At 45.9% G+C, this 144,179-nt stretch overlaps 1 protein-coding gene and 1 pseudogene across 1 annotated transcript; one reads left to right on the top strand and one right to left on the bottom strand.

Moving 5' to 3' along the window:
- Window positions 1-33,006: 33,006 nt before the first annotated feature.
- Window positions 33,007-33,126, bottom strand: LOC136659785 (5S ribosomal RNA; annotated as a pseudogene).
- A 16,738-nt stretch (window positions 33,127-49,864) lies between these two features.
- On the top strand, window positions 49,865-143,326 carry NRTN (neurturin). The gene is made up of 4 exons (XM_066636421.1): window positions 49,865-49,913; window positions 50,108-50,699; window positions 124,115-124,254; window positions 134,393-143,326. The coding sequence occupies exons 1-4, from the start codon at window positions 49,865-49,867 to the stop codon at window positions 134,845-134,847; spliced, it is 1,236 nt and encodes a 411-aa protein (XP_066492518.1). The 3' UTR covers window positions 134,848-143,326.
- The last annotated feature ends 853 nt before the right edge of the window (window positions 143,327-144,179 follow it).

The raw sequence follows: 144,179 nt of genomic DNA, 5'->3' as shown, positions 1-144,179 counted from the left end.
TAAACCCAGAAGGCTGGCCCCACAGTGAGAACAGTCATATGGGAGAATTGGGGAAAGAGTACTTTGGCAGCAAAAACTTGTGTGAGTGGTTAGGCCTGAACTGTTTCCATCGGCCCTAACCACCCCGCTGATGCACACGCACCAAGGAGGCTCACGCTGCATCCTGTGATGGAGGATGGTTGCAGAGAACTCCTCGGGTTAAGGGAACTTTCATTCCTTTACCCTGGGGGAAGCCTCCACTTTCCCTATGTGTCTCCTTGGTTCTATGCCAGCTATTTTGCTGGCACAGGAGAATGAGGGAGAGGGAAGGAAATGGGATAGGTTATGGCCATGTGAGTGCCACCAATCCCAGCTTGCACTGGGCTAGCTCCAGTGCTGGGCTCCTGGTAAGGCTTGCAAATGTGCCTTATAGCACGTTTGTGACAGTGCGCACTAGCAGTGAGCCACACGTGCACAGGTCCAGATTGGGCCTTTAGCCTACAGAACCTGTCACTTTGAGCCTGCCAGGATTTCTCTTATTTAACAGTGTTGGGGTTATCCTTTAATTACTTCCCTCCATTTTTTGTCACAACAAATGTGCTTCCCTGGCTGCCCGCAAGCAGCTGTTGCGAATAGAAAAACAACGAGGTCTTCCAGAACGTTCCAGCAGGGTCTCCCCAGCAAATATGGTTTTTGTTGCTTGCAGGAAAACAACTGTTGCAAATAACTCTGTTCTTTTGCTATTTCGAAACCAGGAGAAATGAGATATGTGTGAGGGAGGATGCTGCTGGACTGTCTTTAAAGGGTAGGGCATGACTGGGAAGGGGGGCCAGTCATGGCACCACTTTGAATTCAACAAAGCTGTGCTCCACAGCTGGAGGAAATCCTCAGACCACAGAGCATGACAGATGCCCTGCCTGAGCACATCTTGTTTTGCGTGGCTCTCAGCCAGAGCCTGCCCGGCAGAGAAAATAACATTTTTCAAATGACAGAAATTGACGTTCCGCAGTGGTGACTCTGGGACCTGGGAGAATCCAGCCTGGATCTCATTGTGGTGATCCACCTGTCTTTGTACTGCTTAATAGTGCTGTCAGGGCTGACCCAAGATCTCCTGATGCCTGACAGAACATGCCAGTAGGATGTCAGCCTCTGCTCCTCCCTTGCCTGATGCTCTAGCTCAGCACCTTCCTCCACATTTCCTCTTCCTCTCTGTCCTCCTCTTTCTTTTCCAATCAGGGAGTGGAAGGAGGACCAGTGGAAGCAAGAAGGCAGACAGAGATGCGCAGCCCTCCACTAATCTGCTGCCTGAGGCGACCGCTTCAGTTGGCCTCGTGAATGGGCCAGCCGTGATTGTGGTGGAGGTTCGCTTGACTGAGTACTGCTCCAAAATACAACTTCAACACACACAGAAAGCTGACATGTCAGGATAGGCTAGAATCCTGACATGTTTGTTTTTTACCTGGGAGGAATCTGAATGGGGGTGCATTCTATTGATGCACAGAGGCATGTGAGCGCATTGTTAAAATACTATACAAAAGAATGTATACTGATAAAGCACTATTAAAAAATGTTTTCATGTATGCATCAATAAGCTGCATCTTCTTATATGGTAAGCCCTCTTGGGACAGGGAACTGATTGATTGATTGATTGATTGATTGATTGATTGATTGATTATGTAAACTGCTTTATTAACTTTTTTTTTTTGTTGGAAAGCAGGATATAAACATTCTTAATAATAAAAATAATGACAAGGAGATGCAAAAGGACTGCAGGAACTGAAATGGTTGGCAGACTTCACCATCACAGTGCTCTGGACAAATTCCAAAATAAAATACAGAACAATGGAGTATTGCTAAAGCAGTGAGTCCATTTCAGAAGTAAGAGCAGGTGTCCATGTGCCTATGCACCTCGGAAATGACAGGGTGGCAGGAGATGTGAATGAATGGAAGCAGTTTAGGCAAACTGTGTGTGCTTCAGTTCCAGAATTCATTTTAGAAATCCTTCTAATTAAACCCAGGACAGAACATGATTTCCAGAACAATAAAGAAATGGAGGGTGTGGGAGGATCTGTTCATCACTTCCAAGGATTGGCTACAAACCAGGTTGTGAAACCATTAGTCCAGTTGAGCTGTCTCGCAGTGTATGCTCGCCCTGCTCTGTCTCTCATTCCCCCATCTCATGTGCTGATTCCCCTCTCCATTCCTGATGTCATCTAAAATTCCTGCTCCAAATGTGCAGTTATTCTGTGGGAAAACACATCTGTGAGTTGTATCCATGGGTTTCAACTCACATGGCATTTTCAACCATATGTTCACTGCAATCCAGGGCTTTCTTCATGGCAAAGCTGTACTAGTCCCTCCTCCTGTGCTGCCAATCATCCTCCAGCAGATTTCCAGTGTCTGCAGAAATTCCATAAGCACTTGCCTACCAAAAGGGTGTGAGTTTCCCCCTTCTGAGGGCAGGAGACCTCCTGGTTCAGGCATATGGCGTACTTCCCTGCCCCAGCCTTCACAGGGGAATTTTCTTATTACATTCTGTAATTCTTTAATCAAGGAAACAGGCTCCCCCCAAGAGGAAACTCCTTTTGGAGAAAAAAGGGCTTCCCTTCCTGGTTCTGAACAAAAAGCTTCCCCCAGAATTAATCAGTTCATTTTTTGTGAATGAATGGGCAACCTTCACATTCAGACCCAGGAAAGGGAGCTCTTGAGTATCTGTGTAACCAAAATCAATACTGTAGCACAATTCATTCACACTCAGTGGAGGCTTGGTCCATGGCTGGCCTCTGCCACCATCCCCACACTTCAAGTTTTGTGGACATCAACAAGAGCAAGGACAGCAAACTTTGCAGTGGAGAACAGGGTCACGGGAGCAAAGTGTTGTGAAAACTGCACATCCCACATGCACCAATTTTATATTATTTACTTTGTGTGTGGGAAAAACAAGCCCCACAACCGATTAAGGCATGTACAATCTGCATATTCAGGGATGTGTGTGTCCTGGTGTGTGTTATGGGTTGCCCTTCTCAAGGCATTGCACCTCCTGGTTTCAGCCATGGTGGTTGTATATAAGGCTTTAAAAAAAAAAAAATTTGTGTCATTTTGTTGGAGCCCCTACATAAGTCTCAGACCTCCTTCCCAAACAAACATCAATCCCTCAAGACTGTGGATTGGATCCAGTAGAGCTTCCGGAACAAATTTTCCCTGTTCTATGGATCCTAAGAAATCAACAAAGAGTGTTTATTTGGGAGACAAAAAGCTCCCTTACTGCAAGCGGGTTTAGTACATTCACAGTGTGCCCTGATGGTCTCCCTTCACCTGTGGCTTTTGGTTCAAGGCACAGTGAGCCACTCCAGGTGCAGTCCCTGCCTTATCACAGTCTGAACTACCCAAAGTTCCCTTTCTCAACAATCTCCTTCATCATCTCCACTTTCACTCCTTTTTCTGAAGTTCAAAACCACTTTGTTCCCCAGTGGTCCCCAAGCCCCCAGGTCCTGGAGGACACCCAATGATCTACCTATATCCCTCCTGCCCCCATGTTTTCCTCTTCTTTGTCTGCCCCTTCTTCTAAGCAGTTTCTCTGCCCACCCTTCCAGTCTCCTCCTCCTAACAGCTCCCTCCATCCATGTGTACTTTCTGTAGGCAGCCAAAAAAGGTCACAGACACTCTCTGCAGCTACTTCAGTTATCAGGGCTAGAGTTGCTGGTGGTTCACACAAAGACCAGGAGGTTTTCGGAACAAACAAGGCTTTATTTCTGAAACAGTGCAGTGCCTTAGAATTAGGGTGACATGAATTGTCTGAACACTTTTGAAACTGAAAGGGAGTACTAAAAAAAAAACTATTAAAATTATATAATTTGTTGAAATATTTATTCACTGACAAAATGATCTTTTTTTTAGATCTTTATATTGAACTTTATATGGAGTATCTGAACATTAAAAAATAACATGATCAAAATAATTATTGGAACATAGCCAATTAAGGCCCAGTTCTGAAGCCGGTGGCACCAGGGCTCCAGCTGTGCCAAAATGGTGATGGTGGGATCCTATAGTAACAGCGGTTACCTCCGGGATCCCTTCAGAGGAAGGGAGTGTTTGCATTCTTCCCCTGGGCAGAGAGCAGCTCACGGAAATGGGCTCTGAGCCTGTTTTTTAATGGGCACAGAGTAAAGGCCTGTGTCAGGCCACCTGGTTTGCGGGAGGGGGGTGTTTCAGGATGTGGTGGCAGATGCTGCCACCATCTCCACCCCCATCGTGACCCGATCCTTCCCTCCCAGGAGATTGGACAAGTTTCTGGAGGAAAAATCCATTATGGGGTACAAGCCATGATGTGTATGTGCAACCTCCTGATTTTAGAAATGGGTTATGTCAGAATGCCAGATGCAAGGGAGGGCACCAGGATGAGGTCTCTTGTTATCTGGTGTGCTCCCTGGGGCATTTGGTGGGCCACTGTGAGATACAGGAAGCTGGACTAGATGGGCCTATGGCCTGATCCAGTGGGGCTGTTCTTATGTTCCCCCATCCAGTTCCACTCTCCCAACACCTTTCCCTTGGCCCCCCCCTTCCCGAAAAGCCACGCTGTTGCCCAGCGGTGTTGCTTACCTCTGGTGGCAGCATGACATCCACGTTGTGGTGCTGAGGTTCAATGCTCACTCCAGTGCTCACTCCTCGCAGGCACTGTAAACGTGCTTTATGGCACATTTGCAACGCCCAGAGCCAGAGCTGAGGCTCACTGCCAGCTTCAGGATTGGGCTGTAGACCAATAACTATTAATTTTTTTTTCTCATTTTTATACTGCCCTTCCTCCAAGGAGCTCAGGGTAGTAGACATAGTTCCTTCCCTCCTTTTGTCCTCTGCAACCCTGCAACCAGGGGGCCTGGCTGTACCAGCGCAGGTTAGGATTGCACTGTGCTGCCACTGCCTCAGTTAACCTCACAGATGGGACAACCCTGTCTTAACCAAGCTCTGGACTGGCAGGCAGCTCCTTGCCATGGACCCCAAAACTTTACTTGGGGCCTGATCCTCCCTGAGGTCTGACAGATTTGATCAAAAATGCAAACCTCAGACGGGGTTCAAAACTTACCAAAGTCAATTAACCGGACTAAAGTGGGGGAGTGACAGGAAGAGTCTCTTTTGGTAAATGCTAGGAGTTGTTAAGTTTCATTGCTCTTTTTATTGGAGATCGGATTCCCCAAGCCAAACACGTAAGCTGTATTCTTCTGCCCCGCTTTTCTTCATTTAAGTCCACAATATAAATGCAGGGACCATTGCGCGAGACCAAATGTTTCTAGTCGTGGGTGCAGAAGCCAAGCCGGGAGCTTTCTTTACATAATTGTATCTTATTACCACGATGCAAACAAACAGTTGAGATTTGTGGTGGGCCACATGACACGTGGGGTTTTGCAGAGCTGTTTGTGTTTGTTTGTTTTTTGTTTTTTGCAAGCTCCACAAAACTGTCAGAGAGAGGACAATTCAGGAGCTGGTGCTTCCTTTTTGCTGCCACAGGATGTGATGATGATACTGGCAAAGATGGCTGTAAAAAGGGATTTGGTAAACTCGTGGTGGACAGGTCTATCAGCGGCTCTTATTATCAGTGGATCACTCATGGGAACCTCCGGTACAGAAGCAGTCCACCATGGGATACCAGCTGGTGGGGAACAACAAGGGCTTGTCTTCATGCCCAGCTTGTGGGCTTCCAAGGGATGCATGGCTGGCCACAGCTGGAAAGAACATGCTGATGGGACAAAGTGATCCAGCAGGGCATAATACAATATTCTTATTAGAATGGGAGAACAGAGATAATTGTATTATAAGATACAACGTTCTTATTAGAACGAGAGAACAGATATTTGCCATGATGACTAAATGGAGCCTCCATTTTCAGAGGCAGTACTGTATATTTCTTGAAATAACATGTGGAAAGGAAAATTTCAATGGAAGTTCGCATGCACTTTTGTTAGGTTGATGGAAATCATTAACTTACAGCACAATCCTATGCATTTCTATGCAGAAGTAAGTTCCATTGTGCTCAATGAGACTTACTCTTAGGGAAGGGTTATAGGATTACAGCTTTAAGGCCCAATCCTACGAGTGCCTAGTATGGCCGGAATGAGTATTCTGATGGCGCTAGGCGCTTTTTGGCTGTTGCAAATGGTGACACAGCGTAGCGCACTGCCTCACTGCCACTGCAGGTAGCAAGCAGCCAAGTCTGTATGCCAGTGAACTCCGGATGCCCACCGGCCCTGGTATGTTTGTACAGGGGATGGGAAGGAGCAGTGGGGAGGGCGGAATGGGGTGGCAACTGGGACAGGGAGGAGGGTAGATTGGGAAGGGGGCAGATTTGGTGGTAGTGGTGTCCACCAAATCCTAGTCCCCTTCCTGCCCTCAATCTCCCAATCTGGGTCCATGTGGACTTGTGCAGAGCTGGCACAAGTCCAAGTAGACCTGGTGGCTCAGCATGGGATTACCCCAGGGCAAAGAAACATGTTCCCTTACCCCAAGGAGGCCTCTAGAGAACAAAACCCCTCCCATGGCATACAGCAAGTGCTACGTTGGTGCCACTGCATTGAGCTGCCCATTTAAGTACATAAGAAAAACCCTGCTGGATCAGACCAAAGAAGAACCTGTGCTCTAATTCCATAAGTGTCAATCCTAAAACTAGGGAGGCTGGGCCTTCCCAGATCCACCCTGAATTCCACCTCTGGCGCCCAGGGGTGGATCCAGATTGAATCATCTGGTAGTGAAGCTAGGGTATAGAGCAGGGGTGCCCAAACCCCGGCCCGGGGGCCACTTGCAGCCCTTGGGGGCTCCCAATCAGGCCCTTGGGTAGCCCCCAGTCTCCAATGAGCTTCTGGCCCTCCGGAGACTTGCTGGAGCCCTTGCTCGCCTGACGCAACTGCTCTCAGTGTGAGGACAACTGTTCAAACTCTCACCTGGGCTGAGGGATGAGGGCTCCCTCCACTACTTGCTGTTTCACGTCTGTGATGCAGCAGTGGCAGTGAAGGCCAGTGGCTGGCCTTGCTTTGTGCAAGCCCTTTTATATGCCTTGAGCTACTGCAAGACCTTCATTCATTCAGATAAGTTCCATCTCTAATAAATTCATTTATGTAAATTTATTCAAATTTTAAATGTAAATTAATTCTTTTTTCCCCCAGCCCCCAACACAGTGTCAGAGAGATGATGTGGCCTTCCTGCCAAAATGTTTGGACACCCCTGGGATAGAGCCTAGTTTTAGGTGGGTTTAATGGGGTGCCTCTTCAGAGAGAGGTAAGAACCAGGTTGTAGAGGTCATACCCTTCTTTGTGATACAATACTATGCTGCAGAAAATATAGCTGGCTTTAGACAATTGTTCCTTTGTAGTGCCTGGATTTGCTGTGACTTTAAGGTGTGAGGACACACAAAATCTTTCACATAAGCCTTCCTCACTGACGCATTCTCGATGCCTTCAGACACCTAGAGAAGCATTCATCGCGAGCCAAAAAGTTTCCAGGAAACAGTTTTTTAATTGCTTGGTTATTAAGTGATGCTTAATGTCTCCCTGTCAAGTTTAATCCTATTTACATTGGGGTTTTCCCTCCCCCCTCACTCACTACTCATCTGCCTTATGATATTAAATTAATTACTCTGCCATTTCTTAAAATTGTCTGTGGGGAATAAGGGAAATAAGGTTTCCTCATGTACGCTTAGTGTTTTGTATCCCCTTTAGCTAAGCTACTGCCTGTGTTCCCCATTTTTTCTCTCCCCATAGTCAGTAGTTGTTGCTTCATGCAAACGTTGAGCATGCATAGGGCAGAGATGGGGCTGAAGATGCACATCATTTGCAAGGGGCATGATTCCAGGACCCCCCTTCATGAATTCTTATGCACAGATTCAGTACAAGTGAAAGGGGCTTTAGTGATTTCTAGATTTGACTCTTCCCGGAATGGCCCTTGCTGCTAACAAATGCTCTTTTAAGTACTTACTGGCTGTATTGTTTTAATTATTTTGATGTAGGCTGCCTAGAAAATATTTTTTTGAAAGGCGGGTATCATAAACGTTCTAGAGAGGAATAAATCGCAGTTTGCACCAAAGCAAACTGAGACAAAGGGGAGGTGGACGTTCTCCCTCTGAAAATATGAAAGTCCTTGTCAAACTCTGTTATAGTAAGTGCGTAGTTTGGACCTGCAGGTTTCTTAAAAGCTGAATAGCAGCCATGGACAGGGATCAGGACTGGGTCCTTGGTAAGCAAGGAAGTGGCATCTTACCCTTTCCTGCCATGCCACAGTTGCAGTAAACGTTGTGCTCCCAAAGCTGCTTTTAGCCACAGAAAGAAAGCTTTCCTGGGTGATTTGGTGCCAATGTGTCTGGCTGTCTCACGGGCACTTTGGTCTCTCCTTTAGTATTTTTTCTCCCCCCCCCCCCCATTCTGGAGCCTTCCCAGCCACAGCTGGGATAACTCTGCGGAGTGGAGACAGGAGCCTTCCTCATGGTGGAACAGGGAAGCAGCACGTTGAGACCGGCAGAGAAGCTTCGGAAAGATTAAATGCAACCTGGAATGTAAACGGAACAGACCAGCTTGGCTCGCTGTTTTGACTGGGTCTTGACAAGTTCTTCTGCACAGCCTGGAGAAGGTGAAGGTTCCCCACAAGGCCTCTCTTTGAAGATTGTAAACACAGTACATCTTGGCATTTGTGGGTTCTGTGGCAGTATATTTTTCATGGTATTGTTCGTCCCTTCTGCTCTGAACTGAGCTGTTCTGTGTTGCTCCAGGAGCCAAGTATATATGTGTGTAGCTGTGTACATGCAGCTTCTCTCATGGACAGAGTTGCTGAGTGTCAGGATTTGACCGGATGTTTCAAGGTTTGGAAACCTTTCCAGGATCTCTAGGGAAAGGTCTAAAACCTCAGGGCAAGGAGACAGAATTGGGGGACACACACAACCACTATTATTGGATTTATGAACTGCTCAGAGCATGACTCTGACCCAAATCCTAACCAGATTTCCAGCACCGACACAGAAGTGCCAATGGGCATGAATTGCATCCTGCAGTTGGGTAACAGTCACAGAGACCTCCTCAAGGTAAGGGAATGTTTGCTGCCTTACCTTGGAGCTGCATTGCCCTTACCTTGGTGCTGGAAATTTGGTTAGGATTGTACCCTCTGTTGAGCTGTTGTACCACAGGGACAGAGTTGACACAGGTTTCAGGGCAACCTGCCCTTCATAGGCTCACTTCTGAGTGGGCCCCAAGAGAGTCTCTCCCTCACCACCAGCACCTCCACCAGAAGGCTGTGGGCACAGAGATCAGACCTGGGCCAGCACCAGCTGTCCAGTGCTCCTGATATTGGCCTTGGTGTACCATTGTGGGCAAGAACAAGAACATGAGCCAGGCCTGGTGTCATCACAGAGCAGTCTGGTCTTGGAGCAGTTTCCAGGACTCCAAGTCTGCAACAGGGTCCACTGGGAAGAGCTGGGTCTGGTCACCATTTTTCTGGAACCATCATTTTCTACCACAATGTCTTTGATGTATTGTTTTAGAGCACGGGTCTCTAAACCCCAGCCCGGGGGTCAGATGTGGCCCGCAGTGAGCCTCTATCTGGCCCACGGCCAGCCTCTGATCCACTGAGAGCCACTGGCCCAGTTGACCAAACACAACCAGAGTTGTGCTTGTGGGATGGAGGAATGGGGGTCCATTTAAGTGTGTGCTTTATTTCTTGGGCTGTGTTCATTCTTGGAGAAGTCCTGGACATCTGAACCCATTCATTTATTCATTCATCTAAGTTCCATCTCTAATGTGTTTATTTAAATTTTATATTTAATTTTTTTTCTGGCCCTTGACACTGTTCCAGATATTTGATGCGGCCCTTTGGCCAAAATGTTTAGAGACCCCTGTTTTGGAGCATTGTGAGGGAATAATGGTAGCTGCCAGATGGACACCAAAGGCTTGAGAATGACATTTATGTTGTAGGCATTATTGAAATGAAAATGGCTGTTATGGAGAGGAGCAGAAAAGACCCACAGGTACTCTCCAGATCAGACCTCCAAGAATTGTGGGGAGTCTACCCATGAAGGAGGCAGCCCACCAGAGGATACCTTGCCAAGGGTCCTCTCATGTTTGGGGCTGACCCTGACAAGAGCTGAAGAATCTTTGTTCAGATTTCATCTCAGCCATTAACACAACACACAACCATCCCCTGTTGTTTGTTGAACACAGATTTGTATCTGGGCTAGGTTGCATCTGAACAGGGAGGTTTTATTTAGTAACCCTAATAGATCTGTCAGAATGCATGCTGAAAGACCCTCTTTCTCATGAATTTGTCCAAGCTTCTTTTAAGGGCACCAGTTCTTTTAAACTTCTTTCAACTGACACCAGTAAGCATCAATACGTCTTGTGATGCTACCTGTGATGACAAGATAAAATCTGCAAATCCATCATACCTGCACTTCCCAACCAACCTCTTTCCCCAGCAGTAGCATAACTATGGGGAAGGGAGTGCGGTAAGTACTGCAGGAGCCACAATGTGCCCTGTAAGCGACCCTTCCCACTCACCATCAAAGCCATTCTGGGCAACAACGGCAATACACAGGAGATACCAGCATCTCCTGCATATTGCCATCACTGCCTGGAATGGGTCCAACTGTATAGCAACTGTATAGTGTAACTGTATAGTCCAACTGTATAGTGTATAGCAGGGGTGTCAAACTCATTTCAAACCAAGGGCTGAACAGCATTCATGATGCCTGCTGAGGGCCGGAAGTGATGTCATTAGGCAGGAAATGATGTAATTAAACATCATAACCAAAAATAAGCACCTTTTCTCTCTTAGGAACTCATTAGCTGCAAATGACAGAAGAGAAAATATGCAAATCTTGATCATATTTCAAGATATGGGAGAGCCCAATTTTCATGTGGACTGCCCTTTCAGAAGTAACACCTCAGCACTGCTCAGCAGAAGAGAGCCTGAGGGCCAGATAAAAAGCTTCTGCGGGCTGCATCCGGCACCCGGGCCTTATGTTTGACACCCCTGGTGTATAGGATTGCAGCCTGATTGCACAATCCTATACTCACTCTGTACCCGCAGAGCTTCCTGCTTCCTGTTAACGTTCTGGCTGCAAATCTCTAGCATTCAGGCTGCCTGCCTGCTTGTCCTTATATAAGCGTGCCTGCTTATAGTGTTTTGTTAAAGGAAGTGACATGCTTGTTTGACACCACCAGTAAGAATAAAAACAAGGGTAACGGGTGCCTTGAATTAAAGTCTGAGGAGAAATCTGACGATCAAGAAAGGCGGTATATAAATACCTGTACTCCTACTACTCCTATTATTATTATTATTATTATTATTATTATTATTATTATTATAACCAACTTTCCCATAGGAAATAATGGGATTAGCCTGGGTTAGGGGAAAAGTCATTTAATATACAACTAGTGACTTCTGCTTGCCCAAGATGGCATAAGGAAAGGTTTGAGGAGGGAGGCTCCTTGGAGTGGCTACTGATGTTCATGGCTGGAAATCAACGAGGAAAAACAAAAATGCCAGCAAGGAAACGGAGAAAGTAGTAAGCAGCAGAGCTCAGTCCCAGGACCTCTTGCTGGTTATCTTCTAGAAAACCCTCCACTTGCTGCTTCTGCAAGAGGCAACTTTTTGGGGATTGCCTCCTCTTTCAGAGCAAGTGACAGACCTCTCTCTCTCTCTCTCTCTCTCTCTCTCTCTCTCTCTCTCCACTCCGAAGACCCCATAGGTAACCAACAAGAAGAAGGCTAGACTGACATGCTAGATTTCTGGGTGAGTGGAGATAATTTGTATACTTCTCAATAACAACAACACAATTCTTCTGTACAAAAAACTAGCATGTCTAGATTCTGGCCTCACAGTCCAATCCTAAATCCAATGACTCTGCTGGGTGCAGCAGTGCCAAAACGGCTACTGCTGCATCCAGCTGCACCACAGAGGCTGCCCGTGGTCTCCTTGCCCCAAGCCCCGCGATGTTTCTTCTCTGCACCAGACTTGAGAGACTCAGGGGTCTTCATATGCTAGTTCTCTACATGAGGGGGATATTTTTGCTGTGAAGGAGCATTCAATCATGGGGGCCTCTGTTTGCATTTTCAGGTGATGCAGGCCAAGCGCAGGTTTACTGCATTGCTGAGCTAAAGTTTCATACAATATTTCCACATGGGACAAATCCCACCCCCAACTGGTTTGCAACAGATGAAAGAACAAAGCACTTGTTTGTTTGCTCCTTTATCCCCAGGCTTAGATAGTAAGTAGCTCTCTCAGGCTGTTAGGTCTTTGAATGACTCCCTCACTTGGTAGGAGACTCAAGGGGGTTTCTAGGGCTCACCATGATGACTTCTGGAGGCAGTCAGGGGCAAAGTGATTGAGTTGGGCATCCTAAAGATCTTGCTTCCTTGGGATACAGGACAACTTACCCCAAGTGCGGGGCCCCTGACAGCAAAGTAGAGGCTAAGAAGACCAAAACTTACACCAAATGAATTATTCATTTGGGAGTTCAGCATCTCATTGACATACAGGGATTTTAAAGCAGGTGTTGTGGGGTGGAGTTTTCATCTTGCATGTTTATGCAAGCTCTTGTCCTTTTGCCAAGTTAAGTGCATAACAAGTAGCGTATGAGCGCATATGGATTAGATCAAGGTGGGTCTGTCTTCGCCATCGTTCTCTTTCCCACAGTGGCCAACCAGATGCCTCCAAGAAGTTCACAAGCAGCTCGGGAAAATGATAATGGACTTTCCCTTCTTGTTCCCTGCTCTGGTATGGAGAGGTGTATTGACTGGGAAGTTCTATTAAGCAGGTGTGGCTAACACCTCTTGAAAGCCATAGTTTCAAGCTCCTCTAGGCCTAGGCTGCTCAGGCTTTGCAGTGAGCATACAGGCCCAATCACTCATACAGGCTTCTGCTGCCAAGCTGAACCTGATTCCTCCAGTTTTCTCATATGACCTGTACCAGTCTGAGGTCTCTCAGGGGGAGGGGAGGTTTCAAAATGCCATTGGATCCACCTCCTCCCCACTCTGGTTCCTTCTCCCCTGCCCAGAAATGCCCCTGGTCTTCCCACACCCTCCCCCTTCCTGCCCAAGTCCAGGTTGAAATTCTAATGAGCAGAATTTCACAAACATCCCCGGGGCACTTCAAGACAGGTCTAGTCTAGGATTGTCACACTTTGTTGACTCACTGTCTCTGGGTGTGGTGGTGTTCACACAGCGACATCATCTGTCCATTGCCCTCTTATATCTTCCCTGTGCTTAAACGGTCACACTTAGCAAAGGAGAAAATTCAGCATTCTAAGAAGAGCAGTTTAGCAGCACAATAATCAGTCATGTGAACTGTGATTAGTGATACTATCCCATCTTTTTTGAGAGGCACATGCTCAGATGCAATAGTCTACAACAGGAAGAAGGAGAAAAGGGGGAGGGACAGTCAATTATGTCCCCAAAGGAGCTGTATCTACTGCAATGTGGGTGGGATGCTGTGATTCTGCATGTGACCTGCTAGCAGGAAAGCAACAACTGGGTGGCTGGAAATATTCCTTGTTCATGGTGCAGCAGTGCCAAAACGGCTTCTACTGCATCCAGCAGTACCACTGAGGCTGCTGCTGGTCTCCTAGGGGAAAGCTCCAAGCCCCACAATTAGGCTTCTCAAGTCTGGTTATTTTGCTGGTGCAGACTTGAGAGACTCAGAGGAGCAGAGCTCTGCCTGTCTCACCCCCTTCCGCCCTGGTTCCTTCCCTGTCTCTCCCCCTGCCCCATTCTGCCCACTCCCCCCCCACCCTACTTACCACCGGCTGGCTCCGCTGGAGTGCTGATTGGCCTTCTGAATGGCACTGAGGCTCAGCTCCAACCGGTGCTGCCCCAACGCCAGTGGCCCCCTCCTCTCCAGGTGTCACAGATGTGCCTCATGGCACGTTTGCAGCACCCAGTGCTGGTGCTGGAGCTCAGTGCTGGCACTGCAACTGTTTAGGATTGGGCCATTATATGCTAGTATGTGCTCTACATGAGAGGGATATTTGAGTTTCTCCACATTTGCTGGATCAGTGTCATCCTGGTGATTCAGCGGTGTCGACACAGAGGACGTCACGTGTAAGTCTTGGTATCTGGAGAAGGTCCTTCTGAGAACAATCCCACAACCCATGTGCATTACAGCAAACTCTTGGGTGGGAGTTCTTGAGAAGTGGGATTCTCACTCTCATTCTCTGGGTGGAATTACTTGATTCTCCTGCTATCACCACAGAGTGATGCTTCCTGCCTCTTTAGGATGTGATTTTAAGTGCCTCTCTCTGTTACATCTTCCAAGAATTTTTATTGCTTCTCAGATGTGTATATAAGTGCAGTTGTGTTGGAATGAGCAGGGATTAATCATGACTCTGGAGTTTTTTAAAAATGCTTTTGCTTTGATTCATCTGTCGTTTCAGAATGTGGAGTCCACATAGGCTATTTGATGTTTTGTATAACTTAGGGCACAATCCTATGCATGTTTACTCAGAGGTAAGCCCCATTGTGTTCAATAGGTCTTACTCCCAGGATTGCAGCCACAATTGCTTCCTTGCTCCCTTAACTTTATGGATACAGTACTTGTTTCTGTTTGACTTTGAGCAAGATACAATGTCCCAGGGGTTTTGCTAAGTCTTTAGAGACTCAGAAACTGAGTTGAAAGCGGTAGAGCCAGGAAGCTTAGGGATGATGCTTGGAAAATCAGGGGATGGAGCTTGATGAGAAAGGAAGGAACCTAATAGATTTGACACTGGCAGAGCATGTGGTCTAGCACAGTGTTTCTCAAACTGTGGGATGGGACCCATGAGGTGAGTCACAAGCTAATTTTAGGTGGGTCCCCATTATTGTCAATATTTTGTTTTTAATATATTAGTCTTGATGCTTCCATAGTATGTGACTGCAGTTGGGACTCCTGTAGTTGGACTCTCATCTCTTCCATATACTCACTAGGTGGCCTTGGGTAAGCCACTCCCTTGGCTGCAATAAGGAGGTGATAATATTTCCTTAGGGTTATTGTAAAGATTAAACATGTGCAGGGCTTTGCACATTCAAGAAAGGCCACACAAATGTATTCTTATTAAGGGTATACAAGACACTCCCTGGGGTTTTTGCAGAAGCAGTAGTGTAGCTTTGGGGGAGGGGATGCGGCATAGTAAATATTGCAGGTACTGCAACACACTGTGTAAGAATCCCCTCTGATTCACTGCTGGAGTTGTCACTACCCAACAGTGAGTGGGAGGGGCTGCTTACACAGCATGTTGTGGCACCTGCAATAGTTACTGAGCCACCCCCCTGTAGCTATGCTACTGTGCAGAAGATCATGGGACAGAAAAGTGTGCCAATCAGGAGGAATAGAGGACCAAGGTTCATGCATCCCTTGTCTTCATTGTTAGGTCCTGGCTTTGATTAAAGGCTGGGCTGCAATGTCACTTGCTTCATTTTTGAATGCTATGTGCTCAGTGTCTCCTTTCTGGAACTCTGCTCCCCTAAAAAGGGTAACGCTGAAAGCTCTTTGGGCAGAATTCCAGAGATCAGGGTGAGAAAGGGGGGAAGTGCTTCATTTTGGATGCCGTGAGAATTCCACGTTCTGTCCATTCTTGGCTCTGGCCTCTCCTTGACTCCTTTTTTCCAAGAAGAGCATGAAGTGGGGTGGATGGGAACATGCTGGGTCAGCACGGATGTGACTGCTTGAAAGCAGTCATCGGCCATGAGAAAATCAGGACCCGTGCAAGACATTTTGGGTGCCAAGGACTTAAACTCATAATGGCACCTCCCCTTCCTCATGTTCTCATGGAGGTATAGTTCACTAGCAGGTAGATGGGACTCGTTAGCCTGGCAGCTCATCTGAGAGAAGGAAAACTCTGATCCCAAACCTCTACTGCCTTGTGGCTATATCCAGTTATGGAAAAGGCTTCAGGAGACAACCTTGAGGCAAAATCCGGAGCCGGAGTCCCTGAGGCAGTTTGTGGCTGTATATAGTCACGCTCTGGCATCTCCTGCAACGCCACTGGAACAAACCACATTGGCTTCTGCCTTTCCATTGGACCATTTCAGCAACGTGGAGAGGGGGGATTTGCTGCATGGGTAACAGTCTATCCTCCATATCTACTTTACCCAGGCTTCGTGCACTGGAGAGGACACTAACCACCATTCAGAGCGCGATACCATAGTCTTCCGAGACTGAAGGATGCCTATGATGACAGTTCACCAGGATGTCTTCCTGCAGAATCTCAATGGAAATGAACTGAAGATCAATTGTGCATGGGACTTGTTGGGCCTGAGCCCCTCCTCCTTATCACGAAGGGCAAGTCTACATCTGCAGGCCGAGGGTAGAACATAGTGCACATGGGCTTCTTTAACTCCTCCATACTGAAGTGGTAACAAAAGGATGCCTTCCACCCTAGCGAGATAACAAAAGGCTGGGTTACTTCACAATCAATATCTTAAAGTATGCTTTTTACAAGAACTGTTTGTGGTTAGCTAGAACCCGTCTTGTCCATGGTGCCCATGGCTGCCTGGGGCAAACAGGGGAGCCAACTGGCCCACTGCATTCACCTGTCCAGGGGGTTAGCTGATTACCTGGGGTTTGGCCAAAGCTGGTTGGCTAGAATGAAAGGGGTTCCTGTCTCTCCAGGTAGTTGGGGTCTCCAGGCTGTGTTTTCCACCAATAGCAGCTTCCTAGGGACACCCCTGTTCTTGGGGGGGGGGTACCACCTTCTTGGCCTTCTTCCCCTGAGTCCTCTATGACCTATCATCTTTTCCCTTCGTTCCCTGCCTTCTCCTTGCCTTCTTCCCCTCTCTACTCCCAGGCTTTCTCATCTCACTTCCCATGCTGCCTCCTCCCCTGACCTCCTGCTTTCTTCCCTCCCCTTCCCCAGTCCCTGCTTGGTCTCTCCTCACCTTGGCTCTGCTATGCCCAGTGGCCTCTCTTCCCTTCCCCAGGCAGCATCATTTTTCTGCAATTCTCTCAATCCAAATGTCTTCTTAAATTTGGAATTCCAAATTACCTGGTGGTTTCCAAAGCCAAAACAATGTACTAGAAGTTATTCATTGTCCCTTTCCTTTATTTCCAAATTTAGTACAGATTGTTGTGTATGCATAGTTTACTGGGGCTTTCCATTCCTTCAGTTCATTCCTGTCTATATTTGTACACCCCTGTCTATTGATAAAACACTGCAAAAAAGGCCATCACTATGTCCCCATGGTTACATCTAATTTTTGTGCAGTGTTTCACCAATGCATAAGCCAATGTGTGCATCTGTAAGAAGGGTCACACAAAAAACATCTTGATGGAATCATACAGTCACATCTAGATTTGTTTTTGTAGTGTTTTATCAATGTGCACATATGTCCCAGTAACATTGTGGAATGCATTGCTAATGAAGGAACGAAAAACTGTGCCTAAAATTGAGAGCATACTCCAATTCCAGAATTAATTTTAGAAATGCTCCTAGTTTAACTAGAACTCAGAGCAGTGAATAGGGGAACACAATAGGGGAAATCTGTTTATCACTGTCTGAAGACAAAGGTGAGATCCAAAACAGAGGCAGCTGGATCCAGCATCTGGCCTCTGATCTTCCACAGCCACTACCACCACCAGCAACAAATCAAATGACCATTGCCACATTCCTTCCTGCTTGATTCTTTCAGTCAAATCAGGAAGTGCAGGTCATGCTGGGACCTCCCAACATGCACATACCTTCTGTTTTCTTGAAAGGGAATGCAGAAGAAGTCAGTGACTACTTCCTCACCCCCTTACATCACTCCTTCCCTGTATAATCCCCTTAAGTTTAAAAGAAACAGGTTAGGAAGGAGCGAGATGACTGAAGCGGATTGCCACTGCCAATGCCCCCAAAATCTATGTGGTTGGTGGCAATCTGCTTCCCTTCTTGTGCCTTCTTTGTGAGGTTCCTTTAAGTTTAAAGAGTCAGTGCAAGAGAAACAGCAAGGTGAGAGAGCAGGGAAATGGAAGTAGATTCATGTGGCCTGGCTTACAGTGGGGGGAGGGGGGAGGCAGTGGCAGACTCTGGGTGAATGGTATCCTGAATCTGCTGCTTCTCCCAGTCACTCAGCTGCTATGCCACACTCACTTTTCTCTTCACTTGGAAACAAAAATCTTGGGTGAGAGAGAAGATGGGAAGATGCTTAACACAGGACGGGAAGACGGGAAGACGGGAAGATGCTTAACTGGACACTCATAAATGGGAAAGCTGGCTCCAATGCAGTATTTTCCATTTTCAACAGGCTTTGCCTCATGCCTGGCTTGGGACCCCATCCTCCAGGGGGCAGAAAATATGTGATGTTCTGGTATCCCACCCTCCCCATGTGCTGAAGATGCTGATGGAACAATGCCCAACTGCCTGGACACAAGCATCAGGGAGCTGCGGAGGCTCGTCACTTTCATTTGCAAAATCCATCCTGACAACATGTGGGAAACTGCCTGGTCTTTCTTTGTGCATTCTCAGACCAGAGCTATGTGAAGATCAGCCCTCCCTCCCCAGCACTTTGAACATCTCAGGATCTCAGGGAAGTTGGAAGTGAAATAAATTTAGCTTAGGCTGTATTTCAGGGTCAGATGGAGAAGGCAAGTAAGCAGTGAGGGACATACCAGAGGGTGAACAATCATTTTAGGGCTGTAAATTTGAAAGCTCTGATTATGAAACCAGGTATTGGGCCATACCTGTCTGCCATGAGACAATGGCCGACATACCATAAGAAATAACACTGGGTAGGGGGGCGGGGCCAGAGGCAACTGAATGGCTGTGTTTTTCTGAGCTCTTGAAAGCTCTTGGGAAAGCATACTATTTCCTCTCAAAAAACTGTGGGTCTGAAGAGATCCAAGGATCTGTGATCAGGAGAGATTTGATCCTACAGATGGTGTACAGATGGAGAAGAAGGGTCCAGCCAGGGGCAGTTTTTCTCCAAGGGAACCAGTCATCAATGTCGGTGTTGGTGAAGATTCATCTTGAAACTAAGCTGAAGGTCCCAGGCAGGAAAAGACTTTGGAAGAACTAAGTGAGTGTTATTCTGCTGTGTGTGTCTGGCATTGATTGATTAATTGACTGCCTGATTAAGCTTTTGCCCAAGGGAAGAAGAAGGAGGGGCAGATTTTCCCCCTCTGGGAAGAGGAAAGAGGGGGGAGGCTTTCTCCAGTCACTTGTTTGCTTGTGTGAGAAGAAGGTTTGGAGGAGATTTGCAGAGCTTGTTATGGAAATATGGGAGCATAACTCTAACTTTACAAATCTAAAACTCGTTGGATTAAAAATTAATCGTTTTGGAATATAAACTCTGCTTTGGCTCGCTAGTTTCATTTTCCTGTGGAGATCTTGGAGTGCCTGTGGAGAGGGCTGAAGATCTACATTTCTTTGTTTTGCAAATGTGGTTTATTGTTTTGAATTCCTCTCACTATCTCTTGGAAGGAATGTGGTTGATATGGCAACAAATGTAAGCAATAGAATCAAAACAACAGAATAAGAAGAATAGAACATCGGGGACATCTAGTGGAGTTAAAAAGACATTGCAAGGACAAGAACAGGACTTGACAAGTGAGGTAAGGAGGACAATATGCTGAGGACATCTAGTGGTGTTAAAAAAATATTGCAAAGCAAAGGTTTATTTGACTTAAAATTTCCTTGGGTTGGTTTTTATGGGTGAACAGTTGATTTCTTGATGATGTGATGTGATATAAGGGTAACTGATAGTGATATATGTGATAACAGATATTTGAGTTTTACAGGAAAGAAGACAGGAAGGAAGAAAAAGGATGACAGGAAAAGGAGCAAAAGTTAGGGGCTCTCCTGCCCTGGAGTCAAGCTTGGGAAAACTAACACAAGAGGAACTGAAAGGGAAAGATTGGAAGCAGACGATACAAGACAATATAGAAAAATTAGTGGCAATGGGACAGCAGCACACAAATCAATTTCTGCAGGTTCAAGCTAGTCTGGATGTTTTAACTACACAACTAAATGATCTCAGTGTGCAACTGAAAGCTGTTAAAGGCCAAGCAGATGAGAATACACAAAAGATTAGAAAATTAGAAGAAAAGATAACAAAAGATCAGAATACTGGAGATAGAACAGAACCAATATGATGGAGAGGCAACTTTAATGGAAATTCAGATGGAGAGTGCAGCTCGAGTGGTGAGAATACAAAATGTACCAGAACAGAAAGGGGAAGATACATGACGTCTGATTGGTGATTTAATATCAGAGTGGATCGACACGCCAACAGAGGAGATACTCATGGATCTGGATTCAGCGAGAAGAGTGAGCACGTTTTATCTAAGAAAACTGAACTACCAAGAGAAATCCATGTGAAATTCATCAGAACTTTTTACAGAGATAAAATATTGAAGATCTCACAGGAAAAGGAATGGATGGTGGAGGGTAGCAAAGTGAAAATTCTGAGACATGTCCCATGGAGAGTGAGAAAGAAGAGAAAAGAATATGAAGAGCTAGCAAAATTCTTAAGAGGAAAGCAAATACCATGTAGATGGCTTCTCCCGGAAGGTATGTTTTTTCAATTCCAGTCAGAGATATAATATAAATTCAACAATGAAAGCAGAAAATTTTTTGAGTACAGTGATGAACGATGAGATAAGACATGAAGAAAATGAGGAAGAGGAGCTGAGAAGAAAAGAACTAGAAAGTGTAGAAATGGAGCTGGAAGAAAAGAAATCAGATGATTCAGAGATAACTGAGGAAGAAAAGGAAGAAACTAGAGTGGCAAGGAGGCATTCAATGATAACAACAAGAAGAAGACAAAAAGAGAAGGTGAATAGTAAAAAGAAACATGATGGTTAAGGGAGGATGGAGTATTTAATCTGTCAACATAAATGGCCTAAATTCACCTAAAAACGAAAGAAAGTCTTCCTTCAATTGTAAAAGTTAAATATGGATAGGTCATAATATTACATTAGAACAATGGGAATAGATTTGGAAATATAATATAAAATTTATTAGAGCAACAAATTTTAAAGAAAATGTATATAAAATGTTTTATAGATGGTACATGACACCAGTAAAACTGGTAAAAATGAATCAGAACATATAAAAAAATTGTTGGAAGTGTTAATGTGTAGAAGGGACGTTTTATCATATGTGGTGGACATGTAAAAAAAATGCAAGTATATTGGAAAATGGTAAGGAATCTAATACAAGAGATAGTTGGATTTACGATATCGCTGAAACCAGAGTTAATTTTGCTTAATATTACCTTAGATATTATAGATAAAGAAAATGTGTATTTAGTTATTATGATATTAACTGCTGCAAGGATTTTATATATTAGATACTGGAAAGATATTAAAATTCCAATGAAAGATGAATTAATAGAGAAAATAATGGAAATGGATAGGCTTAATGGATATGGATGGAAAATAATGGAAATGGATAGGCAGAAATGGATAGGCTTATAGAGATTTTGGATCAATAGCGCAAACTGACACAGATAGAGCAGTGGAGACCATTTTATGCTTGGTTGAAAATGAGGTTTTAGATGTATAAGATAGGGCATTTAGATGAATATATTGTATACATGATATATTATACAGGATATGAATGATATTAAGAGGCTAAACTAGAAGAGGAACAAGATTAGAAGATATGTATTGATTGATTAGATATATTGATATATGATTGCTTGCATCCTCCAATGGTGTGTGTGTGTGTGTGTGTGTGTGTGTGTGTGTGTGTGTGTGTGTGTGTGTGTGTGTTGAGTTTGTGTTTATATTTGTTGTTTGTTTTCATTTTGGAAAATAATAAAAAATTAAAAAAAAGAACACTCAATAATGAAAAGCACAAACATCTCAGGCTGCCTGCCACATCTTTTTCATTCCCTACTCCATTACTGATGTGCACATGTTCACTGATAAAACACTGCAAAAAAAAAAAAATCAGTTTTGATGATGATACAATATGTACAGTTAGTGATAACTGTGGCATACACAATTGTGTCAAGATTTTTTGTGTGTGTGCCAGAGAAAATGAGTGTCTTGTAGTAGTGAAAAGATGCCAATTGGGATTTCCTCAGTTTGAACCTTTTCTCTGCCATGTACGCACTAGATGGCCTTAGGCAAGTCACTCCCTCTCAGTGATGGTCTTACGCAACTGCGCGATGAGGTGAATAATACTCAGCACCTCATCCTATCCTCCCTCCACTGGTGCAGCTGTGCCAAAAATGGGTGCACTGAATTCAACGGGGAGGGGGGGAGGGAGAGATCCAGAGGAATTTAAATTCCCTTACCCTGGTGTAAACCTCCCAAACCACAATGGGTCTCCTTGGTCCTGTGCTAGTGATTTTGCTTAGCACAAGTCTAAGGAGAGAAAGGGGCCAGGGAGGCTGCTGCTGTAGGAGATAGGATGTGACATGCAGGATCCACCCCCTGCCCCCGCAGACTCCCCACCCAATCATGCCCCCTCCCTTCCCCATTTCACCCTCTCCCTGCCCTGTGGCACACCCTTCCCACCCCCACCACTGCTTTATCTGCTCTGGCAGGTGTAGGCAGCTCCACTGATGGACCTGGATGGCTGCCATCTTGCATGCCAATATTTTAGTTAAGCAGAGCACAGCCTGCCACTTCAAGTAAGGGGTGGCAGCATTTGGTATGTCATCTCAGGCAGTGGCATAGCCAACTGGCACTCCGTGCCTGGACTTGCCAGTCAGCCTGTCATCCCCCCCCCAGCTGAAACTATGGTGACGTGATGACGTTGCCGCATTTACTTCCACGCGAGGAAGGCTCCAGGGCTGGGCCACCCCTATAGCCTTTCTCGGCACAGTCACCAGAAGAGAGCCTGGCCTCTCTCGTGGCAACACTCGCTGTGTCTCCCTGTGGGGGGCTGGTGCAGTGGTGGCTGAGAAGTGCCTCAGCGGCAGCTCCCAGCCACGTTGCCACCCTTCAGGGGAGACTAAGGCTGCAATCCTATCCACACTTTCCTGGGAGTAAGCCCCATTAACTATAATGGGACTTACTTCTGAGTAGATATGCAGAGGATTGGGCTCTAAATCTGCAGCCCAGTACTACGTGGCACTGTAGCTGCATAGGCAGCTATGCAGCTGATCTCAGGCATCAAGAGGTCTTGAGCTGGTTCTGCCCTGGTGGCTGCCAGGGCCAGAGGAAGGAGTGGGGTTGGCCTGGAGGGTGAGCAGGTGGCTGAATGGAGTGCTGGTGAAGGTGGCAGGCAGGTGCAGGGTGCATCTATTATTATTATTATTATTATTATTATTATTATTATTATTATTATTATTATTATTATTATTATTATTATTAACAGTATTTATATACCGCTTTTCAACTAAAAGTTCATAAAGAGAAAAATCAAATAACTCAATGGCTCCCTGTCCCAAAAGGGCTCACAATCTCAAAAGATGCAAAAAGAACACCAGCAGACAGCCACTTGAAAAGACACTGCTGGGGTGAGGTGGGCCAGTTACTCTCCCCCTGCTAAATAAACGAGGAGCACCCACTTGAAAAAGTGCCTCTTACCCAATTAGCAGGGGACTAATTGGTGCATCTAGGGCACCCTCACCAGCTCAGCACTTCCTGTCCTTACTGCTTGAAGCAGGGACATGTGGGCAGGGGAGGCAGAGTCTTACCTGTCATGCTCCAATGAAAATAGCCTCAAGTGTCTGTTACTATACAGGGAGTGAGCTTGCAGCAGTGAGAGCTCAGCCTCCCCTGTGATCATGCAACTACTCAGAAAATGGGCGGAGTGCGTGGGCAGTCACCTCCCCTGTGATTGCACACATGCTCCACTCAGTTTCTGAGCGGAGGCTGAGCTCTCGCTGCTGCAAGCTCTAGTCTCTGTAGTAACAGGCACGTGAGATAGGGAGAGACTAGAGCAGCAGCAGCGAGAGCTGTGATTGTGCAGGCGCCGTGGCTTCCGGGTGGTACCCAGAATGCCTTGAGGCACCAGAGCAAGTGCCTTCCCAGCCATTCACTTCACCGCACATCGCTGGCTTGAAGAAGCTGATTCAGCCAGTCTCATAAGTGGGCCTGCCCTGTGTCAGTAATATAAAAAGTGCAAAAAGTTGCCAATTTATGGAAGGAACTGAAAACTGCTGCAAACTGCGTATGCTCCAATTCCAGAACAAATTTTGGCAATTCTTCTAGTTAAACTGAAATTCATGCAGTGTGGAATGCAGGGCAGAGCAAACACATGAAACAATAAAGGAATTGGCCAGGGGTGTCAAACATAAGGCCCAGGGGCCAGATGCGGCCTGTGGAAGCTTTCTATCCACCCCTCAGACTCTCAGCTGCTGAAGTGTCACTGCTGAAAGGGCAGCCCACAGAAAAATTGTGCTGTCCCATATCTTGAAATATGACGGTCTGTGTATTTTCTGTCATTTGCAGCTAATGAGTTCTTAAGTGAGAAAAAGTGCTTATTTTTGGTTAAGACCTGTTTAATGACATCACTTCCTGCCTAATGACATCACTTCTGGCCCTCAGTCGGCATCATGAATGCTGTTCGGCCCTCTGTATGAAATGAGTTTGACGCCCCTGGACAAGGCAATGCTCATCTGTACTGAAACTACCTGAAAGTCCTGGGCTAAAACTCCAGAAATAAGGACCAAGCAGCATATGGGGAAGGCCTCTTACTTGAGATGGTGAAAAATGGCTACCAGGCAGTGCAGGACCATATGGATCAATGGTTTGAACTCAGTAGAATGCATGTGATTTTTGCTGGGGAAGCTGTAACAAAGTAGCAGAACACCTGCTTTGTATGCGGAAGGTCCCAGGTTCTATCTATATCAAGGCAGGGAAAGACCCTTTTGAAATCATGTTGCTTCCCCTTCTCCCTTTGGGACTATCATGCAGACAATGCTGAGCTGGACAGAGCAGTGGCCTCACTCACTGTAGGACAACTTCATATATTTACAAGTGGTCATGTGTGTGTGTCTTATATCCCATTGAGAAATGAGTTGCATAATTTGGTTTACGAACATGGAAGTTGATGAGAGCCCAGAATATGGGATTGTCTACACCACATGTTTATCACAGCTCAGTGTAGAGTGGGGGCTAATGCAAGAGTCCACCTGACTTTCAATATCTGCATCGAAAGCAACCGGGAGTCAGCGCTGCCATGATAGGCACATGTGTTGATAGGGTCCAGATTTCTCCAGCTGTGGCCTACAACAATATAAAAATGGCTGTGGACAGAAATCCCATATCAAGCCCTGACTTACAGCCACTTCGCACTTGATCAGATTCCTACATGAGAGACATTCAGTCTCAGGTGCTTAATTCAAGGTCTCAATATCAGAGGCTGTGCAGTATCTTGTAGTCAGCCTGGGACTGTGTTTTCCAGAGCTCCTTCCAGGCACTGAAGGGAATGGGGGAATGCAACATCATCCTCATTGATGAGTTGGCAATGTGGAGTGTTTTGATCTGCCTGGCCTGGTCAACAGAGCAGGACATCTGGCCACTTGCATTCCAACTCCAGAATAAAAAGTACTAAAGAATTAAACTTTCTGTACTGCACTGATACGGAAAAGGTCAGAAAACAAAATCCTCTCTCCCTTTGGAAAGAGAGTGAGAGTGAGCGAGCGAGTCCCCTCTTGCACTGCCAAGAGTTCAGTTAATTTGTGATCATGTTCCATTTAACAAGACAGCCTAAATATTTAAAATAGATTTGTGAGTATGGAGGCCGCGAGATCTAAGCGAAAGGCCGCTTTGCGAGGTCCCCCAGCTGATCGGGTTTCTGAGAGCCACAGATGGAAATTATTATGAAACTTCAGGGAAACTGGGCTGGGAGAGAAGAGGGCATGGAGTTTTTATACACTGGTGTAACAACAACAACAACAACAGCCTCAAACCAAACCAGTTGTTCTAGCCTCGATAATTTAATTCTGCCTGTAAAACAAAATAATTGTAAGCAATTGGGGTGATTTGAGTCTCACATTTCTATTGGCAAAGATCAGTGCTGGTTGGTGGTGATGTACAGGAGTTGGACAATAACCCCACAGAGAATGCAGAAATCCAGCAAATTCTGAAGCCGCTTCTAATCAGAGGTCAACCCCCAAGACCATGTATTTGGCATCTAGGTGCTAGTTCTAGCAGTGACGGACCTCCCCAGCCCTCCGCAGGTCTGTGGGGCAAAGGTTCGTGATGGCGCCCCCACAGGCTGTCGTCGCTCCCCCCCCCATGCAAATCTGCCCTCCAACACCTGAGGCTCACAGAGCCCAGGCTGCATTAGGGAAGCTTCCTGAGCCTTCCACGATGCTGTAAACTGTGCTTCCGGAAATCCAGAAGCACAGTTTCCGACCCCATCAGGAGCCACAGAGAAGCTTCTGTGGGGTCCTAAAGGCTCGTGCCTGGGGCATTTGCCCCATCAAACATAATGGAAGGTCTGCCACTGAGTTCTGGGAGGATGTGGGGATAGCGTTGGGATCCCTCACATGCCAGGCAACTGACTCTATAGTCTAAAGGACCAAAGAAGCCTGCTCAATAATTAGATAATTTAATCCATAAGTACCTCCCATGGATGTTTTTCAATGGCTATCAGTCATGATGTCTGTATAGAGCCCCAATCTACCAACATAATACACAATTGGTTCCCATACTTACCTGGGTCATGACTCCCCCGCAGCCTCAGCAGAGCACTACCATCTTGGATTTCACGAACTCTCATGATCCAAGATGGTGGCACCCAAATTTTGCAAGATTTCATGAAATCCCAGATGGTGGAACCCAAATCTTGCAAGATATAGGTACTGCCATTTTGGATATCATGAGATTTCAAGAGATCCAAGATGGTGGCACCTGGGGAAACAGGTAGAAGGGCCACCCACGGTGCCCCTGTGTGTCACAACTCCCTAAGGCGCCATGACACACATTTTGGGAACCCCTGCAATACACCGTTGAATACCAATTGTTAGGGAGTAATGGCAGGAGAGGACTGTTGCCTTCAAAGCTTATTGGAGACTTACTGGAGGCATCCTGTTGACCACTGTTGGAAACAGATGGAATTCTGGTCTGCTTCATGAAGTCCCCCCTTTTGCTCTTATTCATCATGGTAGACCCTCTATGCTCAGAGGCAGTCAACCTCAGAGTAGCAGATTCTGGGAACAAAGAACAAGGAGGGATGATGCCTTCATGCTTTGTTTTAGGCTTTCTGGAAGCATCTGAATGGCCACCTTTGGAAGGAATTGAGATACTGAACTAAATGGTTATTTTGGTTTTGATCCAGGAGGCCTGGGTGGAGACATATCTTCCTTGGTCTACATCTTCCATATATTCTGGTGTCAGCATGGTCCTCTGCGGATCTCCTTGGGGTTGGCAGAATTTTGTCCCTGAGGGCTTGTTCCAGGCAGGTGTGCCTGGAATCATGGCTCATGGGGGCATGCTTGGGACTCTATGGCTTGGCTGGCTTTGCCAGGTGGTGCCTGTGTGTTTGCTGTGAGCTTACCTGTGAGGCTGGTGCCTGGCTGTGGGCTTGACAGGCAACTTTGCAGTCTGGTGTGTGGGTCTGGGGTGGGGTGTCCATTGCTGGGGTGACCAGCATGCATATGCTGCTTGGCAGCCAGGCCATTGTGGCACCAAAGCTGTGGACAGTGATGGTGTCAGAGTGGCACTGTGTTTGTGGGGGACACTGGTAGTTGCTGCTCTGGCATGAGTTTTGGTTGGCCTCTGCTGTCTCTTCTCCTCCCCTGCCTTTGCCAGCCAGGCCTTGGATATGACTGATGTTGTGCTGATGTCTGTGCAACATTGGCATGGTGTCTAGATAGAACTGGGCCTTTAGTGTACAAAAATAGTGATATAGGAGACATCATTTATGATGAGGCAGGAAATTGGTACTGATTGGCCCTGCACTACCCAAAATGCATTGCTGTCATTGACTACAATGCTGTCAATCATACCCAGGATGAAGAATGCTGCAGTGAAACAGCGCTAAAGAAAGTGGCATTATGGGAGATATTACTGTACAAAAAATAGAGTGAATGAAGAACTCCTAATGGTTCAAAAAATATTGAATAAACAAGCAAGCAAAGATCCCAACTTGGAAACAAAAATGATAGCATGAAAGCATCACCAGGAAGAATGTAAACATTTGTCCTTGATGGAAATGTTTTTAGTATTTGGAAGATGTTCTGTATAAGGTCAATAAAAAACGTGGTGCCATTATGTCTTTTCAAGTCAGTTCATTTGTCCCACTGGTCAGAGAATTTTGGAAAAGTTACAATGGCTTGCAAAATCTGTTTGCCAGAGGCAATGGTAGGCTGCAAGTACACCCCGTAATGTCTTCGTCATACCACTTTCAACTTTCTGAATAAACTCATCATTGGTCTGCAGCTTTATAGAGTTCTCCCAAGGCAGAAGGAGACCCCCCCTCACTCATTCATACACACCCTAAATTTATCATCTGTCCCCACCCATCCCCTCCAGGGCTCCCAGGATAAGCCACCCTCTACCAATAACTCAAAGGAAATTCCGAAAAGCTTTCAAGTTGCTGTTGCCAGGGGCAACTGTTTTTATTGGTATATCCACATGTTGGGCACATGTGTCCAAAGGCATGATGGCTTTTTCGGAGAGGCCGCCCTCCCAGCCAAGATCTCATCCACTATAGTGAAAGGTGCTGAGGCCCAACCAACCTCAGCAGATGCAATCCTGATTAACCCAGGGGGAAGAGCTTTGACGCACCATCTAATTTACCATCCGGCATACTGGAGTTGAGGCTCAGGGCTTGAAACAGGTTTTAGGAAGGGATAAGAAGGATCTCCCATGTTGATCTTCTCCTCATTTTGTTTCTGGTCTCCCATTGGCTCCTCTCAATCCACTCACCTCCATCTAGCATTTTGCTGCCAAAATCATTCATCTCTCTCACCACATTGACCGTGTCACACACGTCTTCAAATTCCATCGCTGACTTCCTGTCCACTCCCAGAGCTAGCACAAGCTCTTTGTCCTCAGCTTTGAAGCCTGCATGGCCTGCCCCTCTCCCCACTTTTCACCTCTCACACCCCTCCCACTCCTGAGCACTCTTCCTGCTCCATCATCCTCAGCATTCTGGAGGTCTCCTGCTACTATAAAGACTCCACCTTTTCCCTCTAGCCACCCCTTAGCCCAGGGCTTTTCAAGCTGGGGAGTCACGACGCCCCAGCCTGCGGGCCCTGGCCCCTGCCCCTTTAAGGGGTGGGGACACCCTGGAGCCAGGGAGGAGGCAGTGGCGCGATCCCCAGGATCGTGCCGCTCAGGGAGGCTGCAGGGGCTTTCGGTACGTGTACCCAAGCCCCTGCAGCCCCCCTGAGCGGCGCAATCCTGGGGATCGCGCCGCTGCCTGCTCCCGCCCCTGCTGCCTCCCCCCTCCTGCCCACGCAAGAACTTAGTGGCTCTCAAACTCTCCCAGAGAGTTTGAGAACCACTGCCTTAGCCCTCAAACTATCTCCTGGGACACCCCTGTGATTTCTCATCTCTTATTGCCTTCAAACCTCTTCTTAAAAGTCACTTTCTCTCTAGAGCCTTTGATAAAACTCCCAAGTTTAAGAATGTGTAACTGAAATAATTGCATTCTGTTCTGTGTCTACCCAGTGCTGCCCCAAGGTAAGGGAACAAACATTCCTTTGAGGAGGCCTCTGTGACTGCTCCCCCCACACAGGATGGTGTGCAGGCCCCATTGGCAAGGCTACATCAGAGCTGGAAAGTTGGATAGGATTGGGTACTTAGTTCATTTGCATCTTTTTTATCTTCTGTGTTACCAATGTTTATGTATACAGCAATAAAACACTGCAAAAAGCAATCTGGGTTGTATACATCAGTGTTTCTCAACCAGTGGTACTTGAGGTGATGTCTGGTTGTACTCGCAGAACCCCTGGGACACACACCACCTGGCAGCAAGACCAGGAGCGCAATGTAACGAACAGCAATAGGAAGCTCCAGAGCTCCAAAACATCCTTTTCCATGCTCAAAAAAGCCCTCCTGTCCACCCTGAGCCTCTTACTGGTGCTTGTTCGTCACATCTGGCCTTCCAACCCAGAAGTAACTGGCAATGTCATTGCCCATTCCATCTAGTGGTACTTTGAATGGGTGGACCATGTGAAGTGGTTCAGCAGAGGACAAACCTTGAGAAACACTGGTATGCATGACTGCATCAAGGTTCTTTCTGTGTACTACGTATTTTACTAATGCTCAATACACATTACTGTGAATTGTTAAAGAATCACTCACTTGATAAAACCGTTTGCACAATCGCATCAAGAATGCTGTTTTGTTTTGTTTTTTGCAGTGTTTTACCAATGAGTATACACTCAATAGTTATGCTCGTAGAAGAAGAGAACAGAAGGAACTGAAAGCTGTGGTAAATTGCACATGCATAGCACTATGTACAAAATGTGGCAATAAAATAAAGGCCAGTGGAGGACCCTAATGCATTGGTTTCACTTTGGAAACAAGATCAGGTTATTCAGGACTCCAAAATCCGTTCAAATGGGAAGAATTTCAAAAGCATCTCTAGTACTCATCTGAGCCACTACAAGTTGTTCACTGCATGGCTTACTAGTCCACATCACCCTTGACCTTTTAAGATGGCAAAGCTTATGGGTTTCACTAGGCTTTTCTAGATGTAATACTGTACTGGATTGTGTGGAATACCTTGCCAGTTTTCACATGAGCATTGGACTACCCTGTTGTGGGTCCTGTCCCACTCTGTGGCTCCACTTGGTTTACATGCCACTGATGCAACTGGTGACAATGTCATTACTGGGCACTGCAGGGATTACAGAAGTCAATGAGAGCTGGATAGGCCAGGTAATTGGGAAGGGGTGGAGCTCAGAAAGGCTGATGGAATTAAAAGAGGAGGGAGAGGACGAGGCAGCAGAGGGGGAAGCAGAGAAGCCGGGCAGGAGTAAGAGGCATGGAGAAGAAGGCATGTGACAACAAGGAATGGGAGAGGAAGAAAGAAACTAGGGAAGGAAAAAGGAGGAAGAGGGTAGAACAAAGGGACCACTGGGTGAAGTAGGAGGGACTGCAGAAGGAAAGGAAAAGAAGGCCCAAGGGGAGAAGGAAAGCTTGAGGCAAAATGCCTGAGAGGGGCAAGTGCCCCACAGGGTGGGGAGGTGGGGGCTAGCCAAACTCTCAATGCTTTCTCAGAGGCATCGCCCCCCCCCATAAGAACTTCGTGCCTGGAGCCTGCTGCCCCTGCCCCAGGTGAATCCAGCAAGACGCTGTCACTGCCTGGTGCAATCTAGTTGGTGCTGCCATTGCCCCATGTGAATCCAGCAAGAGGCTGTTCCCTGTCTGGTCCAATCTAGTTGGCGTTCCTTGCTGGATGCGACCTTCCCTACCAGGCAACGCATCTGCCCTAGTCAGAGGAAACTCATTGTGAGTCATCTAATAAGGCTTCCTTATAAGATAGAACAAATTCCTTATTCCTTAGTAAGTTCCTTATTAGAATGGAGCCAGGGGAATACTGTGGAGGAATCTCAGTGGAGACTGAGAACAGAACTCTGATCTATAGGGTCTTGATCTGTTTGGTCACAATAAACCTATTCCTGCAAAGTTCCCACCTGGAACTGGTTCTCTTACAACACCACCATGTTGAACCTCTCTCCCCTTGTAGATTTACTTCCAGAGATGCTGGGGGTGGGGTCTATTACACCAGTATTTTAAAAGTAGCAGTAAAACTGGCAATTAACCCCCACCCCCCTAGTCTAGAGAAGCCAATGAAACTGCCAAACCTTGTCAATTTCATCTCTGCTTTGAAAAAAAAAAATTGAAAAAACCAAACCCCCAAAAAATCAGGGTGATCACAAGAAACAGGGGAGTGCTACTGGCTCTGGCTATCTTCTTTTGCCATTTCCCCAGGCTAGGGAATATGCACTCACCCGCTGAATGGAGCAGATCTCATCAGACTTGAAACAACTGCACTGCCTGCTTAGTTTTTCCCCCAGACACAATTCAAGGTGCTCTTTTTCCCCTTTAAAATGCTCAAAAGCTTGGGTCTTCAGTACCTGAAGGACCACCTGAAGGTCCACCTTCTCCCATATGAATCCATAGCTTTTACTATCATCTTGAGCGGTCCTTCTGAAGTAAACAAAAATTGGTGCCATCTGGAAGCACCAAATAAATATCATTGTGATTTATTGTTAAATATAAACATTATTGTTGTCTTATAGGAGCCTTTGCTCATATGCAGACTGGGTATAATAAAAGCACCTCTGTGCATGTGCAGAGTGTGTTTTTCTTACTGCTAGGGAAGTGTTGGAGCAGAGGCAGCTGGGAGCTTTTTCCAATTCTGATCTATAGCACAGGGGTGGCCAAACCACAGTTCTGGAGCCACATGTGGCTCCTTGACATATAATGTGCAGCTCGTGGAAATATGTTGTTTGAGCTCCTTGAGCATCACAATTAATATAAAAGGCAAATAAGAAATAATTTTCAAGCTTTAAATCATTATTTCTTGAATATAAACTCAGAATCCATTGGATTAAAACACAAGTTTAATGTTCAGGTTGAGTAAATTTATTTAAGAATGTAAATGCTTAAATATTGTGGCTCTCCAACATCTGAAGTTTATCGCATGTTTGGCCGCCCCTGCTTTGGCACATCCCTCCTAAGAGACTGTGTTCTTGCCTGCCTCCCTTCAGGAGATGTCACCTTCACTAAGGTTCAGGACAAACCTGAGCCCCAAAGGCAAGGTGCTTGGTGCACTGAAGAAACAAGCAACAACAAACCACGAAATGTATAATTTCCCAGCCAAAGCTGGTAGCTGCTAAACAAACAGCTTAATGCAAACCAGGCTACAAGCGAGTAAAAAATGCAGGAGAAAACTTGCAGGCAGACCCTAAAGACAAGCTACAGTTGCCAAAAAGAGAAAAGGGATGCAGAAGGATCGAAAGACAGATGTATGCCTTCCATATACATATGGAGGTAGATGCTCTTGGACCCAACCTAGGGTGATGTCTCAAATACTCCATTTTTATTGGGAGTGGTGGCGTAGCTGGAAGGGGGGCGGCGCAGCCAGTGTGACAGGGAGGCTCAGTGCGGCGGGCAAGCGGCCCCTCCCTTTGATGCCATTCCCATGGTTGGCAACCTTCAGTCTCGAAAGACTATGGTATAAGCCTACAGCACCTGGTATTCCCAGGCGGTCTCCCATCCAAGTACTAACCAGGCCTGACCCTGCTTAGCTTCCAAGATCAGACAAGATCAGGCATCTGCAGGATAACAGTTGCTGCTTGCCCAGTGGGAGGAGCAAAACGGAGACATACTGGAGCCTGCTGGGAATGGCTCCGAAGGGAGGGGCCACTTGCCCGCCGCGCTGAGCCTCCCTGCCACACTGGCTGCTCGGCCCCCCTCCAGCTACGCCACTGATTGGGAGTAAAATATCCTGTTAAACCCAACAGCATATTGTGGTCTGGTTCCTTATTTACTGAACCTCCAATATGAAAGCTTTCTTGAAACATCTTGTTTTTATTTTCTTGTGCAGAAAAGTCCCCATAATATCTTTCAGGTGGGAGTCAACGGCCCCCCCTTCTCCATCTGGAAGCCTTTTTTACAGGGGGCAGATGGAAAGGCTTAAATCTCCACATCTGCACTGGTGCAGCTGGCAGTGGGAGGGGATGGGTGTTGCTGATGCCTCCTCTCACTCCTGTGGAATGAGATGAGTCAATGCCAAAGAGATACACAGAAATCACTGCACTGCACTGGTCGTGCAGAGAAGCTGGTTCGCAGGCTCAACCAAAAAACTGCATTTTAACACATGGTGGAGTGATGGAAGGTGTGGAGAGAAGTTCCTCTGGAGCCAACTCCATCGAAGTGGTTTATTGTTTCTGTTCCATTAAGCTGACCATCCTTTACAACAGCATTAGGTAAGACAGTGGTGCCTCCTGAGGATGGTTATCAGGCTATGCATTTCAGTGCACTGTGGTGCTGTCCAGTTAACTCTAAAAAAACTCACAGTCCTCAAGTTGTGTTTGGACGGTATTACATACTGCAGATTGTGGCTCCTATGATTGAATTTACACCTAGGGGAATTGAATCCCCACACCTAGAAAAGTGACACACCACAAGAAGGCATCCTGAGATGCGACTTCCTGTAGCGTCCCTGGTATTAGAGCCAGGGGGTCACATGGCACTGGGCAATGAGGCATTGCACAGCATCCTAGAGAGCTCAGAAAGCCTTCTGAGCCCCTGAAGGACACTTTAAACAGTCCTTCCAGCTTTTTGGAAGGACTGTTTAAGGATTCTTTGGAGGCTCAGAAGCCTCTAGGATGCCACACTAGGCTCTTGACACCCAGGTAAGCAAGGGGGCACCAGCCTCGGAGAGGCAGCTGCCAACCTAGAAGGTGCACTTTGCAGTCATAGCCCTGGGCATGACGTCAACCATGGTTGCCACTAGCTAATTTTCTAAGTGCAATACACAAAAAGTTATCACATTGAAGAGAAAGAAGAGGAAGACCAGGGGCCTAATCCTATCCAACTTTCCAGCACTGAAGCAGCTGTGCCAATGGAGTGCGTGCTGCAGTGTGTGGTGGGGGCGAATCATGGAGGCCTGCATTGTCAGCATTAGAAAGTTGAATAGAATTGGGCCCTAAGACAGAATCTCTTTTGCTTGATATGCTAGATCTATGCATGGAGTATACATCCTCTATGGAGGAGCATTCCATCTAGTGAGTCCTTACCTGTATTCTGAAGTGGTAGAGCCCAGATATAGGTAGACAACTTTCATAAGAACTCAGTCTCCCATACACACACATTTTTTTGTTTTTGTTTTTGAGGTTCTTTGACTAATAGGTTGCCAGTAGAAAGCTGCTTCTGAACATGGAGATTCCATTTAACCCTCATGGCTTATCTGTTAAGAAATATTGTATTTCTCCATCTACTTCAAAATCCTGTTTTCTTTTGGGAAGCCTACAAGTTGGGCATGAAGCCATTGACTCTCCTACCCAGCAACTCATATTCAAGTGCAGACTGCCTTTGCACATGGAGGTTCCACTGTTACGAATCATGACTATTGTCCATTGATTGACCTCCCCTCTTCCATGAACCTGTTTAATTTCCCACTTCTATGCTGTTAAAGCCATCTAAGCGTGTGGCTGTGAATTATGCCAATTAAAGGTCTACAACCATTCTTGATTTTCCCCCATTGCAGATCTTGTGGTGAAGGGAATCTCTGTATACAAATTCTGCAGAGTGGCCCAGGGTGTTGAAATAACAAGCTAGTGTGCTGCAGCCATTCCCACAAGGCAAGAAGGACGCACTGAAACGGCATTCATCCACCCATGCCCTCACCCTCTTCAAAGAAAACATGTGTGTGAGAGAGGAAGAGAGAAACTCCTTTTTCTCCTTCCAAACCGAGAAGGCACTTTAAATGGGCAAAGTAATACTGCGGGGATAAAAGTGTCATATTAATCATAATAATTCTAAATCCAGGTCAGCTATATAAAGACTGATGTCAAGGAATTTAAATCCCATGAAAAATACACACAGAGTCAGTGTTGCAGCTTGGAGTTTGCCAGAAAATGCTGAGACTTTTACAGCCGTCCAATTTACAGTGAGGTCAAGTGCCACGGGCTATTTCAGGGGCAACTGATGGCCGAAATCCAGGAAGGATTTAACGCTTTTGTGCATTGGGATAATCCTTTTAGCTCCCCCCCATCCAGTATTGGTGCTTGCCCACTAACAATCATTTTATACAGTGGAATGTCACCAGAAGACAAGAAAATACTGCTTTTTTTCAATCTGTATTCCTATAATGGCACCCCCAACTGGTGAAAATGAGCGTGGCTACAGAAAAGAGAGCATGATTTTTCTAAAGAAAGACAGCCCAATCCTAACCAGTGCCGATGCAGCAGGGCCAGCACAGCCATGCTGCAACCTGTGTTGACATCAAGCAGGCTGGAGGTCTCCTTGGAGTAAGGGGACATTTGTCCCCTTGCCCCAGGGAAAGCCTGAGCCTGCACAATGGGTCTACTTGAACCTGTGCCTGATAATTGGCTGGGGCAAGTCTAAGTGAAGCTGTGCCCAGATTCCAAGCCTGGGGAGGGGGAGAGGATATACTGTGTATGGCTGCTGCCAATCCTACCCCCACCCAGGACCAGATCTGCCTGTCCCAACCCCTCCCCACCCTCCCCCTCTCCCATTACAACCTCCGGCCCTCCTCCCACCCTTCCGCCACCCCTGTGCTGCTTGGAGCAGCTCTTACCTGCTTTGGTGCACATTCCTGCTTGCACTGACACCTGCAGGTCAGTGCAGGCCTTCCCCCCGGCACCCCATCTTCTATGCTGTTGCAATGTGCTTTACGGCAAATTTGCAGCAGTGCACACTGGTGCAGCCATTGCTGCACTGGCACACAGAGTGCTTAGAATTGCACTGTCAGTTTGATGAAGCAGTTGCTTACAGAAAACAGTTAAATCACTTCCTTGCTTACTGAAAAGAAATTTAACTCATTCAAACCATCTGGCTGAACTGTCTTCAGTGCATAAATCCATACTGTAGAGAAAAACAGTGAGAACATTTTACCGAAACATAGAGATGGAAGGTGCCTTCAAATTTCCTGCTCCAAGCAGGAAAATCTTTTCTTACTGTGAAGAATTTCTTCCTGATATCTAACCTGATTCTCCTCTCTTGCAGCTTAAGCCTACTAGTTCTACTACTGGGGCAGCAGACAGCAATTCTTTGCCCTCTTCCATGTGCCAGCCCTTCATGTATTTGAAAAGTGCTATCATCTTTCTCCCAGCCTTCTGCAGACTAAACATGCCAAGTTCCTTCAACCTTTCCTCATAGCATTTGTTTTCTGGACCCCTGATCATCCTCGTTGCCCGTCTTTGAACTTGCTCCAGAGTGGCATCATCTTTTGTAAACTGTGGCACTCAGATTTTAACACCGTCTGAATGAACCATAGCTTCTAATTTGAGAGAAGAAGGTCTGACCAGTGTGAGATAAAGTGGAACTACTTCTCGTAAATTGGGAGCTAGATCCACTAACACAACCTAAAATCACATTCACTTTCTTTGCAGCTATATCACACCACTGACTCATGTTCAGCTTGTGATTCACTGCAACACCAAGACCCCTTTCACAGGTTGTACTGCCAACCCAGGTATCTGCCAATGCTTCTACTGTTTTCTGTGGCATTTGTTAATCTTCCCAGCCTAGCATCATCTGCAAATTGGATAAAATTTCTTTTTCTACCTTCATCCAAGTAATTGATAAAGATGTCAAAGAGAACTGGGGCACGCTACAGAGCCTGGGGCACTCTGCTTGAACCTTCCCTCTAGGCTGATGAGGAGCTACAGATGAACACCTTTGTGTACTAACAAAGTCCAACTAACTGTGAATCCATCTAATGGTTGTATCGTCTAGTCCAGTCGTTCTCACACATTTAGCACCGGGACCCACTTTTTAGAATGAGAATATGTCAGGACCCGCTGGAAGTGATGTCATGACCGGAAGTGACATCATCAAGCAGGAAAATTTTTAACAAGCCTAGGCACACTTGCCAGGAGTAAGTCCCATTTACTATCATTGTTAAAAGAATATACACAGTAGCCTGTTAAAAGTACTCATGTGTAACGTATCCCCAAATGCAGTCACATACCATGGTAGCATCAAGTCTAATATATTAAAAATGAAATATTGAAATGAATGGGGACCCCACCTGAAATTGGCTTGTGACCCACCTAATGGGTCCTGACCTACAGTTTGAGAAACACTGGTCTAGTCCATAGTTTCCTAGCTTGCTAATCAGGATGTCATAGGGAACCTTGTTGATTGCTTTACTGAAATTAAGACAAATTACATCCACAGTATTCCAACCACCCACTAAGCTAGTAATCCAATCAGAAAAGGAGATGGCATTTGTCTGGCAAGATTTAGTTTTAACAAATCCATGTTGGCTCCCAGTAATCATTGCATTGATATCCAGATGTGTGCAGGCTGCCTATTTTATAATTTCGCAGTATTGAAGTAAGACTGACGAGCCTATAATATCCTGGGTCTTCCTTTCCCCCCTTTTGTCCCTTTAAACTCCTGGAATTTGATTCTTTTTCCTGCAGTGGCTAAATGACTGAAATAATTATTGATTCATTTCTCATTTATATCCAGTCCTTTCTCCAAGGAGCTCAGGGTACCATGGTCACCCCATTTTCTCATTAGTATAACAACTCTATGGGGTAGGTGAGGCTGAAAGGATGCAATAGCCCAAGGTCAGTCAGTAAGCTTTATGGCAGGGTATAGATTCAAACACCATTCTCCTCAGTCCAAAGCCAACACTCTAACCCAGGGCAGTTTAACTTCTGACGGCTGGGGGGATACATGACCCTGGCATCTCCCCGATTGTGTAGATGCAGAAGTAATTGGCAGTGACGTGATGACATCACTTCCAATTACTTTCGGGCTCTGAGCCACCAAAGTTATTCAGCAGGCTCAGTTGGCAGGCGATAGAGACGGCTGTGGGTGCAGCAGGGCTTTTTGACCTCCCTTCCTTCTCCAGAGGAGAAGCTGAAATGGTGAGAGAGGAGGCAGTATATGGTGGCTGTGGTGGGGCTTTTGAGAGCTACCAGAAATGACCTCGTTGGACCACCCTGTTCTAACCACTCACCATACTCTCAAAAATATAAATTATTGAGAGTGCTTTTTCAAATAAGAGACTTCCTTCTAATTAAGCGTGTGTCCTCCCTATGGCGATTGAATGGGGGTGCCCTGAGACCTTCCTTTCCCCTGATCTGCCCCTCTGCCGGTGCCAAAATTAATAGATGCCGTTACTATTGCAAGGACAAAGCCAGGCATAGAAAAACCATATTTCTATGGTCCATAGAAATATACAAATACCTTCCTCCCAGGAACCAACAGCATGTAGACAAGACTTGAGGAGTGCTGGGGCAAGGCTTTGACCAACCACAGACAGGTAAATAGTTAAAACATAAAAAGAGAATATATTAAAAAACCAAAGAGCGTGTGTTGGATAACATAAGGAGGAAAAAATAAAAAAAGCAGGCTTGGAAAGTAGTTTGGGCACCGGCAGTGGTCAAGTGTGGATCTTAGCAAAATACAAGCAGGCAAGGACAGATAAACTTGAAAGCCAAACAATCCCTGCATCTACATCTCACTCTTTTGCTCACCATACTTCTTCCAGTATCAGCTTGAGGCATCCCTCATACCTCTCTGATCCCCAGAGAGGCTGTTGAGAACTTGACCCCACACAAAGACTTTCTCTGAGGGTGCCACATTGGAACACACACACTTGACCTTAAGAAACTAGGCTTAATTATGTCATTGCCCCATTTTATTGAATGCTTCATCACCCCCTGGGCATCGCTACCTGCTCTCTCACCTGGTTAGGTGGGCTTAGATGCCCAACTGAGTGGCACATGCCAATTCCAGGAGATGGGCTGGCTAGAATTTCTTGTTCTGGGTGGGGGGGGGGGATGAAGAAGACATGGAATACATACATTTATCTGCTTGCCTAGCCAGGCAGCCTTTCTGCAATGGTGCTAATTTCAGTGACACAAGGAAACCTCTTTTCTACTGAACCTTATACTGAGGCTTTCATTAAGGGAAACATGGGGGGGGGGAGCAAGAGGGAGCATCAAGCATCACACCCTTCCATGTGCCTTACTTGTGCATGTCAGAAGAGGAGTTGATTTCACAGATACATGAAAACCTCTGTTGGGAACAGACATTTAACAGTCATTCCTAGAATGTGCCAGCAGTAATAAACCAATTAAATAACACATGGATCGATCCATAGAAGAGGCTACCCACTGTGTCTCTGGATGATTCACATGAATTTCTTCCAGTCAGCTTCTGCTAGGGTGGATAATTCTTCTGTAGTCTCTGCTTTCAGGCTAAGGATCATTTCATTGGTCTTGATCCAGAGAAACAGCAGAATTATCTGTCCTTCGTTAAGACTGCCTGTTGCATCTCTTTATAACCACATCAAGCTGCCTTCTATTGCACATTTTGACCAGCAGCACATCTCCGGGGTCTCAGGCAGCACCTACTACCTGATCCTTCTAGACTAGAATTATGGAGGGATCCCATTTTGTCAACACCCAAGCCTGGGAATTACTGATCTGCCTGCAGTGCAAAGGAGGCAGTTTTTCCTGAGCATGTATTGTGATGGGAGCATTCCTTCACTATGAAGACAGCAGAATTGTCATCTTTCAGAGGAGACTGAATGCTGTGTCTTTGTATGAGCTCCTGATCTGACCTGGCTGCCTTCTAGTCTGAAGGCACACCCAAAAAATGACTTAGGCAAAAATAGAAGGGATAGCTGCCATGGAAAGAAATTTATGGAATTCTTACCTGTGTACACACTTATTGTCAGGCTTAAGAATGGAATGGACATCAACTAGCAACATTTGGAGGTAGCTGCCTTATCCGGAGTCAGCCCATGAGTCCACACTGGCTGGCAATGGCTGGCTCTACAGAGTATTAGAGAGGGGTCTTTTCTGAACCAAGCTGGAGATGCCACCAGGGATGGAGCAGGTGACTTTCTGAATGTAAAGCAGGAGAGCTATAGTCCCTTGCCCACCCCTTAAAATTACCATGTTTTCCGTAAGCAAGTAAGCAAGTTTGAAGATCAGCGCCTGTAACCAAGGATGCCATTTAAACCAGCCCTCACAGCATAAGATTTGCTTTTGAGAAATGGCATGTACCTGGCCTCTTCTTTTGGATGTCTTTTGAGCTTGCCTCACTGTGGTATTATACTGTAACTATACACTCCGCTGTTTATGCCTAGAATGCCTGTTTTGCAACATATTGCAGTACAACTTTAAAACCCTCTTCATATATTCTGGCTTTAGATACAGGCAACATAAGGCTGTTGACAGCTGGCATTGGGCCGGGGACAAGGTGCCTGATTGGGCCCCCCCTTGGAAGGGCACCCTTGGGCACACTCATTCCCAACACCCTCTGACATCCTTACTTTGAGTAGCGCTGCTAAATCAGCAAAATCCTCCTCATTTTCTTCTTCATCTTCCAAGAATGCATGGGCATCCAAGGACCGACTTTCAATATCTCCCTCATTGCTGTGTGATTTTTTGGAAACAAAGCCCAGGTGAAATAAACTTGCCAGGCCTTTAAAAAAAAAATAAAATCATTTTTCTCTCTCTTTTTAAATTTTCTCTTCTGTGCTCCAGACTTAAATTTGTACTCTATTTTGTTAATTGCACCTTCAGACAATGCCAGAACACATGTAGACTTGATCCAGTCCCAAGTATTCTAGACACACACTAAACTACAAGGGGTGGAGTTGACTATTGGGGTCTAGGAATTCTGTGGACCTACTATTGGGGCTTAGTAGTTCAGATCTGAATGTGAAAAGTTCTCTTTCCCATGTATGAATTGTACTAATACATGTAATGCTTATGAGAAGACCTGGGCTGCATTTCCACTATAGCTTTAATCCACTTTCAATGAACTTCTATTCCCCCAGTGCATTCCGGAGGAACTATAGCTTGTTGAGGTATCTGAGGGCTGTTAGAGTTACCTTTAATGAACTACTGTCTCCATAATGCATTGGGGTAAAAGGAGTGCATTGACTGTGGATTAAAACTGTAGTGGAAACGCAGCTCTGGATAGGCTGAAATTGAGGTGCCTAGTATATTTATTTTGTAATAAATTTGTTTTGTACTGTGTGGTTTGATTTGTCATGGTCTGGGCTCCCTGGAAGCCCAGGCGCTGGGGATTCTCCTCCACTGCCCCCCCCAGGCCTGAGGGAACACATGGAGAGGTGCAACATGAGTGTGCTGGCTAGCCGCACCCCTACATGGTTGTGCTCCTTGGCTGTGCCCTCAGCCCCCTGCACGTTCAGAGTTTCATAAACTAGTGCTGAATATGGGAAAAGTTCCGCCAGTTGAGTTTTGGAACTCAGACAAGTGCTGAGGGGGCCAAGGTCCTTGTTAACAGTGTAAGCAGCCAGGGAAGGTGGTGCGGTAAGTACTGCAGGTGCTGCAATGTGACGTGTAAGCAGACCCTCCCACCCACTATCAGAGCCATTGTGGGCATAGATGGCAGAGCGGGAGGGGCCACTTATAAGGTGCGTTGCGGCACCTGCAGTACTTACTGCGCTGCCCCCCAGCTATACTACTGAGTGTGAGGGTGTGGCCAATCAGCACGCTCTCTGGGGACAGAATGTATGAAGAGGCCTTTAATGCTTGTCATATTATTAAGAGATTTAAAGAACCTCACAGCAATGTAGCTCAAACAGTGATGTCTGAAAACAGCGGCTATTTTTTATTCCCTGTTTAGTCAGTGTTTCTGTGGGGTTGCCAACTGACCAGAAGGAAAACTTGTTTGACTTCTGTGATTTTAGTGACAGAAATCAGGAGCGGAGGCTTTTTATAGCATGAAAATGGACAATCACCTGTGAACAGTGGCATTGCTGGGGGGTGCGGGCTGCACTGGGTGATGCGCATGGGGGGGTGACGCGCACTGGGGGTGACATGCTAAAATCGCGGTGGTTAGGAGTAACCCCATCATATTATATACCGTTGGATGCGGAATTTTGAACGGAATTCAATGCAAAAAAAACTTTCTATCAAAAGTTATGGCCAAAAAACCGAAGAACAAAAAATGCATGGATCCCTATGGAAAGTGAAAGTGAACCGTATTGTGTGTTTACTTGCAAGTAGGAGAACTTGCCTTAGTCCATTGGAAAGGGCAGGCTGAGAGGAATCCAACGACACTAGAATGGTCCTGATCCAATGAATGCAGCCCCCAAAAATACCTGAGAAGGAAGTCCCTCCCTGCAAGCAAATGAATGTATTGAGCCCTATGGAAAGCAAAACTAAGCCTCACGGTCATGTTAACTCACGAGTAAGCAAACGTGCCTTGGTTGGTATGGAAGATCAGGTGAAGGAGAGTGCAAGGCTACCAGAATTGTCCTGATCCTATGCACCTGGAGCTAAACAAGTGCTCCAGAAGGCCGCCTTCTTCCCCCCCCCCCCCAAAAGGATCAAAACAGAGGCTTCAGCTGATAAGATAAACCTTTTTGAGACTTGCAAAGCCAAGTGAATCCTGACAGTGATCTGGTTTAAGCAGAAGTTCTTAAATTGAACTGGGCACTGGATAGGGCTGAAAACCTTACTGGTTTTTTGGGGGGGGATGTTATTGCAGGCAGGCTACAGAGGAAATTCACTTGGTGGATTAGGGCTGGCTTCTGCTTTTAATTATTTGCTTTACTTTAATTATTTATACTTATTTTAATTTGCCTGATGATGTCACTTCCACTGTGAGATCACTTCTGGTGGGTCTTGGACAGATTGTCATTCTAAAAAGTGGGTCCCAGTGCAAAAGTTTGAGAACTGCTGCAATAAGGTGTTAGTAAGGCTTACTTACTTACAGGATGCGTGTGTGTGTGTGTGTGTGTGTGTGTGTGTGTGTGTGTGTGTGTGTGAGAGACACCGCTAGTGACCAAAATCACTAAAATCATAATTTGGAGGAATAATACCATCATGTTATATATCAATCAATGCGTAATTTTATGCAGAATGTGTTCTATCTTTGTTATATCAAGGTACAGCCCAAAAAACCAGTGGGGGCGGAGCGATGGTACATCACCATGCCCACCACCTGGGGTGCTGCCCCGCCCACTGCATGGGGGGGGTGACGTGCTGGCATCTCACACCGGGTGATGCGAACCCTAGTGATGCTACTGCCTGTGAATGCCTGCACCCCCATGGTTAAAAGCACCATGGGACCAGGGCTGGAAAGTAGTTGGCAAACCTATGTTGTCCACAAATAAATGCTTCCTTTGAGTCACTGTATTTGCACATGCATGATCTTGTCTGATCTCGGAAGCTAAGCAGGGTCAGGCCTGGTTAGTACTTGGATGGGAGACCGCCTGGGAATACCAGGTGCTGTAGGCTTATACCATAGTCTTTCGAGACTGAAGGTTGCCAACCATTTGAGAGAATGTATGAACAATAAGAACATAAGAACATAAGAACAGCCCCACTGGATCAGGCCATAGGCCATCTAGTCCAGCTTCCTGTATCTCACAGCGGCCCACCAAATGCCCCAGGGAGCACACCAGATAACAAGAGACCTCATCCTGGTGCCCTCCCTTGCATCTGGCATTCTGACATAACCCATTTCTAAAATCAGGAGGTTGCGCATACACATCATGGCTTGTACCCCATAATGGATTTTTCCTCCAGAAACTTGTCCAATCCCCTTTTAAAGGCGTCCAGGCTAGACGCCAGCACCACATCCTGTGGCAAGGAGTTCCACAGATCGACCACACGCTGAGTAAAGAAATATTTTCTTTTGTCTGTCCTAACCTGCCCAACACTCAATTTTAGTGGATGTCCCCTGTTTCTGGTATTATGTGAGAGTGTAAAGAGCATCTCCCTATCCACTCTGTCCATCCCCTGCATAATTTTGTATGTCTCAATCATGTCCCCCCTCAGGCGTCTCTTTTCTAGGCTGAAGAGGCCCAAATGCCGTAGCCTTTCCTCATAAGGAAAGTGCCCCAGCCCCATAATCATCTTAGTCGCTCTCTTTTGCACCTTTTCCATTTCCACTATGTCTTTTTTGAGATGCGGCGACCAGAACTGGACACAATACTCCAGGTGTGGCCTTACCATAGATTTGTACAACGGCATTATAATACTAGCCGTTTTGTTCTCAATACCCTTCCTAATGATCCCAAGCATAGAATTGGCCTTCTTCACTGCCGCCGCACATTGGGTCGACACTTTCATCGAGCTGTCCACCACCACCCCAAGATCTCTCTCCTGATCTGTCACAGACAGCTCAGAATCCATCAGCCTATATCTAAAGTTTTGATTTTTTGCCCCAATGTGCATGACTTTACACTTACTGGCATTGAAGCGCATCTGCCATTTTGCTGCCCATTCTGCCAGTCTGGAGAGATCTTTCTGGAGCTCCTCACAATCACTTCTGGTCTTTACCACTCGGAAAAGTTTGGTGTCGTCTGCAAACTTAGCCACTTCACTGCTCAACCCTGTCTCCAGGTCATTTATGAAGAGGTTGAAAAGCACCGGTCCCAGGACAGATCCTTGGGGCACACCGCTTTTCACCTCTCTCCATTGTGAAAATTGCCCATTGACACCCACTCTCTGCTTCCTGGCCTCCAACCAGTTCTCAATCCAAGAGAGGACCTGTCCTCTAATTCCCTGACTGTGGAGTTTTTTCAGTAGCCTTTGGTGAGGGACCATGTCAAACGCCTTCTGAAAGTCCAGATATATAATGTCCACGGGTTCTCCCACATCCACATGCCTGTTGACCTTTTCAAAGAATTCTATAAGGTTCGTGAGGCAAGACTTACCCTTACAGAAGCCATGCTGACTCTCCCTCAGCAAGGCCTGTTCGTCTATGTGTTTTGAGATCCTATCTTTGATGAGGCATTCCACCATCTTACCCGGTATGGATGTTAGGCTGACCGGCCTATAGTTTCCCAGGTCCCCCCTCTTTCCCTTTTTAAAAATAGGCACAATAAAGGTAAATAAAAATAGGTTACAATAAAGGTAACAGGACCAGCAGCAACCCATTGAGACTTTAATTATTACAACCAGCTGAAGGCCTGTTAAGTTTGAAATGAGGGGAAAGAATTGCCACAGGTTGAGGTCTTAGAACTGCATTTCCAAAACTATCCTTGCCTCCAAGTTTCCCATAAGCCAGCATTTCTGAAACTGTGGGTTGGGACCAGATTTCTATTGGGTCCTGCAGAGCCTCCAATTAAAATATGGGTGATGGAAAGATTCAGATAACTGCCTCAAGCCCTGAGGCTATTCAAAAATCAGATAGCTGCTAACTGCCCTGCAAAAAGCTGAGCTCCTGCAGTTTGCAAACAGCTAGTTGTGTGCTTCTGGAAAGTTTGGATACTTTTGAAAGAGAGATCTAGCAGTGCTGTTTTTATGGAAGTTTGTCAATGGCTATTAGTCATGATATCTAAATGGAACCTCCATAATCAGTGGCAGTCTACCTATGGGCACCAGTTGCTGGGAAGCAAACAACAAAGGAGGGCTTACTTTCATGCCTTCTTTGTGGATTTCCTGGAGGCATCTGGTTGGCCACCAAAGAAAACAAGATGACAGACTAAATTGACCTTTTGTTTGATCCATCAGAAGAGGTCTTTTTTGATGGAGAGTTCCAGACCCTTCTCCCCAAGTTCTCCTGTGCAATTCAGGGTTCCTCCACAAATGTGCAGAGTGCCTTCCCTTCACTGCAGCCAGCCCTAATGCACCTGGGATCAGGGCACACAGCTCCTGGGAAAGAAAGCAGGCCTGAGGGCCAGCAAAGAACAAGGAGTCCATCCACACGACTGACACGCCTCTGCCAGGCGCAGAAGTGTGGGCCGCACCCTGCCTCTCTCATCCCTGCCACCCCACCCGAGTCTCAGCCCTCGCCTTGGGCACTGACGGCTGACACTCTGCTCTCCCTCTCTTCCGACATCTGCTTCACAAGCTGGAATTTGTTTTACTGTTGATGACTCAAGGCTCGAGGTAATAGCGGTTAGGCTGAGTCCCTGAGGTGATGCAGAGGTATTAAAGAGGCCTAGCGCAAAAGCCAAGGAAAAGCCAGGATGATCCCAGGCGCTTCTTGGAGAGATGGCTGACAGGATGTGAGGGCAAAAGGGAGATAACCAGACGCAGAAATCTTGTTGGGGAATCCACAGCACGAATATTTTCCACCCTTTCTGATCCAGGTCTGTGTGGAAATGTGCTGCCTTTCTGGAGCTGAATACTTGGGTTTTGCATTACAAGATTTAAAATACTGCGTACACATCATCTCAATAAACCCTCTAACGGCACTGCAAGATTGGCCAGTATAATCCCCATAAGGCAGACAGAAGATTGAAAGATAGTGTCCTGCAGAGAGAACCTATTAAGTTCACAGCAGAAGCAAGATTCAAACTGAGGACACCCCTGTTTGCAGCTCAGTTGCTTCAAACCCTAAAATGTCTCTTTAAAAAAAACACTTCTCTCCCCTAAGAACATAAGAAGAGCCCTGTTGGATCCAGCTACAAATCAATCTAGTCTGGTATCCTGTTTCCACCAGTGGTGCCTAAGATGCTTCCAGAATGTCTACAAAAAGAGCATGAACTCAACAGCTTTCCTTGTTGTTAGTCTCCTCTGCAACTGATGTTCAAAGATAAATTAGCTTCATATTTGGTGACTCCTTTTAGCTGCCATGGCAATTGCCATAATAGACTTGTGCTTTATGAACTTGTCTGATTCCCATTTAATAAGAACATAAAAACAACTTTGTTGGATCAGACCAAGGGTCCATCTAGCCCAGCACCCTCTTTCCTACAGTAGTCAACGGATGCTCCAATGGAAAACCCACAGCAGGACATGAAGCCAACCCTCCTCTGCCTTTGTCACCCAGCAACCAATATTCAGAGGTAGACTGTCTCTAAACATTGAGGTTCCATTTGCTTATCATGGTTAATAGCCCCTGATATGCCTCTTAAGTGGTGCCAGCTGGCAGCATAGCAGCATAGGTGGTGCTGGTTGGGAACTCTCCAGACAAGTAGACCATGGCTACTTCCCTCCTGTTCTGGTCGCCACATCTCAAAAAAGACATAGTGGAAATGGAAAAGGTGCAAAAGAGAGCGACTAAGATGATTTCGGGGCTGGGGCACCTTCCTTATGAGGAAAGGCTACGGCGTTTGGGCCTCTTCAGCCTAGAAAAGAGACGCCTGAGGGGGGACATGATTGAGACATACAAAATTATGCAGGGGATGGACAGAATGGATAGGGAGATGCTCTTTACACTCTCACATAACACCAGAACCAGGGGACATCCACTAAAATTGAGTGTTGGGCGGGTTAGGACAGACAAAAGAAAATATTTCTTTACTCAGCGTGTGGTCGGTCTGTGGAACTCCTTGCCACAGGATGTGGTGCTGGCGTCTAGCCTAGACGCCTTTAAAAGGGGATTGGACAAGTTTCTGGAGGAAAAATCCATTATGGGGTACAAGCCATGATGTGTATGCGCAACCTCCTGATTTTAGAAATGGGTTATGTCAGAATGCCAGATGCAAGGGAGGGCACCAGGATGAGGTCTCTTGTTGTCTGGTGTGCTCCCTGGGGCATTTGGTGTGCCGCTGTGGGATGCAGGGGGCTGGACTGGATGGGCCTATGGCCTGATCCAGTGGGGCTGTTCTTATGTTATGTTCTTATGTTCTCCATCTGAGCAGTTTCTCATGGGCAAACTTTAGTTGATGTTTAAGATAGGAAGCATCCGTATGACATATATTGTTATTTCTCTTTACAGAAATCTTAAAAGGACAAATGTCCACACCCTCCTCCAGAAATACTTTGCCCCTTCTATGCCCCTCTGCATATTTTTTTGGTCTGCCATTGTGGAGCAGGTGGTCAGGTGAAGGGGGAAAAGACGATACTGTGTCTGGGTTGGGGGGCTTAGGAGGAGAGAAAAAGCAATATACAGTAGTGGGAAGGGACATGCACAAACATTGGATTCATATGTCAGTGTGTTTGGAGCCAACAATATTGCATTCTGTGTTGATGAGCTTTCTTTCTTTCTTTCTTTCTTTCTTTCTTTCTTTCTTTCTTTCTTTCTTTCTTTCTTTCTTTTATATCCTGCCTTTTTATTCAAAAATGTACAAGGCAGTTCACATCATTACAAGACACCCCCCCCCAAATAACAATCTCAACAACACCCAATAAAAAGATTGCAAAAAAAAAAGGGGGGGGGGAATTTGTGTGGTTTCCACCCTCCCTAGTTTTGGGGCCATGTTACAGCATTCATTTGAAACTCAAGCTATAGTCCTATATGTACTTTCCTGGGAGTTTCATTGAACACAATGGGACTTACTTCTGAGTAGACATGCATAGGTTTGCTGTCAGCAGACTCTGCTGGCTTCAGGACAGGACAGACAGGTTCTAGTTGATGGATGTGTAGCAAGTGTCCTAAGCCAAAATCACACATCCATTTTCAACTACTGCAATAATGACTGGAGAAACTGCCTCCTTGGTTAACGCAGATTACTACCTTTCACAGGTTCTCCTTTTCCCACTTGAAATGGCACTGCAGTTAGCGGTGAGGAAAAAGACACTCATTCACCAGGAGGGCCCACACTGCTCTCAGACTAGACCAGACTTTTGTTCATCATACAGTACCAGTGTTCAGTGACGTAGCTAAGGGGATGCAGGGGGTAGCAATTGCACCAGGCAACAAGCTTTAGAGGGGCAACAAGCTGAATTTGACACTAGTGGCCAAAATTGTGAAAATCTGTTTTGTGCATTGTCAAAGTCTGGAGGATGTGAAGCTAAATTCACAGAGGAGTAGACCAGAATTCAAAGGACCTGCGCAATATTCCCAGCTCTCTATTACACCTGTCTTCCTCCCTCCAAACACTTGCATAAAACCTACCTGGACAGCTGGCAACTCTCCTTGCCACCTGCAGCCAGATGTCAAGTACTCCGTTTGTTCACTCTCATCTCTCTATCCCACCTTATGTTTCCCCCATGGTCTGTTTTTAAACTGGAAGCTGCTTGCAGGTGGAGACCTGCATGTTTCAGCCCAGGTAAGATACATGGATGGGTCGGTATAAGTAAACAACAATAGTGAGGATGATCTATAACACTGGTTCCCAATCTGTGGTCCATGGACCACAGGTGGTTTGTGAGACCCTGAGAAGTGGTCTGAGAGTCTCAGGAAAAAAAATCGCCTTTGATCACTTTCAGTGTCTTGCCCTGCAAGCAATCCCCCATGGACCACCAAAGAGGGTGCAGAATGGCCTGCCCACAGTTGTGACTGTGGGCAGGCCATTCTCTGTCCTCTCTGATAGTCCGTGGGGGAGTGCTTGGGAGATGGGCCACCAGAGAGGGTAGAGACCAGACTCTCCACAGCCACATGTGGTCCACAAGGATTCAGATTTCTGCCTCAGTGGTCCGCAGGCTCCTAAAGGTTGGGAACCACTGATCTCTAAGAAAGCAGATGCCCGGCTGCTGCTGTGCTGTGCCCAGGAAGACCTGCCATGAAGGCTGCCCCTGGCACTGCAAAGCCAAAGGACTCTGCTGCTCAAGGTCAGCATCATCTCCCTTCCAGGCCCCTCCAGGCTTTGGGGGAAGCTCTTCCAAGGAAGAACTTTTTGGGCATGGGGGGAAACCCGACACCTGGTGGGGAGAGGAGGGGCTTGCGCAGGCCCCGCCCCCACATCTCCAGTGCAGGGTCCCGTACCCTCTGCTCGCAGGCTGTCCTCTCCCTCCCTCCCTCTCAGCCCGGCTGCACGGCAGGGGCGCATCCAGCCAGCGCGCACGCAAAGCAGCCCCGGAGCGGGAAGGACCCTCTTGGCGAGGCTTGGCCCCTGCGTGGCTAAGGGAGCGGAGCCTGCGGGCGAGGAGGACGGAGGGAGAAGTGTGCGCCCTGCGCCTCGGAGAGCAGCCGCGCGCCTGGAGGAGTTGGGGCGGCGCGCCCGGATCGACTCGGCGCTGCTGGCAAGGCCGTGGGGGCGGCTCGCCTGGGTGCCCCCCGGCCGGGCAGGAGCCGGCTGCCCGCGGGCGAAGGGACGCGGCGGGAGCGGAAGGTCCACCTGCCCGCGCGCCCGAGAGGGACCTCCTGCCGCCGGTGCGCGCAGCCCTTTCGACGCCGCCGGGATGGGCGCCCCCAGCAGAGCCGCGGAGCCCCGAGCGGCGGGAGCCTGAAGCACGCCAGCGGCGTCCGCGTGGGCTCCTGCTGCCTGCCCCATGGGGGGCGCCCTCCTCCCACCGCCGCCCCGCAGCGCCGGCTCCTGCGGGGGCCCCTCGATCTGGCGCCTCCCGGCCCGGCTGGATTCCTTCTGACCGACGAGGCTGCAGAGGCTGGACGCAGAGGTAAGGCTGCGCTCCCGAAGGGGCGGGCGGGGGCGGCGGGCTGCGCGCCTTCCTCTGCCCGTCCCAGGACGCGTCGCGGCGCGGCGCCTGCCTGCCAGCCACCTCCGGGCGCTCGGGGGCCGGCGGGCAGCCCGGAGACAGACCAGAACCCCGCCTGCCCCCCCCCCCCAGTTGCAGTCTCAAGCGGGGGAGACGAGGCGGGACCGCTTCGGACGGCAGGTTTGGGTGGGGGAAAGGAGAGCACCTTTTGGAAGGCTTCTCCGTCTGCAGACAAAAACACGCTCCCTACAACAGGAAAGCTAGCAGGAAAGTGCGGGGGTGGGGGTGAGGAGGCAGGTGAGGGCAGAGCCTCCCCACCGGAAAAGCGCCACCGCCTTCTGAGGTGCCCAAGCCTATAGTCCACATGCTCTGTGGGCGGGGAGGCAACAGAGTCCTTTGAAAAGCATGGCCACCTTGTGAGGTGCCCAAGCACCCACAACCCATGTGCTCTCTGGTGGGGAGGCAGGTGAGGCTGAGCCTCCCCACCGGAGTCCTTTGAAAAGCGCCACCGCTGTGTGAGGCACCCAAGCACCCAAAACCCACACGTGGAGCTTTTCAAAGGACTCCGGTGGGGGAGGGCTCTGTCCTTACCTACCTCAACACCCAGCACATGACTCTGAAAGCTAGCACAGCTCATGTCTTTCCTTGCTGTGCTCATTTCCTCTTGCAGGGAGACTTTTGGGAAACCAATTAGAAAACGGGGTCCACCACCTGCTACCTGAAATGGTACAGTCCATTCTACCCCCTCCAGACTCTAGCGTTCCATTCAGCAGGGCCAAAACTTAGGGGGTGACGTATGTGGGAGTTCTCATTTGTACAAAGTGTTGTCAACATGGATCTAGGGGCATAAATGATTCCAGAGGTCCTGAACACAACCTACAGTAATGCATGGTGTGAAAACTTAATTGAAACATATGGTGCACCTGCGACTGTGTGCTCAGTGAGTGTGAGACTTGTGTGTACCCAGGCTTGATCCTTCTAGCTAGAAAATGATGTATCAGCAGTGTAATGTACTGGTTTTTCCTGATATCTATTCTCAGATTGGAAAGATGTTTCAAGAAGACATCAGGTACAGATATGCACAAGTGCCAGGGTTGTGTGGTGGATGGGGAGGCAGGTGAGGCAGTGCTTCCTCACTGGAGTCCTTCGAAAAGTGCCGCCACCGTGGGAGATGCTCAAGCACTCACAATACATGCGCAAAGTGTGTGGGTTGTGAGCAGGCGGCAGCACTTTTTGGAGGACTCCGGTGGGGAGGCACGGCCTGACCTGCCTCCTCACCCACTGCATGTCCCTGACAAGTGCCTGCACATATTTTTGGGCCAATGACATTACATGCGTTCATTTCCCAGGTTAGCACAGGGACTGTTTCTCTTGAAAATGCAGGGTACAGATAGCATTAACCTAGAATGTGGAAAAGTGTGTATGTGTACAGTTCAACAATTGTGTCCACAGATTGTAACATGTTAATGTATGAATCCCTGTTAATCCCATGTTAATGTATGAATTCCTCATAAAATCCGACATAAAAGCACTGCATCTATACAGTACTTTTAAAAATAGCTAAATCTCAGCTTTCCAGTGTTGAAAGAAGTGTGCAACATGCACCTCCAGTGCAGAATTTTGCACATACAATAAAGACAAGCTTCAGCATGCTAAGCTTCAACAACTTCCAGAGTGGTGGATGTTTTGGTCTGTAGCAACAGAAACCACTTAAGAGTCCTGTGGCATTTTTAAAGGCTAGCCTATTTATTTCAACATATGCTTTTGTGGAATACGTCCATTTCATCTGATGGATTCTGCAGGGGACTCTGTTGTTATTTTCATACATCTTTGAACACTCTTACAAACAACCCCAGGAATAAAATAACAATACCTATGATAAACATTGTGCTCTGCTTAGGGGGTGTTGGGTGGGTTGAAAACAGATTAGAGCCCCTCTGATAGTCTCCCCTGACATAACAAGTACAGAAATGAGAAATGAGGAGCCTGTCCTCAATCAAATCTGGGCACCCTTTTGATCACTCTCCAGGACAGCCCATGCCCACTCATGCCATCAAAATCACATGATGTCTCTAGCAAACGTGCAATTTAAAAACAAACATTCGAAATCCAAGCGTTCATTTAGAACAGCAATTGTTGCCATTTGAGGTTTCCTTTTGAGACTGGAAATTAGTTTGTGCCCAGCAGTTGGAAAGGCATGTTCTTGCTCCAACCCAGTGAACGGAATCTGTGGCAAAAACAGGGGTTAGCAACTGGAGTGCCCTTGGGCCAAATCCGGCTCACTAGGGAGTGGTATCTGCCAAAGAAGAAGAGAGATTGGAGTGAGTAGTACCTGTAGGAATGGGATGGTGTCACAGTACATTTCAGGGAATGAAGTTGGAATGCACCAGTAGTGTAGCTACGGGGGGGCAGTAACTATAGCAGGCACCACAATGTGCCATGTAAGTGGTCCCCTGCCACTCGCTGTCAGAGCCATTCCAGGTAGCAACGGTCGCTGCCCAGAATGTCTCTGATGGCAAGTGGGGGGGTGCTTACATGGCGTGTTGTGGTGCCTGCAGTACGTACTGCCCCCCTGTAGCTATGCTACGAGGACCCGCCATTGCTCAGTGCCTTCTCTGACTGAAGAGAGGCTGACCTGGGTCTGAAGCTAGATGCACAAAATATAGTTGTAGGGGGTGAGGCTGGGCGTGGGGAGACCTCCTCCTCTAACTGGGAAATGTGCAAATCATATCTGGACCACAAAGTAATTTACGAGTAATTTACTAACTCGTATGTTAGTTCCTGGCTAATCCAAATTTAAATCAAGACATGGCTAAAAAACAACAACAAAACTCAACTACTCAGGGTTGAGATAGAGTGTTCTGAAAGCTAGAGAGAAACACATCCATTCAGGGTTGCACCTCCCTCTTTGAGAGCTTTGGATGCAAATATCTCATGCCGCTGCTCGCTGCTTGGAGAAGCAACTGGACGCTGTGTGGATGTGTCATATAAATTTTTACTGTATTGCAATTTCAAGTGCCTTCCGGACAGGCAATGGACTGCTGCCAAGCTGCCTCGTGAGAAGACTTTGTTTGGAGGAGCAGGTTCATTCCACAGCCCCCTCCGACCAATGACCTCATTGTGCCCTAATGCATGTGCTCCATAATGGAAGCCTTTGCAGCCAGGGCAGTCTGTGCACTGCGCACGATGAGAGAGTTCACGAGTTTGTTGTGAGAAATAGTGTAAATGATTTAGCAGCCCAGTCCTATGGTTTTCCCCACCGTAGCTGACAGCCTTGCCAGAACAGACTGTGCTGCATTGTATTGGGGGGGGGGGCTATTGGGAGTCTTTCGAGGAGAAAGGGAAAATATTTTTCCTTACCCCTCCCTTATCCCTTTAGCTGGCGCAAGTCCAAGGAGACAAAAGGGGTGTGTCAGCTGCTACTGGAGGGGGATAGGTTTCGGTGAATTCTGCCCCATTACACCCACTCTTCTGACTTATCCCCGTAGGTGGGCCTTCTTTCTACCGCCATGTACTGGGCTTCCACAGCGGCGGTCCAGAAGTGCACAGCTCCATGTACTTCTGGATCACCTTTAAACATCAACTGGAAAGCGCACTCTGCCACTGAAACAGATTGAGCCATAAGACCTTCTGTGAGCCTGAAGTACCCATGCACTTAGGAGGGTGTCTGCCATATCTCTGGCATTACCACCTTCCCATCAGCCTCTCTTTGGGAGTGGGTGATTCAGTCATTCCTTGCATTGGATGCAGTTGGAGCATTCAGACGCTCTTGATAATGGAAGCATAGCAAAATGACCTGTCCTCAGAGAGGCTGCCTGTTGCATCTCTGTACAATTCATTTGTCTGACCGTGTCTTCTTTTAGTCCTCCTCTAGCGGCAGCATGTAATTCTGATCCATTTCTAAGCTGGATCTGATTGGAGAATTCATTCATTTGCAAGAGAGATGTAGCGGAATGACGTGTCCTCAGAGGAGGGTGCCTGTTCCTGTCCTGTGTAATTCATTGCTTTGGTCTTGCGTTCTTCCAATCAGTGACTACTTAAGGGTGAGCTATTCTGCCCAGTCTCTTCATGAGATGAGTCTGGAGCACTCAGTCACCCAGAAAAAACTTCGCTTCAGTCAAATACTTGTCTGTTGTAACTCTGCATGAGTTACTGTTCTGAGCTTGCCCCCTTTAAATAAAGCACGTCCAGACCAGTTATTCATGCACAGACTCTGAATTAATGCTTTTTGTGTATGGCAGTTTTCATTCAGCAAATAGTAGCACCTATCTTTTGGAAGTTTGGAGCACACCAAGACATTGAGCTAAGCTGTCTTTTTTCAACTTGCAATAGGCATGCTGTCTGGAGAATAGAAGGAAGGGATGGAACACAAGGATTGCTTTGTGGATTAGACCAAACTCTGCCTTTTGTGTTTTAGCAGCAGCCAGCCTGTAGCTTGCCCTACTGTCATCAGAGAGATACTGCCTCTGAGTGTGGAGGTGCTATTCAGGGAGGTCAATCAGATCTAATCTCCAGCACCTCCCCCTTTTGAATCTCAGGTAGTTAGCAAGTTTGGGAAAAATCCTGAAAAGTGACTACAAGCCAGAGTAAACAAGACTAGACTAGGTGGACCAATGTACTGATTCAGTGAAAGGCATCTTTTATGTTTGTTTAGCTTCATGGTTGATTGAAGAAGGAAAAAAAATTCAGTTTGAGTACCCCTTGTGAAAAAAAGCCTGTCAATGAGCAAAGGTTCAATTTTCTAGAGTAAGAGGTACTGATAGTTGAGTACCTGCAAGGTAGATTTTTTTAAGGTTCAAACTTATATGCTATCATGTGATTCCATGACCATGAGCACAGATAGCTTTGAATGTGGTTAGACAAGTCTATGGAGGAGCAGAGGTCTAATAGTGATTGCTAATTCAGGGGCAGTCTGTTGTTTTAAGATTATTATGATAATACTTATAACTTACTTTAAACAGAAAAGATTGCAGAGCAGTTCACATAGCAAAATAATTGAGGTGATTGTTCTAAAAGAAACACAAGGAAGACACCAGCAACAGCCACTGGGAGGGGATGCAATGCTGGGATGAACTCTGTATGGACAGTTCCTCTCCTTCTACTAAACCACCTCTTTAAAAAGTGTCCAGTTTGTAGGGGAAAGCCCAGTTAGCTCTGTTAGGCCAGCTAATATTCTACCTCTGAACACTAGACACTGAAGATACATAGCGGGGGGGGGGGGCTGTTACCTTCATACCCTGCTTGTGGACTTCCCAGGAGCATTTGGTCAGCCACTTTTGGCCACAGGATGCTGGTTGAGATGACCCACCTTGGTCAGATCTGGTTGACCAGGTACTTCTTACTTTATTCCACCCAAGATGGAAAATCCTTTTTAATGTTCCAGATGTCTGTGTGTCATAGGCTGTGGTTAACCAGTGATGAATGATCAGTACTCTACACATGCTTAAAGGCATTGTCATGTTTATTTCTTTGCATGCAGGGGGCTAGAAGCAGAAACTGGGTCTGACCCCTGGCAAATCTGAAATCCCAGTTGATGGAGCTCTCTGAATAAACCCCCCCCCCCCACACACACACACATAAAAACATACTCAGGGCTTTGTGCCACTCTGCATTGAAAGGATTAATATTCTAATTGTGTGCCAAGAAAAGCAGCCTGTATCCATTATGCAAATTGAGTAAATATGCATAGTTTCTCTTTTTGCATCATTCTGGCTTTGCTAGTCCTGGGGCAGTGGGCGTAAAGCACCCTACAGAAAACCGAGGCCCCATCTTCCTTACCAAAAGTCTTAGACTGGCACTCTGCAGCTGATTTGGTGGCCACGCAAGAAGACAGATTTACATTTGCACTGCAGCTTGCTTTGGATTTTATGTCACCTGTGAACTGATGTGGTGTACATTCTGAAGGGCATTCTCAGACCTTCATCCACCATGTATGTGTTTTTGTGTGTAGAGCAGAATGGCTTTTTCACATCTTCCCAGTACAGTAGTGTCTCCTTGGACTTGATTCTCAGGCACAGCTTCTTTCCTCGATTCCTTCTTCATCTCCGTTATTATGAGAATTACTAGGTTATCGGGAGAAGGAGGTGTAACTCAGAGCAGCAGCTTTGAATGCACAAGGTCCCGGCTTCAATCCTGAATAAATCCAGGTGGGGCTAGGAAAAAAAATCCCTTATCTGAAAGCCTGGAGAGCTATTGCCAGTTAGTGTAAACAACACTGACCTAGGTGGACCAATAGCTTAACCAGTAAATCTGCGTCAGATGTACTTCTGTAGACATTTCCTTCACTTTGTCAGTAAAACTGACAAAGATGAAAGGAAGTCTTGTCAGTATCTCAATAAGAGTATGTGCTTTTTTTTAGTTTTGTTAATGCGTTTGCTGCATGCATAGAAGCACTCTATCTATCTATCTATCTATCTATCTATCTATCTATCTATCTATCTATCTATCTATCTATCTATCTATCTATCTATCTATCTATCTATCTATCTATCTATCTATCTATCTATCTATCTATCTATCTGGTTTCTTCCAAGGTGCTGAGAAGTTGTGCATTAACAATCCTCCCCATTTTATTATAATAGCAATATGTTTATAGCGTGTTCGGGGTGTGCAAAGCACTTCACACATATTATACAGGTAATTACCCCTTATTCAGTCATCTTAAATACATGCTATTCTGAAATCCTGATTTGCAGCTCAGTCCCTCAGCCGCCAGGTTATAGACAAAGGCTGCAATCCTAACCACACTTTCCTGAGAGTAAGCCCCATTGAACAAAATAGGAGTTACTTCTGAGTAGACCTGGTTAGGATTGTGCCCAAAGATGCATACATTTTGAAGCCTTTTGGACTTGCCCTGAATGAGTACAAAAGAAAATTTCATCCAAGATTAAAGATATAAGAGGTTATGGCACAGCATAGAATCCCAATGTTTTTATTTCGGACTGGGTGAAAAATGTTGTATTGGAAGATCTACAGATGGTTTCTTGTTTGGCGACTGTGATTAGCATAAATAAGACTAAAGAAATTCCCACTTTCTGTTTTTGATTAGTTTACTTGCTGTGGATGATTATACTTATGATGAAACTAACTGCACCAAAATGAATTATGGAAACTACTGGATAAATTTGTTGAAAAATACGTTTTATTTTAAATTATTGTAAGAACTCTTTTCATGATATCCACATACTCTGTTTCTTTCTTTCTTATAATTCTGCATTCTCTTTTTTGCGTTTTTCAATATTTTCATGTGCCTTTATTTTGTTAATCTTTACATCAGGGGTGCTCACACTTTTTTGGCTCGAGAGCTACTTTGAAACCCAGCAAGGCCCGGAGATCTACCAGAGTTTTTTTTACAATGTTTGCGCCATCATAACATATAACATTTATGTGTACAATGTATGTTGGTGTACCTTGAGCCCCACTGAGTATAACAGGACTTACTCCTGAGTAGACATGTCTAGGATTAGGCTGTGAGGCTGCAATCCTAGCCACACTTACCTGGGAGTAACCCCCATTGAGTACAATGGGCCTTACTCCTGGCGTTTCCTCCCAGAGGCACCTGAAGGGGGGGGGTCGGCACTCCGCGATCTACTCATTTTGCCTCGCGATCTACCGGTAGATCGCGATCCACCTATTGAGCACCCCTGCTTTACATTATAAATACTTCTTTTTAAATAAGGATATACTAAATGTATATGTGGTGATGTGTTTTAACTCACACAAGAGTCCATCAATAACTGAACCAGTTGAAAACGTATATGTGATTTTTGGCTTCACTTTGAGTTTCAAGCCTCTGTTACATCTGCACTTTTAAATATCTCTTCACAATGAGAGCTAGAACCTCAGTTCCAAATAAGCAAAAAAAACACAAGCTGGCCTTTGAACTCTGGGAGCCATAGCACATTCATTGATTTCATGGCACCCCTACAGAGTCCTAGCACATTTGAGTCCTAACACCCCTGAAGAGTTCTAGCACAGCTCTGAAGGTACCTCTTTCCTGCTCTGTTAAAGGTGGAACTGGGGAGATTGGTGGTAAATGGAATGAGGTTCAGCTTCTGTGTGCCTCACATAAACCACTTCCTCTGGGGTCTCTCTCCTGCTTCCCTTTATTGTACAGCAAGTGCCTGTAAATACTTTATCCTTTCAAGTTGGAAGAGGAATCTGAAGGAAGATGGTGCAAACCCAGATTATTCTTTGTGTTTTGTTTATTCCAGGATTATATCATTTAACAATGTTAAAAAAGTAAACAGAGTTTAAGAGCAAAGGCAAAAACAGATTTGAGTTTTGTCATGCAAGCCCTGACTATTTCAGAGAGGTACTTAAAATACATCCTTCTCAAGATTTAAGACATGCTTATGTGCTTTGACGAACAGTGCTGGAGAGATTAATCCAAAGCTAAGTGGGTGCTTTGGAGATTTTTAAAAAAATACTGCTTAGCTTCTCATCAGGCCTGGAGCAAAAGAGAAGGGCATCTTATTGGGTAAGATGGATAGAAGGCTTCACTACCATGATCCTCCCTATTCAGTGGTGGATTTTGGGCACCAGGAAGTGTGGGACAGTGACACAGATCTGGGACCATGAGGCACTGCTGGAAAGGTCTCCTGCACAAGCCTAATTGAAATGAATGGGAGCCATTTAAAAGCACTTAACTGGAATAGTTCCCATTTAGTTCAGTGGGATGAAGGCAGGAAAAATGTCTGGTGGATTGTATTAATTTTGATTGGTGTGAGGGGTTGTCCTGCAGACATTCTGCTTCAGCCACAATGTCTCAGGCCACCCCTGGATGGGAATAAATGTGTCTTTGTCCTACTCTCCTATAGATTTCCTCTCTTCAGTTGCTTACAGCCTAAGCATGTCTACTCAGAAGCAAGCCCAAAGAATTAAATGGTACCCTGGGCCAATGTTAATCGTGCCACTTGGCCCTGTGTGTCAGCACAATCCTGTGCATATCTACTCAGGAATAAGTCCCACTGTATTCAATTGGACTTACTCCCAGGTAAAGGTGGCTAGGATTGCAGCTTATGTGCATTTTAATTAAATATCAGCTGAAATCAGTACTGGGACAGCAGTTGGAGTGGGGGAGTGGAGGATAGGCATGGAATTTCCCTTTGCTGTGGATTCAAATTGGGACTTATTGCAGCCCCAATGTCATATGGGAGAGAAACTTCCTTTGGCATCAGTGGAAGCTTCCCTATGGAGTAATGGTGGTGACTATTTACTATAATGATTTATATTTTGTAAGCTGCTTTGGGTGCCTATTTGGGAGAAAAGTGAGGTATAAATTGAATAAATAAATATTCTAGCGACCAGAGAGAACTCCAGTCCAGATCAGTAACATGATGAAGGAATCCACCCTGGTGCTTTACATAGTTGATATATAACCAACTTGGCCTCCTGGACTAAATGATGTAAGTAGGGCGCAATCCTAACCAACTTTTCAGTACTGACCTAGCTGCAATGCAGCCCCATTCTACCCATAAGGTAACAAACATGCCCTTACCTTGAAGAAGCTTCCTTGAATGCCTCCCCACTGCAGGATGCAGTGCATGCCACATTGGCACAGATCAGTTGTGTGCCTGCCATTGAGCACCCTGGAACCCGGCTGCTGGAACCTGCTGGCCGGCTGCTGGAACCCTGTGGAAGCCTCCTGACGGGGGCGGAAACTGTGCTTTCGGTTTGCCAGAAGCACAGTTTATAGCGCCGGGGAACCTCACAGAGGTTTCCCCAACACAGGAGGAGGTTGCGTGAGGCTCCGTGAGCCTCTGGTGAGTAGGGGGGGGGGTGGATTTCTGCCTGGGGGGTGTCAATAGCCTGCGGGGGGCGCCATCGCGGAGCTTTGCCCCGAATGCAGGGCTGCGAAGGTCCGCGGCTGGCACAGATATGCCGGTGCTGGAAAGTAGGTTCGGATTACACCCTTAATGTCACATCTAGTTTGGCACTTACTCCTTGGTAAGTGTGCATAGAGTACATAACTTATTCCACTGTGTTCAATGTGGTTTACTTCCCCCAAATGTAGGCCTTTTGCTTTTTCAAATGAAAGTATGATGTGTTTCAATCCTCAATCGTTAACACCTGATAAAATTCAACATACAGTTCTGACTTAGAATTGAAATTGTATTTGAATATTTTCTGGTAGCAAGGCTGAAGAGGGCCTTTGAGAGCCATTGCGTGTGGGGATAGATGGTCCTGGGCTAAGTAGATCAATGACCTGCCTCATATTAGGGAATTTCATATATATATATATAATTCCTCTTAAGGATCTGAAACTTTCTCCATTTTCCAAATGATTCCATGTGTGTGCTGCTGACGACTCACATGACTGTCCTGCTTGTTTAAGAAAATGACTCTTTTAAAAAAGAAAAAACTTCTTTTTTTTTTTAATCTAATGACTGCTTGTGATTTTTGAACGTGAGAGCTGGGGATGCATTTGCTTTAATTCTTTAAAATTAAAGGAGGGCTTTCTCTCGCGTGTGTGCACACTCTCACACACACACACCACATTCCACGGCCTGGTCAAACACAGGCCCCCTGCAGTGCCTTACACTCACAAAAACATATGAAACAACAAACCATCTATTTAAAGCAACCAAATAAAACCTTGGCACAAGAATTTATTTATTCATAAGAGTTCCTTTAAAAAGAATAGTTGCTTGTCACGGTTTTAGTGTTATGCTCTTGCCAGGCTGCGGAGAAATCTAGAGGTGCTACAGGACTTGGAGGAGAGCAACTGCAGCCTTATGGAATCTTCGTAATATTTCCTTAATTTACAAATACTATACATAAGACAAACATAAAGGGAGCCAAGGACACGGTCCTGCAGGGCAGCAGATTCAGAAGCAGAGCTGCAGAGGCTGATGTCACCGGGTAAGAGAGGGGCCAGCCAGAGCCATCCCTAGAAGAGTGAGGGCAGGTTGTGAGCCTAGGGCAACTCGAATGGCCGTGCATTGGTCTTGAAAGCGTAGGTCCCAGGGCAGCTGCCCCAGTTGCCCTACATAAGGGATAGCTCTGGGGGAGCATCTGGCAGGCTGCTGCAGACACCAGGAAGTCTTGAGCCAGCTCTTTTAATATAGAGTCAGGCAGAAGGTAATCTATTCCAGTGTTTCTCAAACTGTGGGTTAGGACCCACTAGGTGGGTCATGAGCCAATTTCAGGTGGGTCCCCATTCATTTCAATATTTTATTTTTAAGATATTTGACTTGATGCTCCCATGGTATGTGACTGCATCTGGGGAAATGTTATAGCTCTGTACTTTTAACAGGCTACTATGTATATGCTTTTAACAATGATAGTAAATGGGATTTAGTCCTTGGTAAGTGTGGGTAGGATTGCAGCCTAGGATTGTTAAAAATTTTCCTGCTTGATGATGTCCCTTCTGGTCATGACATCACTTCTAGTGGGTCCTGACAGATTCTCATTCTAAAAAGTGGGTCCTGGTGCTAAAAGTTTGAGAACCACTGATCTATTCCACTATTGCCCAATCTACGATCATCAGCTTTCCAAGGCCTTTTTCAGCCCTGCTGCCTGAGATCCGTTTCTTTGAAAACAGTACCTAGGATCTTCTTTAGACAAAACAGGCATACTACCATCATACTGAGGTCCCTCTGGCTGAGAAATAGCACAGCTATAGATTTTGGCTCAGGAACATACAGTATGACTCTGTGTAATACAAGTCTTCTACCCCAGTGAGGTGGGCGTTAGCAGGCCACATAGCTCTCCAAGGTCTCTGGTAGATGTCTTTCTTGTCCTGCTACTACTGGAGAAGCCAGGGATTCAACCTGCAGGCAAAGCATGTATTCTGCCACTGATTTAAGGCCTGGAGCCAGGCAGCCCTCAGGTGATGAGAACTTCAGCACAAACATAGCAATAGACTCATTCACAGCAAGCAAGGTGCCCACTTGATTCTTAACACCATACGCTGGGAAGAAGAAACTCTTGTCATAATGTCATTTTTAACCATCCTTCCCAAAACCGAAAGTTTGGCCAGCCATGCTTCTTGAAATAGGAGAAGAGGCTGCAATGGAGAAAGACCCTCAACTGGGTAACCTGCTGCTACACTGCTAGAAGCTGTGACACCCCATAATAGGGGTGAAATTAGCTTTCTGGCTAATTTCAGTGCAGTGAATACATTTGTGTCTAACAGACACTGTTCCCTGCACTGTATTGTGAAAAAGTCACCTGTGAAGGATCCTTCTTTGCTTAGTAATTTTTTTCTCTGCCCTCTCTTCCTCCTACTCTCTCCTTACTCTCTCAGTCTTTTTCCTTATCTTAAAACTTAGATTTGTAAAAATCTCAATGCTTCTGGTAGTGATGTTCCTCTTTGGGGTTGCCAACTTTTTCACAGCTCGTGGACCTCCTCCCATGCAGTCGATGGGGCAGCGCTCCAGGCGGTGGGCGTAGTGATGTACTGTCGTCCTGCCTGATGGTTTTTTGGCTATAATTTTTGATAGAATGGAGATATTTCAATGTGGTTTGTTTCATTGCATTCTGAATGAAATTACGCATCAAACGATATATAACATGATGGTATTATTTTAAAAAAATCAAGATTTAAAAAATTTGGCGAGGAGTGGTGTCACTCCCCTCTGCGCATTACCCGATGGAACCCACAGCCCCTGCACCCCCTGGCAATGCCACTGAGTTCAGTCTCAACATCTTTTGTCCAACAATGGTCAGATGTCTGCCTCCAGGCAGCTTGCAAGAAGATCAAGACAGACCTTCCTCTGTTATTTATCCCTTACAACTTGTTCAGAGGTAGACAGTTTCTGACTGAGGAGGCTTCATTTAGCTATCCTGGCTAATGGCTGATAATAGAATAGGATAACTATTAGATAACTGAGTTTCCATGGATGTATCTCATTCCTTTTTAAAAGCTATTCAAGTCAGTAGCCATCACCACACTTTGAGGCATTCCACCTTCTGTGACCCTTTTTGTTCAAGGCTGCCCAGTAAGAACATGACTGAGATGGGATTGGAACCTAGACCTCCGAGCCCAGTTCTCCTGGTATGGTCTCCATCGCGTTGTGGTAAAACATCTGCTATGTCCAGAAGAACCTGGGTTCAATTTTTGATAACTCCAAAGAGGTGGCAGGTCAAGGTAAACCCTTCTTTCTGTATCTTGGAGAACTGCTGCTGGACAGAAGACAATTCTGGGCTAGACAGACGTATGATCTGACTCAGTAGAAGGTAACTCTCAGTGATCACTAATGCTTGACTCCAAAAACAAATCAATTTCTTCTCCCCCCCCCCCCCCCCCGTAAAAGTCAGCTTTACTGGATAATGCCAAGTGCTGGATCAGACTGAAGTTCCATCCTGCTCCCAACAGCAGCCAACCAGGTCCCACTGGGAAGCTCACAAACACAAAGGCAATTGTTCCCCAGTAACTGTGATATACTACCCTTAAGTCAGAGGTTTCATATAGCTCCTGTCCTGACCAACCCTTGAATTTGCCTGATTTCTTTTAATAAGAAAATAAGATGGCAGCTGTCAATCAGACCAAGGTGGGTCCATCAAGCTCAGCATCCTGTTTCCAACAGTGATTAACCAGATGCCTCAAGAGAGTCCATGAGCAGGTCATGAAATCAATAGCCCTCCTCTGTTGTTTTTAAAAAAAATTATTTTCCAAAATGGTTGGCAACCTTCAGTCTCGAAAGACTATGGTATAAGCCTACAGCACCTGGTATTCCCAGGCAGTCTCCCATCCAAATACTAACCAGGCCTGACCCTGCTTAGCTTCTGAGATCAAACTAGATCGGGCATGTGCAGGGTAATCTAAAAACAAATATAAACAACAAATATAAACAAACACATAACAAACACAAACTCAATATACAACACAAAAACACACCGTTGGAGGGTGCAGGCAATCATATATCAATATATCTAATCAATCAGTACATATCTTCTAATCTTGTTTCTCTTCTAGTTTAGCCTCTTAATAACATTTGTCTATCATATATCATATAATATATCATATATCATATATACAATATATTCATCTAAATACCCTATCTTATGCATCTACAACTTCATTTACAACCAAGCATAGAATGATCTTCGTTGCTCTATCTGTGTCGGTTTGCGCTGTTGATCCAAAATTTCTGTAAGTCTATCCATTTCCGCCTCATTCATTATTTTCTCTATTAATTCATCTTTCATTGGAATTTTAATATCTTTCCAGTATCTAGCATATAAAATCCTCACAGCAGTTAATATCATAATAACTAAATACACAACGTTTTCTTTATCTATAATATCTAAGGTAATATTAAGCAAAAATAACTCTGGTTTCAGCGGTATTGTAAATCCAACAATCTTTTGTATTAGATTCCTTACCATTTACCATTATACTTGCATTTTTTTACATGTTCACCACATATGATAAAACATCCCTTCTTCACATTTACACTTCCAACAGTTTTTTGATATATTCTGATTCATTTTTACCAGTTTTACTGGTGTCATGTACCATTTATAAAACATTTTATATAAATTTTCTTTAAAATTTGTTGCTCTAGTAAATTTTATATTATATTTCCAAATCTGTTCCCATTGTTCTAAAGTAATATTATGGCCTATATTTTGCGCCCATTTTATCATACATTCTTTTATTGTTTCTTCATGCATCTCAAAATCCAATAGGAACATATACATTCAGAACATTTGATAAATACTCTTAGAAACAAAAGAAAAATATATCAAAAGAATGTATATGTTCCTAATAGCCCTGCTCTGTTGTTTGTCCCTGGCAACTGGTATTCTGAGGTAGATTGCTTCTGAACATGGAGGATCCATTCAGCTTCCCTGGATAACAGTTGTTGATAGAGCTCTTCTCCTTTATGAATATGTCTAATCGCCTTTTCAGACCTTCTAAGCCAGTGGCAGTGAATTCCACAAATCAACTGTGTTTTGTGTGCAGAAGAGCTGTCTGTTACATGCCCTGAATGTACTGCTATTGATGCAAACAGAATACATTGTCTTTGTTGCTAGCCCTGCTGTGGCCCCAGGATCGTTGCTATTTTGCCATTGGGTCAATTGTTGCACTGGTTCCCATGTGCTTAATTGCCAGCACAATAGTGCACAGTCCCAGATTGTGCGAGGACATCTGGAAGTAATTTCAAGTTCTCATTTCTACAGCTTGTAGAAATTTCTAAAAATCTACATTTCTAAGTGCTTTTACAGGCTACATTGTGTTTTCTCTTTTTATTACTGGATAATTATTTTTTATATAGTGCTAGCAGAGTACATGACACCTGAAGTTTCAAAATCAAATAAGGACAGGCCTCTGCCCCAATAGGTTTATGGTCTATATTTTGATAATCAGTGGAGGCTTCAAAGGATGGGAGGGTATAGGTGAGGGAATGAGAGTAAATTCTGTGCATGCTTCACACCAGTTTGCACAGGGGGGTGAAGACTCTGTGAAAGGATTAAGCCAGAAAGATTTAATGAGAAACCATCTTTCCAGATGGTGAAACTGAGGCCAAGAGTAACTTGTTCAAGGCTACCCAATCAGAACATGACTGAGATGGGATTTAAACCTAGACCTCTCAACCCAGTTCTCTTTGTATGGGGTTCCAGTTCTCCTGGTATGTGCTGGTATGGGCCATGGTAAAGCATCTACTATGTGTCTAGAAGAACCCAGGTTCAATCTTTGGGAACTCCAAAGAGGTGACAGGTCAGGATAAAACCTTATTTCTATATGAGACATTGGAGATTTGCTGCCAGTCCTAATAGACAGTTTGGGGCTCTCAGTGATCACCAATATATTACTCTCACTCGGAAATCCAATCAGTTGCTCCCTTCTCCACAGCCACGAAATCTACCCCGTCTTTTCTTCTTCTCAACCTGCAGCTACATTATTATTTGAAAATGCTACCCAAATTATTTGTGATGGTTGTGTTTTCAGTGAGTAGCAACAACAGCTACAACAGTATTTGAATGAAGCAGGCTGTGTGAACTAGAGTTCCTTTCCTTCAGAATTGGAGATTGTCCAGAGCGGTGGAATCTTCCACGGGATGAAGGAAACTATTCCAAGCATCCTCCTTCACTCCTCCGACCAACTCCAGCTGGGGCAGCCGACTGCATTTAACTATCGATTTCCTTTCACTGCGAGGCCTGCTTGTCTTTTTTGAGCGACGAGGACCGAGGAAATGTGCTTTGTTTCAACTGCGCTTTCGGAAATGAAAATACTTTTTCTCAGTCTGTGCCTTTTGAATTTTTTTTTAAAAACCCTGTTGTGACTTCTATAAACTGTTACGCTCCATGTTTCAGGCAGCCCCATTTTTGCACCTAGGAGACTGGAAGGCTTTGGGGCTGTCTCTGTTGCAGGAGGCTGAGAATTGAGCTTGTTAAATATTCCATGTGTGACTCTTTGCTCTTATATGGTATCCTGGAAGCAAGAGGGAAGGAGGGAAGAACCAGTGTGCTTTTTGTCTGTTCTTGGCAAACGCCAGCAGCCTTGGTCAGTCCAGGTTGCACATTGGAGTCTGGCAAGGTTGCTGGGGTCCTGATTCTGGTCATCAGCACAAGTCACTCGGGCAGCTGCCAAGGACCTAGTGGCCTGGGGTTTCCACTGCTGATGCCTATTCTGGCCCCTCTGGGGAGCACTGGGCCCAGTCAGCAAAAGGCATGCTTTTCTTCCATTCTTGGTGGGTCAGCAGCAACAACAACAATGTTCTAGGCAGTCACTGCCTTCTGGCATATTCCCCCCTCCCCATGCCCTCTGTGTTGCTGAGGGTGCCAGTTGGCCAAAAATGACCTGTTTCTCCAGTTTTTTTGCTAAGGTTAATGGGCAGTAAGGCTGCTCTTAGGTCATTTTGTGGCTGCTGCTGGGTTCTACCTCTGTACAAGATTTTGTTGCTGTTTTTAAAGCAATGGCAGCCTTGTGACATTGTCAGGTCCATCTCGCAAATGTTAGGTTTTGGCAAGCCTATACCAAGGCATTTGTGCCCTAGAGGGGTCTGCTGCTAATGCCTGCCCTGCCCCCAGGAAGAATTGGGTCCAGCCAGCAACTGGTAGGCCACCTACCTTTACCATAGTTGTAAGCATGGGCTTTTTTTCATTGGTGGTAGGACAGTAGTGACAACCACAACATTGTCAGGTTGCTTCTCTTTTCTGCTTCAGGGAATTATCTTTTCATTTAATCAGGCCTTTATGGTTTTTCCTGTGCTCTTAGGGACAAAGTAGATGTTACCTTCAGGATCTGTTTGGGACAGGTGTCCTTGTTTTATTGAGGAAATAAATAGTAACTGCCAATGGGAACTAATAGTAGCTGCTTGGGAGGGAGGGAAGAGGCTGATCTGGATTGGAACTATGTTGGGGAACAGAGAGTTAAACCCTTATATCCCCAATGTCTACAGGGTCCCACTTCACATACTATTTGCTGAATAAAAAACAAACTTCAGTTGCCTCCTTCAAGTAATGTCTGCTTTGACCCGTAGTTATAAATTGCTGTGGACACCCCTTTTCTTTAAATGGTTGAAGACATTAAAAAAATGTTTTATTGTCATGTTCTAATTGTGAACTGCTCTGAGAGCTTCAGTTGAGCTGAAGGGCAGGGTGAGAAAGCTTATCAATCAAGCAATCAATATTGTGGAGGACTTGAATAGTGGTGGTAGGGCTGGATGAATCTCTCACACTTGGCACAAAGGTACTCTCAGTTGGCACATGGCAGAGGTTAGTGCCTCATCTCTGATAGATTAGGGACAATATGGATGATACTGTATCTTGACCAAATCCTACTTGTTGATTCTGTGCCTGTGTGGGGAAAACACACAAGTGTACAGTTTAAGAGCCTAGGATATCAGCAGCTTTCATTCTAAAATCCTGGCTCCCCCTACACGTTTCTAGTCCTTATGTTTGAAACTTGAAAGTGTATGGGTAATGCCTGGAGAGAGCTCAGGAGCTAGAGGTGATCTGAGCAGAATTTTCAGTAAGGTTTCTGTAACCTAATTGGCTTTTTTCCATGACTACTAGAGGAACAAGTTGCAGAAAACAGACTTTCTTGGTATATAATTTTTTGCTCCTTTAATGCAAACCTATGGGGTGTTGGAAACATTTTTGCCTGCAAAAGATTGGAGGGCATGGAATACTTTGCTCCATTAGGGCGTGTCTAAGGAGACAGTCAATGAAGAAGTAGGTCCCTAATGGCACTAGTGTACGGGTGGGACCTTGGTATCTACTGGGGTTTGGTTCTGGGATTCCCTGCAGTTAAAAATGTGTTAAATAAAAGCAGTTAAAACAACAAATATGAGTCAGTCAGGCAGTCAGAACTGCTATTTTGCAGCTCGCTTGTGATTAATCATTTCTTCATTCCATTGTTCAGCAAACCAGGGCAAGGGAAGGGGGTCACTTTTCTTGGAGTGAGCTGCAAAATAGCAGTTCTAACACTCATGACTCCCTTAAAAAAAAAAACACAACGGTTTTTAGAATCAGGATTGTAAAGGAACTTTTTTTCTCCTTCTCCAGGGAACAGCAGGGTCTTTCTTATCTGCATTGGCCATCAGTGTTGATTCTAATCCATGGATAAAAAACCAGTGTATAAAGAGGTTGGATCTGTATTGCATGCGAAGACAACTGTTCAAAAATCTATGGACTCTTGAAATCAAGGAAGTTGAAGTTCTTGAGATCAAGAAGTTTATATGTGGATTTACAATTCTCCACTTGATAAAGCAGAAAAGACAGAGCATTAATGTCAGATAAGGCAATGGATTGATTCATCCACATCACATCACTGAGTGATGACTATAGCCTCCAGCATTTCCCAGAAAACAGGGACATGCTTGTAACACCTCAGCTCTCCCACTAAGGATCACTGCCTGAGAGTCCTCCCCAGTCCCATGCATGATACAGCATGTAAATACATATGCATGCATTTTATGTGTGTGCATTTACAGATATATGCCCGGAAGGCAAGATGCATCCACTCAGAGATTGCCTTCTAGAGATCCTGGAGAGGAAGCTGGACAGCTTCCAGCATCCCGGACAAAGGCTGCAAAAACACCCACTGCAACTTGGATAGGATTTGATGCCTTCTGAAAATGCAAGCTGTGTCAAGGGACGGAGCTGGCAGTCACTGAGCATTAGGAGATCAATTGATGCCGTGAATGGTTTCAGAGGATCAACTAAAACAGCGATGACTGTGAGAATGCTGTATCTGACATGTCTCAGTGGAGGTGGCCAGGCCTCAATGAAGGCTAGGCAAGTGCCACAGTTAGTGGATAGTTCCTCTTAGGGATACTTCTGATATTCCTATCTGCATTTCTCCCCATATTTGGAGTTCTGAGTTGCCTGGTCCTGTTTCCAAAGTGGAACTCATAAATTAGGACTCCCCACGGTTTCATTTGCTTTTCTGCAGTTTTCCCACTATACTCTCCACTCCTTCAGTTCCTGTGTTTGTTTCTGTCTCCTACATTGCCAGAACTCATATAACTTGCAACAGTTGTCTTAATGTGAACCTACGTCCAATTGCATAAATATTCTTCTTGTGTGGTGTTCTGCCAACGCTCAGGAGTGCATTTACATATAAAGTGTGTTAAAATGTTTAGGTGTTGCGGGAGGGAAGGAGGTATTCATGAACTGTGAAGGGATTGAAAGCTGTTGCAGACTGCACATGCTCCAGTTACAGATTTAAAAAAAGAAACCACAGAGAAAAAAATGAATAATGAAAGGAAATGGGATTAATTACAGTACCTGTTCATTTCAATTGGCATTTGTTTCCAAATGAATATATTTTTTGTCCTTCATTCCAAAACAAATGCTCTCCTGTAATGCCTAGTTCCCAGAATGAAAACGGAGGATAAGCTCCAGAAGTTCATGCTGTAGCCTGAGGGTCTGAACCATGCACTTGTATCACAACTCAGTGTGCCCAGTGGCATTTTTCTTGCTACATCCACTGAGAACCAGATAGACCTGCCTGTTCCGCCATGCTGGCTCTCTGGGGGCACAAATCCAAGAGCTATTCTGGGCAGCCAGCTGTGTGCATCAGATTGCATTTTGATGCCCAGGGAGCTGGGTGTTCATCCCCAAGGTGATGTTACTCCCGTGCACAGGATGGGAGGAAGCTAATCTTTTTTGGCAAAGGTCCTTCCTGGAGAAAGTCAAATAACAAACCACAACCCCATCATCCACATATGTGACTCATTAGGAATGATTTCCATCTATCTGCCCACCTGTACAACAGGCTACATTCAATGTGTGCTAAAGAGAAGCAGGTAAATGGGTGAACAGATTCTAAGAATCTGGGAGGGAAAGGAACTTTTTTTCAGAAATTAGTCATCTTCTTCTACGTAGGGGGGCGGGATTGTTCTTTAAAAAGAACCATCAAGGCCCAGTCTTGCCTGAACATCTCCTCTTTGCTCAACTCTGCAAGCCCCTGTCAGCTAATGCATGGGAAATGTACAGAGATGTACAGCCCAATCCCAATTAAATGCTGCAGAGATGTACATCCCAGTCCTAACTAAATGCTGCCTGCAGGGCACAGTGGCACTAGCATGGGCTCCATACCATCCTGTGGGGAACTGGAGGCCATGTGGGAGCAGAGCGGGAAGTAAAATAATGTTTTATGTACCCTTCTCAACTCTTACATGGTCCCCAATTGGTCTACTACTTGAACAAGTTTGAGTAGAGTGAAGGGGGCATGTCAAGGACAAAATGGAGGTTAGGATATCAGCACAGCCCTCCCTGCCAAGACCCACCCCACCCACCCCACCAGTGGCTTACCTGTACTGGTGGATGTGGTGGGATTCAGTGCTCTTCTGGTGCTGCTGCCTCTTGTGGCAGCCCAAAGAAAATGGCATCAGCCATAAATGGCTTTCTGCACTGGCCTTATCCCAGTTAGGATTGGGTTGTAAGTGTTGATTGAAAGGCACTTTGCATATGACCAGAGACTTTATTCTTTAGGGGTTTTCTCTTCTTTTTAAAAAAAGGGGGAGGGTGTGCCAAGCTTCTTATTGGTGGCAGGCCACGCCTTCCTTGCTTTGGAAGGCAGAGGACATATAGTGGGATGAAGTGCTGTATTTGAACTGTGGAGTCCTGAGCTCAGTACTCTCTTTTGCCCACAAAGCTTCTAGGTGTGCTTTGACAAGCCACTATTTCAAGATAACCTAATTTATCAGGTTGTTTGGAGGATAAGATGGGGACGACGACGAGACAAGAAGCACCATGCAAGCTCCTGGAAAGTAGTGTATGATCCCAGTGTGATACGTCAAATAGTTTTATTGAGTCCAGAACAGATTCCAAGATTGAGCCCTCACTTGAATTGAACTTTGGGCGTTAGATTCTGCAGTAAGATGCCTGGAACCCCCTCCAGTACACCCACGTGGTGCAAACTTTCCCTGTGTCTCCCTTCCTTCAATATCTATACTGCATTCTTGTGGCAGTGAAACCTTGAGCATTGAATGACTGAACTGCTGGGATGGGTAAGGACTGGGGAGGTGGTCCTAAGAGACATGGAAAGTAAGGGACAGGTCACAAAGCACTTGAGGTCACAAGGCAGAAAAGAGAAACCAGAGCATGTTTTAGATTTGAGAAAGCAGGACATGTAAAAAAAAAAAGGCCTGCTCAATCTGGTGAGCTGAATGAAAAAAACATGTGCCAAAAGTGCCAAAGCAAACAGTTAAGGCAGCAGCAGGCCAGTCTGCAGATGATGCATGGGATGTTTGCTTTAAAGCCACTCAGGGCAAGACAGCATGGCTGGTACATCAGTTCAGGGGCAAGGAGCCATAAGACCACAACCTGGAATTTTTCACAGAAATTAACCTTGTTGTGAAGACCCAGGTTTTCCTCACAAATGGAAAGAGCTAGGAGGGACATAAGTGGACCAGTGCAAACTCTCATCCCAGGTGAGAACAGATACCTGCTACCTTTCATGATTAGTCCAATTACACCACCTCCTACCATTGAGATGTTTGGCAAACTTCGAGGATATGTGACAGCCATCAGCAATATATTCCAGAGGAAGCCACAAACACTACACACGAATAATGGTGGTGGATATACAAGAAAGAAAGCCCATTTGAATGAACAAGGTATTGAGTACCAGATGACCAGGAATGGGATTGGCACTGCAGTGAGACTTGAATAGAGTCCCAAGTCTCTGCTCCCTGCAACTTGACTTGCGCACAAGTCCTAGCAGGTGCTGTTTGCTGACTCGCCCCTGAAATTCTCAAGCTGTTTTGACTCGAGTCAGAGTCTTTTGGGTCAGACATGCCAGGGTTTGAACCTAAAGGGACTGGTAGGCGTCTGAGGTCAGCACGGTGGGAGGGGGTGGGATGAGTAGGGGGAGGGGGCAGAAGGGCAAGTGGGAGAAGGGTTGTGAAGCAGCAGCTGGGAGGCTTACATTAAGAGTATGACCCAATCCTTTGCAGCTCTACTCAGAAGTAGTCCCATTGCCTGTCATTCAGTGAGGCAGCTTCATCCTCCCAGGTAACAATTAGAGCCATGAGGAGCCACTTCCTAGCTTCCCCACCCCCTTTCACCCCCTCCCTGGGCTTCTCCAGCCAGTCCTAAGGCAAGAACCCCCTTGGGCTCTTCCTTCTGCCTACCTTGTCCAGAGAAAAAAGACCATCCATCCTTCACCCAAAGATCATTGGTTCCCTTAGAGAAGGACAAGAGACCCCGCTCCCTCCTCCCTCCCCTCTGCTCCTGCTCGATGCAAAACATTAACCCTTCCCTGCCTCCTGGCTGGGACTTTCCTGCTGCTTACCACCCAGTCTGAATTATGGCCCCATTGAGTGTTTCACACGCCAAAAAATGTAAGCAAGTACACCCAGTCACAGACAGGCTTGAGTCTGCACACGTGGGGACTCATTTCTGAGTCAGTGGCTCAAACTCGAGTTAGTACCCAAGTAAGTGACACTTCTGACTCGAGTGTACCCGAGTCAGCGAAACATATATGTTTTTGCGACTTGGACTCAAGTCACGTGACTTGAGTTCCCATCCCTGCAGATGATCATGCCATACACACCTGAACAGAATGGAGCAGAGGAGAGAAATGACTGTATCTTAGACAAGATAACCAGATGAATGCTACTGGACGCTGGACTACCAGTGGGGTGAAGCAATAATGACATGACTTACCTACAGAACAGATTGTCACTGAAGGCAATTGGTCGCACTGCATTCAAATTGAAGGCACTCCATTCAAACTGTGGCATGGATCCAGACAGAGCATGCAGCACATTAGTGTGTTTGGATACAAAGCTTGCATTGCAACTGAGAAGTGCTCCAAGTTGGAGAGCAGACTTACTGAAGGCATGTTTGTGGGATATGGTGATCAGCATAAAGATCACAAGACCCTATTTCCCAAAACAGACAAGGTTGCAATAAGCAGGACTTTGATGCCAAATACCATGCAGCCTCAGACCAGTCAAGGGAACCCCACAAACGACAGCAAAACCACATGTGAAACTGATGTGGAGTACAGTGCAAGCCTACCTGAAACTGAAGAACAGACTGAACAGCATGAAAACAGAGGCATCAGGCACCCAACTTGAGCAACCAAAGGAATACCACCCCAGAGGCCATCCTACATAACCTGGGGAGAAAGAATGCCGGGTCTTTGGAAAGGTATCTCAGGACTTAGGCAGTCCGGGCAGTGAGACCAGAGGATGGAACAGGTGGAACCAGATGGCTGTTCGGCTCTCATCAGTCTCTATAAAAAGAGTCTACTCCCTCAGTGAGAGTCAGTCGGTCCGGGGCTGCCAGGAATAGCAGTCAGTCAGGGTAGTCAGAGAAAGGCTGTCAGCAAGGGAAGTCATCTGAAGGGCTCCCACCTGGTGTGGCAGGCCAGCACATCCCCCCCATGATGGACCTCCTCCCATGCAGTGGGTGGGGCAGTGCCCTGAGCTGTGGGCACATTGATGCATGATTGCCCCGCCCCGCTTGTTCTTTGGCTTTAACTTTTGATAGAATTAAGATATTTCAGTGTGGTTTTTTAAATCTCATTCTGCATGAAATTACACATCAAATGATGTATAAGATGATGGTATTATTCAAAAATATCAAGATTCTGAAAAGTTTGGCCAGTAGTGGTGTGCATGTCACGTGGTGTGACCTGCACCTCCCACACCCTGCTAGCTGTGCTACTGAGCAGGATATTGTGTTTTATCATTTTATAAGCCCAATTTCGCGTGATTGCGATATTTCACTTTAACAATTTCAGACTGCTCCTAAGTACACAGTGCGGTCCATGGACCAGTGCCAGTCCATAAGCCATTGACTGCCAGTCCCTGGTGAATTTCCAGGAAAGAAAGATAGAATTGTAATAATGTGGCATAGTTACTAGTCCCTGGCACAATGGAAAGAAAAAAATTGTGAGTTCACCACCCGAGATAGGTTGAGAAGAACAGCCTTGTAGCACTTGGTTTCCAGGCAGTTCACCATCTTTGCTGCTGTGCTCTGAACCTGTTACAGTTTGTCAATGTCCTTCTTGAAATGTGGTGTCCAGGACACAGTAGCCCCAGTGACTAGTGCGGCATAGAATGGAAAGATTCTTGTGCTCTGGACTTTGTGCCTTTAGTAATGATGCCTGGCATTTTAGCTTTTTTTGGAGCTGCATCACATTGCTGTGCGATATTCAGCATGTGGTTCACTGGTGGACCTGTCCTATCTGTGTGATACACTGGAGGATCTTGTGGGCTGCCTTAGCTGCAGCCAAGCTGTGGCTTGCTGGTGACACTGCTGTAGCCAGTAAGCCCCGAACTGTCAGCAGCAGGTGGCAGACAAGTCCTTGGTGCAGGTAAAGTGGCGGTGGAGGTAGATCAGGATGGGAATCGGACTGGATTGGATCTCGGTGGCAGCAGCATCCATAGAATCCTATGCTCCCATTCAGCCTGACATATTTATTTAGGCAAAATAGATTTGCGCCAGCAAAACATTAGCATAGGTCTGAGTAGGCCCATTGGGACCAGGGAGTGGCAGGGGAGGTAAGTAAAAAATGTCTTTACTTACCAGTCCTGGCCAACCTGGACCCCATCTGGCCCACGGGATGCAGTGGAGGCTGATGCAACCCTGCATCAACCCTGCATCACTCAGGTCAGCCGGGGATAGAACTGGGCTGTAAAATACCTACTTCCTTTTCACATGCGCTGCTGCCGAACCAATCCTGTATTTCTGCTACTGATGTTTTTTGCACCTTCATGCAGTACTTAACTTTTGTTTCGGTTGAGCCTCAGAACTTGGTCACTACCCAGGCAGCTTCCATTTTTCCATAGCAGAAGCTCTGCTACGTCCTGGATGAATATTATTCAAGGTGGTTTTCACTCAAGAGTAGCTTTGCCTGGGACTTCTTGCCACTGCTGGGATGGAATATGACAAAAATCTGTTAAAAGTAAGGCATAAGGCATTGAAATGTCCCAGTGAGTCTGGAAATTGCCTCAATCAATCAATCAATCAATCAATCAATCAAACCCCCTATGAATAAATAAATTGTGCAGCACCCCTTGTGTGTGTGTGTGGGGGGGGGTGATGGAGGTGGTAGATTTGCACTTCACATACCGATTTGAACTAGCCATTTTCTTGACTGCAAGGTTATAAGCTCTTTGGAAAAGGGCTTGTGCTTGGCCTAAGTCCTTTCAAGCTTATGCCCTCTGCCAAGTGCCAGTGATGGCAATGTACCAAGAAGACCATTATTAGAGAGAGGACTGGGGGCAGGAATTCCCAGCAAGCACACATCCCAGACCCCTCTCTGTTTTGGAACTCTGCTGGGCACTTAGGCCCCCACTCAGGAAGATAGCTTCTGTGCAAGGCTTGGTGGCTTCATTGCCTTTTAATGATGTTGTTCTTGGCTTGGGATTCCATGAGGCCTCTTTGGCTATTAATTACCAACTCTTGTTGACTCCTGACCCTGCCTTATAAATGAGGGAAATCATTTTAAACAGACGGGAAGAAGTTGCAGTCCATCTGTGCTTTTACCTCCTTGTATGCTTTCTGAGACAGATTCACTTTTGGGGGAGTCCAAAACCTGTGTATACTCTATACTGTATGTGGGGGGAGGTTGTTTAATGTGTGAGGTTTTTCAAAATAGAAAGCCTGCTATTTCTAAAGCTACCCAGTTGTGCATTCGTTCTACCCTATATTCCACATCTCCCAGATTCTGGTTTAATTAGGAGCATCTTTAAAATTAGTTTTAGATCTGAGGATGCACAGCATACCGCGATTGCCAGTTCCTTCAGTTCATTTGCATCTTTCTACCACTCTGCAATGCCAACACCGCATCGGTGAAACACCACACAAAAATCATCTTGGCACAACTATTTGTACCATCCCATCAAGATTGCTTCTTGGCAGTGTTTTGTTGATGTGTATGTGCACACTGGTAACAGAGAGGAAAAAAAGTCACAAAGGAATTGAAAATTCCAGCAAACTGCACAGGGTTCTGTACAACATTTGGAAATAAAAAGACAGAACAATGAAAAATTCCTAATGCATTAGTTCCACTTTGGAACGCAAGACCAGCTAATTCAGAACTCCACAATCCAGAGAGATATATGGATGAGGGGGATTCTGGAATCCCCCCTCTCTTTTATCAGTGCACAGATGGTGGGAGAGGTTGCCACTACTGCGCTTCCCATCTGTTCTTCCTGGGTCTTGTTGAACAAGACTTCAGTCTTGCATGGTCTGTTTTTAAAAATGGGAACCCCAGTGGTCCAGAGATAGGACCAGTGAACTTACAAAACAAGAGGGGCAGGCACTGGATCTTTTAGCAGTGCAGACATATGATAACTAATCTGTGTTTGGTGGTCCTGAGTCAGCATGCTTGCTTAAGGATGTCAGGAATATCTGGCAGGATTGGCACAATCCTGTGCATGTCTACTTGGAAGTAAGTCCCAGTCAGAGACTCAAAGAAGTAAGCCTCACGCAGTTCAATGAGGTTCCTCATCCTGGGTTTAAGGATCAAATTCCAGAGGAAAAAGTGACTAATGGGCCAGAGTTGCCATTTTCTGTTTGGCATAAGCTGCTGGGTGATTTTGCTGGCTCCAAATCTGAAGGGGCTCCTGGCACTTCTTTGATTAGTGGTGCAACTAAGGCTTTTGCTACGGGTCAAAGAAAATTTTTAGGCTGCCCCCACAAAGAAATCAAATTTACGGGGCAATCCTAACCAACTTTCCAGCACTGACATAGCCGTGCTGATGTGGCATGCTCTGCATCCTGTAGTGGGGAGGCAAGTCAAGGGGCCTCCTAAAGGTAAGGGCATGTTAGGTCTGGGCAGGAGGTCTGGTCTAGAAGGTAGAGCCTCCATCAGCCCGAAGATAACATCAGAAGGTCACCAGTTTGACGACACTGGCAGCTCCCTAAATAGCTGAGAATGGCGAGACCTTGAAGCAGCTGACAAGCCCAGCTGAGTGATTCCACCTGCTCTTGGTGTGAGCAAGAAGCATCTTGGCTGCCCTCCATGTGAGAGATGGAGCTGCTTGTCAGCCTGCGTGGGAGAACTGGAGGCCAGAAGTGAGACCAAACCAGGAAGATCCATTCTGAAATGTTGTTGGTTCTTAAAAGAAAGAACCTTATAATTGTAAAAATCCCCTTGAGGGATTTAGAAACGCCTGCCAGTGTAAACCGCCTTGAATAAAGACAGAGGAGTAATCCGATGACCAGAAAGGCGGTATATAAATACCTAGTTGTTGTTGTTGTTGTTATTATTATTATTATTAGTTACCTTACCTTGGGTCTGCACTGCGGCTAAGTCAGTGCTGGAAAATTGGTTAGGATTGTGCCCTTAATTAATTAATTAATTAAGTAAATAAATAAATAGTGTGCCCCATATTGGTTAGAAGCACTGTGCTGGAGTGAAGAGGAACAGTTATTCTCCACCTGCTAAATATAAAAGGAGCACTTGAAAAAGTGCCTCTTTACCCAGTTAGCAGGGGTAATTGTATTATGATACATACGTAGAAATGTTCATCTTAACACTTTATTGGTTCCATGCTGCATCATAACAACACCTCTTTTGGCTGTTGGAACAATCAGTCTCATTGGTGAGTTTTGAGTTAAGAAAATCCACTTTTTGTTCCATAAGGCAGTTGTGTTTTCATTTTCTGGTTAATTGGTAATAACTTCTGATAGAATACAGAAATTGCAACGCGGTTGGTTTAATTGTGTTCTGCATTAAATTACCTTTAAAATGATATATAACATGACTATTATTCATACATACCAAGGTTTTCACATTTTTGGCCACTAGTGTTAAGCTCAGCTTGTTGCTTGGTGACGTTGCCACTCCTTGCACCCTCTCAGCTGTGCCACTGTACTGCACACTGATCTCTATGGTCTTCACCTCTTGTCATGTTCCTTCCAGTTTCCGGGAGTCTCTTCCAAGTTCTGCGGTTCTGTTTGTAGGGCAACTTTCTGTAGGAATGTTCTGTCCCTCTTCCTCTGCCAGTAGAACCCAGAAGAGTTTTTCAGAGATTTTCAACAGTGTGCTCCAAACTCCCATGGCACACCTGCAGGCCTTTAGTGGTACACCAGTGTGCCACAGCACAGTGGTCGAAAATCGCTGGCCTAATTAGATAGATGCTGCTAAGATTTAGCAACTCTTCCTTGGAGCTGGCAGGGAGGGAAAGACGAGAGAAAGGCAGGCTTCTCAGCTTGAGCTCCATGCCATGGTGATGCAGTCCCCTCCTTGACATCTATATTGAACCAGCTGCCCCAAAACTAATACTTAAGTTTTAAACTACACTTCATGTCTGTTGTTAAGATCTGTTGTTAGAAGTATCCAGAACTGGTTAAGATCGGGGACTAGCACATATCCAAGTAGGACTTAAGCGAGCCTGTCTTTCACCAGCAAACGAACCGTTTAGGGTGAGAGGGCTCAGCCAGCCTGTTTGTGTGCAAGGGCCCTTGGTGGATTAGGTGGAGAATTTGGTTTGTCTCCTCCAGTGCATCACAGGGAGCATCTAAAACAGCTGTGGCGGAGGGCCTCCAGATGTTGCTAGATTTTTGCTTACATTGTCTGAATGGAAGCCAAATGGGTTTCTGCTTTTGCTCTGTGGGGAGATTATTTTTGTCAGTGTTCAAATCACTCTCCTGACCTTTACAGATTGAGCCTCCACTTCTAGAGGTGGGATTCCTCTGAATTACCAGATGCTGGGGGACAAACCACAAGGGACAGCCAGCATCAGCAGACCCTGATATCATGACCTTCAGGCAGCTGTTGGAAATAAAATGCTGGCCAAGGTGGACCTTTTGGGCTGATCCAATAAGGGCGCAATCCTAACCAACTTCCCCACATGGGGTAAGAGCAGTGCAGCTCTAAGGTAGGGGAACAAACATTCCCTTACTTTGAGGAGGCCTCCAGGACTGCCTCCCCCCCACAGGATTCAGCACTTGTTCCATTGGCACAGCTGTGTCAATATTGGATTAGGATTTGGGCCAAAGTCTCTTATTTTCTTCTTCTTTTTTTTAAATTTTTTATTATTTTCCAAAATAAAAACAAATATAAACAAACTCATAACACAAACTGAATACACAACACAAAAAAACAAACACAGAAACACACCGTTGGAGGGTGCAAGCAATCCTATATATATATATATATATAATCAATCAATACATATCTTCTAATCTTGTTCCTCTTCTAGTTTAGCCTCTTAATATCATTTATCCATCATATCATGTGCTGTATAATATATCATGTATACAATATATTCATCTAAATGCCCTATCTTATACATCTACAACTTCATTTTCAACCAAGCATAAAATGGTCTCCATTGCTCTATCTGTGTCAGTTTGCGCTATTGATCCAAAATCTCTGTAAGCCTATCCATTTCTTCCACATTCATTATTTTCTCTATTAATTCATCTTTCTTTGGAATTTTAATATCTTTCCAGTATCTAACATATAAAATCCTTGCAGCAGTTAATATCATAATAACTAAATACACATCATTATCTATAATATCTAAGGTAATATTAAGCAAAATTAACTCTGGTTTCAGTGATATCGTAAATCCAACGATCTCTTGTATTGGATTCCTTACCATTTTCCAATATACAGTGATGCCTCGCAAGACGAAATTAATTCGTTCCGCGAGTCGTTTCATATTGCGAAAATTTCGTCTTGCGAGGCATCACTGCAAACTGCAAACAAACCAAAACAAACCAAAAAAATGCAAAAAAATTCGTCTTGCGAAGCACGGCCATAGAAAAATTCGTCTTGCGAGTCACCAAAAAAATTGCAAAACGCTTTCGTCTTGCGAGTTTTTCTTTGCGCGAGGCATTCGTCTTGCGAGGCATCACTGTACTTGCATTTTTTTTTACATTTCCATCACATATGATAAAACGTCCCTTCTACACATTTACACTTCCAACAATTTTTTTATATGTTCTGATTCATTTTTACCAGTTTTACTGGCGTCATGTACCATCTATAAAACATTTTATATACATTTTCTTTAAAATTTGTTGCTCTAATAAATTTTATATTATATTTCCAAATCTATTCCCATTGTTCTAATGTAATATTATTACCTATCCATATTTAACTTTTACAATTGAAGGAAGACTTTCTTTCATTTTTGAGGTGAATTTAAACCATTTATGTTGACAGAGTAAATACTCCATCCTCCCTTAACCATCATGTTTCTTTTTACTATTCACCTTCTCTTTTTGTCTTCTTCTTGTTGCTATCAGTGAATGCCTCCTGTTCTGCCAGATTCCCACTCCAAGCCTCACTTAGGGAACTTATGCCCACTTTAAGCAAATTAGCTCCCCTTCTTTCCACCAACAAATGACCCTGGTTCTGCCCTGCTGTCCTGCTGGAACCTACCTCCAGGGTAGCTTGCCTGTTTAAACTGCAGGGACCCAGTTCCTAAGGCAGCAGTCCTTCCCAGTATAACAGCACACCTCAGCTTTCCACAGCCTGTTCGAGTAGTCCGTTAGTCACAAGGTCAGGAGTATCCAGGGCAAAGTCCAAAGTCAATAAGCCAAGTCACAGTCGGAGGTTAGATTCCAGGTAAGTCAGTCAGAGTATCTAAGTCGAAGTCCAAAGTCAATAAGCCAAGTCACAGTCTGAGGTCAGATTCCAAAGTCAGTCAGTCAGCCAGTCTCCTCTCCTACCTCCAACCTGCACTCCTTCTACAACCCACAAACCCTTCCTGCCTCAGGTGTTCCTTATATCCCTGAGGGCCCTATTGCCTTCAAGTGGCTGCAGCTGTGCAGCACACTCTGCTGGATGTCCAGGCCTTACCCTTAAAGGGGCCACTGCTGACACCACATCTACCTCCTCACCAGGTCTTCCGCGATTCCAATACACCTTCTTGCCCCTCTAGTTTCTTCCTTTTCTGATTCCTCAGTTATCTCTGAATCATCTGATTTCTTTTCTTCCAGCTCCATTTCTACACTTTCTAGTTCTTCTCAGTTCCTCTTCCTCAGTTTCTTCATGTCTTGTCTCATCTTTCATCAGTGTACTCAAAAAATTTTCTGCTTTCATTGTTGAATTTATATTATATATCTGTGACTGGAATTGAAAAAAAACATACCTTCCGGGAGAAGCCATCTATATGGTATTTGCTTTCCTCTTAAGCATTTTGCTAGCTCTTCATATTCTTTTCTCTTCTTTCTCACTCTCCATGGCACATGTTTTAGAATTTTCACTTTGCTACCCTCCACCTTCCATTCCTTTTCCTGTGAGATCTTCAATATTTTATCTCTGTAAAAAGTTCTGATGAATTTCACATGGATTTCTCTTGGTAGTTCAGTTTTCTTAGATAAAAAGTGCTCGCTCTTCTCGCTGAATCCAGATCCATGAGTATCTCCTCTGTTGGCATGTCGATCTACTCTATATTAAATTCACCAATCAGACGCCGTGTATCTTCCCCTTTCTGTTCTGGTACATTTTGTATTCTCACCACTCAAGCTGCACTCTCCACCTGAATTTCCATTAAAGTTGCCTCTCCATCATATTGGTTCTGTTCTATCTCCAGTATTCTAATCTAGATTGATCTTTTGTTGTCTTTTCTTCTAATTTTCTAATCTTTTGTGTATTCTCATCTGCTTGGCCCTTAGCAGCTTTCAGTTGCACACTGAGATCATTTAGTTGTGTAGTTAAAACATCCAGACTAGCTTGAACCTGCAGTAATTGATTTGTGTGCTGCTGTCCCATTGCCACTAATTTTTCTATATTGTCTTGTATCGTCTTCTTCCAATCTTTCCCTTTCGGTTCTTCTTGTGTTAGTTTTCCCAAGCTTGACTCCAGGGCAGGAGAGCCCCTAACTTTTGCTCCTTTTCCTGTCATCCTTTTTCTTCCTTCCTATGTCTTCTTTCCTGTAAAACTCAAATATCTGTTATCACATATATCACTATCCATTACCTTTCACATCACATCACATCATCAAGAAATCAACTGTTCACCCATAAAAACCAACCCAAGGAAATTTTAAGTCAAATAAACCTTTACGTTGCAATATTTTTAATGCCACTAGATGTCCTCAATGTATCGTCCTCTTTACCTCACTTGTCAAGTCCTGTTCTTGTCCTTGCAATGTCTTTTTAACTCCACTAGATGTCCCCGATGTTCTATTCTTCTAATTCTGTTGTTTTGATTTTACTGCTTAGTTTGTTGCTATATCAACCACATTCCTTCCAAGAGGTAGAGAGGAATTCAAAACAATAAACCACATTTGCAAAACAAAGAAATGTAGATCTTCAGCCCTCTCCACAGGCACTCCAAGATCTCCACAGGAAAACAAAACTGAGAGTTCCAAAGCAGAGTTTATATTCCAAAACGATTAATTTGTAATCCAATGAGTTTTAGATTTGTAAAGTTAGAGTTATGCTCTCATATTTCCATAACAAGCTCTGCAAATCTCCTCCAAAGCTTCTTCTCACACAGGCAAACAAGTGAACGGAGAAAGCCCCCCCCCCCAGTCTCTTATTTTTTTATGGAGTGGAGGTCTATCAATATGACAGCTAAAGAACCTCCTTGTTCAGGTGCAGAATACCTCTGAATATTCTTATGGAGAAGTATATCAAGGATCATTGGCTGTGTTAGCTAAATGGAACTACCATGTGCAAAGACAGTATACCACTGAATAGACGGATACTGGGGTCAAACAAACAGAGGAAGGCAATCATCTTCATGACTTGCTTGTGAGTTTCCTAGAGACATCTAGCTGGCTGCTGGCATAGGTAGACCTTGGTTAGTATCAGCAAGATGATTCTTTGATTTGTAGGTTTTAGAATTGTAAGTATTCCTGATACAATGAATATGAAGCACTTTGTGGATTGTAAAGCTCATAGTCTACCTCAGGGGTGCCCAAACCCCAGCCTGGGGGCCATTTGCAGCCCTCAGGGACTCCCAATCTGGCCTGCGGGGAGCCCCGTCTGCAATGAGCCTTTGACATGCTGGAGTCTTGCTGGAGTCCACACTGGCCCGATGCAACTGTTCTCAGCTCAAGGGACAACTGTTCAATATCTCGCATGAGCTGCGGACCGAGTTTTCTCTCTGCTGCTCGCTGTTTCGTGTCTGTGAAGCTGCAGTGGCAGCAAAGGAAAGGCTGGCCTTGCTTTGCACAAGGCCTTTTATAGACTTTGAGCTATCATGAGACCTTCGTTCATTCATATAAGTTCCATCTCATTGAATGTATAAGTTGCATTCAATTATGTAAATTTATTCAAATTTTAAGAGTAAATTAATTCTTTTTTTTTTCCTGGCCCCTGACATAGTGTCTGAGAGTTCATGTGGCCCCCCTGCCAAGAAGTTTGGACACACCTAGTCTGCTATTTGATAATCTCTTATTCTTTTGGGGGCTATAGCTCAGTGGTAGTGTGCATGCTTTTGCAGGCATAGGGTCTAGGTTCAAACCCTAACACCTGCTGCTTAAAGGATTGCAGTATTAGGCATGGGGGCTTACCTCATGTCTTCCAACTGTAACCTTCTATGATACTGAGTTAGACAGTCTCAGCAGAAGACGCCTTCCAAGGTTGAATGCAGTCTGTTGTCTGGGTTGTATAATCTTGAAAGAAGGGCAGTTGAATCAGGACACCCTATTCAGGCCTGTGCTTGCAGGGATAGTAACTTGAGTTTCTTGAGCCTGGAGCCTTGCCAGAGAGTTAATAGTTTTGTGTTAATTAAGATGAATCCTCGTCCTTTTAACTTCTGTTTTAATGACCTGGAAGGCGGGATAAACATTGCACAAATGTAATTTACAGTCAGTAATGTCTTGAAAACCGAGCAAGATGAAAGATGGCGACAGCCTCAGGGCAGTAATAACGAAGGATTCTGGGCTCTACGTTCTGCAGTGAGGGCAGCGGCATGTTCACGCACTCCGGTGAAAGGTGATGGTTTTGCCTTTGCCTTGTGCCTTCACAAAATTCCACAAAGAAGGTTTTTGCTGCATCTGCCCAGCGAAAGAATTCTGCTGAGCCAAGAATGTTTACACAACCTCAAATTTGGGGCGAGGGGGGAAAATGGGTGGGATTGAGACCCCCAAAATTCTGAGAATGTTTGGGGGACAGCGTATAACTGGGGGGTGGAATGTTTCTCCCCTTTATTGCTTTTTTCTTTCCTACAACCTTCTTGGCTGTGGCAACCTTTGCAGCCATGATTTTTTTTCCCCCTAGAATGAACTGTTAAATACATTTCATCATGACATTGTACCATTTTGTATGGACTTCTGGGGGAAAAATGGAACCTCCACGTTCAGCAGCAATAATGAACCCCTGTCGCATACAAAAAGGGGAGGACTTCCTGGAGGCATCTGCTTGGAAACAGGGTACTGGACTGGATAGACATCTAGTCTGACCTAGTAAGGGTCTTCCCATATATTTATGTTCCCAACTCCCCATCTTTCAAAGAGAGCATCTAAATACATGTGGAACTAAATTACTGTGCTTGTGATGTTGAATTTGCTGGTCATAAGAGCACCAACTCATGGAAAGACATGCTGTGCCTGTGGAAAGCTGGAGATGGTTATCATTTCCCAGAATTGTATGCGGTACTCAAAAGAGGTTGATTGGCACTCGAGGTGGAACAAGGTCAAACAACTATATGTGCTTTTATATGATCTGTCACAAACAAGTCGTGTCAGTAGAGATGGGCGCTTTCTGCCAAACTCCAGGTTTCCTGCTTCCTACTCCCTTGGGGCCTGAACATGTTGAAATTAATGTCACTCTAATCTTTCCCTCTATTGACTTAATTGCTTTCTTAAAATGTGCCTTCAGAATTATATATTCATGGATTTGAGAGGCAGTGGGTTGGCTGGTCTTGCTGTTTTCCAAGGCCCTCCACAAACCTTTGCCATGCTGCATACCACGGGTTCAAGTTAATCAGTTGGATTTATATACATGTGACTTTAAACAGTACTCTCTTATGTTTTTTGGATTGCCTAGTGCTTTCATTGGCTGATCTGAGTTCTAGCTTCATGAGAGTGAGAGAAAAATGTCTCTTCATTCATGCTACCCATCATTATACAGACCTTACAGCCCAATTCTAACTTGCTCTGGAAGAGGCAGGCCAGTGGGCCTGCGCTGTATGCATCACAAGTATTGGGCTGTCTGAGGCTTGGCCTGATCCAAGGGGAAACTTTCCCCCTTACCCCAGGGAGAGCCACAGAGCCACAGCAGCCCCAATGGGTCTACTCGGATCTGCACCACCTAAAGAGTGATGATTTGAGCACCTAAGTGCAAACACAGCCTAAACTTCAGCCGTCACTGCTTTAGGTTCACAACCCTGCTAAATGGGCAGAAAAGCATATTTTAAGTGGTGGTTCTCTTATGTCAAGCAGTGGAGATCCACTGTCTCTGTTCAACCACTATCCAACTAGGAGCCTCTGAAACTACTTGTTAACACAATACATTAATTCACTGCCACAGTAGCTGACAATGTTCTCTGACTGAGAAGGCTTGAACAGGTGATTATAAAAACATTGATGAAGGATGGTCGTATAGGTAAACGTGACAGCTAAATGGAACCTCCAGCTGCAAAAGCAGCTGTCAGTTGCTGGGGGGCACTATCGGGGAGGGCACTTGTTTCTCTGCCTAAGGGCTTTCTGGTTGGCCACTGTGAGTGGCAGGATACTGGGTTAGATGGTCCTTTGATTGCATCCAGCAGGGCTCTTATATTAGCAATGAGAAGCCCTGGTGGGCAGAAGTGTTACAAGAGCAGAGCTCGAGGGGCACCTGCCCCAGGTGCTACACCAATGGGGAGTGCAATTTTTTCCTCTTCCAGCACCTCTTCCTCTGTGACTTCCAGGTTCTTCAGAGGAGGCGCTGGCAGCAGCCACTTCATGATCTGACTGCCACCCCCTTTCCTTCTCCTGTGGAGGCTCCCACTTAAGGGAGGTGCCACTACAAGAGGGAACCCACACAGGAGAAGCAGCAGCCACTAGCATCTCCTCAGGAGATTGTGAAGCAGCAGCCACTAGCATCTCGTCCTTCTCCGGGCAAACCTGGAAATGATGTCACTTGACAACATGACATCAGAATGTCACTGCCCCAGATACCAGGGCCGTTAGATATGCCTCTGCTGCTGGTCAAGTTCTCTTCCTTCCAGGTTGATCCCTTTCCTCTTTCATCTCCTTGAGAGCAAGAATGGAAGATAAGAAGGGGTGTTTTTTGATGTTAGTTGTTTGCTCCATTCCCCCAAAATGTCAGGTCTTTGTTTGCATTCTTAAACTTCGGATCAGTGGCATATAGTCCCACCACCACCACCTTGGCACACAGAGTTTTCCACAATTCAATCTATGGTCAAATGCTTCTTTTTTTGGCCCATGAAAGGGAAAATACTTTGTGCAAAGCATGTGTGGGTCTTGCCTGTTCCAGAGGTTCTCCAAGGTCTCCAGGAAGCAAGGCCCTTCTCTTGCTACCTGAGAGCCTTTCAGTTAATTGATTATTTTGTGGTCCTATCAGCCTCTCTTCAGTCATAGAACTTTGGAGATGACACACAGTTGGAAATAACAGACTGGATAAAAAATATATTTTTAAAAAGCAACAAAATGACCATAGAGGCAGTCAACCTCATTGAAAGCTGGCACAAGCTATACAATAGATTAGCTGTTTAAGGACTGAGGAGATATGCAGGGCTGATTAGAGATACAGTAGTTGGGTGCCTGAGGCGGGACATCAGATGCTACCAGTGTCCTATGCTTTGTGCCATTGCCTGGCTCACTTCTCATCCTCCTCTTCAAATGAGACTGAGGGCACAATCCTAACCAACTTTCCAGTACTGAGGTAAGAGCAATTCAGCTGCAAGGTAAGGGAACAAACATTCCCTTACCTTGAGGAGACCTCCATGACTGTCATCCAACTGCAGGATGCAGCACATGCCCTACTGGCACAGCTATGTCAGTGTGGGAAAGTTTGTTAGGATTTAGACCTGAGGCAGTGGTTGGCACTCTCAAGCCTTGTAGTAGAAGGGATGGATAAAACTCTTCTGCTTTGTGTCAGTGGGTAGGATGCTGCCCTCCTACAACCTGTCAATCTGCACCTGAAGTCCTCCTCATTAGGAGGCCAGTCTTTGGGGATACATTCTGCAAGGTTTGGGAGTTGGATGTAGACCTGGAAGACCCAGATTCAAATCTCCATAAAATTTCCTGGGTGACCTTGGGCTAGTCACTATCTCACCTACCAGCCTCACCTACTTCGCAGGGTTGTGATGACAAAAGAAAGGGAGGAACCATATATACCACCCTTAGTTTCCATCCTTCCTTAGGAGGAAGGGCAGCATAAAAATGTGAAAAATAAACATTCCTCTGTAGCTGGCCTCATTATCAGTCTTGCATGTAAAAAAAATTTTTTTTTCTAATTGAAATTTCCATTTTGCTTTTGAAGGCATCTCCATGTACAACATCCTGCACTAACTGAATGAGAGATGCCAGGGTATGGTTAACAGAGGTCTGGCTAGCACTATGTGTCACAGCTGGGAGTTGGAAATGCTGGAACCTGGGACTTTCTGCATGCAAAGTCTAAGCTCTAATTTTGAGACATACAAAATTATGCAGGGGATGGACAGAGTGGATAGGGAGATGCTCTTTACACTCTCACATAATACCAGAACCAGGGGACATCCACTAAAATTGAGTGTTGGGCGGGTTAGGACAGACAAAAGAAAATATTTCTTTACTCAGCGCGTGGTCGGTCTGTGGAACTCCTTGCCACAGGATGTGGTGCTGGCGTCTAGCCTAGACGCCTTTAAAAGGGGATTGGACGAGTTTCTGGAGGAAAAATCCATTATGGGGTACAAGCCATGATGTGTATGCGCAACCTCCTGATTTTAGGAATGGGTTAAGTCAGAATGCCAGATGTAGGGGAGAGCACCAGGATGAGGTCTCTTGTTATCTGGTGTGCTCCCTGGGGCATTTGGTGGGCCGCTGTGAGATACAGGAAGCTGGACTAGATGGGCCTATGGCCTGATCCAGTGGGGCTGTTCTTATGTTCTTATGTTCTTATGTCACCGATCTATTGATAATAAGCTTCAAATACGGGGGGGGGGGAGAGGTTCCAAATAAGCTCCCCTGTATCCAATAATCCACCACTCAGTTTTTCAAGGTCTCAGGCAAAACCTACTACCTGAGGTCCATTTGGCTGGAGGCGCAGGGGATGGAACCTGGGACCTCATGCCTGCAATCTGCGGGCTCTACCAGTGAGCTGTGGTCCCTCTATGAAAGGCATGATCACAAGTCAAACATGATATCCCAGGGGAAGCCATTCTGCCCTCCTTGTCACAGAGCTGCCAAATTTCCCTTCTCCAAAATTGAGGACTTTTGAGTCCACGTGGGGGAGATTTGGTAGCTGAAGCATGAATGGCTTTAACAGCTGCTGAGTGGAGATGGAACGCATTGCTACTCCGAGGCGCCTACATATTTTTGCCTCATTAGTGAAATAAAAACCAGCTCTGAACCCCCCTGGGAAGGAGCAACAGAGACTGCCAAACTGTCTCCTAGAGAGCTGGTTCTGCATGACATTTCATCCGCCCCCCCCCCCCAAGTGGAAGCAGAATATTTCAGAAGAAGCAGGCAGCATCACTGAAGCGCTGTCACTGGGAGAGAAGATGGCAGCTTCTTTCGAAACAACTACCTTCACTCCCAGCGAACACGCCGAGACAACTGGCTGCAGAGGTGATGGGCAAATTCTCCTGCCCAACGCCCCTGCAGTCATGCATCCGGTTTGGATGAAGTGGCTGGCCTTACCCTAAACATTCCAGAAGTGATTGTGGTGACGTCATCACGTCACCGCAGTTACTTCCAGGGCAGCTGAGTGGGGGTGGCATCTAAGTCAAGTCCAGGGGGAAAAGGGACAACCCTGAGGGGGGACATGATTGAGACATACAAAATTATGCAGGGGATGGACAGAGAGGATAGAGAGATGCTCTTTACACTCTCACATAACACCAGAACCAGGGGACATCCATGAAAGCTGAGTGTTGGGAGAGTTAGGACAGACAGAAGAAAATATTTATTTGCCCAGTGTGTAATTATTCTGTGGAACTCTTTACCACAGGAAGTGGTGATGGCATCTTGCCTGGATGCCTTTAAGAGGGGATTGGACAAATTTCTGGAGGAAAAGTTCATCACAGGTTACAAGTCATGGTAGGTATTTGCAAGGTAGAGGTAGGCTGACTCTGATTGCCAGATGCAGGGGAGGGCACCAAGACGCAGGTTGTGTCTGTTGTCTAGTGTGTTCCATAAAGCATTTGGCAGGCCACTGTGAGATACAGGAAGCTGGACTAGATGGGCCTTTGGCCTGATCCAGCGGGGCTGTTGTTATGTTCTTAACCCCGACCTTTTCATTTCTATTGATTGGTTGGAAACTGAATAAAGGGAAGATGTTTAAGAGCATGTTCTACATGTCCTAACTATTATGTCACTTGGTTTCACAAACCTCCCTGAACCTGGAGCTCTCCCTGGGAAGGAGGAGGTGGAATGATGGTCTGAGAGGGAGGCATGATCTTTGAAGCAGTGGTGGACCTGGGGCGGGGTGGGGGGGCAAAAGCCTGGGTGCAGCACTCGCCATGCCCCTGGCAGGCGAAGCCCTACATGGTGCTGGCAGTGCGCGAAAAGCCTTCTCAGGCTTCTTGCACGGTCTTATCATAAGAACATAAGAACTTATCATAAGAACATAAGAACAGCCCCGCTGGATCAGGCCATAGGCCCATCTAGTCCAGCTTCCTGTATCTCACAGTGGCCCGCCAAATGCCCCAGGGAGCACACCAGATAACAAGAGACCTGCATCCTGGTGCCCTCCCTTGTCGGGAAACCAGATTGTTTAAAACGGTGTGGGAAGCCTCAGAAGGCTTTCTGACTCATGATGTGCACCGCACTAAGGTCTGTGAGCCTCAGTGAGTATCCTGGGGGATGGCGGCATGGAGGAGGGGGGCGGCATGTTAGGGGGGCAGCATGGCTGTATACATTTAACCTTCCTCTCATGGGATCATGGCCCACTGTGGTTAAGTTTCTGGCTTGTCTTTCCTCCATGCAGCTCACAATGGTGCACGAGGTTCTCCTGCACAATTTTATCATTACAACAACCCTGTGCAGTAGGCTAGGTTAAGTAAGGGTGGGGTGATGCAGTGTCGTCCCAATTAGCCTTGTGGATGAGCAAAGATTTGAACCTGTCTTTCCACTATTCCATCACTCAAACTGTTATACCTCACTGCTTCTCCCCACACAAGTAGGGGTGTTGATGCTTTTTATAGCTAAATGTTTGCTTTCTCTAGTATTTTCTGCTAGGATGGGAGTGGAACAGCAAGGAATTGTAGGCAAAATGCCCCCAGGGAAAAAAAGTCTAGATGCTGTTGTTTGCCTGAGCATCACTTCCTTTCAGGTATCTGTCCCATTTCAAGCAGAGATAAATTGATGGGGTGTGACTCCCCCTGGCATCTTTGGGGGGACCCTGTTGCTTTTGTCCTCCAGAGATGTAAACCAGTTGTACTGTAATTTCCAGCACATGTGAACTCTCATGGCAACGGTGTGGTTCGCCCTCCACTGGAGAGTCTCCCTTGATGGCCCTTCTATCCCGCATGGAATGTCAGAAATCTGTTCGCATAGTTGTGGTTTGCCCTGGGCCCTGAGCATGTTAGGAAGCCTCCTGATCGGGGATATTCTGTGGATGCCACTGGGCAGTTGCGAGGCCTTTTGGAATTGGGTCGTCCCCACTGATGGCTTCCCCAGAGGAGTGGAGGGCAACGTGCTGTGTCTGCAGAATTCGGTTTTGTGAATGGAGTACGATGGAGCAAATGGGAAACAACTTGGGGGTGGGTGTGAAGGGTTCTTTTCGTGCTTTCTCATGCAACAATTTTCATGTGGATTCTTGCTGGCAAAATAGAACCATCTGGTTGCAAATAGGGTAGCTCTGGTTTTGCTTAGGGCCTGGACGGAGGTGCACCAGAATGGAAGAGAGAGTCAGTAATGGGAACCTGTTAATAATAATGTTAATTGGGTGCTCCAGTGTGCGCCGCCGAGTCCCCCAAGTCCTCTCTCCCTGCATGAAAGCTGCAGCCTATTTAAGGATGCCACCTTTTATGTAATTCAGATTTTGTGCCTGCACGACAAGAAGAAATCAACATGTCTCTTTTTCCTGGTATGAAGTTGCAATGATGGGGAAGTTTCACTGGTTGAATTTCAGCCTGTCACACAGGCTATTGCATACTGCTGTGGTTAGGTGTCTCCCATGCTCAGTGTGGGGGGGGGGGGGAGTTTATGCAAGAGGTTTATAAAATTCTGAGGTTTTTCTCCCTCTCTCATAAAACTAGATTTCAGGGTTACCAGATGAATTAGATTTAAATTGGTAGAAGGCTCTAAGCAAATGAAAAAAGTTTATCTTCCTGCAATGGCCTGTGGAACTCACTGCAACAAATCACTGTGATTATCTTCAGTGTAGATGCAACTACACATTATAGACTGATAACTGTAACAAAATCCTTTCCCCTGTCTTATTGGAGCAAGGCCATTTTGAGAGGGTGATTTTCAGCTACGACTGCCCCCTTGTTTATTTTACTTTGAAGCATTCCTGATATATCATAAATATATATCAGGAACTTTGTGGGAAAACATCCCCTCCCATCTCCACTAAACTTTACCCCCAATGCAGCATCTCTTAATAAAACCAAGCATTGATTGATACTCACAGTTTGTAGCTTGATGCGTTTTAAAAAAGGATACAATAAATTCACAGAGAATATTTTAATGGCTACTCATTCACAGGCAAACCATGTCTACTCCAAAGTCAGTGCCAGTGAGTTTAATAGGATTCCCTAGTAAATGTGTTTAGGATTGCTGCTTAAAAGAATTTTGATACAACTGTATGTACAATCTCATCAATTGTGGGTCTTCTTGTAGGGTCTGATTAATTCACACATGCACATGAAAAATGTAGTGGAGGAAGAAAAGCTGTGAATGAATGGAAGGAATTGACATCTGTGGCAAACTATGCGTTCATAATACACTGTATGAAATCTGGAAATTTAAAAAAGAGAACAATGGGAAGTTCCTGAGTCATTGGTCCACTTATGAAATGAGGCCAGGACATTTTTAAAATCCAGGGAGTAATTCAGGGCTGTGTTCTTGCACCAACCTTGTTTGGGATTTTCTTCGCTGTCCTGCTGAAGCAGGCCTTTGGAACTGCAACAGAAGGCATCTATCTCCGGACCAGATCAGACGGAAAGCTCTTCAACCTCTCCAGACTGAGAGCAAAATCCAAAGTCCAGCTGAAATGTCTGCATGACTTCCTCTTTGCCGACGATGCAGCTGTCACTACCCACTCTGCCAAAGATCTCCAGCAGCTCATGGATCGTTTTAGCAAGGCCTGCCAAGATTTTGGACTGACAATCAGCCTGAAGAAAACACAGGTCATGGTTCAGGATGTGGACTCACCTCCCTGCATTACAATCTCTGAGCAGGAACTGGAGGTTGTCCATGACTTTGTGTACCTTGGCTCAACGATCTCCGACACTCATTCTCTCGATACCGAGCTAAACAAGCGCATCGGTAAAGCAGCTACCACGTTTTCCAGACTCACAAAGAGAGTCTGGTCCAACAAGAAGCTGACGGAACATACCAAGATCCAGGTCTGCAGAGCTTGCGTCCTGAGTACACTTCTGTACTGCAGCGAGTCATGGACTCTTCGCTCACAACAGGAGAGGAAACTGAGCGCTTTCCACATGCGCTGCCTCCGACGCATCCTCGGCATCACCTGGCAGGACAAAGTTCCAAACAACACAGTCCTGGAACGTGCTGGAATCCCTAGCATGTATTCACTGCTGAAACAGAGACGCCTGCGTTGGCTTGGTCATGTCGTGAGAATGGATGATGGCCGGATCCCAAAGGATCTCCTCTATGGAGAACTCGTGCAAGGAAAGCGCCCTACAGGTAGACCACAGCTGCGATACAAGGACATCTGCAAGAGGGATCTGAAGGCCTTAGGGATGGACCTCAACAAGTGGGAAACCCTGGCCTCTGAGCGGCCTGCTTGGAGGCAGGCTGTGCAGCATGGCCTTTCCCAGTTTGAAGAGACACTTTGCCAACAGTCTGAGGCTAAGAGGCAAAGAAGGAAGGCCCATAGCCAGGGAGACAGACCAGGGACAGACTGCACTTGCTCCCGGTGTGGAAGGGATTGTCACTCCCGGATTGGCCTTTTCAGCCACACTAGACGCTGTGCCAGAACCACCTTTCAGAGCGCGATACCATAGTCTTTCAAGACTGAAGGTTGCCAATACAAATTCAGATAATTTAAAAAACATCCCTAATCATAACAGCCTTCCTAATAACTCTTTGTAGGAACCAGGGCCAGTCCAGCCCAAAGGGCAGTACAGGTGGCTGTCTAGGATGGCAGAATGTTAGGGGCAAACATCTCTCCCATTTGCTTCATTCGTTCTATGGAACAAGGAAAAATAGTTGCAAACAGGAAAATTCACAAGGTGGGAGTGCAGCCCCCCCATTAGGACAAGATCTTTTTCCTCTTCCCATTCATATTTTAATTGTAAAAGCACACGGGTGAGGCAACAGGGAAGGTTGGGGAAGTCACAAGCAAACAGTGCAAGTGCCTGTCAAGGCAAAAGCAGCTCTGTTCAGTAAGAACAGGCCACTTTGGGAATGTGTTTCAGGCTGGCAAATAGGTATTTCTGTATAGAAACACCAATGGCCTTGTAGTGGTGAGGAGGAGGAAGAGAAGGAAAGCCAGGAAGGCAAGAGGTTGTTGGCATCCTTCAGTCTCAGAAGACTATGGTGTCACACTCTGAATGGTGGTTCTGGAACAGAGTGTCCTCTCCAGTGCGCGAAGCCTGGGTAAGGTAGGTATGGAGGATAGGCTGTAACCCATGCAGCAAATCCCCCCTCTCCACGTCGCTGAAATGGTCCAATGGAAAGGCAGAGGCCAATACGGTTGGTTCCAGCGGCATCAAAGGAGTTGCCAGAACGTGACTGTATTCAGCCATGAACTGCCTCAGGGACTCCGGCTCCGGATTTTGCCTCGAGGTTGACTCCTGAAGCCTTTTCCATAACTGGATGTAGCCACAAGGCAGTGGGGGTTTGGGATCGGAGTTTTCCTTCTCTCAGATGAGCTGCCTTCCCAGGCTGACCAGTCCCATCTACCCGGTGGCTGTTTAGTCGCCTCTTATGACAAGTACAGCCAAACTGAGGGCCTATTCTTATCCCCAGCCCCCAGGAAGGCAAGAATTGCTTTTCAAAGAGGAAGAGTGCAAACAATGGGTTTGAATCGAATGTGAGCCACCTTGGCAGCCTCTTAGGAGGAGGAAAGGGAACATACAGATGCTCAGATAAAGAAAATAATTAAACATGTAAGAATAATCTTCAACAGATCTTTGGGCGCCTGGGGCAGGATTCCAAATGTCTCCCTGCTCCTGTCTCACCTGCTGCCCTCTTCCTACTCTCCTCCTCTTCACTGCTGCTCTTGCTGCAGAAATATCTCCCCCAGAAACCCAGTGTGGAGTCACTCCAACCATCCTTGCTCTTCAGTACGGTGTGCCAAATTGTCAGGAGAAGGAGGTGGAAGAGGGAAGGAGAGGAGGCTGCACACTTACAGGGCTTCATATGGAATTGGGAAATGAAAAGGAGAGCAATGGAGCATTCCTGATTCACTGGCCCACTTCCAAAAGGAGTCCAGGTCATTTGCATGTTCAGAATCCAGGGATAAATTGACATCCAAATAAAGTACTTTGTGATGCAAATAAAGTACTTCCATGATGTACAATTAACAGCCCAGTGCTGTGGTCCCCTCCCTCGCTGATGCAGTGATGCCAGAATGTATCCTGTGCTGCATCCGGGAGGGGGACAGTTGTGGAGGTCTCTTCTGAGGAAAGAAACATTTGTTCCCTTTTCCAGGGGTAACCCTCTGCAGCATGGAGGGATCTACTTGGACCTGCTCCTGCAAAATTGCTGACTCAGGTCTGCATGGACCTGGGCCAAAGGATTGGGGTCCAGAAAAGAGGCTAGAATTTGGGGACCAGTGCTGCAGATGAACCCACCCCCTTCTTGGAACCAATCCACCCATCCCTTGCCCTGTTTCCTCCCCTTTCTTCCCCTGCTCCCATCTTTCTCCATCCTCCTCTGTCCCTGTTCTACCTTCCCCCACCCTGTCCCACCTCCCCTGCCAGCCTATCTGCCTCAGTGGGTCATGATGGAGCCACTGCTGCCTGCGGCATGGTTGCACTTCCTGACTGCTTTCTGGGATTGCATGCCACTGAACACTTTTTGGAGGGTCTTTTGTGACTGCTGTAAGGCAGTTAACACTGTCAAAACTCGCATTCTGCCAGCATAAAAGCTCAGTAGTAACTAACCTACAGAATGCACTGCTACAGATTAGGCAATTATATGGAGGAAGAAACCACTAACAATGGTTATCAGCCATAACAGCTGTAGGGCAGAGACTGAACACAGTTTGGTGGGTCTAGGATTGAGCCAGGATGGTTCCTGATGTGGAGTTTGGAAGAATCTGAAGTTGGTTAGCTCTTCAGTCCCCATTAATGGCTACCTACAAATGGGTTGCACCAGTAAAAATTGACTAATAATTCTGGAGGGAAAGGGTGGGTTGATCAGTTTGTACTCCAGTTTTTGCAAGAATCTTTAGCATTTCTTAGTAATAAATTAATAATGGTAGTAAAAAGGGAAAAGGAAGGGGGTTGGTAACTTTTTGCAAGGGCTGCTGTTCTTGCCAAGAAAACATCACCAAATGTTGGCCAACGGAAGATAAATCTCTTTTTCCCATGGTTCTAATCCCCCCCCCTTTGCCAAGACAAAGAATAAGGTTGGAAGTGAGGGTCTTTCCCTTTTCACAAGGACTCCCCAAATAGAACATCTTGGAACATGACTATTTAAAGTTTGGCCCCCAAACCCAAGCTTGTTGATTGGGAGAGACAGTGTCAGATTATCCACCACAAAACAACAGGGCTTTCTTTCCTCTGATTTTTAAAGAACTGGATATGATTCAGAACGGATCGGTGGGAGGGGGATATGTCAGGACACAGAAGGGGTGTGTGTGTGTTTTCTAACTTGGACAAAGACATGAGTGTCTCTTTTGGCCGTGTACACAAAAGGAATTTGAGCTCAAGGCATGTTGATTTCCAAGGATGGAAATGGCATTTCGGCTCATGCTAGAACCTGAGACCTGTCTTTGCTGGTTCAGATCAAGGCCTGTCTTGTCCAACATCCTGTTTCTATGCGGCCAGCCAGGTACCTCTATGAAGTTCACAGGCAGGGCAGGACAGGGATCTACGTGGTGAGGTTTGGCAGCGTTCAAAGCGGTGCCCAGTGGCTGATTTCCAAACTGAGATTTCCTAGAATTCCAACTATCCTGCCAACCAAATGTTTAGAAGAGGCCTTGCTTAATCAGACTGAAGGTCAAAGATCTTTCGCTCTAGTCCAGTATCCAACCATGGTCAACCAAATATTTGAAGGGAAATTCTAAAAACAGTACATGAAGGCAACAGCCATCCCCTGTCTTTGGCCCACTGTCGCTCTCATTTCCTTTTGATAGAACTGATGACACTAAAGCAGTGGTTCCCAAAGTGTGCGCGATGGAAAGCAGCCGGGGCACCACAGCATCCTTTGTGAACTGCTTTTTGTTAGCTCCACAAAATACTAACAGGAAGCAGGTTGGAACGCAGCGCTAACAGGAAGTTGACAGCCCAGAGACTGTGAGACACAGGAGACAGCAACAGGAGGGCTGCACACAGAGACAGATAGGTCATTTGTGTGATGGATTTCCTTCCGTCCCTATATTTTCTGAGGAGTCCAGGAGTCCAGACTCCATTTCCCATCATGCTGCACCATCAGAGAGTTTTGTATACACATACAAATATACACATACCCATAAGAAAGCATGCCTCTGAGCGTATAGAGAGTGCACCGCCCGTTTTCAGTCCCATGCTTGGTTCTGGGGAGCCATGGCCAACATGGTCATGGGAGCCGGGGGTCGAATATGTTTGGAACCACTGCTCTAAAGACAATATCTAGCCCTGAATTGTGTTTTCAGCAGTGGCAAGACAATTGACCGTAGGAGATCCACAAGCAGGGCACCCCCAGGACTCCCGGCAATGGTGCACTGCCTGTGCACATGGAAAGTAATATCTTTCATTTATCTATCTTGACTAATAGCTTTTGACAGATCTCTACTCACCCTTCATAAATATGCCTAACACCAGGGCCTGCCCCACCCACGAGGCTGACTGAGGTGGGCACCTCAGGCAGCAGACTGGCAGGGGACGCCCACTTCAGTCCACCTACTTGACTTCATTGCTTCTCTTCCTCCTCTCCTTCCCACTCCCTGGAATGGAAGCATTTAGGAGAGGAGACTAGTGGGCTGCAGTGCCTCTGACTCTCTTGGGAGTAGGAGGAGCAGAGGCTGGTACGTCTTCAGATTTGACAAGCTGACTCAGGTGCTGGAAGGTCATAGACTGGCCCTGTCTAACACTTTGTACAGGAACTTCAAAAGTGCCCTGCTGACTCAGTCTAAAAGTTCATGTAGTTCAACACACTGCTTCCAATAGCGGCCAACTTCAGGGGTGGCCCATGTCACCCTGCTGCCTGAAGTCCCCATAGATGAGGGGGAGAGGCACCCCACCCCCTTCCCTTCACTAACTAGGAGTACAACTCTCCCTCTTGCTGCATGCATGGCGTCTGCTTGCAGAAGAGAGGAGAGAGCCAGTATGCTGTGCTCCTGGTAGGGGAAGGGGTGGGCCTTGAATTGTCTGGCACAGCCCGCTTGGTGCTTTATGAGCACAGGGTGGGTGAGGGACACCTATCCGGAGCTGCAGCAGCTTGTTTTCTTCTCCTTCCTCAGGGTCTCAGGATCTGATGGCATTGAAGAAGCTGACTGCTGCTGCCATGATCCTCTTCCGACTATGTCTCCATTTGCCGCCCCTGAAACCTTGCCACTCCATATGACCATCCATAGGATGTTTCATGGGCAGGCCAGGCAGATACAGTCAGTTCTTCTTAACGACAGGGGTTAAACCCATGATGACGGAAACTGTGGTTATTGAATCATTGATCCTATGGGAAAAATGGGGATAGGTTCCCATGGGTCCTCTGTGCTATATACTATATGAATTTTATGAACTTGGATCTTACCCTGATAGCAAGGGTAGCTCAGCATCTTGGGAAAACACTTTCACTAGTATTACACTTTACTGCCATTGTTGAAATTGTTGTTGAAACCAGTTAGTCTCAAGAACTGCTGGGGCCTCTCAGACTTCTTTTGGCTACTGCAAATGGGTGTGAAGAAACAGCGTATAGAGAGAAGTGACGTTTTTAATGCCTTATAAGGCATAGGGAAGCTCAGAGAAGCCCTCCTGTTCCTTATAAGGCATTAAAAACATCTTTTCCGGTTTTGATGAAGTTACAGTCATTTCCAGTTTTTTGCTAGATACAGTCATTCTGAGCCCTGCAGAGGCTGTGGGCAGACACACATGGCCTCTTTGGGGCTCAGAAGACCCTCCAGAGGCAAGGGGAGCCCAGCTCCCCTCACCTCCGGAGGGTGGGGGAGTATTCCCTTGTATCTGCAGATTCAGGTATCCGTGGGGGGTTCTGGAATGGAACACCCACAGATACGCGGGCATGCCTCTATGTGGCAACACAGGTTACGCTTTTATTGCCGTGGATAAACGAATCCATGGGAATGAGGTCTGCAGGTAACAAGGACTGACTGTACCTCCAAGCCCATAAGCAGTGTCTGGTGGCAGTAACCTTCCCTCATTTTATCCTTCCCACATTTTATTCACCCAGCATCTAATCTTTAGAGGCATACGAGCTCTGAACACGTAGGCTCTACTTAGCCTAAGAGCCACGAACATAATTCTCCATCAGAAGAGTAAGGCTGGATCAGTCCAGAGATCCAACTAGATCCACAGTGGCCAGAAAGTCCAACAGTGGCCAGAAAGCCCACAAGCAGGGTATGAAAATAACAGTCTTTTCCAGCACTGGAAGTCCACCAAGGTCTGGTAGTCATGATACTAAGTGAAACCTCTTCATAAAGTGGTCCCTCTTGACACTGGCTGCTATAATTTGCCCCCCAACACTCAGAGGTCCCTCTTCCTTCATTCATTTGGGTCAGGTGGCATTGCTTAGTCCCAATTCATTCACACATTTAGACTGTAATCCTATACATGTTTCCTGGGAGTAAGCCCCATTGACTAGAATAGGATTTACTTCTAAGTAAACATGCACAAGATTAGGCTGTTGCTACACTTTTTAAGGCTACAATCCAATGCATATGTTCCTGAAAGTAGGCCTCATTGAACCCAGTGGATCTTACTTCTGAGTAGACGTGCCCAGGATTGGGCTGTAAAGCATATTTCTATTAAACACGAATGCAGTAGCCTTCTCCCTTCTGCCCCCATCCCCTCCCAGTGATCCAGAGAATCTTCACAGAGTTTTATAGTTCTTACAATAACAACTGGTTTCACTTACAAGCTGAAAAAAGTACGGGAAGAATAAGCCTGTTTTGCTTTCATATTACAGATTTTCTCTCTCTCTCTCTACCCCCTTGTCCCCCCCTCTCCTTTTCTTTTTTTTCTTCAAACTTTCTTTAAACCCTCTAATCCAGGCTTTCCCATAACATCTTGACAATGTCTCTTTAACAGACAGACTGGAACACAGCAGAGCTCAGCAGCGAGGGGGTAAATTGAAAAAACAGATCCAACTCTCCCAGACTCCCCTGCCAAACTCAGGCTGCTGCTTGGCTGAAATAGCCTACCTAAAATTTTATGGCTTTTAAATAAAAAGTGTGTGTTTGGGGGGGGGGGGGGAGAAGCCCTCTCCCTTCCTACCCCACCTTTCCAGATGAATGGAAAGTGGAAGTTTTACCCCTCTCCCGTACTGCAGCTATCTGTCCATTAAGCCTGGGTGAATGAGAACTCCTTTTCAGATATGACATCTGCAAACCACGTGAAGCCATGGGGCCAAGGATCTGGCAGCAAGGTGGGATTGGTTGTGGCTAGGGGTGCCAAATCTGAATAAAGCTATTCCTGGAGCTATTTTCTCTTCCTCCAGCATGACTGAGGGCCCAGTCCTAACCAGTGCATGCCGGCTTACCACCTGCGTGAACTGTTGCAAATGTGCCGTAAGGCATGTTTGCGAGGCCCTAGCACTAGTGGAGCACCAGTGCTAGCTCAGTGCAGGCTGGCAGTGAGCTAGCGCCAGTGGATCACTGGTGCTCTGCCACTCGGTGGTCGTATGGACCGCCGGGCTGTGAAGAGGTAGGTGGGAGTGTGGGGGGGCATGGAGGAGGCGTTCCGGGGTGGGGGAGGTGGGCGGAGGGCAGGGAGGAGGCATACCGGGGAGAGGGAGCGGGGAGGGAGGGAGATGGGACTGATGGAGCAGAGCTCCACCGGACCCTGATCCTCTGTTTCGGGCCACTGGCCCGACATTGGAGGCTCTTGATTCTACGGCGACCTGAGGGTTGTTATAGAATTGACTAACCCCATTGCGGTGCTACGTGCCTTACCTGGGGGAAGGGGGGAGAGTCCCCTTCCCCCAAGGAGCCACAGGCGCTTCCCAGATAGAGCTTAGGATGCCGCGGCAGTCATTTTTGGCTCTGCGGCAGCCCCACACACCAATCAGGATTAGGCTGATGTCACTAACACAGAGGGGAATGAACCCAGATGGGCCAAGAGGAACCCAGAAGGGAATAAACCCCCCCCCCCCGATTGCTTCTGGTTTTCTGTTTGCTTCTGATTGCCTGGAGAGTCCCATTCCTGGAAAGTTGGCAATCCCAGCTGTGGCATTTCCTCCTCCATCACAGCAGCCTCAACTTCCCATGTGCTTCCAAGACCGTCCCCACTTTCTTGGGAGTGGGGGTGGGGTGTCTTCATTTTTAGAATTCATGAAAAACAAATTGAACTCAGCCCATTTGGCTGTTTTCCATGCATGCCAAAATGAAAGTGAAGTGCCATGAAACTGTACTCATGGATTTCATTTTTGATGTCCCCATTTATTAATCATTATTTGCACGCCTTAAAAAATCTTTTACTGATATTTTTTGCCACTGCCTGCATTGCTCTTGGTAGGAGCTACAATGCACAGCTTCCTCCAAGAGGGGGCACCAGCTTGCCTATCTATAGTGCCATGGAATTCAGCATTACCCTGGCTGGGGCAGTGTGGATTCAAAAATGGCCATTGCTGTGAAAATACTACTTAAATTGTTATTACCTTTAAAAGCTCTTGTCTCAGAATGCATTTCACAATGAAAAAAGCATGCAAATTGGAACTTACAAGGAAGGGACCCATATGGTCATCTAGTCTGCCCAACCCCCTGCCTGTAGCAGGAAGAGTAGCAGTTCTCAAATTTTTAGCACTGGGACCCACTTTTGAGAATGAAAATCTGTCAGGACCCACCAGAAATGATGTCATGGCTGGAAGTGACATCATCAAGCAGGAAAATTTTTAACAATCCTAGGGCCCAATCCTGTTCAATTTTCCAGTCCCAGTGCAGCCGTGCTAATGGGGTGTGTGCTGAATTTTGTGGTGGGGAGGCAGTCACAGGGACCCCCTCAAGGTACGGAGACATGTGTTCCCTTCCCACGGGGCTGCATTGCAGCTGCACCGATGCTGGAAAGTTGGATAGGATTGGGCCCCTAGACTGCAATCTTACCCACACTTACCCAGGAGTGAATCCCATTTACTATCATTATTAAATGACCCACAGTTTGAGAAACACTGCCTTAGAGCAGGGGTCTCCAAACATTTTGGCCAGAGGGCTGCATCAAATATCTGGCATGGTGTGGAGGGCCAGAAAAAAATTTAAATATAAAATTTAAATAAATAAATTAGAGATGGAACTTAGATGAGTGAATAAATGTATGAATGGGCTCATTCTTTCTACCTCTCTGGCCCTCAGAACACCCTCCAGACACAATCAGAGCAGAGTTCTGGTTATGTTCAGTTGAGTGGGCCAGAGGCTTTAAGGGGACAAGAGGTTGGCCGCGGGCCGGAAAGAGGATTGCTGCGGGCTGCATCTGGCCCCCGGGCCGGGGTTTGGAGACCCCTGCCTTAGAGCAATGGTTTACAACCTTTTTTATGCTATGAAACAAGGTCTTCAACCTTTTATATACAAAAACAAACAAACAAATAATGAGACTGGGAACCCCACTCTACAGTCCCTTTCCCAAGACCATACGCACCCACCCCATGCCCATCACCACCCATTTCCTGCCCTTATAATGCACTCCCAACACTGTTCATTGTAACCAAATACCCTTATTAGAAAGAACAGAAAAAGTTACCATGAAGCCTGTTATTAGTGAAAGCTATTTCCGCACAATTACTGAGAACCTGAGCAGTACTGGGGCAGAATCTCCTGGTACCTGAAGGATGCCTCTTCCTTTACCTAGTTGTGCTCTACTTCAGCGGACTTCAACATTTTTCATTCCTATATGTTGCTGCTATCCCACAGCTGAGGCTTCATGATCCCATTGGGGGCCTGACCCCAAGGTTGAATAACACTGTCCTAGAGCATCTCCAGCAGGTGCCTGTGAGGGAGAATTCACCACCTCCCTCAGTAATGTGTTCTGCTGCCGAACTGCCCTGACTATCAAGAATCTCTTCCTGATGTCCATCCAGAGTCTCCACTTTGTACCCATTTGAGCTAGTTCTACTCTCAGAGGAAGATAAGAACAAATTTGTTCCTTCTTCTGTATGACAGCCCTACCGATATTTGATGAGCGCTATCATCAATATTGGTAGTACTAACAAGCCCTATCATTTCTTATTAATTATAATAAAATCAGAAATGCCAGTATGGGTATTACAAGATGGTGGCTGCCAAGAGTTCAACATTTGAGGGTTTTTTTAAAATACAAAAATGAATGGAAGCTCTGAAAATCCAGATTCCCAAATTGGTTCTGAAATGAACAAAACAGGCTCGCTAGGTCAGACACACACCAGCCCTGAGATTCAGGAGGTGGGCCCTGGGGATGTCAGAAGGTGGCAATATCACATTGCTTCATATTATTGAATGAGCAACAGAATCTGGTGGAATGTTTTCAGTTCTTCCAGTGAAAAATTGCAGTATTTTATTTTTCAGATTTTTCTGTGAAATACTTCTTAAAATACTATTTTAAAACAATATTGTTACCGCCAAGTATGCTGCTGCAAAACTGCTGCCACCCCGGTCGACCCCTCTCTCCCTTGCCCTTCCGGGCCAATAAGATGAAGTGGCATGGCTTACCAGCAGCATGCACTAAATTTTGAATGGAGGAGAGGGTGAAGGTATTGGACATTGCCCGCCAAAATCTGAGATCTGGGAACCTGAGATCTGGTCAGTCTCAGATGGTCCTCCAAAACCTGTGTTTCAGGCCAAGGATTTGGCAACCATTCGGTACCCAAATGGTCCCAAAATAATGTTATGATCAAGAATCAAAAGGAAAGGAAATACTTCTTTACCCAGCGTGTAATTAATCTGTGGAACTCCTTGCCGCAGAATGTGGTGATGGTGGCTGGCCTAGATGCTTTTAAATGGGGACTGGATAGATTTATGAAGGAAAAGTCCATCACAGGTTACAACCTCCTGGTTTTAGAAGTAGGCTATCTCAGAATGCCTGATGCAAAGGAGTGGCAACGGGATACAGGTGTCTTGTTGTGTTCCCTGAGGCATCTGGTGGACCACTGTGAGATACAGGAAGCTGGACTAGATGGGCCTTTGGCCTGATCCAGTGGGGCTCCTCTTATGTTCTTTAGACGAGAATAATGGTGTTGCAAAGTGCCGTTTTTGCATGTGCTTACCCTTATTTTCTTTGACATGTTCCTGATAAAACCCACCATGTCCCCAGTTTGTCCTGATTTAGTTTTCTGGAATGTTTTTGGGCTGGCTTCTTACAATGGTAGCAGTGCAGTAGAGATTGCCAGGTGTCAGTTCTCTCCCACAAGAATCTGAGTGGGGTGTGTGTGGGTGCACCTTGATGCTAGAATGCAAACACGTCTCATTGCGGGGCTTTGTGGGTAAAAAATGGCCAGTGCAAGGAGGTGGCTGCATGGTGGAGCTCTGGCCAAGGACTACTTGCTGTAACACGGCTCCTTTCTTCCTTCCTTTCTTTCTGTGGCTATAGATAATGCAAAGAGCAGGGTTCCAAAAACAGAATCCCTGTTCATTGCATTTGTTCATGGCAAATTCATTTCAAAATAAATAGAAAATGGAAATGATATGAATGGGGTCCACTTGTTCTAGAAAACAAATGTATATCATACCTAGCAGAAAAGCACACCTGTTCCAGTAGTCAGTGCTGGTAAACTATTGGAGATAAAGGAATGCAAAGTACCAATAGGAAGAAAAGAGTTCAGTTGTGAAGTGTGATGTGTGTGCTTGCGCACTGGGAGAGAGGGATATGACTGTTCAAGATCCTGTTAAGCCTCTGCTGCAGGCCTGAGACCATTCAAGGAGTCCCAATAGCCCACACAAGCTTCTGCTGCAAAAATGACAATCTTCCCACCACTTTCCTCGCATGGCCTTTTGGGTCCTGAGATTTTCTGCACTTCTTAAACAGACAGTACAGAGTTGACTCCCCTGCTACCATCACTAAGCAGCATGGGTGTTATTGATATGATTAAGCGCTACAGAGAGCCCAAGCCTATCCCTGTCTACTCAGAAGTAAGTCCATTATAGTCAATAAGGATTACTCCCAGGAAAGTGTGGATAGGATTGTGGCCGAAGTTAGCTCACTGAGGGGGCAAGATTCAATCCAGGGCCTTCCCGATTTGTAACTGAGCAAATGGCTTAACCCCTACTATGTTAGGCACAAGCAGCACACACTGTCCTGGAAGCTCCTAAGCTATTTGCAGCCCCTCACTTTTGCAGGATGCCTTAGGAGACCTTCCAGACAGGCTGACATGATCTGCTCAGCATCTCCTGTTCATGCTCTCCCAGAAACCACCTGGGGTGTTTACATTGCCTGCACTTTAGGATCACAGCATTTGCTCAGTGTTTTGCCTTCTGCCAGTTTCCGTGGCTCAAAAAGATACTTAAGACTCTTCCGGAAAATTTTCGAAGAGGAGGCCTTAAGCATACAGGAGTGAATCAGGTGCAGGAAGGATTTACATCCTGACATTCTGGTATTAAAATTGAGATGAAGGTTCTTGAATTTCCATCTAGTTTTGCATCACACACACACACCCCAAACACACCAGCTGAAGTATTTTCTTTCATCTGAACAGTTGATTGCCTTTAGCAGAAGCACAACAGAAGGACCACCTACAGGATTTATCCAGTGAGCAAGTGTGCACCTGGCAGATTCCCCCTTCCCCCCCACATTGTGCAAACCTTGTTGGCCTGTTGTTCAAGTAGAAGATGCAAAGTACCAAGGGAAAAGTCACAGATGCAGCCTGCAGTCCAGTCCTTGAGCACAAAACAGACAGCCTTGCTGGAACAGACCAAGGTGGGTCCATCTCATCACGCACCCTGCCTCCAACTGTGGCTGACTTGGAGGCAGGGAGTATGATGAAATGGACCCACCTTGGTCTGTTCCAGCAAGGCTGTCTGTTTTGTGCTCAAGGACTGGACTGCAGACTGCATCTAACCCACTGTGACTTTTCCTGTGAGAGACCCAAAAGCAAAGTATGATGTTAACCACTGCTCTGGTAATGTTTTCCCCCCAGCATACATTTGGAGGTAAACTGCCTCTGAATGTGGATGCTCCATTTAGCGCATGAATCATAGCTGTTGATAGTCCATAGACTCTACCTTGCCAAGAATCCACCTAGTCCAGCATCTTCTTTCCAACAATGGCCGACAGGATGCCTCCTGGTAGCTTACAAGCAGGGCATGAAGGCAATGGCCGTCTCTTGCACTTGCTTCCCAGCCACGTTTTCAGTGGAATATTTGCCTGCTTTAAAATGCCTGTTTTCCAACCCATGCTGGGGTCTAGAAACACAGCAAGCTTCTGGGAAAAAAGACATAGAGACCAGATGCAATGAAGGACAGAGTGCCTATACCTTTAACCAGTGTATAGAAGCAGGGATTTTGGTAGGTGTAGCTTTTTAAACCCTTCTATGTTGAACTGCATCTTCCAAAATTCCCTCTTCTAAACAGTGGTTAAAGGTATAGGCACTCTGTCCTCCATTGTATCTGGTCACCCCGATACCTGTTGGCAATTAAGGTTGCTAACTCTTGAAGCTGAAGAGAGTGGGTGGAGCTCAAAGAGGAACCTGTGATAGAGCCTTGAAAATGGTCAGGTCACGTGTATGATCCTCTCAGGGCATCTGCATTTCCTGTATGGTGTGTAATGTGTTGATACAAGGCGAGGAATGCAAATCCTTTTCAGGTTGTAGTCAAGGATGTGTACACGGCATGATAATCACATTTGCAGTCCTGGTCGTTTCCGGAAGGATACCACAGTTCTGGGAAAGGTGCAGAAGAGGACAGAGTGGTCAGGGTTTTGGTGCACCTTCCCAATGAGGAAAGACTGAAGCAGTGGGGGCTTTTTAGCTGAGTAGAAAGGTGACCTAAGAGGGAACATGATGGTGTTCAGTGATGGGTCAAATGGATGATCTTCTGTACTTTCTATTAGGCTGAGTCAGGGTGCAAGAGAAAAAACATCTTGCTGACTATTTAAAGATAGCTTTATAAAGATGTGGGTCAAGGAGCATGTTCCGCAAAAGATAAATATAATATGCTTTTCAAGCATGTCTCTAGGATCTTGGAAAGGGTTACCATGATTTTCTTGGCATTTGCCCAGGCATGTGCAACATTTGTGAACTTAAATGTAATTGACCATGTCACAGGATGCTGAAATGTTTTCAAAGTAATCAACTTCTGCTTCTGTTTTAAGAAGATCTCCTAGAGGTTTCTGTAATGATTAATGGCTAAACAATAAAACTGAACTGGAAAAAACAAACAAAGGAGGCATGGCATGGACAGAAAGAAGCTTTTCACCCTCACTCATAAATGCAAAAACAAGCCGCCCAGTGACTTTCACCCAGTGAAACTGATGAAAACAAGAGTAAAAGAACAGACTTTTTCCACATAATCCAGAATTGATTTATAGAATTGACAACTAGGGGGAAGGGTGCTGCTCACTGGTTTAGCTGGCTTTAAAAGGCAGTTTGACAAATTCACAAAAGAGAAGTCTGAGAGCCTAACCCTGAGCTTGATGCACTGGCGGCACTATTGCAAACGTTACTATGTTATGTTCTAAGCTCTAACACTGGACGACCTAGGGCAGGGAGAGGGTGGGGGGAGCGTGACAGGGGGAGGGAGCAGGGAAGGAGGCGGGACCGATGGAGGAACGCTCCACTGGATCCTGAGCCTTCATGTCAGGCCCAACGCCTGACACGAAGGCTCTTATCTCGCTTGCCTAGCCCATTGCGGGGCTACTCCCATTGCGGGGCTACAGGGGAAGGGGACAAAGCCACAGCCGTGGCTGCCTTGGGCATGCAGGATGCTGCAGCAGCCATTTTCGGTGCCACTGCAGCTACACGCCATGGGAACTCAGGGTTGGGCTCATAATCAGTTTAAAATCCATGACAGCTAAATAGAAACTCCACGCTCAGGGGCAGTCTATCTCTCAATGCCAGTTTCTAGGGAACAAATAAAAGTAGCAGGCTGTTCTTTTTATTGACCTACTTTTAGGCTTCTTGATGGCATCTGACTGGTCACTGTGAACCAGGATACTAGACTGGAGGGACCCTTGGCCCAATCCAGCAAGGCAATTCTTGCGGAGGAGATGTCTTTATTTGCCATTAAGGGTATGTGAAACCTCCATGAACAGAGGTTGTATCCCTTTAATATCGGTTACTGGTGGGCAAGCAAGAGAGGAAGGCAATTTGTTTCATGTTCCTCTTGTGGGCTTCCCATTGTGGGAATCTGGTTGACTACTATAGTAAAATTAGAAGGATCTTTGGTTTGATCCAGAAGGGACCCTTTTCATGTTCTTGGAATTCACTCCACCCATTTTTTTTTTCCTTTTAAACATTTATACCCCACTGGGAACTCAGAGCAGCTGGCGAAATTAGAAACAAAGCAACAATAGTAACATATCAAAAAGCAATATCAACATAAAAAGAGCCCTGCTGGATCAGGCCCAGGGTCCATCTAGCCCAGCTTCCTGTATCTCACAGTGGCCCACCAGATGTCTCAGGGTGCACACAGGACCACAAGATACATAAGCTGCCACCCCCTTGCATCTGGCATCCCTCAACAAAGACACCAGAGTGCACTTGGGTTTAACTTGGACCACTATAATTTTTTAACACATGAAACCTACTGAACACACCTTCCCTCCCTTGCCATTTTGGGATAGTCTAACAAACTGCCATCCATGGTCAATTCAGATGACAAAAAAAATTCCTACCCGGCCCTCATGATGAGTGACCAGCTAATGTCAGATTGTGCATACCCCAACATTTCTGGCTTTGTCCAGGAAGAACCCAGTGTTATTCAAATTGTGTCAATCATCATAGCCATGTGTTGCCCTGGCCTGGGATTAATTGGCTTGCTGTTTTGCCATTTCTCTCCCACATTTGATGGCTAGGAATTTCCTTGAAAGATTCGTGTCCCAGTGAGCAGGAGTAATCTTGACCAAATTGGGTAACAATTATCGGCCTCTAAATCTTCTCACAAAAGGCTTAAAGTTTAACGCCCATATTTGGTTTTTTGCTCTGTCCCAAGTCCTTGTCGCTTCTCAGGAAGGGTTACATGAATAACAAACTCTGCTTGAGCTGGGCGTTATGCTCTCGCCTTTGGTTCTAATCAGCTGTTCCACAGACGCTGAGCTTAGCTCTAGCATTGGGAGATCCGCATAATGCCTGACACATCGTAAAGTCCCAGTTAAAAGTCTTTCTTGTTTTTTTAATAACTGGGCTACCCACGAACTTATGCTTCTACCAGAGAAAGCTTGATTTAATGTGCAGGGCTTGTGTGTGACCCTTCCTTCCAGTTCCGCAGCATTGCAAACAGATCCCAGAAAAGGAAGCACCACGTTTACGCTCTAGAATGGTGCACTGCATCTATTTCAAACTCTGATCAATGCAGGCTCTAGGATATATTGGGTGGCACACTTGGTGCACCCCCCCCAGTCTGCATTTCATCTTCTCAGATGCTTCATACAGTGAATATTGGTGTGGTGGGCCTGTTGCTAGCCTTTAGGCCACAGGAAATGACTTACCTTAGAACCTCTGGAACTAGACAGTGAAGGCATGAGCCCATCCATGTCTGTCTTGTGGGCTGCCTGTCTAAGAAAGGCTATATGAAAGAAGTGGAGAAATAGTTTCAGTTTTGTGGCAGTATGACCAAAAAGGGCTGTTATGTTTTAAGGGGAATTATTATATTACCCTTTTGGAAACCTCAGGATCGCAGGCTAGATAACAAGACAGTGTAATGCAGAGATAATCCCTTGTAGCTTAAAGAGGAGACTGGGAGAAAGATAACTTTCAATCAACAATTATATTTTTATTACAAAAAACACACAGGTAAACATAATGCACATGGAAAATGGTAAGTATATGTTTCTTGGTTCCTAGTACTTGGATCCTGTGTACCTAGCTTTATGGTGGTTGCATGTGCCATGTATTTGGTGCATCCGAGAAGTAATCAGAAAAGGATAGGTTGTAGGGAAGGATTTTAGGGGTCCCTGATCTGCATAACCCAGTTGCTAACTAAGATGGGGAGAGAATGGGAGAAAAAAAAGGGGGGGAAGAATGGAAAAGATTCCAGACGCAAGATATAGTTACCTGTCCTGGGAAGCAGTTGGGGGGGGGGGGTGGAGAGTCCTATGGAGGACCTGTGCCTTGGAGGGCAGCCAGAGAGAGAGAGCATGTGGCCGGAGCTTTCTCTTAAAGGGTTGTGGCTGACCTAGAATGACCCGGTTGTGTCCTAGAGCTGATCTAGATGCTCATGCTCTAGATGTCCACAGTGGGACACGTGGAGTATGTAAAACAGTGGAAGGGTCCAGAAAGCAGCTATCAGCAAAGGCTGGCTTTCTGGGAGAGGGGGTAGCTGGCTGTTCGAGTACGGTACTTAAGAGTGATTAAGCTACAACAATAGACTTCTTCCTCTGGAGGTGCATGCTGACTTGTTTTGCATACATGGTGAATGGATCAGGAGACACTTTTGCATATAGCTCTTAAAACAATACAATGCATACATTGACCTGCAAGGAAATGGGGGTTGTGTAATTCATGTGCTTGTGGCTTGACCAGGGCCTTTAGAAACATGTGCTGGGGGAGATGTGGCCTGCATGATGTTTTTGAAACATAACCAGATATAAAAATCACAACTTAAAAGCAAAAAGGGGATTTTCACGTAACAGCAGAGGCTGCCATAGGTGGTTGGGCATCTTTGATTTCCTCAAGGGATTGACCACTCCTAGACTCAGATGGACTAAAAACTAGCCAGTCTGGGGATGAAATGAACTTACTTGACTTTTCTCCACTTTTTGTGCATTGAGTTACTTGAAGAGATCTAGTGTGTGCTGCAGTTCTCATATGGGCAGTATTTTGTCCTGCACAAACTGACCTTGCTCATTTATTCTGCAGACTCCAACTGCAGAATCCTGCTTGTTGTTACTTCTGAGAGGCAGATTCTCCCACCCACTCATTTGAGCCAGTATTGTTGGAGGCAAACCTAACACCTGTTGCCCATTGCCAGCATTGCTAGCAGCCCTGAATATACAAAGCACACAGTTGGATCAGAGCAAGGTTAATTGTCCAGCATTCTTCTAGAGCCACCAGATGCCTCGAAGCAGAACATGTGGGCAAATAGCCCCCTCAATGTTTATATCCTTGGCTTCTACCAGTCTGCAGTAGACTGCCTCTGAACAAGGAGATTCTACTCCTAACTAACTTGCCTAGGTGGAACATAAGAAGAGCCCTGGCTGACTCAGACCAGTGGCCCATCTAAGTAGCATTTTGTTTCCAATAGTGACCAGCCAGGTGTCTGTGAGAATTGTCATCTCACCTTCTAACAAGAACAAAAGGACTTCCTTCCTTCCTCTTAGACGAGATCCACCTTGTCCAGCAACTATTTTGGAGCCCAACCAGGTCCAGGCTACCAAACTCATAACTCCACGAATACTACAGTACAGTCCTAAGCATACTTATTTGGACGTCAATAAAATCGATGGACTTACTTCCAAGTAAACATAATTAGCATTAGGCAAATGATACTTATTTGGAAGTATGTCCCATTGAAACTGATGGAACTGAAAAACATAAGAAGAATCCTGCTTTCAGGCTGAGAGCCCATCTAGTCTAGCACCCTGCTTGTCAGCTTCTAGAAAGCCCACAAACAGGGCATGGAGGTAACAGTCATCTATTGTTTGTCTTGAACATTTGCTAGTCGGAAGGAGACTTCAACATGGAGGTTCCATTAAGCTGGTATGTAGGGGTGGTCTGACCCCGAACACTGCCCAATTCCGCCTTGGGTTTCCTACCTCCTTCTTAAATGATCTACTTTGTGCTTGCTTTTAGCGGACAGAAAGTGGATCAATATGGATTGTGTCTGCGGCAGGCTGGAGGCAGGTGGCAGCAGACTTGGGATGATGAACACCCAGAATCTGCTGCTCTCCCCCCCCCCAACAATCCACTATAATCTAATCTGATGTTTTTATGATGCATTCCGCATCACCTAGGCTCTCGAATTGGGCCGCCCCTACCATTATGGCTAAAAAGTGTTGGTAGACAATAGAATAGTGCTGTGGTTTCCCCATCTTTTCAGCACTGCACCCCACTTTCAACACAGAGCTCAGCAACCCAGAAGTTAGGGGGTGATGCGATGACATCACCACCAAATGTCTGGAGGCAGCATTGTGACTTGTGATCTGCCCAGCTGCATAAGAGGTCTGTATTTGCCCCTTGAAATTAAAGTTATTTGTCTGTGGTTGATGTGCTTGATCACAATAAATGAAAGTGGAATAAATGGAATAGAGTGGAGTAAATGAACAGGCAGTTGAAAAATTTTTCCCATAAAATTAGGCCACCCCGCCTTCTCTCGTCACTGCCTGAGCTTTTCGCAACCCCTGAAAATTGGGTTGTGCATGACCCACAGTTTGGAAACCACTGCAGTAGTGTATTCATCATCAAGTCAATAGACCTTAGAGCAATGTGACCTTAGAGCAATTGCAAAAAACAATGGAGTATGAATCATCAAGTATCACATAATACAGAAAAATTCAAATACATGGCAGCTGACCCAGAATAATTACATATCCTCATTTATACTTTTGAAGTTGATAGAATCCTCCTCCTTAAGGATACAAGAAGGGCACTGCTGGAGCCAGCTAATTGTCCATCTAGTCTAGCATTCTGTGTCCAACAGTGACAGGCCAGATACTTTCAAGAAGTCCACAAGCAGGACAAGAAGGCAACCATCGTCTGCCATTATTTGTCCTATAGTCAAAAGGCATTCAGAGGTAGACTGCATGTAGGGTCCTTTGAACCTCACTGCATTATCATAGCATTGTGGGTGTGTGAAAGGTGAAATTGGGTGTGTGAAAGGTGAAAATTGTGGGTGAAATTGTGGGTGTGTGAAAGGTGGGTGAAATTGGGATGGTTTTTGGTCTCCTCTATGGATACATTTAGACTTAGGCCAGCTCTGTTGGAGTGCAGTCGCACCAGCCTTGTGGTGAGTGACATGACATAGTGTAGTGTAATTGTTGATAAACCTATCCCTCATGTATATGCCATGGAAGAGCTTGGAAGAGCTTGTTTGCGGCTGTTCGTTTAGTCTGGGCCAGGCCAGCCTGTTTAGCTTCATACTAGTGGAACATGAAACTTGTGTCTTCAAGCCATTTTATAAGTTTATGATGTTTATGATGCAGCAGACTGTTTCTGAAAAGCAGTCCTTTGGTCTGCAACATACCCTTTCTCCAAAGTTCCCATTCCCCCTTGTGTGCTCTAAGTGTGCATGACATGAGACCAGAGAGACATAGCCCCATCCCATATGCCCTGTCATCTGAGTTAGGTTCTCCAGGTTGAGAGTGTTGTGATTGGTTCTATCCTATGCATCAGTACAGCATAGTGGGTGGGTGAAGAGTTTAGGGTGGTTTTTGGTCTCCTCTATGGATGCGTTTAGATTTAGGACAGCTCTGATGGAGTGCAGTCGCACCAACGTTGTGTTAAGTGGCATAGTGTAGTGGTCAGAATGTAGTTCTGCCAACCTCTAAGGCACGGTTGTCATATAGTGGGGCAAATAACATTCATGGTATCTTCTGAGAGCTGAAAGTGATGTCAACTAGACAGGAAGTGACATTTTTAAGCAGGCATCACTATGCCAGAAATAAGTTCTCATGTAGGAACTCATTAGTCGTAAATGACAGAGGAGAAAATCTGCAAAACTTGATCATATTTTCAAGATGTGGGGTAGCCCAGTTATCACATGGGGGCCCCAAGTATCACACAGGCTGCCCTTTCAGCTGAACGGCTTCTGCCAAAAGAACACTGTGCAGCTCAGCAGCTGACAGGTGGTCTGTGAAGTGATGCTGCAGCAGAAGCGGCACTGCTGAAAGGGCAACCCATGTAATAATTGGGCTCTCCCAACACCTCAGCAGCACACACACCCCACATACCCCTCTTGGTCATTGTCTTCTGAGGCCTCCTTCTATTTTTCCCTCCATGCACCTCAGGAGAAGCAGCACTGCTGAAAGGTGGCACTGGGAGAGCCCACTTATCACATTAGCCTGATAAAGAGCTTCTGTGGGCCATGTCCATTGCTTTATGTCTGACACCCCTGGTCTAAGGGCTTGTGACATATCCTGTTTAAAGTGACATAAAGTGTAGCATTTGAAATAAAGCCCATGTAAATTAATGAAGGGGAATAACAGCCCAATCCTGAACTGCCTGGTGTGCGGGGCTGCAGCAGCACTGAAAATGGCTGCTGCTGCATCCAGCGCACCCCAGGCAGCTGCCACTGCCTCCTTGGGAGAAGGCGACTTTCATCCCTTTCCCCCGGGTAAGGCAAGTAACCCTGCAATGGGGCTACTGAATTCTATGGCGACCCAAGGGTTGGTGTAGAATTAAGAGCCTCCTTGTTTGACAGGTGGCCCAGCATGGAGGCTCAGGATCCAGTGGAGTAAAGCTCTGCTGGTCCAGCTTCCCTCTCGCCCTGCTCCCACTGCCCCAGCATGCCTCCTCCCCACCCTCTCTCTGCCCTACCTCTGCCTCCCCCCCAAACGCCTCCTCCCCAGCTTCCCCCATGCCGCCACCTACCCTTCCGCTGCCTGGAAATGCACAGCGCAACCCTGAACACTAGTAAAGCACCACACAGTAATCTTGATACAACCATATGTGTGATCACATCATTTGCTTTTTTAAGTATTTATTCATGCACTCCTGTGCATTGATAATTTAGCCTGTGGGAAAATACTTTAAGGGCGCAATCCTGAGCTGTACTTGGGCTGGTGCAAGTCTCTTGCACCAGCCCAGAAGGGTCTCAAACTTGCCATAAGGCGCGCGCTAGCCTTTGGAGTCTGGCACAAGAGTCTGGGGACTCTGGGGAGCAGGAGGTAGGGCTGGGACCTGGCAGTTATGCTGGATCCCAACCCCCGTTCCCGGGGAGTTCTGAGCAGCTTCAAGCCACTCTGCTCTCCTTGGACTTGTGCCACCTCAGGGGGTGGCGCAAGTCTGAGGAGACCCATGAGGCCAGGGTGCCTTACCCGGAAGTTTCCCCTTACCTCTGGCTGAACCACTTTGGGCCCCTATCCTTCACTGGGTATAGCACAACCCTCTTGGCTTGACTGTTCCCGCGCAGGATAGGATTGCGCCCAAAGTGGGTTAAAATGGCACATGCATAGCATTCCATACAAAATACAGTAATAAAAAACAAAACAAGGGATGATTCCTAATGATGATTCATAATGCAGCAGTTTCACTTCAGAAACAAGACTGTGTCTTTCAGAAATGCAAAATATACAGAGAAATCCAGTTGACGAGAATTTCAGACCCATCCCTATTTCCAAGGGGACAGAACCTCTGCAGAGAGTTGGCAATGGCCTTGGACCTCCTGGCAGAAATGTTGCTCCTCCCAGCTGTTGATGCTCGCCTTCTTCCAAGTCTCTTGGCATCTCCACCTGCTGTCCTCCACCATGACTTCATTGTGTTAGCTGCCAGGACCGATTATTTAGTCTGTGTCTAGACATGAAAACGTGATAGTGTAAGGTGATGTAGTCTCAGAGGTGTCAAGGAATTTGCTGCAAGGACAGTCTACAAACAGTGGCGTAAGTACTTTAGGGGCAGCAATGCATCATGTAAGTGGCCCCTACCTACTTGCTGTTGGTGCCATTCTGGGCAGTGACAACAACGCACAGGAGCACTCTGCGATCCTGCACTTTGCTATAACTGCTTGGAGCAGCTCCAGAATAGCCCGGAAAAGCTTTTGGGCCCTCAGTCCCAAAGGAGGAATTCTGTGGCATAGGACAAAAGGGGTTCGGTCTTGCCCACTGTTGTCTTTCCAGCTGGCCAACCAGAGAAGTTGTGGGAGTTCCACAAACAAGGTATGAAGGCAATAACCCTCTGCTAGTGTTTAATCTTAAGCAGTTTACAGGGAGGTCCCATATCTGTGGATCCCGTAGCTGTGGATTCACTTATACACGGATTGGGTACAGGCCCTCCCTAGAGCACACACTCCCACACTCCTCCCCTCTGGAGGTTTCTCTGTGAAACCAGTTTTTTTACCTACAGAGCTCAGTCTGAGCTCAGCATAGGCTGAGGATGGACGTCCTTGGCCTCTGCTGAGCTCAGAGGCCCCTCCAGTGGTGAGGAGAGCAGAGCTCCCCTGAGACAATGGGGACGGGCGTTTGCCCATATCCACGGTTTCAGCTGTCCGTGGAAGGTTCCAGAAGGAAACTCCTGCTGATAAAGGGGCATGCCTGATTGGTATCTGGAAGTTTCACTGAGTCGTCAGAGATAACAGCCAGCTATAGCCCTAGACTCCCCAATGATTTTGTATCATCCCTTTTTGACTTGAATATTAACAAAAAAAACCTGCTGGATCAGACCAAAGGTCCAGAAGCAAAAGGGCAAGGCAAGACTCATGAGTTCAAAAGCTTTTGTAGAAATGAGTAGGATATATAAAATATATTAATAACAATAATAGTCTTTCTCTATTGTCATTCAGATGGATATTGCATATGAACATAGCCACTCAGTCCAGGAGTTAGTTAGTAAAATACAGGGTGACCCAAAAGTAGGTGGACAGTAGGTGGAATAAATGTTATCATTTACTGTCCACCTACTTTTGGGTCACCTTGTATTTTGTATATTATTATTATTAACTATTAACAGTATTTATATACCACTTTTCAACTAAAGTTCACAAAGCGGTTTACAGAGTAAAATCAAATAACTAAATGTATATGAAACATCAGAGTAGAAAGATACCCAGTGTTAGTTCGTAGGTCTCATATTTACAGGTTATGCAGAAGAACAAATGAAGAGTCCTGCTAAAAGAGACAAACAGCCCAATCCTGAGATGTGCAGAGCTGCAGCGGCGCTGAAAATGGCTGCCGCTGCATCTAACGTGCTCCAGGCAGCCACCGGTGGCTGGCGGTGAGCTGGCGCGCCGAGCTCAGGATTGGGCTCTAAAGGTGCAATCCTAACCCATTTTCTAGCACTGACGTAAGGGCAATGCAGCTCCAAGGTAAGGGAACAAATTTTCCCTTACTTTTAGGAGGCCTCCATGACTGTCACCCAACTGCAGGATGCAGCACACGTCCCATTGGCATCGCTATGCCAGTGCTAGAAAGTTGGTTAGGATTTGGTCCTAAAGGTCTATCAAGTAGTAGAGCATCTTGTTTCCAACAAACTGCTTCCTATTCTTTGTCTCTGACAAAGTAGTACTCAGAGATAGAATTCCTCTGAACCTGGAGGCTCCATTTTAGTTATCATGGATCAAAGCTGTTGAGAATCCTTTCCTTCTGTACGAATTTATCCATGTTTCCCTGTCAGGGCCTTTGGGGGCTGAAACCAGAAACTTTACTGCCCGTGGCTGAGGTCTGGTTTTGTAATTTGTGAAGACACAGCTCTTGCCCACATCCCATTCACTTCGGTGAGAAGGAGACCCTCATGGGCTAGATCTGTTTGTCTCTCTCTGTGTGTGTTGCTCTTAACAGAGGCACAAATCAACCACCTGAGGAGGTGCCCTCGCCGTCTCTCTGCTCTCTTCCTTACATGGTAAAACTCCCCCCACTCCTCTCCTGAAAACCTCTTCCAGTTGGCTTTGTTTACAACCTTGCTGAAATATTTAGACTCTGGCTGGGTCTCTACAGTGACTCTCTAACCTGCGAGGAACTCCAGTGGCTTGATTGGTTAACATGTACGTGTTCTGGGCTTGGTTACTACAAAGTGCAATTGGGCAGGGAAGGATCCTGCTTCCTCATTATTTGCCATGTCAGTATCTAAGGAAACACTTTTTCCATGGCCATTCTACATGTTCCTTAAATTGGATGCCATCCTCTTCCCCCCCCCCCCACGCTACCTAGAGATATGGTGAACGAGCTGAACTATGGGTGGCACAATTTGGTCCAATTATGCGATCTGATCTCCCGTTTAACAACTAGTTAAAGCAAATTTCAAGTGCAAGAATATAAATTATTGAATGATTTTTAAAACTTATACGTTCCATATCATGCTGCAATCCTAGACACATTTACCTGCACTTTCTCTTTTCCTCTCACTCGGCAGGCAGGCTTGGCAGATGGTAGCAGTTTGTTCCTTGTTTTGTAGTGGTTCATGGTTCATTTAATTTGCTGGGACTTCTAGGTAGACATGCATAGGATTGTGCCCTTAGGCTGCAATTCTAACCACACTTTCCTGAGAGTAAGCTCCATTGAACAAAATAGAACGTACTTCTGAGTAGACCTGGTTAGGATTGTGCCCTTAATGTATGTACCCTTCAGCATTTGGGAAATGAAAACAGGGATATGGTTGTGACACCATCATGCTTATATCATTTATTTAGCATATTTATATATTGCTTTTCAGCAACAACAAACGTGTTCACAAAGCAGTTTACATGGCAGGCAAAAGAAATGAGACAGTTCCTTGTCCCCAAGGGGCTCATCCAGAATTGACACAAGGGAGGCACTACCAATAGCTACTAGAAGGGAAGCTGTGCTGGAATGCATAGAGGCATTCCTTCTTCCCCCTGCTCAACGTAAGACAGCCATCAATTTAAAAGATGTGGTTTTGCCAGTAAACAGGAAGAAGGGTAGTTGATACTTGAAAACAAATACTTGAAAACAACAAATACAATAAATCTTAAACCAAAAAGCAATAAGTCTAACAGGAGAAGTTAAAAAAGTAGATTAAACTTCAGAATAAAAGCTCAAAATAAGCTTACTTTTAAAAAGTCCTGGGAAAATATAAAGGTCTTCATCAGGCATGCCATTGACATGACACTAGGCGCCAGGCAAGGCTTCCATAGATGGGGTGCCACAACTGAGAAGGCTGTTTCATCCACGGGTTGCATCAATGTTCACTGAAGTCTGGGGCCTCAGCAAGTTTAGGGCATGCGAAGCATACATGCTCCACCCCCACATTATTTTGTTTTTTCTTTTTTCTAGGCAGGTTTGGCAGCGGATGGCTGTTTAGTCCTCATTTTGTAAAGGTTTGTTCCTGCCCCTCCCACCCATCCTGGCTGCATTGGCCCCCAGAGGGGGGAAGAGAAATTGCCCTGACAAACTCTTCCTGCCCCCTCAAAAGACATGGAGATGTTCCTATGTTAGAGGTCCTGCGACAGCTCAGATCATCATTGCTGCATTGGCCGCTGAGCAGGAGGAAGAGAAAGTATTCAGTCAGATTCGTCTTCCTCACGCAATCCTCTGAAGCCAAGAGGGATATTCCAAGGAAACCCAGAGGGACCCTGGGAGTCATGGCAGGCTTTCATTTAGGAAAATCATTATCATTATCATTTAGAATCATTATGGATACTCTTATGTATGACTCACATGACTCTCGATTTTCATAAGTAAAAGCTGCTGCTGCTCCAACTCTTACAGCAGTGAATGAAGGGCTCGTACAATGTGGCTGGAACCCCATGGAAATCATGGGCCCCTGGCATGTGTGCCATAGTCCTGCTACCCCTGATCTTACTGGCCATGTTGTTTATCTGTAGGAGCACCTGGATAAGGGCTCCTGATGATCTTAGCGCATAGGCAGGTGCAAGCAAGAGGAAGTGCTCCTTCAGGACACCAAGTCCAAAGCCATATATGGGACTTTCAAAGTAATTATCCATTTTGTTTTTCCGATGTTTGTACAGAGTGCCCTGCAGGCAGTTTGCCACAGCTTTTAGCATCTTCGCCCCTGTACATCACTGAGGTGCATCACTTGATATTGCTTCAAGATTGTTTTTTGTTGTGTTTTTTACTGTTGTATACATATACTCCTGCACATTGGTTTAAAAAAACAAAAAACAACCCATGCAGAAAGCATCCTTATGCAGTCATAGGCCCAATTACACTGATATTACTTTTTTGCAGTGTTTTATCAATGCACTTGCAGTATAAAGGGGAAAAGATGCAAACGAACAGAAAGTCCTGAGGCAACAGCACATGCTCCAATTACAAAATTAATTTTAGAAATTGTCCTACTTATACCACAGTTCAGGAAGAGGGAGGCACAGGGCAGAGTGGACTTGCAAAGAACAAAGGAACAGAAAGGGCGATCTGCTTGTCCGTTTGCCAGGGGTTGTTAACTAGTGAAAGTCATCTGCATAAGTCCAGAGACTTTATAGCCCAGAGCCAGGGTTGGGAACTCAAACTTGAATGACTGGGACTCAAGTTTTTCACTGACTTGTGGACTCGTGAGTTGTGCATGTGAAAGACTCGGAAAAACACTCGAGTCAGGGGCCCCCTGATGCATCACTCATCCCCTCGCATGCAGATTCAAGTCTGTCTGTGTCTGGGTGTGCTTGCTTACTATTTTCATGGCTTGAAAAACCTTGTGGGTCATCGTTCAGACCAGGCAAGCAACAGGGAGGTTCCAGTTGGGGGGAAGGATTAGTGTTTGCTTTTACAGAGGATGGGAGGTGGGAGCAGGCTCTCTTTTCCTTTGATGATCATTGGACGAAGGATGGGCAGTCTGGTATTTTCTTTGGCTTAGATAGGGCAGAAGGTGAACCCAAGTGTGTTCTTGTCTTACAATTGGCAGCTCAACTCAAGTCTTACCAAGTCACAAAAGGGTGACTCGGCAACTCGGAAAGTGCACCCGTTATGACTCGTGTTCAAGTTGATTCATGAGTGGTGGAGACTCTAGATTCAACTCAAGTCGTGCTGCGCTGTATTTTTCCATCCCTGCGCAGAACTATGACTGGCACCAGGTCTGCAAAATCTCAGGCAGAAGAAGGGTCAGGGAATTGAGATGCTGTTTCTCAGCCCTGTTTCCTGGTCATTTTTAAAACTGGAGATGCCAGAGATTGAACCTGGAAACTTAAACAAGCCTAGCAGATGCTTTGAACTATGCCTCCCTCCTTAATGTGAGATACAACTCATACTTGGGCAGAAGCTCACAGAGCCCTGCATTGGCCTGTCCCGTACCCCCTTTGTGGACTGATCCCTGTCCGTATTGCTAAAATTGGAAGTCATATGAAATTGAGTTATAACCGACAAATGTGCGCAAGGGCACAGTGCCAATTTAATTTGGAGAGGAGTCACAAGATCCGACAGCCATAGGGCGAAGGGGTGTACCATGTCAGCAGGCTGACTGGGGGATGGTGTGGATGAAGTAACCCCAGGAGTGGTGTCAGAAGCGTGAGTGAGGAACACTGCCTGCTCTTTTCCTTCAGCTCCCAAATGCCATCTTTTCTTTTAAGCTGGGACGTTTTCTTCCGAGGCAGTAATTAAGTTGGCACTGGGAAGCTCATTGCCGCCTTGGCCTCAGGGAATGTTTGAATCATCACAATAATTGCTATTTATCAGTCCTTGTTGATGTGAAAGACTGATGGGCTTTGGGCAAGGGCAGAACAGGCAGGAGCCCTGGATGCTTCCAGATTAGCAACAGAGATGCTAATTTCTGGCAAGCCACGTACCAAGAATATCTGCAGCAGAAAGCCAAGTTGTCTTCACAGATATGCTAGTTGTTTTCTAAACTGTTGATAGCTTTACTGTTATCCCTAACAAGGTTAACTCTTTGAATATGGAGACATAAGATCCAGTCACCATCCTATGCAGAGACATCATAGAAATATCCATTCTCACAGATTGATTGAAAGAAGACATGTGCAGAATATTAAATCATGCAGAGTTGCAATGGGCACCCTCCTTGGATGGCCATTTTCCTGCCATCCAACAAGGAGATACATCTCCATTAATTGATCTGACTGAGATGGACTGAAAGGGGGCAAGAACAGTTACAGATCACACAGAGATGTAATGGGCAACCTCCTCTGTGGATACTGAGCTCACAGGAACTCTTTAGTGTTTACCTAATTTATTTATCGTGGCACACAGTTTGAGGATACTGGGTTATGCATTCAGATAGGTCTTGAACAAAGATGCTGACTTGGGCCTTGCAAGAGTTGAACTGGTAGATGAAAACACATCCTCTTGCAACAGCTTCACACTTCTGCAGGAAAATTAATGAAATTATCTTGTGGCCCAGTCCTCCAGGGCTGCAGTGCTGTGGTTTCCAGCTTGCCTGACAACGGCCATTGTGAAAATGCTGAAAAGCACTTCACAACAGCTGAGCCAAGGAAGGCACTAGCATGGAGGTCAGCATGGGTGGGCGCTGGCCTCTCACGCTAGTCAGAGAGGCACCAAGTGCCGATGGGATTAAGTTTGCTGCCAAGCAATGTGGAGGTGTTCCAAGGCAGAAGAGGGCGGGAATTTGGCACCTGTATATAGTAGTCCTTGGGAAATGAAGTAGTTTCTCCCTGCATTTTGCTGCAGTGTCATTCCAATTGGAGCTGCAGAAGAATTTAGTGGTTGTAATGCCTGCCTTCTATTGCTTTGATGGCCATTTCAGTACCTCATATTCCCAGTTCAGAAAATACGAGTCTCTGCAGCATGGCTAGTTGTGAGTTCTCCGTGTGATAGAAAACTGGGAAGTCGCTTTTCTATAGGGAGTTAATTCTGTAGGATTTGAAGCTTTACAATGTGTTTTATGTTCCTTATTCTCAGTCCTTCTTTCAAAACTCTGTGAGATATGTCTTTAATGTACCCACAGATAAGGAAGACGGAACAGAGAAGCTCAACAAAGATTCCCAATGAGTTTTGCATAAATAGGAATTTGGATTCACATCTCAGGGCAAGATACATTTCCTGTAAATTCTCTGGTGCAGTGGTTCTCAAACTTTTAGCACCAGGACCCACCTTTTAGAATGTGAATCTGTTGGGACCCACCAGAAGTTATATAATGACCGGAAGTGACATCATCAAGCAGGAAAATTTTTAACAATCCTGGGTTGCAATCCTACCCACACTTACCTAGGAGTAAGTTCCATTTACTATCATTGTTAAAAGCATATATATATATAGTAGCCTGTTAAAAGTATAGATCTGTAACATTTCCCCAAATGCAGTCACATACCCGGGTAGCATCAAGACTAATATATTAAAAATAAAATATAGAAATGAATAGGGACCCACCTTAAATTAGCTCATGACCCACCTAGTGGGTTCCAGCCCACAGTTTGAGAAACACTGCTCTGGTGTTTACTAATGGGGAAACGGAAATACAATTAATGATTATATTCCTTCACATATATACCTGGATTTCATCAGGTCATGTCTTGATTTGGACACTTTACAGACACCCTGATTGATTTTTATTAGCTTTTGCAATCAACCGAGGCAAAGACTTCTAGCACAGAGGGAGGAGCCTCTGTGTGCCCTTAAAATGTGGGTGGGAGGACAGGGAAAGGGTTCCAGGGCTGACCAAGCCTGGTGTAATAAAGATGTCTGTTTTGCCTGTTTTACAGAGTTTCAATGTTCTGACTTGGTCTAAGATGAAGGTATGGAAGTTTGCAGCCATAGCCTCGATGCTCTTCAGTACCATGTTGTCCATTTTGGTTTGTAGAGACTTGTTCAGCGGGAGCCAGAATTTCAGCTTTCCCTCTTCATCGCGATTCTCCAGAATCTCCTTGTCTCCCTCACTGCCTCCAGGTCAGAGAAGACACCCACGGGCTCTGGAGCACCGCAGCTCACTGATCTCCAAATGTAAGCACTGCATGCTCTCCTCTTTCACTTCAGATGGAAAATGTGTGCACTGGATTATTTGCAAGAACATATGAACCAAACTGAAGGCTGTTTGCCCCACTATTATCTGATTGGCTGTACTTTGATTTGCAACAGCTTTCCAGGTCTTCCTCAATGGTGTCAGGAATGGAACCTGCAACCTTCTGTATGCAAAGCTTGAGCTTTACCTACAGGTAAAGGTCCTCCCCCAACTAGCTGCATAAAACTGCCATATACTTGGCCTATCTAAACCAGGGGTTAAACTTGGGGTGTGCTTCATGCAAAGCGTGTGAGCTATGGCCCCCTTCCCAAGTTGCATTAGGAATGAAATTCCCCTCACCCAAATTTCTGCCCTGAATTTTGCTCCAAATTCCCATCTGATTTGCAGCATTGCACCAATACACTCTGTCATCATTCTACAGTACTTTTGGGTGCTAGACTTTGTCAGAACTCTGTGTTTGCACAGCTTGCCACAATTTTCAGTTTTCAAACCTCTGTTTTTCTTACCAATTCCCTGTATTTGTGAATACATATATACTTTGGTTAAATGATATTAAAAAAGGAGTTCTGATGTCATTGATTAATCACATCAGGTTTCCTTTTTGCACTTTTTAAAGACTATATGTGCATGTTTGTTAGTGCACATCAGTAGCCTGTATTGACTTCCCTCAGTAAACAGCATGTGTGCTGATTTCACAATCAGGGCAAAGAGAAATCTTGATGTGATTGCATCAGTACAAGCATCATCCCCTTTCTCTCCCCCCCCCCATATCCACAGGAGATGCATTCCTAGCCCCACTTTGGATACATGATATGGGGGAACCCTATCTCCGCAACCCCTGCACCCATTCCCTTTGTTTATGTTGTCTGTAGTTGCGTCAAGGAATCAGGTTCTTGCTTTAACCAGATGCTATAAGCAGAAAGCTTATAGCAAGACAAGCAGGCAGGCAGTCTGCAGCTAGAGAGGATAACTCAGTGAACGTTTAAAGTTTCCTGTTAAAGATAACTGGATCTGTGGTTACCAGATCTGCAGATACTGGGGGGAGCCTGTATTCCTTTTTATGCTGTGTTCAAATCAATGTACTTTCATGCACATCACTGACCTGTATAGAAAAAAAGGCATGAACTGAAAACTGTGGAAAACTGCACAGTGCCAATTCCAAAATCACATTTAGAAATAATCCAATTTGCACTAAGTTAAACCACGTAAAAATTACATTATCCCGTTTAAGTCAGTCAGGCAAGTCAGTCAAATGTTATGGAGGAATGGACATTGTGACATGTGGACCAGAATGTAGGGCAGAGTCAACCAATGGAACAATAATGAAATTGAATGGAGAGGAAACATTGGTGCTTCCCTACACCACCCTTTACACTTGATAGGTGACAGTAGGGCCATCCTTACAGGGTGAAGCAGGCAGGGTGAAGCTTTGAGGGAAATAGATATTCAGAGGGAATAGCTTTGAGGGCAGCAAAATGCCAGTGCTTTAGTTTATCATTATATTTTTACCACCCATCGGGTGGCGCCATTTGTCTTCTCTGCCCAAGGCACCAGAATGCCCTCACTGAAAAATGAAACAGCAAGTTTTACATCATGGCATTTAAGAACGTATAATTGCATGTACCATTACCCTGTCATGCATTTTCATATCCCTACTAAAGATTTAAAAAGTGACCAGAAAAATGTACAGTGAGGCGATGTCACCAGACAAGTCAGTCAGATTGGTGGGGAGGGCATCGTGACACAACAGGGTCATTTTTGGTTGCCTTTCAGTGCCTGGCAAAATATTTAGTTCTACCCTAAGATTCAACTTTTAACCCTAGCAAGGTTCCTGTATCTTTTCAACAGCAATATGAGAGGCAAACATTCATCAGATGAAGCTATCCGACATCACTGCGTCCCCATGGGCAGGAAAGGCAGCACCAGTTGTATTTCTGTGGAAATTCTGTGGAAATTTATGTGGAAAACATAGGGCGACCTGTGGTTCTTGCCTTGGAGACCTCCAGACTAGGCTACTGTGGTGCACTCAATGTGGGGCCGCCCATGAAGGCAGTGATAGAAAATGTTTGAGAGCCCAATCCTATCCAACTTTTCAGCACTGGTACAGCCACAATGCAGCCCCGAGGTAAGGGAACAAATGTTCCTATACTTTGAGGAGGCCTCTGTGACTGCCTCCCCGCCACAAGATGCAGTGCATGCCCCTTTGGCATGGATGCACTGGCACTGGAAAATTGGATAGGATTTGACCCTGAGCTGCTGGCTGGTTAGGAATCAATGTAATTGCGTTGCACACATCTTGAGACAAGTGCAGAGGCCACCGGTTTGTTTCCAAACACAATCTGAAGTGTTGGATTTGACCTGTAAAGCCTAAACTATCTAGAGAAGAGTATCTGTAGGATTCTGTATGAGCCTTATCAAATTTGTGATTAGCTGTTGAGGCCCTGCTTCAAGCACTGTTGTATTAGGAAGCCTAATCAGTGCCCACAAGAAGCAGGGTCTTTGTGGTGGTAGCTCTGGAATGCTCTTCCGCAGGCACCCATTTCACTGTCTGGTCAATGTTGTTCCACCAACAGATGACGACGCTCTTGTTCGGTTATGCTTTGGTGAGTTGATTTCAGCTGGTTCTGTTCATTTTACTTGTTTGTTTTATTTATTTATTATTTATTTATAAACACCCTTTAGTCTCAATGAGCCTCAGTTTTTCTACACCGTTCATAACTGGAGAAAATGGGAGCCATCTCAGATATTTCCTAGGGAGAGGGACTTAATGGTGGTGCCCCGATGTAGTATGATCCTAAGCAGAGACCCAAGACCTCCTGGTGCCTAAGGCAATATGTCAAATGTTCCCCGTACACAGTCTTTTATTGATGTATCAAATCCTGCCTTTCCCTCATCCTGGTTGGAAAAGGACAGAGCAGAAGAGGAAGTGTAAAGAAGAATTGTGAACTAGATTGTCACACTTCAGCCCACCATAATTCTCTCCTCCGTACTCCCTCTCTGTCCCCTTCTTCCTTTTCCATCCAAGAAAGTGGGGGGAGGAGGAGAATTGGTGGAGGTGAGTGGAGATGAACGTGTCCACCTGCTGCCTGAGGCGACTGCCTCAGTTGGTCCTCTGCATGGGCTTGCTCTGTTTTTGAGGCAAATTGTGGAAGAAAGAAAAACTACCCACTACTACCAAGAGAAGCATTGATTAAACAAGACAGCAGTAGTGAAATAGGGTGAGCCAGCAGACAACTTCACTCCTTTTCACCCCCCAAATGAGCTGAAATGAAAACATGAAAAACGAACATCTAAAGTTATTTTTGTGCGTGTGCAAATGATATTAGACAAGTGTATATACTATCTTTCATCAGCAATATAAGGGCAACATACAAAAACAAAATTACACACACAAAAAAATGAAATGCTAAATTCAATACTAAATTCATTGAGATCTGCCAAAGGCTATTATCCATAGGTAAATGGAACTTCCATGTTTGGTCAGTAGCATGATATCTCTGTACAAAAATATTACAAAAACAAGCTATAATCCAAAACTAAATACAGTGACCACAAAAAGCTTGCTCTCATTAAGTACACAAACCCAGTCTAATCAACTTTATTTAATATAAGGCTAATCCCTCCACAATCATATGATTAAATCTAGGTTGAATCCACCAACTCAGTGGAAAAAGACTGGATGAACTTGGGATAGTCTGTCTGATTTGAAACCTCCTTCTTCTAAGATCGGTTTCACTTGGAATTTTTTTACTGACCTGATAGACTTTGCTTGAATTTAACTGTATATTTGGATAGGGGTTATAATTATATTAAAGGCAGCTAGTTAGATGGGATCTGTGTATATAATTAGATCAACCTTTCTATGATTATAGGGTGCCTCTGAATACCAGTTGCCAGGGAACAAACAACAGGGGAGGACTTTTGCCTGCTTATGGACTTCCTAGGCACCATTGCTGGAAACAGGATGCTGGGCTAGATGGACTTTGGGTCTGACCCAGCGGATCTCTACTTATAGAGTACAGTCTATCAAAAGCTATTGGGAATGATGGCTACATGAAACCTCCATCTTCAGAGACAGTGTATCTCTGAGTGCTGGGTGCTGAGGGAGAGAGCTGTTACGCTCTTACCCTGCTTATGTATTAGTGCCACTGCCTGGTTGCTGTTCGAAACAGGATGCTAGCACAAGGCAGCCCCTTGGTCCTATCAGCAGGGATCTCCACATCTTCATGAACACACGTGGTTGGATCCAGAAAGGGCCAGTGCAGGTCTGGGCCCTGAGTGTGTGTGCACACGTGCCCCTCCTCTCAGCTTCCCCCATTCTTTCTGGTCTCATTGTCATCTGTCCTCCTGCTCATCTCATCCCATTCCAGCAAGGCTGACTTGCCTAGTTCTGCTCTTCCCTCAAGGGCAGACTTGGTGGCATATGGGCGGGGGGGCAGTTCCTCCCCCTCTTCCCATCTTAACTTGCTCCCTAACATTGGTCCATAACATTGGTTAAAATTGAATGTTAACATTAAGTTAACATCTTAACTTGCTCCCTAGCACGTTGGTGTTGCCAAGAACCACCCTTCCCTCCTCTTCCGTGCCTCTGCCCTTCCCCTCCCCACCCAAAACATGCCCCTCCACCAACTCACCTAGAGCAGTGGAGCTTCCAGAATCTGCAGCTGCATGTGCTGCACCTCTCACTATTTGCAGCTGTGGTCTGGAAGTGTGTGTGAGCAGCCCAGCTTTTGTGTTGCCATAAAGGGCCTTCCAGGAGTTCCAGCAGCTCAAGGTCCAGATAGAGTTGGGCCCTAAATTGAGTAACGAAGAACTTCTGTGAGCAACAAACACACACTGAGGACGTTGTACACTGTCTTCCTGGCCTTACCTTTTTCTACAGAGCCTCTGCTGGGGGTGGGTCATTTCAGCTGCATTTTTCTGTTGCACACGTTTGTCTCGTCCAGGTGTTTCTGTTGCAGAAATGCAGCAAGGATTACCTGCACTCAGAGGAGAGTCATTTGCGAGTCACTGCTCTGATTCCTTCCAGCTGGCCTCCATGGAGAGCAGGTCATTTTGTTGTATCTCTGTATTGAGTGTAGTTTGATCACTCACAGCCCAATCCTGAGCTGCCCGGTGTGGGGGCTGCAACTGTGCCGAAACGACAGCTCCTTAGGAGAGGGAAATTTCATCTCCTTCCCCTGGGAAAAGCGAGTAGTCCCACAATGGGACTACTTGATTCTATGGCAACCGTAAGGTCAGCGTAGATTCCTAAGCCTCCGTGTTGGGTGGCCAGCCCGACACGGAGGCTCTAGATCCGGTGGAGCAAAGCTCCACTGGTCCCACCACCCTCCCGCCCCACTCCTTCCCTCCAGAACAGCTCCTCCCCGCCCTCCCTCCGCCTCCCCCCTCCCTGGAACACCTCTTCTCCGCCTCCCCCATGACTCCACCTACCTCTCCGCTACTTGGCAGTTCGCACAACCGCCACCCAGCGCCGGCTACTGCTGGGCTAGCACTGGCGGTGAGCCCAGTATGCTGAGCTTAGGATTGGCCTCCAAGTCACTCCTGGTGCACAGATATGCCCTGCTCTCAGAGGAGAAACGTGTTCCTGCATTGCTGCCCTGGCCTTGCCTTCTTCCAAGTTTATCACAATGCACACAGAAATACAAAAGAAATGGGCTTGTGTGAGAAGGACCAATTGTTTTTACTTTCTGAAAGTAAGCCTTCTTAGGAGTTACCGTGCTGCTGCTACTATTTATATACCACTTTCCAATAAAAAAAAGTTCACAAGGTGGTTGGCAGAGAAAACCAAATAACTAAATGGCTCCCAGTCCCACAAGTGCCCCCACTCTAAAAAGGTGCAGAAGAAACACCAGCAAAGACACTAGAAAAGACACTGTGCCGGGATAAACGGGGTGGTTACTCTTCCCCTGGTAAATACAAGAGGAGCACCACTTGAAAAAGTACCTCTTTGCCAGTTAGTTATTTATAAAGTACTTCCATTTTTAGTCACTGTACTCAATGTTTTAAAAACACGGATATGTCTAAAGTAGCCAAAGTTATACAATATAGGAGAAAACAATGAAAAAACAATGGCATTAAATCAGTTTCCTGTGATAAAATTTTGCAAACAATGTTATAACCTTGATTCGGATAAGTTTAGATGTTTATGCTGCCATTTAATTTTGTTTGTTCCTGATCCAATATAATCTTCTTTCTCTCATCTGTTATGATTGGGTTTGATTTTTCTTATTCAAATACAAATTGAGTTATCCAGTGTTCTAATTCAATTTGCATACGTTTCATTTTTAAAAGTAAAAAAGCACATTAGAACATTTTATTTCCTCATATAAAGGGGGATGAGGCAGCCATGGTGTCTTCCATAGCTACCATCCATGCACCTTCTTCAACCCCTGTAGCAAGAGCCACCGTTCTCTGAAGCAGTAGTGTAGCTATGGGGGGAGGGAGTAATTATTGCAGGTGCTGCAATGCACCGTGTAAGTGGTGCCTCCCATTCACCATCAAAGCCATTCTGGGCAATGACAGCAACTGTGTTGCTACTCAGGGGGTCACTACTCAGAACGGCTGCAGCAGCAAGTGGGAGGGCCTGCTTACATGGTGCTTTGCAGTGCTTGCAATACTTACGCGCCACCGGCCCCTACTTCTCTGAAGCTTATCCAGATTTTTTTACATCTGGGACAGTGTCAGGGGTCAGAACTGGGTGATGGCCTGCGTCCGTCAAAAGACCAACATGGCCCACCTGACCCCCCACCATACTAATGATAGCAGTGGTGTGAATCTGCAAGAGATTTGTGCCTTTGCTGCAATTACAATTAGCAAATGGAAACATCCCCCAGAAGCCCTTGTGGTACTGTGGGTCCTCCAGGGATGGCCTTACTGGCCCATTGGAAAGAGCAGAAGAACATGTTGTCATCAGCTTCTCTTTTTCCCATCCTCCCATGTTATCAGTAAACATCTGACATAACATACTGATAACAATGTTATCAGTAAACTCCCACCTCTGAGGGTGGGAGGAGAGGAGACATTTCCCCCATTTGCCAGTAGGGTGTGTGCTCACCTAGGTTCCTGGTGGCATTTGCTGACAGGTGATATACATTGTATATCACCTGTCAGCAGATGCCACCAGGAACCTAGGTGGGGCACAAAGGCCCAACATGCATTGGAGATTCCAGTGCCAGGATCTGTTTTAGTAGGGCAGTTGGATCAATTTTCAGGAACCTGGTTAAACCTCGCCTCAACCCTCCCCCCAGCTTTCTCTCTTGCACCTACAGCACAGACCCCCAGGAAGGAACAGAATGATTCAGCAGCAACAACAACAAAAAACAATTTAAAGCAAACAGAAAAACCCCCCTCAACCTTCTAGGCCCTTTTCCAAATTGGCTCCAGCAGTTCACTGTCAAGGAATGGTCATTGGAATCAGATGCTGCTCCTTTGTTCTTGCTCCCTGGGCTGGGAATGGAAGAATAGCCTTTGGCCATTGGGTTGTTTTAGAGGCCCTTGAAGGCTTTGTGTATGTTGTTAAATTTGGGTTGCAAATGAAGGCCAGGCTCCTTCACACTCAGTGTCAAATGCTTAGTGTGTGCTAAAGAGGATGGATTATTTGAGAAGCCAAAAATTCCATCCTGTCCGATGCATTGTGGTTGGTGGGGTTAGGGCACATGGATGTGGCCAGCAGCAGTAGAATAGCCAGAGGGAGGTTGTGGCATGGTAAGTACAGCAACGCACCGGGTAAGCATCCCCTCCCACTCAGCATCAGAGCCGCTTGGGGTACAAACGCACAGGCAAAGGCTCAGAACTCAGATGGGTCCTGAAGTGTCTGTGACACATCTGGGAGAGACTTTGGGGGTGGTGGTGGACAGCCTGATGAAAGTGTCGACCCAGTGTGCAGCAGCTGTAAAGAAGGCCTACTCCTTGCTGGAGATAATTTAAAAAGGCATTGAGAATAAAATGGCTGATATTGTGTCACTGAACAAATTGATGGTAAGGGCACTCTTACATTCAATTCTGGTCTCTGCATCACAAAAAGGATGGAACTGGAAAAGGTGCAGAAGAGAGCGACCACAATGATCAGTGGGATGAGGCATCTCTTTTATCAGGAAAGAAAGACTACAACATTCGAGGCTCTTCAGTTTAGAAAGAAGGTGTCTGAGAGGAGACATGATTGATGGCTCAATCCTATTGAGCCGCTGTGTTGCTGGAATGTGTGTTCCAGCGCACTGTGTGTTTTACAGCGGCTGTAAAATGCAACCCGCTATTCTGCGCAGCTGGGCCACCCTCACAAACAGTGAGTGGCCAGGTGACAGTGGCCTCCCTGGAGCACCTGGCACCAGTAAGGCAGCAGCAGGGATGGACCGTGTGCGGGGAGGAGGAGGGAGGAGTTTTGGGGCTGTGGAGGGAGGAACCAGGGGTGGGGAGGTGGCGGAAGGGGCGGGTGGACTTGGTGGCGATGGTGCATGCCAGAATGTATATCCTCATTTTAAATCTTCTCCACCCCTTTTCTCTCCTCAGACATACATAACCAAAATAGGTGGCGTATGTCCGACGAGACCCATTGTCCATCAGGCGGCCTTTTAGAGGTGGTAAGTGCAAAATGTTTTCACTTACCTCCTGAAGGCTGTCCAATCACACACACACACACACACCCCTTAGGATGCAGAGTGTGCCTTTTTGATGCATCTGCATCAGTGCTAGTGGCAGGGGATAGGATTGGGCTGTATGACATAAAATTATGCATGAATGGAGTGGATAGTGAATTTTCCCTCTTGCAAATTATCAGAACCAGAGGACATCCACTAACATTGACTAGTGGAAGAGTCCAATCAGACAAAAGGTAAAACTATATTGCTTTACCCAGCGCATAATTGATCTGTGGAACTCCGTGCCCAAGGATGTGGTAGAGTGTAAGCATAATAAAAAAAAAATTGCAATGCAGTGAGATGCATAATCATATCAAGATTGCTTTTTCAAACTGTTTTATCCAAGAGCTTATCCTTTAAAATATTGGGTTCATTTTTGGTACAGGTTCACTGGTATTTTTTAAATGTCCAGCTGAGTTCTGTTCAAGATCCCAGCTTCAAAAAGTGATTTCATAACTGGTCCAAGGACTTTGAGGGCCCAATCCTATTTAACTTTCCAGCGCCAATGCAGCTGCAAACTGCTCCAAGGTAACCTTGAGGAGGCCTTTATGGCTGACCTTCCCACCACAGAATGCATCTCACGTCCCGTTGGCATGGCTGCATCAGTACTGGAAAGTTGGATTGGGCTCTGAACCATTTTAAGTACATTTCTTGAAGAGTAATGAAGCTCCTTTGCTTGTAACGTAATACTGAAAAAGAATATGGTAGCTGTTGAACTTGGAAAAAATATGTTCTTTGATTTTGATAAAAGGATTTTACCAACAAAATGCATATAGTAGCATACAAACTGGAAAACAGAATATTAATCCTTTAGTTGCAAACTGAGTGTCTGATTACACAGGCCAACACACATTTTGCTTCCTTAAACATTACACCAATTCCTGGGTATATTTGGGGTGCTGATTCCAATAATGGCATCTGTTTTGCCCTATCGCGTCTAGTTTTGGAGACACGGCATAGCCTTTTTAGTGAATGGTTCAAGCAGCTTCCTCATGAGGCTTCCATTCACCATTAGCTTCCATTCACTAATGAGGCTATACTATATCTTCAAAACTAGCCGTGATAGGGCAAAACGGATTCCATTTTTGAAATCAGCACCCCAAATTCATCTCAAACCACCATAAAGTTTGGGAAAAACTTTTCTGACCCTCAATTTTGTAGGCCTGTGTTATTGAATCACTTTTATTGAAACAGTTGTGTAGGAGGTTCTGTTCAGGCAACCAAGAGATTTTAGGTCCAGACTCAATTTGGATTCACTGGGGGGGAAAAAACCCCTCTGAATTAGTCTTTGGGTTTTGGATCAGGCTTGGTTTGACCCATTGCCCACAACTGTGGCACACCTATACACTAGACATTGAAGAATTCTAAGACATTTTGGATGCTAGGTAATGAGTTAAAGTTCCTAGTCCTCACTAAACATCCTGTTTATCCAAAGTTTTGTTTTTCTGTGATGGCTTACACCTGCTCCTTTTTTAAATTTCAGATAGCACGTTGTTTGAGAGCTACACAGAGGGCGAAATCCACCAGCTAATCTCCACATTGATTGAGAGGTACAGCCAGTCCATGAACTCAGGGGGTCACGAGCTGCTTGCTCTCAGAGGCGGCAGAGGTGGCAACCGGATGAAACGTGCGAAGGCTCGTCATAAGCCCTGCTCCCTCAAGGAGGTGGAAGTGACAGTCAGTGAGTTGGGTCTGGGATACAACTCCGATGAGACCATCCTCTTCCGTTACTGCAGTGGCACCTGTGACGCGGCTGTACGGAACTATGATCTTTCTCTGAAGCATGTGAGGAGCATAAGAAAGATCAAGAAGGAGAAAGTGAGGGCTCGGCCATGCTGTCGGCCCCTAAAGTATGAAGGAAATGTCTCCTTCTTGGATGCAGGCAACCGGTACTATACAGTGAACGAGGTGTCGGCCGAAGAATGTGGCTGTGTTTGAAGGAGCAGAGCAAGGAGGAAAGAGTTTGGTTGTCCACCAAGCAGAGCCCAGAGGCTGCTGATGTGAGGGTGGTTCTCCCAAGGTGAAAGAGAATGAGAGAGAAACAGCAAGAAGCACCCATGCTTGGAGCAGCCAAGGAGACAACTGGGTTTAAGTCTACCTCAGCACCACTAGCGAATGCATGGGGCAACAGCAAAGCTTTGGACCACCAGCTCGGGTCTTGGGGCTTGCTTGTCTAGTGGAATATGAAACAAGGAGCCTCTGAGGATTTCAGTTTTGGCCTCTCCGCACTAGTTTCCACCACCTGTGCTTTCTGGAGAAGAGTTGCCTGGGGTGCCACTGTGGAAGGAAGTCCTTCCAGTCTCCTGCTAAATGTTCCTTGCTCCACGCTGCCAAGAATGGGGCATATTTCTGGTGGAGACAAACATCGGCAGCCTGTCCATGTTAAGCTGCAAGCCAAGGAGTTAGAGAGAGGAGCGCATGGTCTTCCAGAGAGGTTGTCTGGGTCACAACTAGGAGCAGGCACCTGCAGCCTGCTGTGGATAGCCCTGGTGGCCTTCATTATGATTACTACCATCATTATTATCATTATTCTTATTAATAAAATGATTCCATTTTGCAACTTAAAGTAGGGGAGAGTTTCATGTGAATGGAACTTTTGGGAGACGTGCGAATAAAAGCTTAGCAGATCAAGGGACTGTGCTCGTGCCATAAGACTTTATCATACCATTATCTTCATGTACATGCGCAGTATAAAATAGTGCTGTGTAAAATATATATATGAGGGATATAGACATAGGTTTAAAATATCAACAAATATGTACCAAATGCTGCCATTCCTTAACAGGCATTGCATCAGCTTCTCAGCTGGGTCACTTTTGTGTTAACTGAAGGATACTTAGAGCTGGCTCATCCATGAGGCCAGCTGAATTAGAATAGATGAATGATGTGAAGATCCATACTAAACCTGATCATAAATCAAAGGAAATAATGCAAAGATCACCTTCAGTCCTGGAAAGAATTTTGAAATGTTGCTAAGAATTTTTTTTTAATGTTGCCTACTTTTGGAAAACACTGGTTTAAAATGTAAATTGTGAGCCCTCTGTGTGGAATAAGACCACTCATTCCTCCCCAACCAGCTCTAGGGGAGTGTTTCTCAATGTTTGTCCCCTGCTGTACCACTTTGCATGGTCCACCTGTTGGAAGTACCACCAGAAGTAACTGGCAATGATGTAATCACCTACTGCTGCTTGACAACACTGCATTGGTGGTGGGGGTCTGGGGGTCCCACCAGACCCCACCTCAAGTGCCACCAAGTGGTACAAGTACCAGTGGTTGAGAAATGCTTCTGTAGGGGAACCATACAGGCAACCCTTCCCTTGACTCAACCCTTCCCTTGACTCGATCATTGTACAACCACTGTGGGTAAGACTCTTAATTGAGACAGTGTTCCTTAGAAATGCTTTAAAACAATCGGACCGACCCATCCATGAGGCCAACTGAAGCATTTGCCTTAGGCAGCAGATTGGGAGGGGACACCCATCTCTGCCTGCCTACTTGTCTCCACTGCTCCTCCTTCTCCTTCCTCTCCCTGGAGTAAAAAAGAAAGGGGGGGCAGAGAGGAAGAGGAAATGTGGAATGCTGAGCTATAATATTGGGGAGTGGGAGGAGCAGAGGCTGGCACATCCTTAGGTAAGTGGGTAGTGTTTGTCAGTCTGCCTCAGGCATTAGGAGGTCTTGCTGGCCCTGAGGATACTCATTTTTTTGAAGGAAAATGGCAGGAATGTTGGCACTCATAGAACCCCCAACGGTTCATTTTTAAATGTGTAAGAATGATCCCGTTTCAAACAAGAAATCCTGCCTCTGTTTATGCAGGAGCCTCTGGTCTCCTGATTGGAAGGTGTCAATCAGAGCTGAGTCAGAACAAGATCAGAGCAGAGACACATTGAGAGACTCAGTGGAAAACATCCTCTTAGGGCAAGTCATTCTGCTATGAGAGTGATTGAATCAATCCAGTCATATATAAAGGCACAGTAACATTATCTACTTACAAAAGCTGTTTGGAAGGAGACAAGAACAGAGTGTTGAATCATACAGAGGTTCTGTAGGCAACTTCTTCTGTGAGTCTATAATTAGCAAGGATGCAATCCCAAGCACACTTTCCTGTGGATAAGTTCCAGCAAACTCATTGAGACTTCTAAGGAGACATGCATAGGATTGCTCTGTAACTAAGGCTGCAATCCTAACCACACTTTCCTGAGAGTAAGCCCAACTGAACAAAATAGGACTTACTTCTGAGTAGACCTGGTTAGGATTGTGCCCTCAATGTATTTCTTGAGGCACTCTAGCATCTCACTCACTGCCAACCTGATACACGTTACTAGTTTCATTTAGATGTAAGGGATGCTTCTGTTTCTTGGCCCTTTTTTAAACAACAAGTTTGGTTCAAACTGCAAATAAGATGGAACCTGCATTCTAGTTCTGCCAAACAGGTTCTGGGATGCATCTGAATATCCAGCTTTGCTTTGATCAAACCGAGCAAGGCTGTTCTTATATGTGATTGTTTTCTGGGTTTGCTTTAGTTCTCAATTACAAGACACCCATTCTGAAGTGTACGTATTATAATGACTTCTGTGCTATGCTTCTGCCAAGGAGTGCCAAGCATTGTTGACAGGAGCCTGCAAGGTGGACTTTCCTGCAAGAGACACTTGTCGAAGGCCACCCAATAGGCTGCCTTCCAAAATGCAGACACCCCAGTGTCCCCAGTAGAAAACTACCTTCTACTGAGTTGCACCATTGGCCTTTCTCAGGCTTGTGATAGCAGTGATTCCACAAAGTTTCCACAAAGTTTTGATTCCACAAAGTTTCACACAAAGTTTTTGATTCCACAAAGTTTCAGGCAAGACCATTCTGAGCCCTGCCTAGAGATGCCAGAGATTGAACCTGGGCTCTTCTAGGCATGATGCTATGCACTTTCTTCAGTTGCAAGAGAGTAATGGTGGGAGAGCGTTATCAGTGGTGGATTTCAGAGAGATTCAAGGTGGGCCTCAGAATCCCACATCTATGCATGTCTACTCAGATGTAAGCTCCATTACCTTTCTATCCTGCTTGTGGGCTACCCAGATGTATCTGGTGATCCACCATGGGAAATGAAATACTGAACTAGACAGCCTTTGGCTCTATATCCCTCAGGGTTCTTAATACCTCCTGTATGCAAAACACATGCCCTGCAAGCGTCTTCCCCTGTAAGGAGAATCCTACTGCACCAGATAAAAGAAGGTCCAGTATCTCTCTTCCAACAGTGGCCAACCAGATGCCTCTGAGAAGCCCATATGAAGACAACAGATTTCTCTTGCTGTTGCTTCCCAATAACTGGTAGTCAGCAGTATATACTGCCTCTAGATATGGAGGTTCCAGATAGGCATCAAGGCCAGTAGCCACCAGTAGTAGATTTTTGGCCTGCTCCTTACCAGGCCTTATTTCTTGTTGCCACAAAATGCAGTGTGCCAGTGCACACAACCTGGCTGCTCCTTGTGGGGACTGGCCGGCTTTGTGTGCCAGCAAACAACAGACACCCATTGGCACTGGTAAGTTTGTACAGGGAGTGGGAGCAAGGCAATGGAGTGGGGTGGGGTGGGGTGGACAGAACAGGGCAGTGATGGGGTTGGAAGGAGGATGGATCAAAACCAGAAAGGGGGTGGCTTCAGCAGCAGCAGTGCACACCAAATCCTAACCCCCTTCCTGGCCTCCATCCCTCTTCTTTCCATCTCTGGTGCATGCAGACTTGTGCCAGCTATAGAGCTGGCACAGATCTGAATAGGCCTGGCGGGCTGGCATAGGCTTACCCTGGGGCAGGAGAACAAATGTTTCTCTTACCCCAAGAAGAAGGCCAAAACCTCCCCAAGGGATGAGCTGCTGCATTGCCATGCGGGGAGTTGCATTGGATTGGGCTGTTATTCTAATCTCTTTGAAGGTACCTAAGGTTGCAACCATCACAGCTGTATGTTACCTGGAGCTTGAGGGAGGGAGGAATACGAGTGTGATGAATAGTGCCCTTCCCTGATAATTAAGCGTGACCTAAAACCCGCCGGGATCTTGAAATGAATGAACTGCCATGCAGCTTGCACAGCTGCGGTTTATTTCCGGGAAATGTGTGCAGGTGAACTTACTGGTAGGTTGGTGCTCTGTGGATCTGTCTCTCAATCTGCAAGCCACTGGAGACAGCTGCCTCTGATCTAGCCAGTGCACCATGCTCCTGTTCAAGATGGGTGCCATGACTTTCTGGTGTACCTTCTAGTTTTGTGGTTTTTCTTGTGGTTTATAGCCAAGCAGGGAAAATGATCTCCAAAGTGGTGTGCACAAGGGAATAGGGTGGGATGGGGGGCAGCTTTGCTGTTGGCACATGCTCCATTTACAGCAGTGTCACTGTTGTTTACTCTGGTAGGAAATAAATGAACCCTTGGACTTCTGCGCTGGCCGAGCCAACTTCATTTGTCTCATGGAAGAGAGTTGCTCCCTCCTTTTTGGCTCTGTTCCCGGCTAGAGAAAATGCTAAACAGAAGGACAAACCACAAGTTTCTGCTGCCCATTGTGGCTGTGAGCGAAGGCAGTGGAATGCAAATGGGCCTGGAATTGTCCCTTTAATCATAAGTGTGCCACACCACTGGACACTGTGCAGGGCCTTGGGCAAAATATGTACCATGAAAGAGAACAGAGAGCTCTTTTTTAGTTCAAGGGGGCTTTTTATTTTCCTTGAGCAACCAGTCCTCCTGGACTCGCATGCATATCTATCCTGAGCCTCTGAAATAGAATCCTTTTTAGAAGCTGTTAGGATTTGTCTGATGCTATGAGGGCATTTGCTGAGGAGGCAGGTGGGGAGGGCTGCCTAACCCTTTCCCAGCCATCATTTCCCCTCTGCAACCCATCCTCCCCCAACTGCTTTTCCTTGATTGAGATATCAGTCTTTGAGCACACGTGGGAAGCTGGGGTGAAAGGAAGGATTGTCAAGAAAAATGGCTGGTGGGGAAAGGTTTGAGCACCCCTTCCCTCCTACCAGTTGTCCCTCTTACACATTGGAAGCGAAAAGGAGATTAAGCCTCCTTACACCAGGGGTTTTCCCAACCCTATAGCCCACCACTCTCTTCTCCTTCACATCATTTTCCTCCTGTGTCCTCCACTTCCCTTTCTGATCCAGGGAGTGGAAGGAACAGAGGCTGGCACATCAAGTGGGGCAGCACTTGGCCCACTGTCTCAGGCACCAGGAGGTCTTGGGCCTGTCCAGGAAAAACTGAAGCCCTGCTGCCTGTCAGAATGGGCAATCCTGGGTTAGGCAGACCACTGGTCTGACTCAGGGGGAGACAGTGTCATGCGTTCAGGGTCCTCCTTTAGGAAATTAGTGGCTGCTCAGTCCCCTCCCCTCTCGCCCAGCATCCATTCTCTCTTGGGGCCTCACTCTCTGCCTAAATGTATCCAATCTGCCAGTACATTTCTCAATCAAGGGTGGTCTGTTTGAAAGATACAGCATTGTCGAAATGTTTTCCGAGAGCACGCTACACCCACCCGGCCACCTCCTGCTCTTATTTTAACTGAGGATTTCATTGGTGACACATTTCCCAAAGAGTGCTGAGAGAGCGAGGAGCCACGGATGGAAACATCTGTAAACAAGAACGCTCCATTCTGCCTGGCCATCTTTCCTTTTTCCTTCTTGACGCATTAATTGTTCTTCAGAATTGCCCGTGGCACTCCCAGAATAGAGGATGTTTATGGCCTGTGAGACTGCAATATGTCATGCCCAGATATTTAAGAGAGAGTGATTGTGTCCTTGAAGGTCTTTCCAGATACTGCCCTTTTTTCCTGGAGCAGCGAGTGCTAATCTGAGCAGATGACATGACTGCTCCTCGACATGCCTCCAACGCTGGTAAATCAGTTTCCCCAGCATTGAGCTTCAAAGTACACGCCATATTGCATCCATGTGGCATGTAACTTTTTCTCCCCTGCAGTATCTCTTTGGGAGGGGCCAATGTGCTGCAGAGAGGCAGTGGGAGGGGGTGCTTTAGGGTCCTAACACTTGCATCTTTTTCTGTGCAACCACCGCTTCATCTGAACCCCTCATCTGAACCTTGAATACAAAGATACAAAGGGAAAGTGGTAATTGGGGAAGGGTTACTAACCGTTGGGGAAATGATTAAGCAGCCTCTCTCCCAACCTATCTGCCCTCCCCCCACTTCAAATTCCAGTGTGGTTATGAGAGTGATAGAGCAGGACTGGAGAGGCCCAGCTTCAAGTCCACATTCAAAGCTCAAGGCCAGTCAGTTCCTTTGGGTCAGTCAGTCCCTCTTAGCCTAACCTACTACATAGGGTTGTTGTGATAATGCAAGGTAAAGGGGAGAAAAACCATGTTGCTGCCTTGAAAGAAGGGTGCAGGATAAATGCAATGCAGAAGAAAAGTAATTTTAATTTAATACTAAACAGCATGTACACACCACATTTCGGGTGCTTCACATACATTACCTCACTAATCCAAGTAAGGTAGGCCTGCCTTACACTACCTGTAAGGTAGGCCAATAGAATTATCCCCATATTGCAAATGGAACAAGGATGTGATGGGGGGGGAGGGTGGCTTGTGGAAGGTTTCCCAGTGAGTTTATGGCAGATGTGAGTTTCAAACTGGGGGATCCTCAGTCATAGTACTGCACCTGCTCTTTCAAACGCAGCCTACATTATATTCAGAGATAATCATCAGATAGATTAACCTCTATTTTCATGCACACCCCAACTCAACAGATAGGAATTTTGGGGAGGAATTTCTAAGATCTGCTTCCTTTAGGGGACGGAGAACACATGAGATTTGCTGCGATCACAAATGTGCAGGTTGAAAAGAAAAACCGGGAGTGCAGCAGCACATGGGGGGCAGTGAGGATTTCAGAGAGATTCAAGGTGGGCTCCAGAATCCCACATCTATGCATGTCTACTCAGATGTAAACTCCACTGTGTTCAGCGGGGCTTAGTCCCACAAAAGTGTGTACAGGATTGCAGCCTGAAAAGGACAGGGACAAACTCATATTTTCAAAAAGATGCCAGAGTTTTAACTGAGGGAAAGATCTAAGGCTGGCAAAGATCCATGACAGTCCAGGGTTTACTAGTCACCTAGTAGTGAAAACTTTTCAGAATACGTGAAGTAACACTGAAAAGAAACCTAAAAATCAGTGGGGGGATTATGGAGAAGCAGGAGAGCCCTTAACTCCAAAAGTCCCAACCCCTGATCCCCCCACCTCATTTTAGGTCAATCACTCATCCTTGTAGCCTTCCAAAGGGGGCTTCAAAAGGTAAGGGAGCTGGACACACACACACACACACACACACACACACACAAAACCCCAAATTCAAGCATTGCTGTGGGCATGATGCCTGACTCAGTAACCGCAACTTAACACTCGCATGTCTGAGGATCAGAGGAGGCTTTGATTTTCCATCAATATCAAACAGCGTTCATTATTGCTTTGTGCCTCACCGCTCTCTCTGAGTGGGAGAAAATTGCAGGGCAAAGGAACAACACTTTACACTTGTGATGACTGAAACCAGGAGAACTGGGGTATTTTTGTGTCCTCTCATTGTTTATGAATAGGCAGACTGAGCAGTGGCAAGCAGGCTGGCACCCAGGCAGAGAGTGCTAGCCTAGGAAGCAATGCTAGGGCCCAGTTCTATCCAACTTTCCAGCATGGATGCAGCCACAATGTAGACCCAAGGTAAGGGAATAAATATTCCATTACCTCGAGGACCTTGAGTGCCATGACTGCCCCCCCTTCCACTTCATGATGCAGTGTGTGCCCCACTGGCACAGCTGCATCAGCGCTAAAAAGTTGGATAGGATTAGACCCTGTCACTTACCCAAAAGCAAACAACATGTATGAGCAAATCCCCTTGCAAGGCCTGTTGCCAAACTCAGAATGCTCATTTACCGACTCGCTTCCAACTATCTCATTGCATCCTGCACATAGAGAGCAACTTACAGCTAATGGCTACTATTCATCAACAGCCATCAGTGCCCATTTATGACCTCAAACAATAGCATTCATATTATAGTGTAATATTTCTCTGTAGTGAAATATTGTAGTGGCCTGGGTAGTTAATTCCGTGGGCTGTCAGTGCAAACTCTACCCATTGCTTTATCTTGAGAAGTTGATGCAATACACTTGTATATTATTATAGATGAACTCTATTTATTCAAAGTAACTTATGATATTTATTTAGGTACCATAAAGTGCATTCTACCTATGTGTCAGAAGCTTTTCTGTTATTTTTCTTCTAATTTATTGAGCAAAATGGTGCCAACATTTGCTTGACTTTTGGTGACATTTTACCGTTTATTCTTTTAAAAAAAGCAGTATGACTTTTAAGGGAAAAAAAAACATAAAACCAAATGTGATGCTGATGCATACTCAAGAGCAGGGCAAATTAATTAAAAAAGAATAACTGAACACAAGCAAATTGTGTTGTGTGTTGTTTAAGTATCAGTTTGTTAATATAATAACCCCCCCCCCCTTGTCTGTTCATTATTATTTAGGATATTTCCAAGATTCTCCTCATCCAAATTTCTTCCTGGATTTAGGGGTTCTAAATTACCTAGTTCTTGTTTCAAGAGTGAAAGTGATATATTAGGAGTCCTCCATCCATGTCTTTAAAGTCTTAATTCTGTGCATGGCTGTACTCTGCATGGCCAGCTGCAGCTTTCCATTCTTTCTGTTCATTTCCATCTTTCCCCAGTCGAAAGTTACCTATGTGCAAGGACACATTGATAGAACACTGCAAAAAAGCAATCTTGATGTGATCATCTATTACCAGTAGTGCTCAAAGTGCTGGGTAGGAACAAAGTAGTGCTGAAAGTGCTGGGTAGGAACAAAGTGCTGGGTAGGAACCCACCATAGGAACAAAAAATGGGTCATTTCCCCTTAAGGAGAGTGACCCAGTAATGGGTATCCATGGTGCTGCAATTGCTGTGGCGCTACTGGGGCACATTCATCCTCCAAGTTCCCTCCCCCGCAACCCTTACAAGCGGTTCTTGGACTCCCAAGGAGTTTGAGAACCACTGATCTATACCATTACATCAAGATTCTTGCTGTGCAGAGTTGTAGTGACGCACATGGCTCTTCTCTGCATTGGTTTAACGCCATACAAAAATGATCTAGGTGCAGTTGTACATATGTTCATATCAAGGTTACTTTGGACCAGAGGAACTCCAAAGAACTGGAATGGGGGAAATCCTCTTATAGCCACTGACATTAATTCAAGTATAAAGTACCAAAAATTGTACTTGGCTGCATCACTACCTGTGG

The sequence above is a fragment of the Tiliqua scincoides genome, chromosome 8, assembly GCF_035046505.1.
Source record: "Tiliqua scincoides isolate rTilSci1 chromosome 8, rTilSci1.hap2, whole genome shotgun sequence".
Taxonomy (NCBI): Eukaryota; Metazoa; Chordata; class Lepidosauria; order Squamata; family Scincidae; genus Tiliqua; species Tiliqua scincoides.
The sequence above is the reverse complement of the archived record's forward strand: the minus strand, read 5'-3'. Positions and strand labels throughout refer to the sequence as shown.

Bases quoted from the DNA above. Each gene is read 5' to 3' on its own strand.
- NRTN (XM_066636421.1), top strand. From the start codon at position 49,865: ATGAAGGCTGCCCCTGGCACTGCAAAGCCAAAGGACTCTGCTGCTCAA. The intron at 49,914-50,107 runs GTCAGCATCATC...CCTCCCTCTCAG, and splicing joins AAAGGACTCTGCTGCTCAAG to CCCGGCTGCACGGCAGGGGC. The intron at 50,700-124,114 runs GTAAGGCTGCGC...TTTGGTTTGTAG, and splicing joins TGCAGAGGCTGGACGCAGAG to AGACTTGTTCAGCGGGAGCC.